Genomic DNA, 110,842 nt, shown 5'->3' on the forward strand with positions numbered 1-110,842 from the left:
TCAAGATACGGGACATACAGGGGAAACAGAGACTCTAATCGATTTTTTGCAGTTCAGAAATCACAGGACGAACACATGATTGAAGTCATGTTGAGCTACTATTACAGACTTTATGGGGAACCAGGGGATGACACATTCTTCCTCGGTCCACAGAGAAGTTATGTTGAAGGCTCAGGAGGAAGGGACACCTACATCATTCCTGAAAATGGAGGGAAAACAATCATTAACAACTACGATCCCTCCAGAGCACAAGACACTCTGCATTTCAGTGTCGACTACAGCCACATTTCTGTGTCTAAATCAGGAAACGATGCTGTGCTGATGTATGAGGGCAGTCATACTGTAAGAATACAAAACTGGTTTTTAGGAGAAGATTATCGTCACATGAACATGATGTCAGGAGACGGAGTCTTATTTGAGGTTTCCTCCACGGTGGTTTCTTCAGTTCAGCTGGTGGCCAGAGGAATTAACAAGATGTTTGAGACACACGGTGCAGTTGTTGATGCATCACAGCCACTTTTACACACAGTTACAAACATCTTTGGGTCTCAGTATGATGATAAACTCATTGGAAATGGAGAAAGGAACCTGATAGATGGGGGAGGAGGGCGAGATCATCTGATTGGTGCTGAAGGAGAAGACATTTACATGGTGAAAGGCAGAAAACGTTCCTCTGTGCTGATTGAAAATTACTCCACAGACGAGAAAACTGACCTGGCCATCGTAGAAGCAAATCTTCATACGTTTGGAGTCAGAGTAGAAGGTGAAGATGTTCATCTGGAGGCTCAACATGACAGCACAGCGTTTCATGTTACTGTAGTGAACTGGTTCAGATCATCAGCACACAGACACTTACTGTTCATCACAAAGGATCTGATCACTTTCACAGTGTCAGATAACAAGGCTGACTGCCTGCAGAGGAACATCTTTACCACATGTATAAAGAGCCTCAGCATTGACTACAGCAGCTCCCCGTCTCCTCTGAAGGTGGACCTTGAGAATGATGAGGCTTTGGACAGCGTGACAGAGGTCCGCGGGTCAAACTATAACGATGTCATCAAAGGAAACAAAGAACACAACGTTGTCGTCCCTGGATTAGGAGATGATTTCATTGAGGGGAGAGGAGGAGAGGACTGGTACGTTATCACAGCAGGACAAGGAGTGAAAACCATCAACAATCTATCACCAGATCTAACCTTGGACCTGCTCTTCCTTAAAGAACAATATCAGCATATAACATGTAGATGTGAAGGTCAGAGCATCATCATTCAGGTAGAGGACAGAAGAACTGTTATTTTACAGAACTGGTTTAAATCAAAGAATTATCGGCACCTGCAGATCAAGACCAGTGATGGAGTAACAGCTGGACTGAAGCCCAGCATCAGCAGCTGTGGACGGGATTTAATGCTGCCTTTAACCATCGATTACAGAAACCAGAGTCCTGATCTACTTCTAGTAAACTATGACAATCTATGCTGGTATTTTTATAATAAGAAAGTGTACTCTCATCAAAAAGCAAGGAATTATTTTATTGGACGCAGATGCACGCTCTGGGGGAAAGCGATGATTATGATTGATGATGAATCATTGAGAGAAATGTACCACTCCTCAAGAGCTGACATCATAGTTGGAAACAGCTATGAGAATTTATTTCATCCATTCACCAGGATGGTCACTGATGATTGGAGGAAAATCAGTGACTCAGTGAAAGAAATGTACGGCTCCTCAGGATTTGACATCATGGTTGGAAACAGCAATGATAATTTACTGGATCCACACACCGGGGGGGCAGTGATGATAGGAGGGGAAGGCAAAGACACTTACATAATCAAACATGTAGATGAAAACATGGTAGTCATTGATAACTTTGCAGAAGATGAGAAAACTGACACTGTGCTGGTAGATATGGATTTCCTTGATGGAAGTCGAGTTGTACTGGACTCAACAAGATTTGATATTCATGTTAGAATCATGAAAAAAGAGGAAATATTAGAATTCATTCTTTACCATTATGATATTGGTGACAAACATCAGCATCTAGAATTTCAGAGCTCTGATGGCGTCCATTTCAAACTCAAATCTCTAAACTCATCTGGAGACGACTCTTTCTATCAGGTAGAAGCTTTCAAAGTGACTCTCAGACAGTCTCAGGTGGACTGTCGTTTGGACCTCAGCGCTCAGAGAAATCTGTCAGAAGTTCACACAGTGCAAGGCTGCCCCTCCCAGTCTAATGTTATAATAGGCAACAACCGAGACAATGCTCTGATTGGTGGGTGGAAGGACGACGCCTTGGATGGAGGTGATGGAGATGACACGCTGGTAGGAGGAAATGGAGCTGACATCCTGATTGGTGGGAGAGGAGACGACACTCTTTATGGTGAAGATGGAAATGACACACTGATGGGAAACTCTGGCCGGGACGTCTTCCTTCCTGGACCAGGAGCTGATCTGGTGGATGGAGGTCCAGGCAGAGACTCTGTTCTCTATCGGGGTGATCATAAGAAGGGTGAAGGGGTTTATGTTAACCTGCTGACGGGCCAAGGCTACTATGCTGACGCTGAGGGCGACGTGTTGAAGGATGTGGAAACTGTGATCGGCACCATCTATACAGACATCTTAGTGTCTGGTTATGAAAGTTCTCTTCTCAAAGGCTCAGATGGTAATGACATCTTGGTGTCCACTGGTGGAGATTATCTGGTTGGAGGTGATGGAAATGACATTTACATGTTTACTTTCAGCAACGGCTCAGTCACCATAGACAACTGTGCAACAGACAACGCCACAGATTTCTTGTATTTAGCGTCCCAGTCAAAGCTGGCATGTGACTATCAGGTTTTATCTGAGAAAGTTATTCTGACTTTTTATGGAACCAACCAAGAAGCCATGAAGATTTCTCTAAGGGGCTGGATCAGTGACAACAATGAATGTGGTCACCTGAGGCTGGTTCTCAGAGAAACTAATGTTTCAGTGGATCAACTGCTCCAAGAATGCCAGTCATGATGAGTAAAAGGTGCTTTGCTCATCAGTCATCAGCTGAAAAATCTGGTGGTGTTTTAATAAAAAAAAAAAAAAGTAAAACAGTGAATTTTAGTGTAAAAATGCTACAAAGTGTTTTACATGCTAAAGTTTCCTGAAACTGCAAAACGACTTAAACATTTTTGTATGGTTCTTTAATTATGCTAAGCCTGAAATCAGCCTTCAGAAGACAAAAAGAAAATGTTGAAATGGCACAAATAAATTGTAAACCTTTTTCTGAGATAAAATTGTGATTTAATATCTATTAATGCATCATTTTTTCTTGATAATGTTTATCCATAAATCCTTCCATTTTCCTCCAATTACTGGATGTGGGTCGTGATGGAAACAGCCTCAGCAGAGAAGTCCAGACCTCTCTTTTCACAGCAACGTCCTCTGGCTTATCTAAGGAACACCAAGGTGTTCCTGGGCCAGCTGAGCGATAGGGGCTGTGTCCAAATTCAGGGGCTGCATCCGTCCTTCGAAGGCCGTGAAGACCGGAAGTGCAAGGCTTTTATATTGGACAGTGGCAGCTACAGCTGTGATGGATAGCATGTTCAATAGAAATACCGAAAACATTTCTTTTGCTATTTGTTTGACTTTTAGTGGAGAAAACTGTGCTGTTTCATCTGTGTGTGATGTTAAACTAGTTTGCTACTGTAGCTCATGAGACTAGTCACATTTCATTTTGACAGTACAAACATTATAGGTTTTAAATTACAGACATTTTAATATATTTACACGACCTGTCAAAGGCTTTAGAACACCCCATTTTTTAAGTTATTTATTGCAATTGAAGTCGTTCACGTCTGGGAATTCACAAAACTTAAGCGGCAGGCGAGCAGAACACATGGCGGGGGAATAAGGGAGAACACAACAATGACCATCAGAAGACACAGACAATAAATAAAAGAGGGTAACGGGGCAAAAAGGAAACATCTGGGAACACGACTGGCACAAATCAAACAGACGATTCAGGGGAGAAGCAACACAGAACATGACACACACTGATAGGAGACTACCAAAGTAAAACAGGAAGTAACGAGAGAACACACCCACAAACACAAGCACACACAACTACAAATACTGAATAACCTCAAGGGCAAAAGTAAATTAAACCATGAAATGTGAAATACACAGAACGTAATGAATAAACAAAACTCAAAGAATCAATAGACACAAAACACTGGGTCAGTGACCCAGGTACCCTAACATCTGGTATGGACCTAGTTGGTCAGGGCTTCATCCTACAGCAGAATAAAGACCCCAAACAGTCCAAGCTGTGCCAGAACCACCTCAGGAACAAAGAACAAGATGTAAGCTTAAGCTTAACATTAATTTATTTTAAAAACTGAAAAATTGGGGTGTTCTACAACTTTTGACCAGTTGTGTTGTCATGCACTATGTGCAGCAGGGAGGAATGAAGGACCCAAAATGCATTCTCATAGCCAGAAACTAACTCAAGATAACTTTATTGCTGACATTAAGAAATACAAAAAACAAACTGGAAAAAACACATTAACTAACTGGGCGAGGGATAAGGGAGAACACGACATTGAGCGGAGGAAGAAGCAGACAATAAATACAAGAGATCAACGAGGGCCAGAAGAGCAGAAAGGGGGAAACAGCTGGGACTAATTACACACGAGACTGGCAGGAAGCAAAACAGAATACACTAACACAAGACGAGAAACTACCGAGTACAAAACAAAACCAGAGTCAAAACCCAAAATGCTCAGGAGGCTGACCATGAGTCCAGAAAAACCTAGCAGTCCAATCCCAGCAGTTCTGGGTGTTCGCGCTCTCTGCGGTAGTCCTGTTCCAACACACAGAGGTGTTTGTCTGTACCTTATCTACGTAGCAATTTAATTAAATACTTTTAGATAATTTCTATTTGTCACGGCCGGGCAGCCAGCACGGGGTGAACAGACTCAGGAGCAGACAACACTCGGAGAATGGGTGCAAAACCAACTTTTATTACAGAGAGCGAGCTGCGTCACACAATGAGAATCTAACAAATGCAAGAAGTACTTACCGAGTATAACTATGAACTAAGAGTGATGGACAAAGGCAAACTATTAACCACGACACAAAAAATCCTATGATATACTATGAAGACTATAAAGCACTGGTTACTTGAACTACACTATTAAAATAACTCAATAATTTTATGGTATGCTATGAACAAGAATAATACTGTAATGCACGTTAAACAGCACTATGAGAGCCACAAAATTACAAACAATTACCATGAACCATGAACTAGGAATCTCACGTAGAGATTTACATCCCTCGATAAGCAGGAGTCTCACTATCTGTTCAACGTCTCCCACATGCATATAATTAATGTGAGAAAGTGATATTAATATTATTAATGTGATATTGTTAATCAATACATAGGAAAAGAAATCTGCCACCACATTCCACCCTGTGTGATAACAGTCCCATTAAAATTACACTAAAACAAACGTGGAGATTTCTTTTCTAACTACTGAACATAACATCAACACCATTGTGCACTCAAAGAATTCCACAATGTGTATTCTTCCTACAGTCAGAAGGAAAAAAACAATTTCACACTTTATGATCATCTTCACTCTCACTATCCTCTCCTCTGATTCTCCACCCTTTGTTCAAAGATGATAGTTATAATATGAAAGAAAACACAAAAGTATGAGATTACAGTTTTTGCCTGTTGCTTGAACACTATAAACCCATGCTTAGACTAAAGTAACACAGAAATAGGCAAGGCAAGTTTATTTATATAGCACAATTCAACAGCAAGGTGATTCAAAGTGCTTTACAGAGACATTAAAAATAAAAACATATAAAAGGATGATTTAAAAGGAACAGTAGATAAAATCAGTAGTTAAAATTTAAGTTTTAGAATTTAAATTTAAAAGTAAAACAGTGTGGATTTGGTGCTTTATTCAAAAGCAGCTGAGAACAGGTGAGTCTTCAACCTGGATTTAAATAAACTGAGTGTTTCAGCTGATCTGAGGCTTTCTGGGAGTTTGTTCCAGATATATGGAGCATAAAAGCTGAATGCAGCTTCTCCGTGTTTGGTTCTGACTCTGGGAACTGATAAAAAACCGGATCCAGATGACCTGAGGGATCTGGAAGGTTCATACTGGGTCAGGAGGTCACTGATGTATTTTGGTCCTAAACCATTCAGAGCTTTATAGACCAGCATCAGAACTTTAAAGTCTATCCTCTGACGGACAGGCAGCCAGTGTAAAGACCTCAGAGCTGGACTGATGTGGTCCACTTTTTTGGTCTTAGTGAGGACTTGAGCAGCAGAGTTCTGAATGAGCTGTAGTTGTCTGACTGATTTTTTAGGTAGACCTGTAAAGATGCTGTTACAGTAATCAAGCCTGCTAAAGATGAATGCATGGACTAGTTTCTCCAGGTCCTGTTGAGACATCAGATCTTTTATCCTTGAAATATTCTTAACGTGATAGTAAGCTGATTTTGTTATTGTCCTAATGTGTTTTTCTGCGTCCATCACTACACCCAAATTTCTCGCCTGGTTGGTGGTCTTTAGGTGTATAGATTGAAGTTCTCTCGTGACCTGTGATCGTTTTTCTTTGTAGTGATGTGTCGGTCGGGAACGAAACGGCTCTTAGAGCTGGCTCTTTGAAGTGAACTCCTTATTGGAAGCCGTGTTTTGTTTTGTTTTTCTCGCACCCTCTCGCTCGCACCTTTTTCCAAGAGCACCTGGCTGCAGCCACTGCGGAGCGCCATATTGCGACCTCCACACTAACCGGAAACACGCAACTTCAGTTAAAACACTTTGACAGTGAAAACGAAATTGCGTTTCTGTTACTATTGATGCTGCTGAGAAATAAACATGGTTCTAAGTTTTTTTAACACTGGGTTCGTTAATAAAAATCACCTCTTCAGCTTGTTCGTGGCCAAAAGTGTCCATGTTATGTTTTTGTTTCTTTGCTACTGTTTCTGCATAAAGGTTTTTTCATAAATATAAAATAGTCATTACTTTTTACATTTTTAATCCTTCAAACACCTTTTTGTGGTACAATGCACTTGTTTGAATACAACCTCAAAACTCACCATTTCATATATCAGCAGCGCTACTGGAAATTATTGTACAGTGGTCCCTCGCTATAACGCTGTTCACCTTTAGCGGACTCGCTGTTTCGCGGATTTTTTATTTATTTATTTTTGTTACAGCACATTGTGTTCTGCGTTCTGATTGCTGTAGACCATTGTCAATCAATCTTGTGCCATGTCTCCTGTACAGCAGCGGTCCCCAACACCCGGGCCACGGACCGGTACCGGTCCATGAGTCGTTTGGTACCGGGCCGCGAGAGTTGAGGCTCGGGTGTGAAATTTATGCTTTTCAGGGTATCGGTTTCCCTGGGTCTTTTCCCATGTTGTAGTCGTGTGTCTTATTTTGAAAGAACTATTTACGTGTTACCATAGTGACCAGAGAGCATCAAGAAGCAGAGAGGAGGATGTTACTCTCAATGTTGTTTTTTTTGTTTGTTTGTTTTGCCTTTTATTGTTTATTATTATTATTATTATAATTATTATAATTATTATTATTATTATTTTATCACTTGCTAAATACGGGACAGACTTGACTGAGGAAAAGAAAGGGGAGAAAGAAAACAGCGGGGAAGAGGGACGGTGATAAAGGGTAAAAAACAAAAACCAACAAAATAAGCAGACAAAAAATACAAATATATATCAATCACCTGGATCACCTGTTGAGAAAGAAAAAAAGAGAAAACAAGCAAAGAAAAAGAGCAATATAATAAACAACATCATCGCGATGATCTATGTGAATATAACAGTAAATACTAAATATTAAACATTATTGTGCAGCACGTAAGATCGACAGCGCACAGTGTGCTTTGAGGTAGGAGCCAAAAAGGGTGTAGTTTGTGTGTGTGATCACCCGTGTGTACACCTGTGAGCATGAGCGCGCTTGTATTTAAAAGGTTCCTTCATGTAATGATCTGCTAGAGGGTGTGGGGGGCCACAGCCCCGACCTCCAGGACATGAAGCAGGTGTGGAGGAGATCCAGGCTCCAGACATCCAGAGGCCCCCAGAACACAAGAGACCAAGGAAGACCAACAGAGGGGCAGCTGCGCCACTGTCCCGGAAAGAGCTGAGGAGAGTCCCAGATGAGGGGTCACTCAGCAGCCGCGGAGCAGAAGCCAGGGGGGGTTGCAGTGACCCAGGTGGTGTTATTCTTTTCCCTGGGGTGGAGAGAAGCAGACCGCCCCGACTCCGCAGCAGCAGGGAGGCCCCACATTCCAGACCCCCGCCCCAACAGGCAGCAGAGAACGGGGGTGTGTAAAGACTCCAAACCTCCCTCCGCCCGCTCATATGTAGTGTTGATGTATGTGTGTTCTAAGGTGCCTTTAAAACCCAGGAGGGCATGGAGCTACCTGCCAGAGAGCAGCAGGTAAGCGCATAGCCCCTCCTGATAGCCCTCAATGTCTACGTGTATTTAAAACTGAGAGGTGGGCAACGACGCCAGGGGTGAGGTTGTACACCCTGATGATAATTTGGATTCCGTGTAGCGTGCCCACCCCCAAGATCCTATATGTATGTGTTATGAGAGTGTGAGTAATGTGAAAGTTGTGAGATAAAATTGAGGCACAGGCAGCCAGAAGGGGACAGAGGGGGGGATGCCTCCCCTGCACCCTGGTGACACACCTTTACCCCAAGGCCCTGCATGTGTGGGTGATTGTGGTGGAGTGGGAAGAGGGAGGCAGCTGGAGATGGGGAGGGAAGGAAGGGAGGGGCAAGTGGCCCCTCCCTGGGGCCAGCTCGCCCGCTGACCCCAGTAGGCACCCCCATACTCTGCAACCCGCCAGGGAAAGGGGGCCCAGGCCCATCTGGACCGGATGTTGTTGGCGCATTTCAGGAGGACGCTGCTAATAAAGTTACACAGTGAATTCACATTTATTATTATATTTACAAAATACCACAGTTTTTGTCTTTGTTTGTATCATTTTATTTTGTTGTATTTATCCGCGACACCTTCAAGGCCGGTCCGTGAAAATATTGTGTGACATTAAACTGGTCCGTGGTGCAAAAAAGGTTGGGGATCGCTGCTGAATTTATATAAATCTTCAATCACTAGCACTGTGAGTCTGAAGTGCTGTACTGTATGTTTGTAAGTTTTCTCCTCAACAAACACAACAATGCCAACAAAACGTTTTGCACGGTTTCATTCTATAATACTTTCTACGAAGGTTTGAACTTTGAGAGTGTTTAAACAAAAGAGAAAAGTGTGAAAATGTTCCTGCCTGTCTGAGAAAAGTGTATAAAGCATGTAGTGAGGGGTTTTACAGTCTTAAAACATCTATAATAATTGTAAAAAATAAAGTTGGCTACTTCACAGATTTCACCTACTGCGGGTTATTTTTAGAACGTAACTCCAGCGATAAACGAGGGACCACTGTATTATTAATAGTAGAGTCTGGGACATGTAATTTATTAACATCAACATTATTATGCACTGTTATTTTTGTTCAAGGAGAGCAAAAAATATAAAACTCTCAGCTTGTTCGTTGCCAAAAATGTCCACCTTTTGTGTATGTTCACAAAATGCTATAAAATGTATATTTATTAAAACATTTATCTACTTTTACCGACTTGACTCTTTAAATTAGCACCAGTCCTTTTCATCAAAACCAAAATTTTATCTACATACTTTTTTTTTACTCTTTAAATGCCAGTTAGGTTATATATTACCAGTATCACCTTTTTATCTGAAAAGTTAAAAGTCCTAATGGTTTCATAAATCTTCCTTTTTTTTTTTCCTTTTTCTTCCCATCTGAGCATCAGGGACAAGGCTGTCTTGTAATTGTTGAGGTCACTAGTGTGCGCCCTATTTCTTCCAGGATAACTCTTCATTTGTAGGTTTTAGTGGACTCCTAAGGCTGATGCTGATGCTGCAGGCGTGGATGATGAAGATGATGAGGCTGCTGCTGCAGGCGAGGATGAAGATGAAGAGGCTGCTGCTGCAGGCGAGGATGAAGATGAAGAGGCTGCTGCTGCAGGCGAGGATGATGATGAAGAGGCTGGACCAGACGAGGAAGAAGACACGGAGGCTGGACCAGACGAGGATGCAGACAGTGGGGCTGGACCAGGCGTGGCTGAAGCTGATGCCGACGCTGTATGCAACGGCGTGGAAGCTGCAGGTTGGGGCGCCGTATGCGATGGCGTGGGAGCCGCAGGTGGTGGCGCCGCAGGTGGTGGCGCCGCAGGCGACGGCATGGGAGGTGATGGTGATAGCTGGACGGGCTCCTTGTTCCCCCCAGCGAAAGCAGCAGGCTGAAGCGGTTCCTGAGCCCCCTCAGCGGAAGCTGCTGGTGACGGTGAAGGCTGGGCGGGCTCCACGGTTCCCCCAGCGACAGAAGCACGCTGAAGCAGTTCCTCGGACCCCTCAGAGAAAACAGTCACAGAACCAGTAGGCCCGGGCGCCTCTGGCATACATGAGGAAAACTGCAACTGCACAGAGCACTGACCCAGCTCAGGCAGCGACAGCCGGATGCAGTCCTTTGGGGGTTGTGCTGAATGTGACGAGGAAAGACTCCCCTGTGGCCGTTCCTGCTGCAATGCGGAACCGAGAACTGCTCCAGTCGATACCGCAGGGGAGAGTGGAAGTGTGGTAGGGTGACGATGGCGAGGGTACAATGTTGTTTTTAGGGGTGGATCGAACGATTTGGCTATAAACAGTGACAAAAAAAAGATGCTGACGCTGCGAATACCAGGCAGCGAGGGCTTCCAGGAGGGCAGCTGAATCTTCATTGCCCGGACCGCCCATGCCGAAGAATTCAAAGCAAATCCTGGCTCTCAGAGCTGTTATTAGTTGTTTTAATCTTTTAATGTCCAACAAACCGACTGTGCAGGTAGTAGATGACAAAAAGTTGTCAAAAAAAACTACCTGGGTGAGCTTCTTGGGTGTGTCCTTAGTGTGGATTATGCCCCGGCAGTAATCCCACAGCTGCGCGATATACTGGGAACATGAGTCCGCTGGATCCACCTGATGGTCGCGTCGTACTGTCATGATGTGCAGTGTGGCAGGCAGGAATTGGACCCAAAATGCAGGACTCAGAGGAAAAACGTGAACTCAAAAACTCTGCTTTAATGCAGGCTTGGAAGGAATACAAAACAATAACAAACTAAACTGGGAAATCCAAGAATATAACTCACGAGAGAACACACAAAACGAGAGGGGAACCGACGTTAACGACGCGACAACAAGAACTAACTGACAGGGACTAAAATACACTGGCAGGCACATGAGGACACAAGGAACAGGTGGGCACACAGCTGGGACTCATGGACATAACGAGACACAGACCTACAAAGTAAAACAGGAAACACACAGACTATTTTACCACACAAATGCGAGGACCCGAACGGAGCACAGAGGGAAGACACAGGTAGGGATAATAAACATGACGACCAAACCCAAGAACTAATACAAAATCAGAATAAACTAGAAAATGATAATAATAAACTCAAAGTGCTGGGTTACCGACCCAGGACCATGACACCTACTACTGTGAAGTGGTTTTCATGGGACAAAGGCATTGTATTCCAAGATCTGGGAGATTGTAGAGATGAGCAGTAATGCCCTTCTTACCATCTTTCCAGAAAAATAAGTGATCTGGAAGCTGTTAGGCTTACTTACAGCAGCAGCACTTTCTGCACCTGCATAAACTCTAGGACACATTCACTAACAGTGTTTGTTGCTGTATGTGCTGCAGCTGCAGCTTTGAATTTTTTTTGAGAGTTAATATTTTGGCTATGGTGTCTTGTTATGAAATGTACAAGAGTAAAAGTGTTTTTAGCAGGTGCTTCAAAGCTAAGTTTGACTGGGAAACTTAAAGCTCAATAGCCAGTATCAACAAAAATTCACTGCAGCCTGTGTAATATTCAGTGTTGGGAAAGTTACTTTGAAAAAGTAATAAATTATAGTTACTAGTTACTACTTCAAAAAAGTAGCTGAGTTAGTAACAAGATTCTAAAAGGAATTAATTACAACTTTGCCTTGTTTGGTATCATCCTTTTCAGCACAACCTCATGTGTCTGAATTTATATGGTGTCTCCGTAAACGTTAGAGCACACTTTTTTTCCGCTTCACTCCGCACGCGAGCCTTGTGCTTTGTGCTGGGCAGAGGGGGGAGGGGCGGTAGTTACACTGGCAGTAGCACAGGAACAGAGCGGGAGGGAGAGAGAGAGAAAGAGAGCCAGGGACAACAACGTCACATTAGAAAGGTATAGTAATCATCCACAACTATTTTCAGTTGCAGATGATAAAGGATTCAGAAAGTTTATTCATGCAGGCCCATATGACAGAGAATGTGCATCTTCTTTTTGTTTTCATATTTTCATTTATATTTAATTGTGTTGTGGTTTGTAGTGTTTTGTGTTGTTTCACTTTAAATTTGTTTAAAAGGAAAAAGCTGAAAATTTAAATAGTTAAAAGTTGAAATGTGAATAGTTGGTTTTTGTATTATATGATTTATTCATTACATTTTATGTGGAGTGAATAAATAAAAGTATATTTACGGTGGCCCCTAGAGACAAAGCATGTACAAACTCCAAAACACGTAAAACACAACAAAAGTGCTCCAGGATGCTAGGGGGCAGTGTTGAGCTTGTGTTACCTAGAGGCTACACAAGCCAGGAAGTACCAACGACCGGATTTGGTGTGTGGTAGTAACAGGTAAATGAACATTTTTTTTAAATTATTTGAATATATATGAGTGCTTGTGTATAAATACACAAACAATACACATATGCTTTCAACTGTGTAATTTAAGTGATCTAGGTAGCTCTGTTTTGGAAGTTCAGTTAACGCTAGGTCAAAGGTCTTGTGTAGTCTGGAAGATAAGTGGATGACGGGGTGGGTGCAGTTTTCTCTGTGGTGGGGTCGGGTGGGCTGCCCCGGGCTCTGGCAGGCTGGGCGGCACTGCTGAACTGGGCCCCGGTCTGGATGGGCCTGGGCCCCCTTTCCCTGGTGGGTTGCAGAGTGTGGGGAGGGGCCACTTGCCCCTCCCTTCCTTCCCTCCCCATCTCCAGCTGCCTCCCTCTTCCCGCTCCACCACAATCACCCACACATGCAGGGCTTTGGGGTAAAGGTGTGTCACCAGGGTGCAGAGGAGGCATCCCCCCCCCGTCCTCTTCTGGCTGCCTGTGCCTCAATTTTATCTCACAACTTTCACATTACTCACACTCTCATAACACATACATATAGGATCTTGGGGGTGGGCACGCTACACGGCATCCAGAAGACCATCAGGGTGTACACCTCACCCCTGGCGTCGTTGCCCACCTCTCAGTTTTAATTACATGTAGACATTGAGGGCTAGCAGGAGGGGCTATGCGCTTACCTGCTGCTCTGGGTTTTAAAGGCACCTTAGAACACACATGCATCAACACTACATATGAGTGGGTGGAGGGAGGTTTGGAGTCTTCCTACACCCCCGTTCTCTGCGGCCTGCTGGAGCGGGGGGGCTAGGAGGAGGAGTTGGCCGTCCAACTGGGGTCTGGAATGTGGGGCCTCCCTGCTGCTGCGGAGTCGGGGCGGTCTGCTTCTCTCCACCCCAGGGAAAAGAATAACACCACCTGGGTCTGGGTGCAGTTTCCCCCTCCAGGGGCAAGGGTACCTAGACCTGGGGCTTAGAGTACACTTGGGGAGTGTGATTGTGTGTACAGTGTCTATTTATGTCTGTCTGCACGTTGGTTGAGTGTGGAGTAATTGCATATGAGAGCATGAGGGTGGGAATGTATGTTTGTATCTGTGTGTGTCTGTATGTCTGTGTCTATATGTCAGGTTGGGTATCAGACGCCACCTCTCTGGGGACATCTCAGACCCTCCAAGGTATGGAGGCCTATCTCCCCCCACCACTCCCCCTGCCAGTGGCAGACGCCCTCAGACATCGGTGCATTGGTGGTTCTTGGTCTCCTTTGCTCTTGGGGCCTCTGGATGTCTGGAGCCTGGATCTCCTCCATACCTGCTTCATGCCCTGGAGGACTGGGCTGTGGCCCCCCACACCCTCTAGCAGATCATTACATTAAGGAACCTTTTAAATACAAGCGCGTTCATGCTCACAGGTGTACACACAGGTGCTCACACACACAAACTACACCCTTTTTGGCTCCTACCTCAAAGCACACTGTGCGCTGTCGATCTTACGTGCTGCACAATAATATTCAATATTTAGTATTTAGTGTTATATTCACATAGATCATCGCGATGATGTTGTTTATTATATTGCTCTTTTTCTTTGCTTGTTTTCTCTTTTTGCTTTCTCAACAGGTGATCCAGGTGATTTATATTTGTATTTTTTGTCTGTTTGTTTTGTTGGTTTTTGTTTTTTGCCCTTTATCACCGTCCCTCTTCCCCGCTGTTTTCTTTCCCTCTTTCTTTCTCCCTTTTCTTTTCCCCAGTCAAGTCTGTCCCGTGTTCAGCAAATGAAAATAAAATAAACAATAAAAGTAAAGGTGAATCAAATAGACCAATACGGCTGGGATGGTCCATTTGGTAAAGTAAATCCGTTGGGCATCGTTCTTTGCCTTTAGACAATAATTCTGATGGCAAAAGAACCAAACGGGACAGGCAAAAAAAAAATAATTCAATGTTGCCCCCCCCCCGCACACGCGCACACATCCTCCAACCACACACACCCATATTTTGCTCCATTGCGGTTTATTTCACACCTCAAACATTTAGTAAAAAATTAAGCAAATACAAGTAATCTGCAATAAATTACAGGTAGTAATAAAATAAACTACTAACTCTTTCACACCTACAAGGGGATTTTTGGAAACGCAGCTGTTTCGTCCACACGTAAACGGCGTTTCGAATCACCAAAAACGGAGATTTTTTAAAACTCCTTTTTTGCATTTACGCGTGGACGAGGAATACAGAGTTCGTCACGCAACGTCAAAGGTATGTGGCTTTTTTCACGTCACACTGTGCGCCACGTTATTGTTTACATGAGATGAATTGCAGAATGGCAGATAGAGACAAAATTCTGTTTCTGTTAATCTGACTATCTGCAGGTTTTACACGCTTACATATAAACACGCAGTTACTGTCCCTCCATTTAGAAAGGCAGAGGCGTCACAGTGTGATTATTTTACGTGTAGTTGTTTTTTCCTGTGTAATAATATTCAACATTGCTATCAATACATTTTTCAAAAAATGCCTCTCTGTGCAAAATGGGTTCAAAAACAAACAGCTGTGGGATCCTGTTTGTCCGTGATTTGGAGAGCCCAGCGCTGCTCCCGACGCAGGGAAAACCAATCCTGCAGGGGAGACCTACCTCAGCACTTGTGCAGGTGAAACCAAAGAGAAGATATGCTTCACCATATTTTCTAGTCTTTGGCTTAGAATGAAGTTCGTTTGGAAACATATTCAGCGATGCTTCATCTCCTGCTTTGCGTTTCTGTGGCCGCCCCGTGCTAGCAGTGTCCAAGCGTTTTGTTTCCCCCCCTCTTTCATGCCGCGCCCCCCCCTAGGGGGCGGGCCCCACACTTTGGGAAGGTCTGCCCTTGGAGATCAGTAGGTCAAGAGTGTGTCCTCTATTATGTGTGGTCTCTGTTACATACTGAGTCAGCCCAAAGTTGTCCGAAGTGTTACTCAGGTCTTTAGTCCCTTTGTCCTGAGGGTTGTCCACATAGATGTTAAAATCCCCAACTAGTCCATTGATTATCTTTACAGGTCTACCTAAAAAATCAGTCAGACAACTACAGCTCATTCAGAACTCTGCTGCTCAAGTCCTCACTAAGACCAAAAAAGTGGACCACATCAGTCCAGCTCTGAGGTCTTTACACTGGCTGCCTGTCCGTCAGAGGATAGACTTTAAAGTTCTGATGCTGGTCTATAAAGCTCTGAATAGTTTAGGACCAAAATACATGATACTGACCCAGTATGAACCTTCCAGATCCCTCAGGTCATCTGAATCCGGTTTTGTATCAGTTCCCAGAGTCAGAACCAAACATGGAGATGCTGCATTCAGCTTTTATGCTCCATATATCTGGAACAAAGCCTCAGATCAGCTGAAACACTCAGTTTATTTAAATCCAGGTTGAAGACTCACCTGTTCTCAGCCGCATTTGAATAAAGCACCAAATCCACACTGTTTCATTTTTAAGTTTAAATTCTAAAACTTGTTTTTTTTTACCATTTTAAATCATGCTTTTTATATGTTTTTATTTTTAATGTCTCTGTAAAGCACTTTGAATCACCTTGTTGTTGAATTGTGCTATATAAATAAACTTGCATTGCCTTGTCTTGCCTCTTAGTTCTTCGTTCTGTTCCCGTGGGTTCTCTAGTTTTAGGTTCCAGTGTTCAGTCTAGTTTCGTGTTCATGATTTTGGTTTTATTTCAGTAATGTTTATTTCTCTGACGAGTCATCCCAGTGAATAAACGGCACTTGTTTACGAGTACTGCGTTTGGGTCCTCCATCCTGCCTGCTCCACAGCAAACTACAACTTAGGGGAGGGCGGTATAAACGGTATACGGTAAAAACAATATAAGTTTGGCCATTTGGCGTCATCAAGCTGCGCCTGTTTTGGTCGAAAGCATGGCAGCGGCTGCAAACAACATCATCTGGAAATTATGCCGGGCGACAGTAATAGCAAAGAGACGAAGCACTTTTGAAATATGGGGAAAGCCAAAAACTGCACTTCCTCCACTTCCGTGCCATTGATTCATTAATGCTGAATTATCTCGCAGCTGCTCTATTCCCATGTTGTTGCAGTATATTAATGACTAACCTCGTATTGTGGATGGATTATCTCAGTTGTTCTCCTGACTGAAGTTTGGTTTTACAGCATCCTGCCATGCGATTGCATTTGTCCCTAACCATCAGGAACCCTCACGTTAACTTTTATAGCAAGCTAACTTCCTGCTAACTTCTAACTCTGTTAAATGTAATAAATTCTGTTTTCATGGATGCATGGATGTTAAACTTTATTGTTACACCTGGTAAAGCAGCAACGCTGATCATTTTATTAAAGATCAATGAATTTAGACAGTTTTTAACTCTCAGTGATGCCGCAGTGTTCGTTTGACTTTGGGACCTGAAGCAGACAGAGTTTAGGACCCAGATTACTCCGCAAGGCTCCTGACTACGGCAGCCGTAACGCTCCGACAATCCATCAAGCGGTGCGGCTTCATAGCTTACCAAAGTCGTACTAAAACATTTTTTGACAGATTTTTGAGCGCCGTGTACCACATAAAATCGGTTCAAGGTCAGTAAGCACAACCAGAATTCATACATATGGGACACTGTTGATTTGTAAGAAAATTAAAGGATTTTAAGTGATCCTTATAGTATGTAAAATACGTTATATAGAAGAAAAGAATATATCGTGATATATATCGTTACTGCTTCAAATTATACCATGATATGGATTTTACGCCATATCACCCAGCCCTACTGCGACTGCTCCGTGACAGCTACTATCTCCTCAGCTCAGCTTGACTTGACTTAATTTTTAGGGTTTTCCATTAGGATTGACCAGTTGTTGGCATCACTCAAGTAGTCATAAAAGCAACTCCCTCACAAAAATCAAAACCATCATTTTTGAAGCTCGGCAGCAAGTGCTGCACACAAACTAACACTATGGTCCCCGAGACTGAAAGAAAGCTGTAGACAAAGCAGCAGGTATATTACTGCCTTGACATCCTCCATTGTTTGTGCATCATATAAATGATGTCACAGACTTTCGGACTTATTACCATAGTAACCAATGTTCCCTCTAATTTTTCATGTGTCTAAGCGAACGCACAAACTCCCTGAGCGGCCCCTTGGACCACTGTGAGCAACATCAGACGTGTGCACTGTGGTCACACCAGCATGGAATCCATCCAAGTTACATGGTTTATTAAAATCATCAAATTACAGCATTTACATTTATGTTAGACTACTTTTAATTAACTGCTTTAGCCCACTTACAATGAAAATTTAAAAAAAAAATCTTTCTCATGACCTGTGTAGTATGTTAACACTATTGGTTTGTTAACACTAACTTTAACTCCAATTTTGAAAACACAACTTTCTTTTCTTTTTCTTTATAAAGCTCTGACTTGTATTATGAGTATGAGCGTGTGGTCTGGGAGAGAGTCCTGTAACTCTCTGTCTGCAATATAATGACCAATGTTGGGCAATTAATTATAAAGTTACTTCTTCAAAAAAGTAACTGAGTTATGCAAACTACAAAGTTTTTTGCAGCTGTTTACCTAAAAATGCAGCCAAGGCAGTTTTTAAATAAACATTTCAAACTATTTACAGAACAATCAGCTGTTCTGCATCAAATTTGATGCCACACAAATTATTTGTGCCACACAAAAATAATTTCTGTCCACTATGAGATAAAGGAGAACAACAGCCTGATACCTGCAGGCCTGACAACAGCAGATGTATCACTCCTGTAACACCTGTAACATTCAGCAGTCGCCTCATTGTTCTGACACACACAACAAAACTATTGACTACACTACACACTAACTACACAAGATTTGTGCTAAACGTCGCAAATCTCTCACATCTCAAAACACCGCCGTCACTCCTAAAACTTCCCCTTTCCTAAACAACTAAATGCCATGTTGCCATATCATTTTTTGATTGGTCGACATGGTACATTTTTCCACCAATAGGAAAGGTTGGGAGAGTTGGGAGGGGGGTTGTTTTTTCTCACAGGCTTTCGAGCATTTTCCTTATAAAACGCCGTTTTTACCGTTTCTTCCCGCAGTAAATATAAACAACGACAATATTCAGGAAGAAAACCAAACATTGCAGATATTTTTATCATAACTCTGGTTTTACGTGGCCTATCGACACAATTTAAAAACTGGTATAAAGTCCACATTTTTCCCGTCAGTTGTTCCGTCTGTCCTGCTCACATCTCCAATGGTTGTACACGCTGTCATTAACGTGGCTTCACTCCACATCAGCCACGCCGCTTTGCTAGCTAAAACACCGGTGTCGGCACATAAGGACGCTGTCATAGCCTGTCAGCGACGTTGATTAGCTGCGTATATACGAATGTGAATCGCATTATTGGCTGGACTATGGGATAAGGTGGCATCGTTCTAATCCCGTACGGGAGCAGCCAGTCACTTACTTACTAACACTGCAAAACAGAATTGTTAAAGTATTAATTTTAATTTCAATTTTTTTTTTTTTTTTTTGTGCGCAGAGACCGTGTTAGCAGTGCGCAATTGCACCGCACAGCTTAGAGGGAACATTGATAGTAACCCCATGCTCATCGAGGTGGTACTCAATTGTAATGAAAAACAACCAAAACCAAGTAGAGTCAAGTCAAGTAGGTATTAGTGGGAAAGAGGCTGAGACTGTGGCGATATATTCCTAACCATTTTGAAATGTTGGCCAATCATAGATGGCACATAGAAGCAGAACTGAGTCCTCTGTTGGAGGGAAAGTAACTGTGTGTGTATATGTAAGCATTTAAACACTGCAGAGAGTAAAATTAACAGTAACAGTATTTTGTCTAAGTCCGCCATTGTAGAAATTCATTTCATCGAAACAATAACGTGGCACACAGTGTGACATCAAAAACTGCGCACACCTTTGACGCTGCGTTTTCTCCGTTTTCCTCATCCACACGTAAATGCAAAAAGTGAGTTTTCAAAAATCTCCACCCTGGCAGGCATTTTTAAAAATCTCCATTTTCAGTGACCGAAAACGCCGTTTACGTGTGGATGAAAGGTGCAAACGCATAGAAAAATCAGCGTTTTCAAAAATACCCATGTAGGTGTGGACGCAGTCTCAGTGAAAGTCAGTCAGTGTTTTAGAAGGAAGAAGAGAAATATAACAGCCTTTCATTCCTAATGTGTGGTGTAGTAAACATTTTGTGCTGCTTTTGCCCTTTGTCATCTTTCTGGTTACATATTTTACGATAATCGTGTTCCTTTTGTCAAAGTATAGAAATTTAACATTGGCATAGATAAAGTAATGCTTTGTCATCGTATGTGGATTTGTGATGCTTCTTCTCCTTTTACCCAAGTAATATTCATAAACTAGGTAAAACAGAAGTAAAGCAAACCTTATAATTACCTGCTAAAAATGTGTTCTGATGTTAATACCGTAATTTTCCAAACTGTCTATCTGTAGAAGAACTTTAGATTTGTCCATTATTGGAAGATCAGCTCCTTCGGTTTTGTGTAGGTCCGTATTTGTCAAGTATAATTTTTTCCAAATCTCAAATACTTGTTAACTAAACATTTATGAAACTAAATGTACATATAATAAATAATTGTCTGGCCAACCTTGCTTAAACAATAGTGAGGCTTAGGGGCCCAGATGTCAAATGAGATTAGGCTTACATCCATGGAAGTGGAAAAAGAATTGGATTATTAGGATTTTCCGAGCCTGTCAGTGTCACAGTTTCTCTCTCATGGCTTGGGGGAACTCTTTTGATGACGTTTGATGTCAGAGCAAATGTTGATGAATAGTTACCTACGTCACAACTACTATGGGGTTTTCTCCCAGTGGGCTGACTATTCCTTTGCATGGGTACACAGACGATCTATCACTGGCTCTGTCTGCTTTATCTTTCCGAGCCCTGCAATAAGCCCTACATGAGCAGTGTTCTGACGCACCACATGTCGCATGATATCAAGCCTCCACTGATGTATTGTTCACTAACAGTGACAATGTTACCAGCACAAGCATAGACTAAGGAAAGTTTCATATTGTGCACGCACACAGACATGTTTGTGTGTATTTGTATTGTTATTGGGGGCTAAATGATTGAGGAGGGACTATCAGCATTTATGTCAGCGGTCACAAAGACAAAATACTGCAAGTACATAATAATCAGTCTAATCTGCTTCAAAGGTTGGGCACCATTCCCCCAAAATACAAGTCAGTTCAGTTTTATTTATACAGTGCCAATTCAGAACAACATGTGACTCAAAGAGTATATGTCATATTTCTATGTATCTGCAAAATTTCAAAACATTACTGCTTCATTCAGGAGCAGTGCTTCTGCATCACCATGCTAACTGGACAAGTCAAAAAGAAACACAGCTGGAGTTACAGCCAGGGGAAAAACAATGATTTGAACCCCAGCTGATGTTGTAAGTTTGCCCCCTAACAAAAAAAATGCTCAGTCTATATAACTGAACAGTGACAGACAGGACAGTAACCAAAAACTCCAGAACAATGTATTTTAAAAAAATCACCTTTGTAGTTTTGCATTGAAACGTAGGAGAAGCTGATCATTGCAGTGAGTAATCAGCCTGCTGTATATGAAAATAGATACTAACAGACGCTTAGCTTGGCTAACTGGTAATCACCTACCTTTCCTTATGATGAATGTTTATCACTGCTTTAATGATTCTGATAGTAAAAATACACCATAAGTGTCAGGAATCAAGCGAGCCCCTATCAGAAAGCACCTGGTGTTAGTGGGAAGGAAAAACTCCCTTTTAACAGGAACAAACCTCTAGTAGAACCAGGCTCAGGGAGGGGCGGGGCCATCTGCCATGATGGGTTGGAAATCTGAGACAGAAGAAGAAGAGCAAGAAAATGAACCTTCATGAAAGGACAGGACCCGCACAGCATGCAGAAGAAGTGGCTTATTTTTAGAAGTCGCACCAATGGCTAGCAAAGCTGCACTGAAGGAAAGCACATGCATTAATCATGGCAGCACATAAGGCAAGACCCCAGGTGCAGGCTGTGCAAAGATGCCCCTGAGACAATCCAGCACATAACAGCAGGGTGCAAGATGCTAGCAGGCAGGACATACATGGAGCGCCATAACCAAGTGGCCTGAAGCTGCAGGTTTTGTCACTCTCCATCCAAAATTCACTGAATCAGCAGCAAAAGAAGGTCCAAACTACGCTTCACGTTTGATAAACATCATCATGAATTGACTCTGACTTTGGCTGTTTTACTTCCACCAGGATAAAATCACACTTCATGCACTCTCTCTCTCAGTATACTTCAAGAACAGTTTCTCATCTCAAATCTCTGTTTTCTGCATTATTCGCTTGCTTGTTATGCACCAGTCTACCTTTGTTTACAGCGCTGTCGGACGCTGTTTTGTTTGTTTTGTTTTGTTATTTCAAAAATGACCTCCCAACAAGAAAGTTCAATACCAAAGAAATGTAAACGTGTTAAAATGATGCCAAATTACAAACTGCTTAGCTGTGTCTGTAATCAGACCTCTGTACCTTTGCTCTGCTTCACTTCAGCAGCATCAGGTAAAGTGACAGAGAGAACCATATGTTGATTCATGGTTTTCTTCAGTTTTTGATCTGCTGCTGAATATTTTAAAGGCAGTTACAGCCCTAGTATACAGGAACGTGAGTGCCCAGTGTGGCTCAGAAGTCTGAATGTCTCTATCTGATGTCTTTGTTTATTATTTACTGGGTTTCTGTGTGCTTGCGTGTTCCTCTTTGTTTTCTGTCACAATGTATTTTATTGATATCCCAGTTTGTGTTCTTCTACGGCATCTATGACTCACAGGCAAATATGACAGCAGGTGGTGCGTGATGTAATACGGGGCACATATAAGTGTGTTCTCTGTTTCCTGACTCTACCTGAGGACAAAGCAAAATTAGGAAACGCGAAACATTGCAAACTGGACCCCCGCTGGGTTTTGAGGTGTTTCAAGATGTCTAAATATGCACACTGAAAATGTTTACCGGGCTTTAGAGAGTGCAGGAGCTAAGGTATTGTCTTTAGGATAATTCTCTGATCACTGAAGATTTTATTACCAGTTTTTATTCATACTAACTAAACATTCAGTTGGATAAGCACAACACAATAGTTGTGTACTTCTATGACTGGTAGGTAGAGTATGTCATCACCAAGGTCCAAGCTCCCGCTTCTTCTGTATGGGATCCTCCTGTGCAGCTCCTCCGCTCCGCTTCCAGTTATCAGCCGGACGAGACAAACGGTACGAAGTGCTGGATCACTGGTTTCACCCAGCAGCAACATCTGGGACAAGAGGGAAGTGACAGCGAAAGACGGAGAATACCTGCTGGGCATAAAGAGACTGAGAAGGCTTTACTGTAACGTGGGCATCGGTTTCCACATTCAGGTCTTACCCAATGGGAAGATCACGGGCGTGCACAATGAAAACAGATACAGTAAGTAATTTTTCCTTTCCCTGATTCATCAACTTTATCATTTGTTGCTATGAAAAGAACAAATATAAGGACCCAACTATCTCAAAAGTCAAAGTTTGGTCGAGTGATTTCTGTGTGGATTGAGGAAACTGCATGTTGCATGCAAATATACTGTACATCCTGTTTGATTTTTCTTTCTGCAATATTCTTCTTTTTGTATCTCTACATCAAAAGATAAGAAATCATGCAGTTGCGTGATGTTAATAAATAGCTAAAAACAAGAATTCCTGCTGACACTCAGAAAAATAAAGTCAGGTTTGCAATACACTTGAAAACAATGGCCAGCAGGGGGCGGATTTTCCGCAACAAGTCTAATTATGTTGCCTGTAAGAAAATCATTGGAATCACTGACACGTGTTATTTAATAAATGTTTGTAAATTATTCTCCAATAATGAGGAAATTGTTTCTCAGTCTGTCAGGCAGATCAGCACGTCGGCTGAAGAAATATGAAACGAACCCAAAAGTCGACGTGATTTCATGTCCAAATGTTCCCAGAACACTTTAGTGTGACTGAGTTGCTGTTCAGGAGGCAGAGCGACACATGCTAAAGTGTCCTTTAACAAAATACTGAACCCCAAAATGAATCTGTGTGTGTGTGAATAATACATTAATGCCTGTGTTAATGGCATTAACACAGGCATTAATGTGGCCTGTGTTAATGCTTGCAGTGAAAAGCACTTTAAGTTTTCAGTTAAAGTAGAAAAGTGCTTTATAAGCACCAGTTTGTTCACTCGCCTCCAGATGTTGCCTCACAGAACAGAGCAGAACCTTTAACCCAGTCTCCACTTATATCTTCCCTAGAGCTTCATTTATAAGCCAGGCTTATAATTAGTTTGGAATTCAAATATGATCTTTGCAGTAAACTGTGTGTAAATAGATATTTATAAAACTTGATCTTATCTCAAATGCAAAGTGATCTTCCTGCTAGGTTGACGCTGCTGTTTGGAACAGTTACAGGTTGAATGAATGAATTATCAAACACTTGATTGGAATTATGGGGACAGACTCAGTAATGACTGCACTAATGTGTTTGTGCATTATAAGCTTTTGGGGCTCAGAGGTTTTGTGTTGTTGTTTGTCTGATTGATATGAGGAGTTCTTCTGGTGATGACATGCAGAATTTACTTGTGAATCCAAAAGAAGGAAAACAAAGCATGATGCTTCAGCTGAATCATACGAGAAAATAAATGATCTGAAACTTGCAGCAACATGGCAAAATACAAACTACACAAGAGAGAAGAAGAACGTACATGTCTATACGTATAGTAGTGACTTATAAACACATGCAGGAGATGGAGTTTATGAAGTGTCTCCTTAGCCTTCATGATATGAGAGGTCAGTGCTACAGGCCTGCAGCCCCTGGATGGTTCTTCTAAGGCACTGGGACCAGCCACATCATTTTCCATAGCACTGGGAGTCTCTGGAGTTGCTATGGAGGCTGACGTTGTAGAGGTGATAGAGTACTCCACACACTTAGCTAACACAGGCCTTCAGCACTGATGCTGTTTATGTGAACAAACTGAAATCAGATCATCAAATCAAAATAACAAAGTGCATATCTGTTTTTGTGTCGTGGAAATGGAGAAATATTTTATGAGAATGAGCCTTTAGTGTAAGTGTGTCTGGTTTAACGCCATTATTCATATATGTCACAAACACAAACTTTCAAAAGAAGGCCCGTGTCGACCCATTAGGGTGGAGAACATGCCAGGCTCCAACCCTAAAACAGAAAGATTATATTAAAGTATGGTAGTTGTTTTCTATGTTGTTTTTGTGGGTTTTTCAAGTTTCATTATATGACATGAACCATTTCACTAAGAAGCATAAACATACAGGAGCTGTCCTAATCTTCTGCAGATATGCAGCACCTGATGACTTTACTAAGCATTAGCAACTTGTCCTTTTCATGTTTCACTCCAGCCCTGCTAGAAATTTCTCCAGTGGAGAGAGGAGTGGTGACTCTCTATGGGGTGAGAAGCGGTCTCTTCGTTGCTATGAATGACAAAGGGAAACTCTATGGCTCGGTAAGAACCTTTACCTGCTGTTACTGTTGTTGCACACGGGGGCTTGTGATGCATGCCGTGAGTTGGTCCAAAGCATTACACCCATATGTTCATGCTGTAACCCTCCACCAGCCACTGTTCACTGACATTTGTTTTTTTGTTTTTTTTTTAAACCTGTCCCGTTTGGTTCTTTTGCCATCAGAATTATTGTCTAAAGGCGAAGAAAGATGCCCAACGGATTTACTTTACCAAATGGACCATCCCAGCCTTGCCGTAATGGTCCATTTGATTTACCTTTTATTGTTTATTTTATTTTATTTTATTTTTTTTACTTGCTAGATACGGGACAGGGGAAAAGAAAAGGGAGAAAGAAAGAGGGGGGAAAAAACAAAACAAACAAAAAAAAAAAAACAGCGGAGAACAGGGACGGGGATAAAGGGCAAAAAACAAAAACCAACAAAATAAGCAGACAAAAAATACCTATATCGATCACCTGGATCACCTGTTGAGAAAGAAAAAAGAAAACAAGCAGAAGAAAACGAGAGTAATAGAATAAACAACATCACAATGATATATGGGAATATAACACTACATACTTAATATTAAACATTATTGTGCAGCACATAAGATCGACAGCGCACAGTGTGCTTTGAGGTAGGAGCCAAAAAGGGTGTAGTTTGTGTGTGTGATCACCTGTGTGTACACCTGTGAGCATGAGCGCGCTTGTATTTAAAAGGTTCCTTAATGTAATGATCTGCTAGAGGGTGTGTGTGGGGGGGGGGGCCACAGCCCCATCCTCCAGGGCATGAAGCAGGTATGGAGGAGATCAAAACTCCAGACATCCAGAGGCCCCCAGAACACAAGAGACCAAGGAAGACCAACAGAGGGGCAGCCGCGCCACTGTCCCAGAAAGAGCTGAGGAGAGTCCCAGATGAGGGATCACTCAGCAGCCGCGGAGCAGAAGCCAGGGGGGGTTGCAGTGACGTGCCCGTGAGCTCCGCCGGCAGCCAGCTGTGCCTGAGTGACCGAGCCCCAGGCCGAGAGGCCGAGGGCACCCCACCCCCGAAGTGGCCCGAGCGAGCCCCAGGTTCCAGGCCCCGATAAGCAGCCACCAAGGAGTGAGCTGGTGTGTACCCGGACGCCCACCCCCGGACACAAAGAACCACCAACGCATCGATGTCTGAGGGCGTCTGCCACCGGCAGGGGAAGTGGTGGGGGGAGATAGGCCTCCAAACCTTGGAGGGCCTGAGATGTCCCCAGAGAGGTGGCGTCTGATACCCAACCTGACATATAGACACAGACATACAGGCACACTCAAATACAAACATCCATTCCCACCCTCATGCTCTCATAGGCAATTACTCCACACTCAACCAACGTGGAGACAGACATAAAGAGACGCTGTACACACAATCACACTCCCCAAGCGTACTCTAAGAACCGGGTCTAGGTACCCTTGCCCCTGGAGGGGGAAACTGCACCCAGACCCAGGTGGTGTTACCCTTTTCCCTGCAGTGGGGAGAAGCAGACTGCCCCGACTCCGCAGCAGCAGGAGGCCCCACACCCCAGACCCCAGTCGGACGGCCAACTCCTCCTCCTAGCCCCCCCGCTCCAGCAGGCCGCAGAGACCGGGGGTGTGAGAAGACTCCAAACCTCCCTCTACCCGCTCATATGTAGTGTTGATGTATATGTGTTCTAAGGTGCAATTAAAACCCAGGAGGGCATGGAGCTACCTGCCAGAGAGCAGCAGGTAAGCGCATAGCCCCTCCTGATAGCCCTCAATGTCTACGTGTATTTAAAATTGAGAGGTGGGCAACGACGCCAGGGGTGAGGTGTACACCCTGATGGTAATTTGGAGTCCGTGTTGTGAGCCCACCCCCAAGATCCTATATGTATGTGTTATGAGAGTGTGAGTAATGTGAATGTCTAAGTTGTGAGATAAAATTGAGGCACAGGCAGCCAGAAGGGGACAGAGGGGGGGGATGCCTCCTCTGCACCCTGGTGACACACCCCTACCCCAAGGCCCTGCATGTGTGGGTGATTGTGGTGGAGCGGGAAGAGGGAGGCAGCTGGAGATGGGGAGGGAAGAAAGGGAGGGGCAAGTGACCCCTCCCTGGGGCCAGCTCCCCCGCTGACCCCAGTAGGCACCCCCATGCTCTGCAACCCGCCAGGGAAAGGGGGCCCAGGCCCATCCGGACCAGGGCCCAGTGCAGCAGCGCCGCCCGGCCCCACAGAGCCCGGGACAGCCCACCCGACCCCACTACAGAGAAAACTGCACCCACCCCATCATCCACTCATCTTCCAGACTACACAAGACAATAGACGCCCAGGCTGAGATCTTCCTCCACCTCTCCTATATCTCCCCCTCCTGCAGAGAGAATTCCTGAGGAGAGGAAAGCTCCTGCAAGATGTGACAACCTCCCCCACCAGTTGAAGAGTCCCCCAGGTGGCTCGATGCACTGGCGGCGCCCTGCGCCAGGACTGGGCCCCCATATACCCACCCGCCCACAACCCCAGCAACACACCAACCAGGACCCGAGCCCCCGAGGCCCGGCCAGGGCCCCAGCCCAGAGACGGAGTGCCCCCAGAACCTCACGCCCGTCCCGGACCCACCCAGGGGCAGCTAGGCTACCAGGTCAGTAACCCACGTCCGTCAGCACAGACCCTCCCCTAGCCCCGCTGCAGGCAGCCACGAGGAAACCATCACCTAAGAGCCAACAGAGCCCTTAATTGGCCATGACCGCTACCCCGGGTTGAGCCCCCCAAGGAAGATGCTCCTGGGGAACCCCCCGACGCCCTAAGCCTGTCCCTACCCCCACACCAATCACAACAGTAAAGGTGGGACCAAACTATGACCCCCCACCCCCACTAGGTGATGGAGCCGATCAAAGGAGCCCAGAGCAATTGATCTGATGTGGTGGCAGAGGCTGTATCAAGACTAATGTAATCTAATAGATAATTTCTATACTGGTTAGAATTAAGATTATTTTTATTTTTCCAGTTCATGAGGACTGTTTTCTTGGCTATGCATAGGGCAGTGAAAACCATGTGGGCTATATTCTTTTCTGAAGTGACATTATCTAAGCTGCCCAACAAACACACTAAAGGAGAAGTTGGAATGTTACATTTCAGACACTTTGATAAGTCTTCACATATCTCACGCCAAAACTTCTGAACTGGTGGACAGAACCAAAGAGCGTGGATATAATTGTCCAGTGAATTGGTTTGGCAGTGTGAGCAGTTGTTGGTAGACGTGAAGCCCATCTTGAACATCCGATGACCTGTATAGTGCACTCTATGTAGTATTTTGTATTGAATTAATTGAAGACTGGGATTTCTAATTAGATGAAAGGTTTTTAAGCAAATCTGAGACCAGAAGTTTTGGTCTAAGTTAACTGATAAATCCGCTTCCCATTTTGCAATAGGAAGTGATATTGATTCATCTATTTTAGAAAGCATTCTGTATATTTTGGATAGTAATTTGGGGGTTTTAAGAGTAAGAAATTGAACCACACTTGGTGGTGTTTGTAGTTCAACTTGACCCGGTTTAAATTTCTTTTTTACTATGGATTTAATTTGTTGATATTCTAAAAATCTTTTCTTGTTGATCCCATATTTTGTAACTAGTCTGTCAAATGAAATAAATTCTGTTCCTTCTAGTATATGTTCTAAATATTTGATTCCTTTACCACTCCAATCTGAAAAGTTTATCATATTATTGTTTTGTAATATGTCAGGGTTGTTCCAGATAGGTGTACGTTTGCATGGGATTAATGAAGACTCTGTCAACTTCAGAAACTCCCACCATGCTGTCAGAGAGGAGCTAATGTTGACGCTTTTGAAGCATTCATGTCGTTGAATGTTTGAGCTGATAAATGGTAGATCTGAAATCTCTAGATTATTGCAAAGTGCTTGTTCTACATCTAGCCAAGGTTCATCTAAGAGGGTATGTTTTAGCCATCCTGAGATAAATTGGAGCCTGTTGGCTAAGAAGTAGTGCTGAAAGTTAGGTAGTTCTAATCCTCCTTTATCCTTGGTCTTTTGTAGTGTTTTTAAGCTTATACGTGGGGGCTTATTTTTCCAAAGGAATTTGGACATATATGAATCTAGAGATCTGAACCAATCTTGTGGCGGTTTAGTTGGGATCATTGAGAATAAATAATTTATTTTTGGTAAGACCATCATTTTTATAGCGGCAACCCTTCCCATGAGTGATATGGGTAGACATTTCCACCTAGCCAGATCGCCTTCTACTTTCTTTAAAAGTGGGATATAGTTTAATTTAGTTAGATCTGCAAGCTTGGGAGAAACATTAATACCTAAATATTTTATATTTCCCGATTGCAGTGGAGTAGAAGAGGAATTATGGAAGGAGCAATTAATCGGAAGGACTGTAGATTTTGACCAGTTAATTGAGTAATCTGATATTCTTGCAAAAGAGTTTATCAATTCAATCACCCCAGAGATATTGGTTTGTGAATTTTGGAGAAAGAGTAGCACATCATCCGCATAAAGGCTGATTTTATGTTCCACGTTCTTGCATTTTATGCCCTTAATTACTGAATTCTGTCTAATTGCTGCTGCTAGTGGTTCAATAAAAATTGCAAACAGTGAAGGGGAGAGTGGGCATCCCTGCCTGGTGCCCCTCAGGAGACAGAAGCTGGAGGATGTCTGGTCATTTGTTCTGACACAAGCTGTTGGGGAATTATATAATATTTTTAACCAGCTGATGAAAGAAGATCCAAAACCAAATTTGTGTAAAGTTGCAAATAGAAATTTCCAGTTAACTCTGTCAAACGCTTTTTCTGCATCTAAAGAAAATATTGTAGTTTCAAGGTTTTTACTGTATGAGTAGTCTATCAAATTAAGTAATCTACGTGTATTTGTTGATGAGTGCCTACCTTTTATGAAACCAGTTTGGTCAGGATGAATTAAGAGGGGGGTTATTTTCTCTAGTCTCTTCGAGAGAGCTTTGCAGATTATTTTAAGGTCTACATTTATAAGGGATATTGGACGATAGCTTGAGGGATATACAGGGTCTTTGCCTGGTTTTAGCAGGAGATTAATGTTTGCAGAATTCATATTTGATGGGAGTCTGCCATTTTCTTTGATTTCCAACAGCGTTCTATAAAAAATTGGGGCTAAAGTCGTCCAGAATTCTTTGTAGAATTCTGCAGGAAAGCCGTCTGGACCTGGAGCCTTATTATTGGGCATACTTATCAGGGCTTCCTGGAATTCACCTGGTGTCAGTGGCGAATCCAATGCCATTGCTTGAGAGTCTAATAATTTTGGGAGAGTTATGTTGTCTAAAAACTGATCAATTTCCTTTTTAGATGGGTTTATTTGTGGTGAATACAACGTTTTATAGAAATCCCTGAAGATGTTGTTTATTTGTTTCGGGTCATATACTGTATTCCCAGATGAGTCTTGAACAGCACATAGAGTTGTTTTTTCTTTATTTATTTTTAGCTGGTTTGCTAGAAATTGACCGGATTTATTACCATGTTCATAATTTTGTAAGCGTAGTCTTTGTACTAAGAATTTTGTTTTTTTATCAATTATCTCATTTAATTCTAGTTTTGTTTTGCGTATTTTGTTCAATGTTTCCTGATCTTGGTCGGACGCATAGGCTTCTTCTAGTGATTTGATGGTTTTTTCTAATTCCTGGATATTTTTGTTTTCTTTTTTCTTTTTATGTGATGAGAAAGAAATTATTTTACCTCTCATCTCAGCTTTCCCTGCTTCCCATAGAACAGAAGCTGATGTTCCGGGAGTGTCATTAAAGTCTAAATATGAAGTCCACTCTTTTTTAAAATATTTAATAAAGTCTTCATCTTTAAGCAGTGATGTATTAAATCTCCAGTTTTTACTAGGCGTAGTATTATTCTTGTGCATTAGTGTTAAAGATACAGGAGCATGATCGCTGACAGCTATAGGGTGAATCTCAGTGTCTGAAATGTCCCTCAGCAGTGAGCTGCTGACCAAAAAATAATCCAGACGAGAGTAGGAGTGATGGACATGTGAGAAGAAAGAATATTCCTTACTGGTGGGGTGAAGGGAGCGCCATGCATCGCAAAGACCAAAGTCGCTCATATACTGTTTGATTATATTTATGGACTGCCAATTACGCTGAGTTCCTGCTGTATTGAGCCTATCCATTTCTTCATTTAGTCCAAGGTTGAGGTCGCCTCCAAGAACAAGTGTGCCATCTAAGTGTTCAGAGAGTGCACTGAAAAAACCGTGAAAGAATGAGGGATCATCAACATTTGGACCATATACACTTACAATACATAGCTTTTTATCAAGTATAGATAGTTTAATGATTAAGAATCTGCCCTCTGGATCTATAACTGTATCGAGTACTGTGAAATTAATTTTTTTATGGATTAAAATTGCTACTACCCTTTGTCTAGAATTATAACAAGCTGAGAACACATTAGGAAACTCAGATGTTTTAAGTTCATTCAAACCTCTAAGAGGTCTGTGGGTCTCTTGTAAAAGGACAACATCTGCCTGTAGTTTTTTGAGTTGGTTAAATATTTTTAACCTCTTTTCTCTGGAGCCAGCTCCATTTACATTCCATGTAACGAATCTCAGTGCACCCATAGATGTCTGTGTATAACTAGGGGTGTATGCTGTGTGTGTCGCTTAGACAGGTGGAGAGAATACATCACTTGTTCGTAAATAAAAAGAGGGGGAGAGAGAAAAAAATGTGTGGTGAGATGCTCCCTGAGTCTGACTATGTGTGTGCATATTTACTAAGATGAGTACGCTTGGTTTAAATGTGTGTATCCTATACGACTGTGTGCGCTGTCTGATGTAAATGTGCTGCCGTTGAGCGCATGGCTGTGCGTGATCGTGCTGTGCGTATGTGTCGAAATAAAGGATGTTGTTTGTGGATGAGTGTGGAAGCAGGTGATCGAAGCAGTGAAAGAAAGAAAAAAGAAAGAAAGAAACCAAGGACAAGGGTGAGCAGCATAAAAACAAGAGGGGGAAAAAAGAGAACAAAAAACGAGAAGAAAAAAAAAAAAATCCGGAAACATTCCGATCAAACCATTGACGGAGAGTGACGGTGTTAATTCTGCTATGAAATCACACCTAAGATGTGATTTGATACTAGTAAGTTAAACAGATGTTAATGCAAGTTAGTGTGAGTGGGTGGGGAAAGGGTGTAGCGGATTCTTATCTGGTGTGAAGTTAATACAGCCACGGAGTGATGTCGGGGTCGCGGTGGAGCTGTCCGTCCACGTACAGCCGGTCCACAGCGATGACAGCGCGGGAGCCCTTCTGGATAAAGCTGCGTCGGATTGGGAAGAGGACCCTGCGTCGTTCCAGGATCTCTTTGGGGAACTGGTCGTTCACGCTGAAGTCCGTTCCTTTTAATTCCCTGCCGCGGCTTTTCACCTGTTCCTTTTGTTTGTAGTGGCCGAATTTGGCCACGATAGGACGTGGTCTCCCGGCCGCAGCCCGAATGGGGCCGAGGCGATGCACCCTATCAAAGACGATGTTCTTCACCGTGTCCTCGGGCAGCTTCAGGTGGGTTTTGATGAAGCTTTTTACCGTGGCCTCCGCGTCCTCTCCAGCGGCTTCTGGAATACCAGAAAATACCAGATTATCACGCATGCTACGAGCTTGTAGATCAATAACTGTTTCTTTTATTTTTTTATTTTCTCTATTTAGCTGAGTAACATTGTCTGTGAGACATTTCACCGACTCCCTTAGCGTGGCATTTTCAGCAGCGAGCGTTTCCACCTGCTGCTGGCTGAACTCCAGGGACTCTCGCAAGGATTTAAATTCCCGGTGAAGAATCTCCACCAAGGACAGCCTTGCATCGAAACTGGACAGTCGTTGGTCGATTGACTCCAGTATGTCGACAATATCTTTGCCGGCTGGCGATGTTGTGCCGGGGGAATCTGCCGGGCGAAGTCTTTTCGACGACGGCGTCTCAGGTTTGGCCGGGGAAGCTGCACTCTGAGCCTTCTTCATCACGAGATCCTGGAAGTACTGATCGATGTAATCTTGGAGAGCCTCTAAACTCTCCCCGTTGTTCTCCAGGGTGTTGGAGATGATTTAGACAAATGTTGTTAGTTATAAGACAATTGATAAGTGTATTTGGTTATACTGAAGCTTAAAGGAATTTATTCAAATCTAAACTACCATTCGCTTTAATTTTCCGCCAAAATCTCCGGCGTCTGACGTCAGTTACAACATGAGTCGCTTACCTTGTCCGTCACTTCCGTCACTTACCTCTCCACCTCCACTGACATTTGTAATAAATTTAATAAGTGGAAATATTTTTGAAACGAGCGGCATCATGCTAAATCCTACAGTCTTCATGTTATCTATTAAGCCTTAAATGGGCATAAATAGTTTATCTTATCAGTCTTAAGTTATGGTTTAACTGGCAGAATGAAATGACTGCTGGATGGTGATGGTGGTCAGCAGTCTCACTGAGTGGTAGCACTAAAAATATGAAACTTGAAATGAGCAACTTCTGATGAGGTATACATCCAGCCAACCCACTCCAGGAATATAAATGAGACAATCTACACTTACTTGTAATTACATACACACACACACACATACATCTGCATTTGTATTTGTTTTGAGGGAAAGTACATTAAAACAAATGATACAAACTGTGATTTACTGAAGTTTGTAGAATGCATCTCCTGAAGTTGATTCTGTTCATCTGGACGTAGCGTTTTGTGGGAGAAATGTTTCGTCATCATCCAGGTGACTTCTTCAGTCTCAGCTGACTGCAGGTTTCCAATCTTATAAACAGTACATTTGCATAATGACTGAAACCAGCCCACTGAAGGAACAATGGGCTGGGAGGTCAGTTCCTTAATCATAATTATGCAAATTCTCATGACCATTGATCAACAACCACTGACCAAAACCCATTGATCAAAGCTCACTGATCAATGGTGATGAGAACCATTCACAGAGAGTTGGGGAATGGCTGCAATCACAGCATTGTAAGATGGTGACAGATGTTCCCTTAGGCCCCCTCCTCGATTCAGAGATGGTCTTTCCCTTTTCACGTAAATGGCCTCCTTGACTCCACCCTCAAACCAGCGTTCCTCCCTGTCCAGGATGTTACATCCTCATCATTGAAAGAGTGTCCACTGGTCTGTAGGTGTAAATAGACTGCAGAGTCCTGGCCTGACGAGGTAGCTCTTCTGTGTTGTTTGGTTTCCCCGATGTATAAATCCTGGCAATCCTCCTGGCACTTAACAGCGTACACTATGTTACTCTGTTTGTGTCGGGGGACCCGATCCTTGGGGTGGACCAGTTTTTGGCGCAGCGTGTTTTGGGGTTTAAAAGCCACAGAGACCCGGTGTTTAGAAAAAATGCGTCTCAACTGCTCCGATACTCCTGACACATATGGGATCACTACAGGCTTTTGCTTAGGCTGCGGTTGTCCTTCTCTCCTGGATCAGCTGGAGCTTTCTTTAGGAGCCTTCCCAGCTTTGACAAAAGTCCAGCTGGGACAACCACATTTACTCAGGTACATCAGGTAAATAAGGGTACATCTGTCACCATCTTACATAATGCTGTGATTGCAGCCATTCCCCTCTGACCTCCCAGCCCATTGTTCCTTCAGTGGGCTGGTTTCAGTCATTATGCAAATGTACTGTTTATAAGGTTGGAAACCTGCAGTCAGCTGAGACTGAAGACGTCACCTGGATGATGATGAAACGTTTCTCCTACAAAACGCTACGTCCAGATGAACAGAATCAACTTTCCTTACCTGGATGATTGAGCATCAAGACGTTTGTAGAATGCAGTTTGTGTTAAATTGTGCTGAACTTAATGCTGAAACAAAGCGTGTCTTATTTGTGCCTAATGTGGTTGTGATAGTTGCTCTTAGGGTTATTCATTTATCTGGAATATCAAATTCAGTTAAATCTAAAATCTTAAAATTAAGACAGTAGTTTTATTCAAATTTATAAGAAGTAAAAGAAAAAAGTAATTAGCTAAACATAAGTTAGACACATACCTAATCACCAGCTGTTGTCCTATATGTACACATTTATACAGATACAGACTTGCATGCACAACTAAAGATTGCTTTAAACAGTCGTGTCTTAATGTGCATACGACTGAACTTTCAAAACAAACCGAGCACAGGAAAATAATACTCCAAAAAGCTGCTTCAGTCAATAAATAAGCTGTGAGGCTGATATCAGAAATAAAGAAATAAACCTGCTCTAGCTGCTCACACACTGTGCAGAAGCAGAAACCTGACACATGCCGGAGGACAGAAACAGGACACCGTGGGGTGCAGCTGATCTGGAAACACACAGCAGTTCACAGGGACGTGTTTCTGCTCGGTTTGTGGTGGACATGCAGAAATATATTTGGTTTATTTGTCTAACAGATGTTTCTTTTCTTTACTGTTTTTTGTTCGATGCTGAAGGCGTGCATGTAGACATTGTGACATCGGATTGATTTTTAAAATCCAATGTAGAAGGATCAGTTTTAGACATTTGTCACCATAGTGTGGCCATAGTTAGAAGATATGCTGCTTGACTACAAACTAGCTGTGGGAAAGTATTTGCCTCTCTCCTGATTTCATACGTTTTACATTTATTAATTTCATTTATTAAAGGAAAACGATGTCCAAACTTATCTGGTCATGTGTGAAAAACAAACTGTTTTCCAAATGTAATAAGTGTTTGTGTCACTGATGGCTGGAACTATAACCCAGTGTTTGCAGTAACTGACAGTGTTTTACGTTGTTTGGATGAATTCAGTTGCATTGGAGGGTTTTCAAGCATGAGCATCTCAGCTGGATTCCAGTCTGGACTTTGACTGCACCACTCGAAAACCTTTTTTTACTTACATATGTGCTTGTTTTTATGTATTGGAGCCATTCAGATGTGGACTTGATGTGTGTGTCGGATTATTGTCATTCTGCAGAAACGCTGCCCTGAACTGATGGTGGATATTGCCCATGTTGATTTTCTGGCAGAAAACAGAATTTGTGACTCCATCGATAAGCAAGTCCTCCTGGTCCTGAAGGAGCAGAGAAGCTCCAGATTATCATAATAACACCGCTGTGTTTGACTGTTGGTATGGTGCTTTTATTACAAAAGAGTGGAAAACGATTCGTTTTAGATTCATGCAAACCTACCAAAAAGTTAAACTTTTGTTTCATCAGTCTTCAGAATAGTTTTTGAATGGCTTGGAAATAATTTGGCAAATGGGAATTGAGCCTTTTTTGGGGGGGGGCATAATAACTCCTGTGGACCTGGGGATCGTGACGTCTGCAGCTCTTTAAAGCTTGTTCTAAGTACTTTTGTGACATCTTTAGTGACTCCTTAATGCACTATGGAGTGATTCTGATTCTGACTTTGGCTCTTCTTCCTTGGCAAAGTGCTGACACATCCAAACTTGTATTATGTACAGATGTTTGAGCTGATGATCTTGGAATCTACAGCTGTTTAGAAATGGCTCAAAGAGCTCTTCCCAACTCGTGTAAATCTACGTCTTAGATCGTCACCGAGTTCCTTGGGACCAATCCATTGAGAAACTACCAGTTGTACTCAGTCGTGATCACTAATGAGATGTAAATAGGCTTTGGCCTTGTCAAATTAAAAGACACTGTAGAAACTTTAGCACCACTTATTAAAAGAGTTAAGTGAATGTATACATACAGATGAGTCAGTATTGTGAAGTAGTGAAAATCCAAAGTGAATTCAAACTTGTTCTTGTCTTTTAAAATCATCAAAAAAGAACGCTGTACAGTCGTTCCACCCTGTACAAGAATAATTTACTCTTACGCTGATATTCATGCCCTTGATGAAACCTCAGACACACACTGAGGAATCCTTACATCCAGGCTGGTTGTCCTGTGGGAGCTGCTACATCAACATGAATGCACAGAAGCAGGAGCACACAGACTGACTAAATGCTGACATGTAAAATCTTTCGTGTTTCTAACGTTTCACCTTCCTCTTCCTCAGGGACACTACAACGATGAATGCAAGTTCAAGGAGAACATCCTGGCCAACAACTACAACGCCTATGAGTCAGCTGCGTACCCTGGCATGTACATTGGCCTCAGTAAAATGGGCAAAAGCAAAAGAGGCAACCGGGTCACACCCAAAATGACCATGACACACTTCCTTCCCAGAATATGAATTATGATGTGAAAATGCTCAACAGTGTAGACTGAAGTGAAGGGCTCCAACTTTCATTTGGTGTTATCCATTCTGCAGTGAATGATGCTGCAAACTGAGACGCAGTTTAAAAACCAAAGCAAACGCCGTGAGATTAACCAGACTGTGAACTCTCAAATACACTAATCACCTGAATTTACCTCGAAACTACCAGATATAGTGACAAGTCATGAAGTTCATCCTAATGAATAAATTCAATTGTTTTAACCCCTTTTTTTAATATGTTCATGTATAAATGAATGTCAATCTGAGTTGACATTCATACCAGTTACTACATACTACACCACACAACATACTGCATGCATACTACACCAGTGGTTCCTCCCAGTCTGGATGTGTGTGGAAGAGACGGAAACCACAGCAAAACGTTGCTGATTGCTGGTTAGCACGGTCAACTGTCAACGTCTGATGTTTGCCCTTAAGTAGTGTTTTAGTTTTTTTGAACACTATTATAATACGCTACTGCTAAATATTGGCTGTATATTGATTGTAATGTAAACTGTAATTTGGTTAAACTGGCGCACACCCCTTGAAATGTATTTATTCTATATATTCTAAAGTGTTAGATTTATCACACATTGTTTATCTTATTATTCATAGAGCTCTAAGCTTTGTGTGAATAAATGCGCATCTCATTTTTAAATCTGTTTATGGTCTCATTCTAAATATTTAATTAGTCAAACCTAATCAACCATCTGCAGTAGAGAAGCTCGATTGAAACCACTTGAATAAAAGACATGCCGAGCTGGTTCGAATTTGAAAACCAAAGCACTAAGAGCACGAGAGGATTGTGTGTTTGATTGTGTAGAAAGTGAAGGCTTCAGCTCGGGATTCCAACAACAATACTGCATGAGTGGGAAAGCACACTGGTGGCAGCAGCAGCAACATGCTGATGATGTTTACCTGCTGCAAGAGTGACGAGGAATGTGAGGAGACATGCAGCTGGTTCATGAACGGCTGCATAAGAAAAACTATTAGCCAGGAAAGATTTGTTTTATTTAAAAATGCAAAACTATCCTTCCAGGCTGGTTTGACAGATTGGTAGGCATGCACCAAAGCAGGAACCAGTAAGAGGGATTAGTGGAACAGTGTGTTTGACCGACCTGGCATAATGGCTGATAAACACCTAAGTAGGATTTGGGACATATTAGGCCTGAGCATGATTGCCTTCCCTCGCTGACCTGTGCTCGAACTACATTTATAAGTCCTCAGCTCCTTTTTAAAAAGGACTCTTGCAGGCAGAGTTTGGGGCCAACCTGCTATGTTATGGTGAGCTGCTCCAAATCATGGGTGGGAAAAACTGGAGGCTAGTGCAGCTGACAGAAGCTGAGAGCAGTAACCCATCCCTGTTCATGCACAGCACTGGAGTTTCTTCTCTCTTTGACATGACTGCACACGCCCCGAGACCCTACAATATGTGAAAGAAACCAAAACAACCACACAATCTGCAGTGAACAAGCACCTGGTGACCCTGGGGTGTGTAAAACTCCCTTTGACAGGAAGAAACCTTCAACAGAATCAAGCTCAGGGAGGCGTGTCCAAAGTTGTGGGTGAGGATAAAGAGCAGAGAGCACATAATAGTGCGCTACCTGGTGACTAGCTACAGAGTTATGGTTATAATACTATGAGCACATTAGCAGAGCAAAGATGGAGGATGAGCATTAATGTTTTCACGCCTCAATAAAACTGTGAGGCAGAGACAAATGCAATCATACGGCAGGGAAAAGATGCTGACGATGGGCCAAACGTCACTCAAGAGCACGTCCGTGATCGTCCATCCACAGCAAGGTTAATCATATAATATACTATAATACTCGCAATAAAAACAAATCCTAAACCGAGGCTTCATGTACTCATTCAAATCTTAGTTGCATCAGGGTCTTTCTCTTCTGAACCATTTAAATATTTGCTGTCTGTTCAAACTGTGGGCTCATGAGCTTAGAGGTGCAATGCACATTAACAAAGAGGCCTGCAATAATCAAAGATTATTTTAGGAGCGTGTTTCTATTAAATAAAAAGATACAAAACATTTCAATACCTCAAATGAATGGAATAGGAGTTTGTACCCACACGGTGGCAGCAGTGTAAAGGAGAGAGTGTTTACTTTGGTATCCTGATGGAAAGCTGCTGATTGATTCATCACACAGAACAGTCAAACTGATCTGATTTAATCTTCAGACTGATGGACAGTGTCAGAGCTAAATGCACTGAGTGTAACATTTAAACATACAGTGCAAAGCTCTGATATGCAGCAGTCACATTACAAACTAATTGTATTACTCAGGGTGCCAAAGCAATACTAACTCATTAATTGACAGGTTGAACAGTTTTTTGTAACATTTGTTTCTTGCAGCACAAAGTTTCTGTGGCGGTGAGCACAAAAGGCCACATGAGGGAATTTTGTGTTATTTCCAACTCGCTGACCAGACTTGATTTATCATTTAAATCCTAAATACACCTTAAAAAACTGTGTGAACAATTGAATGATGAAAGATAAAAACGTGAGAATCAGAACCAACAACTGCACGTGTTGAACTGTGGCCTCCTGAATCCTCCAGGAATCATTAAAACTTTATTTTATTCCAAAATGAAGTCATGTGTTTTTAATACTTTTTTAAAAGTTCTTTATTTTTTTATTTTTCTTGAATTGATGGTTGACAGTTCAGCATAGTAACATTATCCTCTCAAACATTCGAATAGCTTCAACTTTCCACAGAGCTTAAATAAATGAACTGGCTCTTACACAGCAAAGCTCTCTATACAACATCTCTTATTCACCCATTCATACAACACTTTTTTCTACACAAATCTAACATTCACACACATTCATCAGAGAGCAGCTGATCTGCAAACTGTAGACCAGAGCAACAGGGACCAACCTTCGATCTCCTGAACTACAGCCACCCCCTTCCTCCTCCTGAAGTTGAGTGTGGCTTTGTTCTCAAGTTCTCACATCATTGAAAAAGCACCAATGGCCAAAAAAAGAAAATTAAACTTTGAAAGGTCCCCTGAAATCCTGGAGACATGTTGCTCAACACCACTTATAAAGTTACTACTAAGGGTTGGCTGTAGCACAGCAGGCAGTGCAGGTCTCCTACTAACCAGAAGGTTGGTGGTTCGATCCCTGCTCCAGCCTACATGCCAAATACACTTGAGCAAAACGCTGTGTGTGGAGAGAGAAAGCACCTATGCAGAAAAATCATGGAAAAAGGTGTTTCAAGTGCTCAGGTAGAAACTGCACCACCATTCTGAAAGTCTCGCCTTCATTATTAGATGTAAAATCTACTGTGGTGGTGCACAGAGGTAAACTGTGTCCATGTGTGGGGACAGCACTTACAGTGATGCAAATGTCTTCATAAGAGCTCTCATTTTAAACCGTAGTCCCCATGACAAGAACAAAGAAATGAAACACAGCGTTTTCTTTTTTTCAGGATTTATTTAACATGTGCAGTATTCACAAATATCCAACTGTAATTCGTAGGTTGACGGTTCCATAACACACGGGCTGGAGATAAATAGCTGGGCCAAACCTGCAGTCTGAATTGATAAGACTAAGCTAAGAAGTGCATTGAATGTATCATATAAATAATTGGCCACAGTGAATTAGTGCTTTCAGAGAAATACGTTTATGTGGTTCAGGTAACTTAAAAGGAAGAAACCATCTTTCTGTGCTGCAGACTGCTGATGCTTCCCTGCACAAAGGATTCAGGCTAAAGCTTCTCCTGAGCCACTTCTCCAGCTACACTCGGAAACTTTGATACTTCTTGGAAAAAAAGACTTTTAGCAGATTTTTTCCTTTTTCCCTTAACGGTTGAGGGTTACTGTGGCAACCTACGGCGCCTGTGTGGTACCCAAACCCACAGCATTTGCGTAAGCAGACAGCAAATTCACTACCTGCCTAGTTTCCAGTGTGAGTCTGGCTTCAATAAGCCAGTCCTCCACCACTCTCCTGGCCTCTCCTCTCAGCTGGTTCACCAGTTTAGCTGCTAACTCCAGGTCCCCATGCTCTAAGCAGTAGCTAGCATATGACAGAAGCTTGAATGGATCTAAATCCTCAGAGCTCAGCTGGCTAGGTGGAGCTTCCTGACTCTTCTCAAACAGCAGTGCAGCTTGAAGGTAGGACAAGAAATACTGATACAAGGAGTTACGAGATTCATCGATGAGAGCAACACGGCGGGCCAGCGATCGCAAGGAGTTGAAACGGGCACGGAGAGAGGCCTCGCTGTACACGCCTCGCTGCAGGGATTTCTCTGGAAGAGCCGACGCCAGCGCCAAGGCAAAGTCGTTGTCTCGGCAGCTGTCGCGAACGGCCTGAGCGGCATTCTCCAGAGGCACAGTGGGCACGTCAGCTTCAGCAGTCTTTAGGGAGTAACTGAGAGCCTCCACAGAGAGCCACAGCTGGTGGGCCTTACGAGCCTCCTCCTCTGCTACCACGTGGCCTGTGTTCAAAAGACAGAAAGAGATTTACATGACCGAGTGGAAAAGAACATGTCTGTGTACACGTGGAACATCCAGTCCCTTTGCACACCAGACTTTTAATATTATAGGAAAAAAATTATCCAACTATTCCAACACGTCACATGACCAACATTCATCTACACAGTACACATCATCATTCCTACATCTGGTATTCCTCTACAGCACTCCAGATAATAACCTACCCGACTAATCACTCTGTGCTATTTCTTTGCTTTTTTGGATGCGTGTATCTCTTACTGTCTATAGCTTCTTCCACCCCCTTCAGTCTTGCGTAGGCTGTGTTCATGTCCAAAGTGAAGTTGTCGAGCTGTTCCTGGGTCAGCTGACGGTAGCGAGTCTCCTGTTCCAGGATCTTACTGCTCAGTACCTGAACACAACCAAAGCATAGCTCTGAAGGACTGAAGGTTGAAATGCACACAGCGTGCAACTCGCAGGAGTATGCTGCAGCAGCAGCCTGACTGACTCGGCTCAGGTGTCTTGGCCACGCCCCTTTTACAGGATATTAGTGAAAAAAAGCTTAAGATATGGCAAAACATAAGCTGTCAGCTTCCAGTATACAACAGCATGTTTATTTTATACTACGCTATATCACAGACCTCCAACAAAGCAAAGACCATCAGGGTAAACACAAAACAGTTTAACACGTTTACTGAAGACAAAAGGTTTGAAAATAAAGAAATGATCCCCTAAATGATCCAGAGCAGCATCTTTGGTCCAGATGTCGGTAAGCTGTGGTCATAGTAGTGTTGCAGCATGAAGGAAGTAACCATTTCTTTAAGTGCCAAATCCTTTCAAATGCAATTACAATGTTTCTAACAGCTCAACAATTATCAGCTGAGCTCAAGGTACAAGAGAAAAGATCAGTTTACTCAGAAATGCAGAATGATGCGAGAAACAGAGGACGTGAGGAGAAAGAGAGAGGGTTTTCAAGCAAAATACATTCATTACAATTCAAATGTAAGGTGAAACAGAGTTTGGATTCTTTGTATTAATAACAGTTTATGGCAATAATGACATAAAGAGCTCCAGATTACTTTGAGTCTGTTTTTGAGACACAGTTCAAACATCATCTTCTTGACTGTTTTTACTTTTAGCATTTTGTGCCACTGTTAACATCTATTAGCAAACTTTACTCTTTTGTAGGATGTTTGTCAGACAGCTGTTACCAGTGCAATCTGGTTTTATGGATTAAGTAACTTAACTTAACAGACCACGTTTTATTCAGTATATATTTTGTGTTTACTCTGGTTGCTTAGACGTTCCAAACCTGGCACTCAGTGCTCAAAACTCAAAGCCACTAATGTGCTGTAAGTACTCATTTTTGATGTGCAAGCAGACTCTGGGGTAGAGAGATCACCTGCTCAGCCTCAGCTTTCAGCTCGTGCTCCTGGACTTTGAGCACATCTTGGACGTGGTCTGTGTGAGCTGCTGCCTGCCGCCGAAGCTGAGTCCTCATCTCTGCCTCCATCACTTCTCTTAACTCAGCCAGCTGCATACACACAGAGGAAATCATAACACGTTTTAGATACACTCACATTAACTGAAAAATCAGAACAATCGAAAGATATTTTTTTTGCTGTACCTTCCTCTCCTGGTCCAGTCGGGCCTCTTCTTTGACGTGCTGCAGGGCAGTGTTGACAGCGTTGTCCAGAGCTTTCTGGTCCTCAAGTTTCTGTTGTTCCAGCGCTGCATCAATGTGGATCTTCTCTCTGACCTTCTGCTCAGCCAGCTCTCGGTTCAACTGGTCAATGCGACGATGTGCATGGGCGATCAGAGCGTTGAGGTCGTCTGTGGACAGTTTACCAGCTAACACACAAAAACAAGTTATTCTTGAAAACATACTTCTTGATCAGCACATAGTTTTGAATGTATGAAAGTAACTAAGAGTTACAGTGACATGCAAGAACGTGAGGTTTTGACTTTAAATGCACATTTCAAAAACCCCGTGAATGTTCAGACGGTGGATTTAGAGCCACCAAACGTTAGCTAACAAAAGACGCACAGAGCTTAAACAAAATATTAGATTATGATTAGATTCTATTTGACGTGCCGGTCACGAATGATACAGGTTATCACTGATGTTATTAGTACTGAAACACAATCGTATGTTACTGTAGCCACAGACACTGAACATCGCTCTAAAACCTCAACATCAGTATAGAAACCTAAATACCAACTACTGCTCCTCAGAGGGGAAACGTTTGTCAGATGTCACATTCTTAAACTGTACTGTCATCTATGTCAGCAACATAATGAGTGTCCTAAAGCATGTTTAATAATCTGTTCTTCAGGACATGCCTCGCTCTCTGTTTATTATCATAGCAGCTGGGAGAAGGTGAAGGCGGCGGCATGAAAGAAAGCTTCAGCCACACAAACAACCACACAATCACATGGATGAACCGAGGCTACAGATCACGACTAATAACATTGGGAGGAACAGATGCATTGTGCTGATGTTAGAGACCTGGCTTTATTCATCCATCCCAGACACCAGCTATCGAGCTAGCAGGCTACACCTCACACTGCAACATCTCTGTGGTTAGAGGACTGAGGCTGCACATGCACATCGACCATCTGGGAATCGAGCAGGTGCTTAAAGGTAGATCTGTCACCATCTTACAATGCTGTGATTGCAGCAACTCTCTGTGAATCGTACTCATGGCCATTCATCACTACACAAGTTTCCATATTAACACTTATGAAACTGACCTCAGGCCCATCGTTAGTCCGATTAGCGGCCAATGAAAACACAATGTCCAGCTGAACAAATCAAATCATCAAATCAAACTTTGTGTGTGTAAATACACGTGTGTTTGAGTATGTATGCATGTTCTTACTGAGTCCTTTCCAGTTGGCCTGGATCTCGGGAGTGAGACTGCTGACTTCCCTTTGAAACTGTCGTTTGGCTTCGTTAACCAGTTCACTGTACTGGGAGACGATCTTAGCCTCTGACTCTGCAGACTGAACCTTTAGTTGGTAACATTTGTTACCAGAAGAATAGAAAAGGACGAGTTAATAATCATGACAGTGGTGAAGATAACACAGCCAACACTTTAACTGCACTTGACAGCAGTATAGTGCTGGTCACTAGAGTTTTTATAATAGGTCATACCTAGGGGTGGGCGATAGAAACGATATAAATTTGGCCAACGATAGAGATATCGCTCTATCGCGATAGCGCATGTTGATGATGTCATCAAGCTGCGCCTGTTTTGGTCGAAAGCATCGCAGCGGCTACAACCGTTATCATCTGCAAATTATGCATGGGAAAATTTTTTATTCATAAATGTAGATATTTTAAAGCTAAGCCATGTATAAACAGATGGCAGAATGACTTTAAACTCTGGGCTAAATCGCTGAAACTTGTGAATAATAAGAAAGCTCATAAGCTTGTTGTTTTATTTAACGAGTTTGATCTATGTTGAAAAAAAGTAAAAAAAAAAAGAAACCTCCCTTTGTTGTAACCATGACGGCCCTTTTTTGCTTATAGTATCCGTTGCCTTTGGTTCAAATCTTTCATTGATTGTTCTTTCTTTTTGTTGCTTTGTGTTTATTGTTTGTTTTTTGTTTATTTATTTTATTTGTCTGTTTTTTTTTTGCTATATTGCTCAACCGTGGTTGTTACATTTTGAGATTACTGATTGTGCCTTGTATGTTATACCAAGTGTAAATAAAGTTAAAAAAATAAAAATAAAAATAAAAAAATCTGCAAATTATGCCGGGCGACAGTCATAGCAAAGTGACCTTGTATTGTGGATGAATAATCTCAGTTGTTCTCCTGACTGAAGTTTGGCCCGTGTATAGCATCCTGCCATGCGATTGCATTTGTCCCTAACCACCAGAATCCCTCACGTTAACGTTTATCGAGTGGGAAAAAAAGTTGCCGTTCATCCTCCAGCTTCACTGTGCTAATGTTATGCTAACATAGCTGTGTCGCTAGCAATCACGTAGCACAACATTATATACCAGGTAGTCCAACTTCAGTAACCCTGCAAACACCACTGCTGTTTAGTTTCCTGTCTTGGAAAGTGGAAGTGATAGCAGAGCTGAACGTTTTAATTAGTTTCAAAAATCTCTCAGTCAGAACATGGTATGTCATGTTTAGGTGTAAACTAGCGAGCTAACTTCCTGTTAACTTCTAACTCCATTAAATTTAATAAATTCTGTTTTCATGGATGCATGGATGTTAAACTTAACTGTTAAACCTGGTAAAGCAGCAACGCTGATGATTTTATTAAAGATGGAAGAATTTAGACTGTTTTTAACTCTCAGTGTTCGTTTCACTTTGGGACCTGAAGCGGACGGAGTTTTGGACCCAGATTACTCCGCGAAGCTCCTCACCACGACAGCCATAATGCTCTGACATCAAAAAAATTTTTAACAGATTTCTGCACGCCAAAATCGGTTCGAGGTCAGTAAGCACAACCAGAATTCATACATATGGCACACTGTCGATTTCTGAGAAAATTAAAGGATTTTAAGTGTGGCTTATAGTGTGGAAAATACGTTATACAGAAGAAAAGAATATATCGCGATATATATCGTTATCGCACGTGCTTCAAATTATATCGCGATATGAATTTTAGGCCATATCGCCCAGCCCTAGTCATACCATACACATGCGCAGAGGGCAAAATGATAATCATATTTCTGATGACAGAGAAAAGGAAACATTTTATCGATACTCACAGCTTGCAGGCAGCAACATTTGTAAGGAAATGAGGAAAATCAAAGGCATTTTGTATCCTTGTTTTAAAATAAGTGTGTATCTACTGAAACAAGGCGCTGCCAGCAGTGCAAAGCAGTGATACAGTATTATATCCAGTCATATCTCAGCATAGAAGTAGCCTACGTAGTGTTCCCATCACATGGACTGGAGCCTGCAAATATAACTACTGATGCTGGGCTGAGTCACCTCCTCAGGAAGTTTTCTTGCCTATTTTACAAAGTACTGTGCTTTGATGCTAAGGTAGCTCTTATGTTTGGTACTGGCCAACGAAGGCTAACGTGCTGCTGTCACTTTCAGTTTACAGTTGAGAGGTGCAAATGTGAACTTGAGCCTCAGAAAGGAAGCAAACAGGTCACTTTAACAGTAATCTCCTGTACTCGTACATAATGCACCAAAAAAGAAAAAACAAACTTTACCTTCATGACCATTTTGTCCAAGTCCACAACCATGTTATGGAGATTCTCCTCTGCTGCTAAAACCAGCGGGCGAACAGAGGATATCTTCAGCCCTTTGGACTTGTCAATCACTGACCTGAGACTGTCCAAGGACTCGCTGCAAGGAAAGAGATGTGCAAAGTATTTCCTTACTAATAAGCAAAACTGCCAAAATAATTGAATTAGGCTGAGATGTACACGGCACACTGCACTCATCACACCCCTGAAAGCTGAGTGATTATTACATCTTTCAGATTAACCTTGTGCCATATTTGTCATCAGAATTAAAGAAACACTTTTACTCTAAGCAGAAGAAACCACACTTTAAAGAACATTTATGATTTTCAAGCTAAGTGGAAAAGAAGGAGAATTCTTCACACATATTCAAGTTTGTAATAAGTATGTTTGTGTATGTATGTGTGTGTGTGTTTGTGTTACTTGGCTTTCGACAGAGCAGCTCTGGCATCGTTCAAAGCGGTGGTTCTATCAGCAAGAGCAGCTTCGAGGTCCTTCCACTGGTTTGACTTCTCCTCAGGTAGAACCTAAGTTTAAGAAGAACTTCAATAACTCTACTGCAAAACAGTGACGCTTCCCATTCAGTGTGCCGTGGCTTAAACATTACTAATACAGTGTTGTGGTGGGTGTATCATACAGGCCACAGCAAGCAATGAATCTGATTAAAAACAAGAGTACACAGCGCTGCTGTGAGAAGATGCAGACGAGCCCAGTCCAGTGGTCTGCAGGACATGTGGGCTTGAGGTAAAGATGGAGTCCTGGTTCATTTATCAGCCTTGATGGAACGTTTGTAGGTGTGAGCTGGGGATGTCAAATAAATACATAGAAACATTCATATGGAATTAAGATACTCATTTGCAACAGTATCCATCTCAGGCTCCTGCAGACAGGCAGGCGGACACACAGCTCCACCCTCACCATCAGCTGTAGTAGTAACACTGAACAATACTTTACTGGCATCAGAGATTCTATTTAGCAGTTATTATAAATGTTCCCTGACCAGCGCACGTTACCATTAGTCATTTAAACAATGTAAGGTAATACTATTACTTTGTTACTCTATTGAAGTAGGTATCTGTACTTTACTTGAGTATTTAATTTTTACTTTGGGCAGGAGGAGTGCAGGTATCTGTGCTACAGAAAAGGAAGCATGAAGTGTGTAAGCGGTCCCTGCATTAGTGGTTAGATCTCTCCCGACAAGAGTTACACAGAAACCAAACAGACGAAATCAGAGCTGTGAAACACTAAAGAGCTGTGCCCAGAGGTTCTACTGTACTCTACTGAAAACAATCTGAACTGAACATCACAGGCTTCTTTCAGCCATACCAGCACAGTGTCACTCTCCCTCCAGCCTGCGGCCCTTGGCTCAGATTCAGTCCATCACAGATGGTCCATTTACAAAAATACTGGATGCTTCCCCTCAGCTCCCAGCAGACTGACCTACTGTATGAATTTGAAAACCCCAGGGGACTTCCTTCTAGAGTTAACACATTCACCACAGAACACTGGACTAAGTTCAAGGACTCAAACTCGTCCCAGGTTTTTAGTAGATGGACCTACGGTATCCAACATCGCCTTCAAGCTGAGGGGTAAAAAAAGGCCCTAAAGGGCATGGTGGCCTGTTTTGGTTTTCCAAAAGTACAATCACTGATTTGTACTTCATATTACATTTGGAGTACCAGCTGAGCACAGTCCCCATTTGCTGGGGGTATTAAAACATAAAAGTTGGCACGTGCCTTCCTTATGAAGTGCTTGCTGTTTACCTCTGCTTCCATAGCCTCCTTCAGTTTGTCTGTGTGCTGCATGATAGCCTGCAGGGCTGCTTCTTGCGCTCCTATGGCCTGCAGAGTAGCTTTGGCTGAGCTCGCCAGTGAGTCTTCAAGACTGGCTGATACCGCTGTAAAGCAATCACACAGGAAGACAGAGACATCTGACTCTATAATCGGACAGAGACGATACATTTGCTGTCTATAAAATTACACTATGTCATTATTCATGTGGTCAGTATGCAACGACTTCACTCTTTGTGTGTTTGTGTGTGCTGTTGTTGTCATCCTACATGCTGAAATATCCTGTTCCTCCTGTTCTTGTTGAGCAAGTCTAGCAGCCACTTCTTCTACTGGACGCTCTTTCATTGGTTCTGTGGCTGCAGGATGGACCGCTGTCGCCTCCTTGTGTTCATGGCACTCTTTGCACTCTTCGAGAGAAAACACACAAACACAGACCTAAAACAACCCCAGTAATTATCGAGACTGCTGGACTTTCAGCCATGAATGAACATGAAGTGCTATTATTGTATGTTCACACCACAAATGAAGTTTTTGCAAAATCTTTGCAAATGTAGATGCCTCAGTGACACAGCGCGTTAAAAACATTTCAACTTTGGTGCAGATTTGCTTCTTGCTTCATATTCTGTCTCCGGCATTAAATGAAAACTACCATAACTACTTACTCAACCTGGGCTATTGCACACGTTAACTAGTCTCCATCCATGTTTCACACAACATGGAGAACTCATGGAGACCAGCAGGTTTGACGCATAATCAAACCTTCTTGCTGTAAGGTGAAAATGCTAATCACTACCATCATCCTGACCAACATAATAATCATGTGTGCTACATTTTGCAATGACTATTATTTTGTTTGTTTCAACATTATGAATTTAATCATGAACTTCTACAGATCCACAGCAGAAAGCATCCTCTATTGTGGGAGCATGTATAATGTAAACAGAATTGGTCCTAGCCCTGAACCCTGTGGAACTCCATAATTGACCTCAGTGTGTGAAGAGGACTCTCCATTTACATGCACAAACTGGAGTCTATTAGATAGATATGATACAAACCACTGCAGTGCAGTACCTGTAATACCTACAGCATGTTCCAATCGCTCTAATAGGATATTATGATCAACAGTATGGAACGCAGCACTGAGGTCTAGCAGGACAAGCACAGAGATGAGTCCACTGTCAGAGGCCATAAGAAGATCATTTGTAACCTTCACTAAAGCTGTTTCTGTGCTGTGATGAGCTCTGAAACCTGACTGAAACTCTTCAAATAAGCCATTCCTCTGCAGATGATCTGTTAGCTGTTTGACAAATACTCTTTCAAGGATGTTTGATATGAAAGGAAGGTTGGAGATTGGTCTATAATTAGCTAAGACTGCTGGGTCTAGAGATGCTTTTTGAGTAAGGGTTTAACTACAGCCAGCTTGAAGGCCTGTGGTACATAGCCGATTATTAGAGATAGGTTGATCATATTTAAGATTGAAGCATTAATTAATGGCAGGACTTCTTTGAGCAGTTTTGTAGGAATGGGGTCTAAAAGACACGTTGATGGTTTGGAGGAAGTAATTATTGAAGTTAACTCAGAAAGTATTTGAGAATTATACCACGGAGTCAGGTACTTCTGATTTGAGGCCTTAGTTTTCACAGGAGCTACAGTATCCAGAGTCGTACGTAGTGAGGAGGTAAAATTATTAACAAGATGATGGACCTCTGTTGGAGTAGCGTTCAGATAGCTGCTCTGCTCTGTGTTGGTACAGGGCATTGAAGATGATAACAGTGTGTGGATTATATTCTTAAACTCAGTTACAGCACTTTCAGAAAGACATCTACTGTGATGAAGTTACAGGTTACATGTATTACAAGAGTCGTTAGTACTAAAGGAAGCCGAGGAGTAACTAAACATCTGAGCAGGAAATTGCAGGAGAGAAAGGTCGGTCGGCTACGCACTTTGGATAAAGCACGTAAAGATAACATATAAATATTTAATTCAATTGGCTAAAACACTGCTGTGCTTGTAACAGGAACAGGAAGTGATACTCTACTGCACAGAGCGCCACCCAAAGGAGAGGACCTTTAATTTAATCGTATATACCATGTGCCCACTGTGGTTTTGTCTGTGGTTTAGATACTGGCTCGTCTAAGCTGCCATCCAGAATTTTGCTTTGTGACTGCATAATGACAATAAAGAAGGACAGCAGAACGTGCAGTGGTTAGCACTGTAGCCTCACAGCAAGGTCCTGTTTTCAGTGATGATACCTTTGACTGCTGCTGCCTCTGTGTCACATGGAGCAGGGACTGATGGGACCTCACTGATGGCTGAGATGATATGAGTCACCTCTGCTGAGGCCTCTAAATGGGACACAAATACAGAAGGCAAAAGCAGTTCGCGAGCTTCCATGTGTGTCACCATGCGCAAAACCACTCATACACATAGTAAAGACCATCCATCCACTGGTTTCATCATCACTTCAGCTTCAACTACAGTAAGGTAGTATTTATGGCAGTATAATGGCTTTAAAGCTATTAAAGATACAATGGCTGCTACAAACTAAGGAAGTCTAATAGCAGTCCAAAATGTAATTTCACACACGGGAGCAGAGCATCAACAGGAGAGTATAGGAGAAGACAGCTTACCCTGAGAGGCTTCTGCTGGGGCTAAACAACAGAGCGCACATTTACAAACATCTCAAAGAAGAATGGGTGGAGCTAGCAGCTAACAAAGCACACCGCCCCCCCCAGAGTGGAGAGTTTGCATTAGCAGATATTAAATGTTGGCTTGGTCTCGTCCCAGAGACATTTACAAGTGAGGCTGATTTGACTTGAATTAAAATAATATTAACTTCATAATCTAAATAATGATGTTATGGCACTGTAAAGTCGAGATGGCTAATAATCACGCTAACTCTGGTGCTGCATGTGAACAGTTTCCTGAAACAACTGCGACTGCATCGTTTGCTTTTGAACACCATCACAGTGATTTTAAATCAAACTGTCAAGATGAGACTGAAGTGCAGACTTTCAGCTGGAATCCAAGTCGGCTTTGTATGACTGACAGCTATTTTACACCAAGTTCCCCATTTTCAGAAAAGATGAAAATCCTTTCAAGTCCATCGCTGCCTTTAATGTAGAATCCATGCACGTCACAAAACACCACCTTTGGTTTTGTCTTCAGCAACTGAAAGCGTGCTCTACAAGAGTCAGGTGACTAACTTTATAATATCACAGAATTCATGGTGCTATTTCAATCAGCAGTTACAATGTCAGGAAAAACTAGTGAGCTCGTATAGCACATTCATTTACATACATTATGAGGTGTCTCTAGATTTTCTTGCACGCTCAGTCGTCCAGGTAAAGAAATGGCAGAAAGGTGATTGTGTTCATGTGGACGCAGCATTTTCAGTGTGTTAAAGTGGGTAAAATGCTCTCCCACTAACAAAGCTTAGTCTTTGGATTGGACATTTTGACAGTCTACGTCTTCCAGGGTGTTCTTGAATTTGCTAAATGTTGCACAGGGTGTCCCCTAACCAAGGAAGGACTTTTGCAATTACCCACTTTAATTCCTCTGTCCTACAGGCTTCTCCGTGTCGCTGAGGTCGCAAGTGCATTTCTTCTTTTAAAGAATTTACCAGATTACTGACTTGGCCTCTCCTACGGTTGTTGCCAGCTCTCTCATACATCTATGTTGGGTTTTCAGCTTAACGCTGGCCTCACTCACTGCACCAACATCACTTTGGAGCGCTTACTGCAAATTCCAGAAAAACAAACCAAATACAAGTCCAACTGGATTTTATCTGTTTAATTTGTAATGGAGTCATTACAAAATTTGTCTCTGAAAGTGGCTTATTAGATATACAAGTGTCTGTAATGAATAACTCAATAATCCAACACTAGTGTTAGAATCTTTGAAATGAAGCTGCACTGTAATCACATCTTGGCTGAGTTCAAACCCACTGTGGTGGTGTACACAGGCACAACGTTTGTGTACAAATACAACAGCCCCTTACTGTCACTGCACAGATGCAATGAAACTGCGGGTGCTCCACCCGACTACCGTGAAAGAAATATAACAAAACAGAAATAGAAATAAAGCTGATAAAATCACGCAGTATCAGAGCACACGATAAAAGGCAACATGAAGTCATGAGTTATAATGACAATGGGTGCCACACTTACCCTCTATGCTCTGTGCAGGCTGACTGGGGACGGGGCTGGAGTCTTTGACTGGACCCTCGGCTCCCTCCTTCTTCGCCGACTTCTTCACTTGTTTTTCTATCATAGAGGGCGGCTGGGCCAACTCCACCTTAACAGCAACCATTTAAATCAAAGCATACATTATTACAGTGTGGTTATAAAAATATGTTTATTCTTTCAATACAAATATTTATATTGTATTGTATGGAAGTTTATTAGCTGATATCTCCAATTCTGAGTCGAATTGTAACAGACACACACTAGAAAGGTGGAGGTATGGGGGTGGAGGTATGGGGCTTCAGTGCAGTCTGATCATTTGAAAAGCCATTGTAACGTACAGTAAATCCTCCTTAAACCATCAGAGAACAGATACTCACAAATGGAGAGCCAGTAAAAGAAAAAAATGTTCGACTTTAATTCTTCTTCCACTAACTGACGGTGAAATACAAACAAACTTTGTGTCCTGTAACTATGACTAGGATGAGCTGGGGACAGCACCGTACCCGTTTCTTTATGGGGAGGCCAGGATCTTGGGCAGCGGGTCCCAAAGCCACACCCAGCAGCCAGTCTGAGTATGGGACGTTCTTCTCAACCGCTGCTCTGAACTTGTGGTCCCATTTGGCATAGAGTACGGTCCCTCCAATGCCACCACTTACTGTCAACAAGCCAGCAACAACCACTTTGGAAGCACTACTGAAATGAAAAAGGACAAGCAGACATGAATGAATGGACAGTCTCACTAACGGCCTTTGAGAGTCACTCTGTGTGTATCCTAGTTCAGCCGACTTGCATATAGTGAACTCATGAGGAAAGCAATGTTGTAGAAGCGGCACACTCTTCACTACGATAGCACTGAAGATCTTCTCTTGAGGATGAGAGATCCATGTTTTGAAATGACAGGGAGCAGTTGCATGTAAACATGTCGTGGAGCCAGAGCGCAGCGGCCAGCGGGACACAGATTTTGGTGGCAGGCACAGCACATGTCGCATCTATGTGAGAGGCCCTTAAGAAGACAGCTGAAGCCCATGTGCTAGTCCTAAACAATTCATTACTGTACTGTGTGTGTTGGTGTGTTACCTGCTCTCTCCTGCTGTGTAGTGCCGACACTGCTGCAGACTGGTAAGAGGGATTCTCCTGTAGTTCTTCTGGAAAGTGGTGAGGAAAGCGTGGCAGTGAAAAGAAATCCATGTCACACAGATCCAGGACGGGCACATTTACAGCAAGGACACCTTAGAGCAACAAATTTCAGTGCAAGCAACAGACTACACAATGTTTTCCTTATCATCATATAAAAAGATTGGGGAATTAGGTGCAGAGATGCTGTTCATGAGGTAAAAACAGACTTTGTGCAATTCTAACAAGCCTGAAAATCAGTACTTTGTCTGAACACCTATACTCTTCAAAACAGCCTGAACACTCTGAGCCATGCTTTCTTGTAATTACATTAAATAGCCTTCAGAAACAGAGGTTTCATTCTCTGTCAGGACGATGCCACACTGCTTGGATGGACACGGGTTAGTTTCAGGACAGCTTCATCAACTGAATTTTTCAGTGGGAAGGTGGCAGTCAAAAACCACTGATTAAGAGGAGAAACAGACAGGGGTGTGGTGTGCCAACATAAACAAGGACTGGACGGAAACAGCGCAGAGCGCAGTCCTAGGAACAGCTAAGATACTGCGCAGGACCATCAAGCTATCAGACCTCTGGCAGAGCAGCGAGCTGGAAGGATAGACCGGCCGCAGAGGCCAGGGGGTGGCGCGACACTTTTGCGCAGTACTATATTGACAGGTCACAACCAGGTAATCAGCATTTGATGATTTCAATTTTAAATTTCATGATATTCATGTGACACACGAGCTTGCCCATTTAACTGTAGCATAAGCAAAAAAAAAAATCCATATATTACTTAAATAATAAGTTCAGCAGTTTTTCATGTGCTGTTAAATCATAAAAATAATTAATTTATCGTGATTAAATCTAAACAATAATAAGCAAAACTGTTGATTTACCATTTAAAACAGATGAGCAAATGAAGTACAAAGCATGATTTCTGAGCAGTAAACTGCACTCTTATTTTGTAAATACAGATTCAGGTACATGGCAAACAAATCCAAGCTGAGTCCGGCAGAAACGAACATGTTACCGTGTCAGGTGGAAAGAAGAGCCGAGGCTCCCTCGTAATAAAACATCTGTGCAACAGTGTGATGCTGTAGACCAGGGATGTCAAACTTATTCCAGTCCACTTTAACAGGTGAAAGCCACCTTTCTGTCACTGTATAGAAGTCTAGCTGCACATTTAATCCCAGAAACAGAACATAAAGTTTTCGAGAGCGCACATCATGCGTTAGTATTTGGGGATTTTACGAAGACAACCTGCAGCGTTTATTCTGATTCATTATAAATACCAAGTCTACGTGCAAACGCGTTTTAAAGGCTAGTGCCGCTAGTAGCATTTTAAAATACTGCTCCGGTCAGCTGTTATCAAACCTGTGGCCGATAAAAGGTCAAACAGACAAGTTTTGGTTTTTGCCATGATGACCTCTCCGCTCAAACTTAGCCAAACTCGTTAGCTTGGTTATGGTTAAAACGCCATTATCCATCTGTCACCGGAAGAAACCCGGCTAACATTAGCATGCTGCGCTGTTCTCTCTGACAGCTTCCACAACCAACTGCATTGCTTCAAATACAGCGCTCGACAGCACCGAAGAGTTAACAGCCTACGACAAAATTCACTGTGGCACCTTGAGGCAGGCTCTGGGTCACTGAATGACAACACGCTAACGTTAGCCCCCGGCTGGGGAGCAGACAGAAGGCTTACCCGGGCGGTAGCATTAGCCCCTCTCAGACACGCTCTCAGCATGGTCTTCTCCTACTTTGGTTTATGAGTTCGTAAATAAATTGACCTGCACAGAAACAGATTATTTCTTTGCTGCTCTTCTTCGGCTTCTCGCGCACTCTTCTTCTCCTCAGTACTTTGCGTGGATTAAACGTTTGCGTGCACAACAGCGCCCCCTTGTGATGCTGTTAAATTCCCGTCATTCTTCCATCTTTTTTGATGTCCCACACATAGATTTATAAGGGCACACAGATCAGTTTGTCCGCCTTCGTCCAACCCTCCATCAGTGACATAAGTCAGACAGATGATCCTTATTTTTCCCAGCGCTCCTAAACTAAGCTAAACAGATTCTCACCAGTGACGGACAGCTCTGGTTATCTATACTCTCGAGCATACAACACTGGTTATGTGTGAGCTCATACAATATTCCAGGTTAACACACATTTTCCAATAATTACTACATCAGCTGTGTGAAGTGTGTCAGAGAGAAACTCTGGTTTCAAAGTCACTATTTAAATCTGTGGCATGCTGTCCAATGGTGGACCAAGCTTTCAACAGTTTTTAGCCAAACATCACAAAAAAGAAGAAACATTGATTTATCTTGTTTGTTTTATTTGTTTGTTTGTTTTTTTTATTTCAAGTTCTATTAAAGATACAGCAGTAAGAAACAATTACATTTGTATTAAAACAACAAAACAGAAAACAAAAAGCCACAGCCCAATATTTCTCAAGGATAACTCAAAACAACACATCGTTGCCTCCGTTTTTCCCCCACCTCATTTAAACTATTAAGACGACTCCTCCGAGTTCGGACAGTTTCTATGCATCTGGAATCTTCTCAGGTAGAATATGAGAGATGTAAGCTCACATTTGCACAAAACTAGATGCACACTCCAACAGGCCTCTCACTGGTACAGCAAGTGGGGTTTTTTTGAATACCAAATTCTGAAACATGCTTCATTAAAAATGTAAAATCTTGCCATAAAATACTCCGAACAGATAAACTACAACAAATGGCCCAAACTATGGATGGAGAAACATATGGTGAAAACAAAACTCAATATTAATTATAATCAACGACTACCAGCCAAAGACACAGAGTGTGTCCACACAGACTCTTAGCTGGCAGCTGGAGCAGTTTTTTCTGAGTGGACTGTGTGAAGTCGATGTCGGGGGAAGACTGAACCATTCAATAACAAGCTATGCCATATTAGGCTCTGCTGTCCTTTGTACTTTGACCGGAGTACCGCAGTCTTCATCCTGAGCAACACAACACAAACAACATCATTTAATACAGTGTTTGTAAGGGTGGTTTTTTCATCTGTTCATTAAACTTTGCACAAAAAGTAAGGAGACCTGTGTTTGTTCCCATTGGACAGCCTGGTTGTTTCACCTTAAATGAGCCACATTTGCCAGAAAAAATCCAAACAGCAGAGTTGAGTAAAGAGAAAGCTGAGCAAACACGTTTCCTTTCTTTTTGTGCCAAGTTTACAAGCAATCCCACCACCATCATCATCATCTTTATTTTCTTAAAAACTGATGGATCATCTAAACAATGGATCAGATAAATATTTAAACCAAGGTTCCAGAAAGATTCAGTCAAAACCTCTTAAACAAACTCTACGATCGTTACTTGTCTGTCAGTCGTCAGCACGTGTGTGGGCCTCAACATTTCAGCAGCACCTCAATGACTTCCACTCACCTCCACTGACAGGCTGTGTATCGGCAGCGAGGTCTGGGTGTTCTGGGAGTCAGTAATGGTTGGGAAATCTAGTTCAATGTCCATTACATCATCAAGGTTGAGCTCCTCACTGGTGGGAGAAGGAGAAATATACACATCATACATGAGGACGGCCATCAGCTGACTGACGACGTGCAGAATGTGTACGAGCGTCTTACACGACATCGAGGGTCTTGTCCTGGCCTTCCTCTGCAGGGGGGTCCCAGGCATGTAGTTTGACCTTCCACAGTTTGATCTGCTGGTCCCAGGAGCGACGACTGTACTTCCTGAACTTATTGGGAGTTTTTGGATGAACGCCTGGCTGACGCATGTGTCTGAAAACAAGAAACACGAGGGTTAATGTTGACCAGTGTATTACACACACAAGCAGCAGGCAGGCTTTACACTGGATGTTCCACAGCACGCGTTTCTGTTGACCTACTTAGGAACTTCTTTGATGTAGCGGTCGTAGGCCAGCGTGTTCTTGCCATAGTTGATCTGTTTCTGTCGTCGTAGTAACACAGCTTCATCGGTTTCCATGTTATCTCCCTCTCTGGAGTCACAGCTGCAGCACACAGACACATTTAGTCCACATTCACGTGCACACAATACAAAAAGACACAACTCTAACATTCCTCACGACAAGAGCCCGACTTCCTTCATAATGATTTTACTCTAAAATGATTGTAAACACAAAGTTTTCGAAAAATTAAAAAGTTACTGTCGTGTTAAACAAGCCTGTGTTACTGTTTAATGAACAAAACTCTGAGTTTTTACATTAGTAATGAGTTCAAAGCCCATGACATGGCAGTTAAAGCCATATTTGACACGTCGTGTTTCAGCCTCGCTGTCACAAGGACAGAAAAATCTCATCGTCTCATAGCAGATATGATATTTATCGCATCATATTCTGATGCTGAGCACTTTACTTTTTGTTGTTACCATATAACTGAGCTCCATTAGTGCAATCTGTTTTACCTTACTCGCTACTTTGTTCAGTGATACTGCATTGATTTTATTTCATGTTTCCATCATTTTGGGGATGAATACATTTTGTCTTGTCTTATTTAATGGTAAAACTGCATTGCACACTTGTATAGCTGCAGGTGGATATGTGGTTTGAGAAGTGAGTGTTCCATCAGTTCATGAATATTCTGAGTTTAAAGGTCTGTGAGAGAATGAGATACCTTCCAGACGAGCCAGACGAGGCCCTTCTCTCCCTCTGGGTGAATTCTGCCCCCAGTATCCTCCTCCTGTAACTGAACACAGTGCAAACAGTGAGTCTGCAATCCAAAACAGGAAGAGAGTATCTGCTTTCATGTGCTTAAAAAGACACCTGAAATAATGCAGAAACTGTTTAATTACCGCTGCATGTCTCTGTGCACATCCCTCCTCATCTCATCGTCCTCCACCTGGCTGCCCCAGTCAGCCTGTCGACCACAGCGGGTCACTGAGCCTGTGCTCTCTGGTGTAGTGAAGCTAGGAGGACAATACCACAGGTTACACACACACAGGGATGTTACTGCTACAGTTCCAGCAGATGTTGTGGCCACATGTTGGTAATGGAGTCAGTAACTTTTTAAACACTACCAAACTAAAATCATTCTAATAATTTACCAAATATTACTTTACAACCACTGTGTTATTTATTTTAATAAAAAAAAACAACTTGTTTTTCTTCTCGAGCCTACACTGGAGTTTGGATGTGAACTACACAGACCAATGAAATTCTCACACTGCACGGTCTACATTTAACAAAGCACCTTTGAACAGGGCCATTAAAGCTGCGGGTTTTTAGTGCAGTCTGAAACATTTCCCCAACAAACGCCAAAAATCCACAAAGCTTCAGCCGCCTCATGGCTTTTCAGTTACAAGTCCACTGCGTTACATGTTTATCACTTTCCACATTAACTGATCTTACTCTCACCTAGCATGTCTGCGATCAGGGTGTTTGTAGCTGGAGTCGGTGTGTCCGTTCCTTCCTCTATCAATATCATCTGCCTCGCTGTTGCTCCGCAGGCTCCCATTGATCCCCCTCTTCCTGCAGTGGGACCATCGAGATGGGCCAAAGCTACACAAGAAGACACAAAACACGTGCAGATTTAAACACGCTAATTCAATCTTGTTTTGATAATAGATTTCTGCAAACACGTCTCAAAAACATTCTCTTCTGTGTCAAATTAGAAAAAAAATCATGGCTGTTAAAAATGCAAAAGCAGCAAATATGTGCAAGGACTGCAAACACACGGTGGGACGCACGGTCCCACACAGGAAAACACTCATGATCGTTTCACGTCTCCGTATTCAAAAATGGCAAAGCTGCACTAACTGTTTCAAAATGCTCCGGGAATTTCTTTTAAACCTTCTTAGACAGATTAAAGTCTAGAGAAGGTGAAATGTATTTAATAATAAATGATTAGTTGGGTACAATGGGTAAAACTGGAGCCATACATTTCCTTTAATAGACAATTTCTCCCGCCAACTTCTTCCGATTGTTCGGACCATCATCCATCTGTGACTCTTGTTTTTCCTGGAGGGCGGCACTTAGGACCGCGTATTCTAATATCAGACGTTTTACTTCACGTTATAACTACAGCCGTTAACCACCTGTCACGTTTCATCCACTCACCTGTGTGTTACACTTAGCATTCACAGTCCACAATGTATTCAAGTGTTAGCTTTAGCAGTTGTCTGTGTTTAACGCCTTATCGTCACCGTTTTACCCGCACTGTTAGCTAGCATATACCTCACTGTCAGGTCCACTGTTCACGACAGACCTGCTACAGACTGCCAGCTTCTACGAGCTTAAAGAAAATAAGGTAACCATAGATACTAGCAAGAACACTGCGTGTACTAGAGTCACGCAGGTCCATCAGGTACAATAAGTGTTTTTTTAGCCTTCAAAATGTCCACATCATCTTTGCAGACAAAGGTTTAGCTGCTAATGACAGACTGAGGCGGGAATGTAAACAGACCTTTTTTCGTGCTCGATGTTGTGATCCTCACGTCGCCGCTCTTTGGTCCAGTCAGACATGTTCTCGTTTAAAAAAACAAGACTGCGTAGCAGGAGACTTCTTTGTGCTCAGCTGGGAACTTACAGCACTCACAGTCTGAAGATACGCGCCAACTCTGAAAGACGCGCGACCTCAAACAATCCAATTGGTCACGTGGCCGGAAGTAGGAACGGAGGAAGACCACAGCTGTCGAATATGTGCTGGGCTGAAAGGGTGTGCTCACGCTGTATCTATGGCGTTATTTTTCTGCAAATAACGCCATGTGTATCCCCTCTTTAGCAATAGTCGTGCGGCTTTCTTGTGGCCTCTGGTATACACAACTTCTCTGAGATGGCTCCAGGATGTTTAACTGTGACCGAGCGGATGTGCTCGATCGACGAGTGGACACAGAAGGGGCGGCTCTAAGTTGCTGCGCTCCGCCTTTCTTCGTCTTCTTCCTTATATGGTTTATTGGCGGTTGGCAAACAGCAAAATGATGCATTACCGCCACCAACTGGTGTGGAGTGTGGCCCGAAAAGACAAAAAAAAAATTCAAATCCTCCCGAACAAATGGGTCTGCCTTAAAAACCAAAATACAGCCTGATAACTTTCACTTATAGAGTTCGTGCGAAATAAATCAAGCAAGTCCAACTTCACTCGTCCAGCTTTTTGATCAGTTGTCTCCTTTCAATATCATACTTCTGACAATGCAATAAAACGTGTTCTATTGTTTCCTGTTCCCTACTGCAGTCACACTGCCCTGTATAGTGATTTCCTATTAAAAATAATGTGCTATTCAAACCAGTGTGTCCGAATCTAAGTCGAGATATAACAGTCCTGTACTGTACTTCTCATTTCCCCCACTTTCCTCTGGATTTTGTAAAACCGCTCCACCTTTCTTTCTTTCTTTCTTTCTTTCTTTCTTTCTTTCTTTCTTCTCTCTGCTGAATCTGTGACGACCAAAGTGACGCGTTTGTGAAGCCGAGTTAGATTCATGTCGGAATGTGCCATTTATAAAAAGCACGTGGCAGCAGTTTAGTCCACAGAGATATCGTGTTCATATGGTGGAAGAGTTTGTAATGCTAGAGAGACTGCATCACAATAGTTTCCCCCCATAGCCCATAAAAATAATTACATCTTATTGTCTTATATTTAAGTGCTGTGATCCGGTGGAACTCCATTCTGCTGATATCATTCCGGTAGCTTTCCTAGTTGTGACATTAGACAAATTTAATCCCTTAATTAGATGTGCATTCACCAGAATCTCAGGAAGCTGTGACTTTACATTTTGTGACATAAGGAAAAGGACTTAGAACAATAAGGTCCTGCAGTCCGTGATTCTGATTATTAGATTTGGAGCAGAAGGTCCTGTAAGGTGTTATATTACCAGTGTCATTTAATAGGTGCATCATATACCATATTCTGTTCTCCTGCCAGTTTATTTAGCAATAAATCTTTATTCCTAAATACCACATATCTACTGTTCCACAGTGGTGTATTATGAGGGCTGAAGTTGCTTGTAGATAATTTCAGTATAATAATTATGAATGAAATTAGTCTTTGTGTTTTTCTGTCACAATCACATCTTAGAAGAAAACTCGTGACCCACGGCTTCTTAAATATTCAGTTAATGATATTAAACATAAAGCTATCTGTTTTTAAAAAAAATCTTAGCCATTTTATTTAAATGGTAACATTAATGCACTCAACAATAATGACTTTCATTCCTCTATTTATACTCTTTATTTATTATTGCTTTTCTAATGTAGTGCATTTTTCTAAATATAAGTGAAGTTAGCCTTGTTTATAGCTTTTACTGCAGTTTTGGAAAGTGGCCAGGACCAAACTGGAGTTTTCAGATGCATTCCCTTTTTAGTAACTTAATTATGTCTATAATTTTTTCCCTAAATCCAAGCAACTCCGAGGAAAGACTGGAAATGAAATAAAAACTCATTTAACCCAACATTGTTTTCATTTATGTGCACATGAGCTGTTAAATAAGCACACAGAAATACTGATGTAAATAGTATCTAAAAAAGACAAATCCAAAACACACAGATGACTGTATTACTATAAACTGTTACAGTGAATGTCTGCGAACCACAGTAGCCTGGAACATTTAAAACCACAGAGCCCAGTGTTGTTGACTACAGCTTGTCACAGAGTTTTGTCATAGCGCTGCTGACTCAGCCTCCTGGAGACATTGCTTTCGTAAGCTCCCCTCCTTTTCCTGGGAGGTGCTGGTGTTTACATGGATGTGCTCGTGGTGCTGGCTGGGCTCTGTATCAGTACTGGGTTCCAGAGCCTCTGGTTTCATACCTCAGTACCATTTGAGGTTCAAATAAAAGGGAATGCAATGTTGTATTGGCCACAAGGAGACTGAACATTTCACTAAAAAACTGGAAAAGAACTGTTCCCTTTCCATTTGATTTACTATTGTCCTTATCTTTGCAGACATCAACAAGTGTATTCCATCTGCACACTTTGTCTGGGCAGAAAGGCTTGGGAAAACTGGCCTGACAACTTCTCTGAAGTTTTTTTGTTTGATTTGGAGGTTGTAAGGTGTGAGTTGATTGTATTGTGTCTTGCTGAGGCCATCATCTTCATGATAGCGGTGCTACTGCATCAGGTCTATGAATGAGTATTACAATCTTCAGGACTTTTTACCAGTCTGTTGTAGCCAGTGCCATGCTGGGGCAGCAGGTGGAGGGTCGCAGTAATGTTGTGGGGACGGAGCTGGACTCCCTTAGGGTGGTGTCTGAGAGGTGTATAAGGACAATGGTGGATAATACCTCCCACCCACTCCATGATGTGCTGGCTCATCACAGGAGCACGTTCAGTGAGAGGCTGAGATTACCCATAATGCACCACTGAACAACACAGATTGTAGCCACCTGAATTCTGTTTTCTTACTACTCACGACTCAACTGCATAATCCTAGGTATGGTGGCTGAAGAAGGACAATCAACTCTGGCCACCATTCATCTGCAGTACGTGTAGGTTGTCAGTCCGCCATTTACCTCAACGGTCAATAAACTTTTATATGATGACAGGACTGTTTATCAAAGGGAAAGTGTGACGCTTAGGAGCCAGCTAGCTGACATAATGTTACCTTTTAACCACCTGTTGTTGTTATTTAGCCGTCTCGTTGTCACCTGTCCAGAGAATAAAAAGCATGTTCATGCACCAAATGTTAAATTGTCATGTATAGCATTAATGAGCTATTTGTGATATTTAAATTGTAAATAACTTATAAGGCCTACTGCAGATGTGGCCGGCAACGTCCATTTTGGCCACTGTATTTAAAATGACGGGAAACATTTTGAGTACAATTTAAAATATTAAATATTTTAATCTTATGCATTATGTAAATTAACTAACTTTCCTGAAAATAGTAACTTACGAGTGATTTTTTTCTTTCCTTTTTTAAACGATTGTTTACATCATGATTGTGTTTTCAGGATAAATGAGGTAACATGCTGTTTAATGTGATCGTTGTTTTTTATACAGTAGTTACAGTGTATACAGCCCATTACTTTAATTATGTCTGTAAGATGCGGAAGGATCCTCTTATCGCGGTGCAAAAGTGACGCAGGCGCAAGAGTCACCAATTCGCCGCTTCTTGTTTACCATAACAACTGGCGACGCTTTCTCCTGATTGGCTGCAGCTACATCCTGTCTTCCCAGGCTTCTGCCATTCAGATGCTATTTTAAACGCTTCCTTCGTGGATTAACGGGAGCGTCTTTAGAAAAGGCGTAAGTCAATAATAAGATAGTTGGCTGGCTCTTCCAGTGAGGGGAAACGTTAGCCATAGTCAAGTGCGGATAGCAGCGGTGTGTCAACGCTAACATGAAGCTAACAGCGTTTCTTCTTCTGCGGGGAAAAAGCCAGTCGGTACTCCCCAGAGAAGTTCTTCTGTTGAGCCGAGATGCCCCAAAGATGGACGCTGGAACACAGTTTTGATAAGTAAGTGTACAATGGCTGGAAATAACACATCTGCTGGCCCTAACTAGCCTTTGTTGAGCTGACTGTGGTGACTCCATTAGATCATTGCCGATGTTGGAAACAGGAAGATATTAGCTTGTTTTTCATGTCTAGAAGAAGAGCACAGACTCAAGAAAACAGTGCATGGATACACTGTGAGCTTTTACACCGTCATCTTAAAAAAAGGACAAATGAAAGTGGAGTATGTACCTCCTGTTGTTGGGTGGTGTTTACATTATTGTTGAAGATCTGTCAGAAAGTTCACAGACTGTCCCCACTGAAGCAAACGTGGGTGAGCACTGTCACAGAGTTTGTCATTTAGACACAATGGACAGCAGAAAGCAGTGTGGCTGAACCATAGTGTGATACAGAGAAAGCAAAGAGGAAACACTTGGCATTGCTGACAGAGTATAGCAGGCAGCATTTTTAGATGTCAGCTGTTCATAAAATTATTGTGGAGTTCATACCTTGGCTTCATATTCACATCACTGACAAATGATTTCGAATATAGACATTCTGTGACAACAGAAATGTTGGTGAGTGAATTCTGAAATAAATAGGCTCCTTTTTGTGCCTTGAATTCATGTTTGTGCTTTTTCCTTCCACAGCTTTGTCTACTATGGATCACAACATCCCAGAGATACTGAAAGATCCTGATGTAGAGCGAGGCCTGATTGGTAATACACATACATGCCTGCACACACACAAACACACACATGATTGGTGACCTGTCCAAGATGTGCTGTGATAGACCCTGATGAGGATAAGGCCAATGCACATCTAAGAGAGGAGAATGGATAGACTCTCATTACAGATTGTGAAGATAAAATATATTTTAGAAGCTACTAATAAACCAAGGGCATAACAAATAACAGAGTACACAAAGAGCATTATGGAAAAGTTGCAGATGAGCTTTGTGTACTGTGTGGTATTAGTTATGCTAAAATAAAGACCATTCAAAACAAAACAGAAGGCTCACAGTGAAAGTTTGAACCGGTCACTGTCGGCATTTTAAAGCTGACCTCACAGCTGGCTGAGCAAAACAAGAAACACGTTTTTGTAAATTATTGTAAAAGTTTCCCATCGTGTGCACATCTACCTGCAACAGGTAGATGCTGCTCTCCTCCAGCGTGCACACCACTCCTCCTCAGGCTGCAGCAGAGTACTTAGCTTTGCTCCTCGGGCCTGAAGCACATCTGATTCAGCTGCTCTGCTCCACAGTTCACTTTTTATCTGCTTGGAATAATTCTCCACACTGTGGCCTCTCTGCTCAGTTTAGCTGTGGTTTCCCCCACTGGTCTGCACAGCTGTGTTCCTGTAATCCACTCAGCATTTCATCATTAGTCGCCACATTAATGATAACACATGGCTAATGTGGCTGTCGGATAACTGCTAATAATTAAATGGCTAATGTTAGCGTGCGTACCACCCAGGTTAGCATTTATGAGAACTGTTCAATACTTTAATGCAGCTGAAATGAGAACTTTACTGACCTTTTAAATTTTAGAGTTGTGAACGTTAGCTACTTCAGCTGTTAATGAGGGGTGGAGCTGTAAGCTCGTCTATTTGAGGCAGAGACAGCTCTGTTTGTATCCACACTGTTGCAAATGAGTATTTAAGTTCAATATTAAGTTTAATATCGATTAATACGACCCTAGAATGTAAGCAACAAATGTATAAATGCTTTTGTAATTGATTCCAATCTGCTTTACACAGCTGCAGTTACAACAAGCATACACAAAGAGCCCTGTTTAAAATGAATTTCAGATCAATCTGCTGATTCCCCGTGTCTCCATTATTAGACAGTGGGACGGTAACCTTTAATGTTCCAGTTTAGACTTTTACAGCTTTACTGTGCAGTCAGATAAACAGGATCACTGAGACCACGCTGAGCAATAAAATGATTAACTAATTTCCTCATTCATAAAGTCAGTGTCAGAGAGCATAGAGGAGCGAATTCATTGCAGAAGTTTTGATTTCTACAAACACTGAAATGTCAGGAAGTTGTTAGTTTGCTATTCTGTGTTCTTAATATGAGCACTTTTACAGTAGCATTTAATGTCAGCTCAGCAGTAATGCAGAATCACCGTTCACATCAAACTTCTCTGCACAGGGTTTTAGACACAGACTCATCATTCGTTGGTCACAGTGAGGATCTGGACATAGTGGAAACATCTCTGTGAAGATGAGGCTAAAATGGTTTTAATGCATGAAAACTAAACTGAATGTATTGTAAAGTGACATTTTAAATCTAACCTGTAGACTGATTTGTAATCTGATTACATCTGATATTCAGTCATTGAATGCTGTCAACATTTTGGTATGGAATCTTAATGGAGACGTGGGGTGTCTCCAGACCTCAGTCCTATCTGTGGAGCGAGCTGAAGCTGGATGTGAAGAGGAGAAGGCCAACAGTGCTGCTGAGATATGTGCAAACCTGCTCACCATCTGAAAGGAACGTCTTACCGCTGTGCTGTTCTCCACCAAATACTGAGTCATTGTTTGCTTGGGGATCAAATACTAATTTCACTCAATGACATGAAAAGTTTATTTAGAACTTTTATGTAACATTTTTTTCATTTTTGTTGGTTTATGAAATGAATTAGATTGTTTATTTCTTTGTAATGAGCCAACTTATAAATTCAGCAGTGGGTGTGAAGTAACCTATAATTATTATATGTACATGGCCAGTCTGTGGCTACATACATAAAACATGATTAGGCCTAACAGTGACACCTCGGCCTCTGTATTCAAGATGACAAGGCAACGTTACAGCTTTCAAAGAAATGGTGATAATGCATCAGTTTATTGGAAGATGTATTAACACTCTAACTAAAGTATATTTATATATACAGTAATATGTATATATTTTATATATATACATATTACTGTACCTTGAACATATTACATGAACCAATGAAATGTGAGGGATTTTGAGCAGGATGAGCTGCGACTGATCATTCATTGTTGTTGTTTGTCTTTCAGAGGAGTTTCACTTCCTGTATGCTAAACAGAGGATCTGAGTGCAAATGGTATGATTTATATATGTGACAGCAGCACATCATATTGTGCCGTACTATTGGGCAGAAAAACAATTTCTGCTAAGCTGGATGATTAATAAACATTAATCCTCCACTGTCCATGTGAACATAGCTCCTCCCATTTCAGTCTTTTGACCTCAACAATGTGAAAAAGCCTTAAGCCAACCCTGATTTCTTTATATTTGGAGTGACACCTTGTAGTTTTTCAAAGGTTTTCTTCGGACTGCTGTTGCCTGTACCTGACCCTTTACTGAGGACTGTTTATGTTAAGCCACACTGACCTCTGCATCATCCCGCTCGGGTTGCTGATTACAGATGTTCATGTCTCGTTCCTTGCAGCAAGCTGAGGTGTTAATCAGGAGCAGCTTTAACCCCAGTCTGAAGTGGTTATTCCGGAGTCACAGTCAGGATCAGGAAGAGAAGAACTTTGTAGTGGCTCACAACCTGGTGTCCCGCTCTTCTGAGCGCCTGCTGCGTCTGCAGCAAGCGCTTCTTTCTGTGGCGCCTCAGTGGCAGCTGGTGGGCAGTGCACAGCTGGCATCCTCTCAGGTGAATTTATACAGATCGCAGTGTAACTGGATTGTGATAGGTGTAAGTAGAAGAACACGAGTGAATGAAAGCTCTTGTAGTACAGCTTAATCTCGTCAAAGATTATATCCTCAAAATTCTGACTCTTTAATTGCCATTTTTGGGATGAGGTCATAATATTGAGCATTGGAACAAACATCGATCTTATTATAACTGAGTTCATAATCTCCTCTCCTCACTCCCACCTCCTCCCCCGTCTAATCAGGCCTGTTTTAAAGGAATGCCAGATGAAGCTGGGGTTCTTCTCCTGCCCTCCTCATCCTCCCTGCAGGGTAAATACAGAGCTCAGTGGAGACTCCTGGAGCAGCGATCCCTGCTGATTTTTATACACGAGTACACGAGGAGGGCTCGCCTAGCAGCGGTTTACATATCCAGTGTGAGCAGACTGTTGGAACATCATCAGCAACACCTTGCACCTCAGCAGGTTAGGTCGAGCTCTCAGCACTGTGAAAGGATTATTGAAATGACTGTGTGTGATCTAAAGCTTACTGAGCACTGTGTTATATAGTCACACGCTGTACATCACGCTGTGCCAGAGGGAACTGTCCAGTTGTGCTGAACGTTTGTGTTTTCACATGCACCTTCACTGGGTGATGTAATGAAAAGTCTGTTTAACAGATCAGACTTGAAGTCCGCCACAGCCCTTAGTTGGATAATTGTTAAAAATGGATGCAGGAATGCTTCTGTAACGTCTAACATTTGACATCTTTGTCAAAGAGTTTTAGATTTCTGTATCGCCACCAGTGCCTGTTCACACAGTCACAGTCATTCTGCTCTCTTTTCCAGACCCCATCAACTTGGTCTTCATGCAGGCTCAATCTGGGCTCACTGAGTCAAGAACTCAGGGTTCATCTCAATCACTGGTCTTGCCTGTTTTCCAAAGTCCAGTCTGACCACTTCTTGAGACGTGCTGCTGGTCAACATACCAGGCTACTGCTAAAAATCAAGGAATCTCTGGACTTACTTGGTCTGCAGGCTCTGGTTTTGATGGAACACTATGTCCAAGCGATCCTGTCTTCTATATTCCAGACTGACTTGGACTCTGTACCAAAAGAAGTCCTGGAGGATATTTTAACAGGTACTTATCATTATAACCAGGTTGTTGATGAGCAGAGAGGCCAGCACAGCGCCTCCAAGCTAAAGACTGCAGTAATACAGCAGGCACGTTTTTCCACATTGGATTCAAGTCTTCCAAGGATCAAAAGCCATCGCCCTTCTCCTTTCTCAGTCAAAGAGTTAATGATGATTTTAGCAAGCTATCATGCAGAAATGGCAGCCAAGCAGCTGCACTACTGGGCTTCAGAGCCGCCCTGTTACTTCTGTCAGATCCACAGCAACCATGAGACTTGCACGTGTGCTCAAAACTCCACAAGTCTCAGCTGTGGGGTTTCCACATTGAGATCTGAGTGGACCTGGGAGCAGCTACATTATACATATCTAATTTCCTCTCCTCTTTTCTCCATAAGTCGTCCCACCCTCCAGATCTCTTGGCAAAATAAAAATACAACACCTCCTGTTTACACGCCTGATGTCCATTTGAACAAGCCAGTCTTGGAAAATCGTCCCTCTGTTTCAGCCAATCCCACAGCTACAGAACATAAAGAAGAGAACTCTAAAAAAGAACAAAGTAACCGGTGTCAAAAATGCATGTCCCATTCTGCTTTTACTCAGAGCGGTGTAGAAGCTTTGGACTCGGTTCAACCTGATCCGGAGAGAAAGACACGTTTAGAAAGCGGTGCGCTTCTGCAGACAGCTTCACCTTTGTTAATGAGCTCCCAACATCTCCAAGGCATGCCACTGTCAAGGATTTGCCAACTTCAGCATTCCTCAGCAGAGCTGCTTTTTCAGGTGTTTGTTTCGTCCAGTGATCTGCTGGCTCCACTGGTTTCACATACACCCACACCAGAAAGACTCAATGAACAGCCGCTTCAAACCCCAGTAACAGACGTGTTAAATGGGAAGGTTGACTCAACGATCTTGAGCGCTCGAGTACCAAATACACCCGATTCAGTGGAATTAGATAGAGAGAGCTCAAAACTGAACAAAGACCAAAATGTGGAGAGAATTCAACAGGAATGGGCTGAACTGGAAATAACTGTGCCAGATCCCACCAGCAGGTATGGTCACATCATTGTTACCACCTACCAATGTTATTGGTAGTGTTTCTGCATGCGTCTGCGTCGTTCTTTGTAGGGATGTTGAGTCCATTCATATCTGCCTTACATGCTGGGCCAGACCTCTACCTACTTTATTGTTAGAAGCAGACTATGACTATGATTCGTACAAGTGTGGTGTTTATTGTAAACATATAGAAAGTGCTGTATGAAGATGTGTCACATTTGATCTCTGACCTCTTCTTCAAGGTCAATAAATTGATCTAAAGATCAAAGTAGTAATAATGCTATATAGAACTACTTAAAATGACGTTTCTTACCACCTGTTTGTATTAATGATATATAGGGAATGATACATGGCAGGTTCTAAATAGCAAGTTACTTTGTTCCTCTGACATCTTCTTCAAGGTCAATAAGGTTCAACTTTAATTAGTTTAAATTTTTCATAAAATGAACAACAATGAAAACATGATCTGGATTTATGGGGATTCTAAATATCACTCTAGTTTCCAGTATGTCACATTTACACTCAGGTCTAATTTCTGCCACATCTTTCAAGTTGACCCCAGAATGTGTTATTTTAAAGAAAGTGTTGTTAATAGAAATGGAATGAACTGCCTCGTTAGTCAAAAATATAATGTAGTAAAACATAAGCTCAAATTATTGTTGTCCGGTTATTTACAGATCAATACCAGTAATCTGTTCCTAGATGGTGTTTGCATAACCAAAAGTTACTGTTATACTAGCCTTTTTTTAACTGCACTGAAAGTTTATTGAAACAAATATTTTATTTATATAAAACAATATTGTTTTCTTAAAGGTAAATACTGCTGGTTTGGGATCTGGGACTGCTTTTGTTTGTGTTTTTGGTTGGAGACAGTGCAGAAAGCTTTGTTGTTTTTTATTTATTGCGATCTATAGGTCTTCAGAAAAATAGATCATTACGCCAAAGGTTCCACAAAATATAAGAGATAGCGGCCCGTTAATACACACTGATGCAGAAAAGGCTTCTTAATTAGCTGTTCAGTATCCTTTATTAAGGTGTTTAGTCAGTTTGAGTCAAGCTTTGATTTGTTTTGCAGGAGGAGGTGGTCTTGGTACGGTTCCAGAGCAGTTTGTTTGAACATGATTTAACCTCGATCCAAACCAGCTACCAAGGCTACGTTGCACGTTTCAGCTAAAAAACTCCCAGTAGTCACGTGTCCTGTGTATTCAGAGATGCGGGAAGGTTCTATAGATGTGCGAGGGTCTGTACGAGCTAGCAGCCAGCTGTGAAATGAACATAAAGTCTCCATGTTCTCTGACAGTCCAGAACACAGCGCCTTCTTCCTGTATTTACTTTACTTGTTATCACTCCAGACACATCTGGCCAATAGGCCAGTGTTTTTCATGACTTCACTGATGTGATGATAAGAGCCACAGTATTCACACTTATCACATCAAATCTGAGATATTTGACACTAACTGACATCATGGATTAGCTCAATTTTTTTAATCATGGTAGTTAAATTTTCATAACTACCTAGAAGATAAACGTGGATTTACTTCACATATGTTCTGGGAATTCATATAAATACACTTTAATAAACAAATCAAGCAGTTATTAGGATATATTTAATAACCTGGGAACCTGTTTGACCATGTGTCATAATGAAATAAGGTGCACTGTGCCGTATGCTGTTATATCCTGATCGATCTTGATTCATTCGGGGAATATTTTGAAGTTCATGTACGTAATGATGAAGTTAGTGCTGTTTTGCCACATGCATGAATTTGCACAATTCTCTTGCTTTGAAGTAAGATTGACAAAGTAAACCATGAAACAAAGACTGAAAGCAGTTTTCTCATGACAGAAGTTGTTTTTTTGTTCTTCCCAGTTCTTATGTTGTCCCTGTTGGGGCATTCCCAAACTAATGACTTATAGTAAGCTGGACAACTGCAGGTGGAGGACAGTCACACACAGTTATTTTGTGCATGTCTATGTGATAATATCATGCATTCATTCCGATTCGTACAGTCTTGAAAGCAACGCATTAAAAATCCAGACTCGGGCCAAGAAACACGGTCTGTTTCTGAAAAAATGATCATTCAGGCATGAAACCAACACCTTCAGATGGTGTAGGATTCATGGAAATGAGTGCATGTTTATAAGCTACTACAGTGTTTCTATCAAAGGATGGTTAAACATTAAGAGGTGATTTGTATCTTTCAGATCAGAGAAGGAGGAGATGTTTGAAGCAGACACAAAGACACTGGAGCCGGACCTTGTTTGCTGGTCTCACTCAGTCCAGTGGTTAGACCTGGGTGAGTCTCTGGTCTTTGCTGATCTGCTTGAACAGTATCATACCCTGCTGAGGGCTTTCTGCAGCAGAGCCCTGTGGCTGCAACTACAAGTCCCTGTAGCAGGACACACTGCAGGAAGCATCAACCTCCAGGAGCACCACAGGGGTTTCCAGGTCATCCACCGGCTGTGTCAGGCTTCAGACACTGGTAAGAACATGGCCTCAGCAGCCACTGTGCCCACTGTCTGATGATGTCATTCAGACCCTAGCAGACATGTGGATACGTAAAGTACAGTCCAGGCTGAGCGTGTAGTGCTATAATGTTGTACACTGCTTTCCTTGTTACGTTTACTTTGCTGCTTTGTCTACAGCAGCTGTTTTGTGTCTGTGTTGTGTGTAACCTCTTCATATTTTATCTTCCTTTGGAATGGACACATTTCTGCTGCCTGTTGTCTTATCCATGTTTGTGATTGGTCACATTAATCTATGATCACATTCACATGAAAGTGGGGGCAGCACCTTTCACTGATGGAGTGGGAAACGCTGAGCTGACTGGAGCTGATAACCATCTTTGTGTGACTGCTTTGCCTAAACTTAGCGTCAGTATACAGAAGATCTTTCAGTTATGTTAAATATTTATGAAACTCTGGGGAAAGGCTCTCAGATACTCTGTGAGACTTAATGATGATCTGCACAATCTGAGTGCCTGATCATTGTGTTTGCTTCTGGCACACATTTGGACCTGATGGATGGGGGATGCAGTGTGCATAAAAAAGAATCGTGTTTTTATCCCACAGCCTCACATCAGTAATAATCACAGCATGTGCTGTCAGAAGGAGCTGGGGGGAGTTTCACATGGTTGCTGGTAGGAAGCTTCTCAGCACTCAGGTTAACACTCTTTTCATTTCAAGAAGAGAAAAATGAAGTCAGCAAAAACTCAGAGAGCAGCTCGACTGCAAAACTCTTTGAAAGGAGAAAACCGAGCATATGAAATTGTGTTGAATGTGACACTCCTGGGTTATGTTGTGTGTTGTAGGTCAAGTTCCAAAGGAGAGTGAAGTCATGCTGGAGGACCTGAGTCTGTATGTGTTACTGGTTACTGCACATGCTCAGTGGGACTATGGTTAGTGCGCTTAGACTCACACACTGATCGGTCTGCTGCTCTGACCTTACATATTCTATGTTTTTACATATATGTCATTTTTTGTTTTAGACACGGTGTGATGTCATTAGCTTTGATTTCATATTTGATTGACCTGAGCTATACACTAAGCTATTTTTAAAATCATGTTTTACTTCATTTTAACAGCAGCAGAATTTCCAACAGTTGATAAATATAAAGTATATTATGGTGTTTTTTTTATTCCTCAGCAGCAATAAATAACATCGGACATCGCTCGTCTATAAAAAATAATAACATTATTCTGCAGACTGACTTTGAGTTGAGTCACTGTCCCATGCTGTCCTTCTGTTTCGTTGTCTCTCCTCAGAATTGTGCCGAACTTTAGGTTCAACCCTGACAGATAAATGTTTGATAAATCAAAGAAGCTCGTTTGTGGTGACATCATCTGAAAAAGATGAAAATGTGACAACGTCAGCAACAATGGAGCGTTTCCTTCTGCTGCTGCCACCCCTCCTGTCTTCTCTGCGCTGCCATCAGTCACACAGCAGAGCCACAGGTAAACGTTCCACCAGCAGCACTCTAACCAAGCCCAATGACATCAGCTCAAATCTCCAAAAGTTGATTCTGTTCATCTGGACGTAGCATTTTGTGACGTCTTCAGTCTCAGCTGACTGCAGGTTTCCCCAATCTTAGAAACAGTACATTTGCATAATGACTGAAACCAGCCCACTGAAGGAACAATGGGCTGGGAGGTTCTCATGACCATTGATCAACAACCACTGATCAATGGGTCAGTGGTTGTTGATCAGTGGTTGTCTCTCTTTAATATTGCAGAGTCTTTGCCTGTTTTTTCTTTTTTAAAAACAGTTTCTATATAAAATAATAATAATAATTAAATTGACTTGATCCCCGTTGTGTCTGTCTCCCCTCCACAGGTCCCTTCAGCCTCTTCCCCTGTACTCTGCAGAGGCAGACTGTTAGTTTGGTGCTGGCCTCTGTGCAGCTGCCTACTGTATGGGTGATGTCCAAGGCACACCAGTTCCTCTCCTCCTGGAGTCTCAATAAGTTCCTGCTTATTACACAGGGGGACCTCACAGTAGGTTACTCACATATTACAACCAGAACACTTGTTCTGTAGAGCTGGGTGATCAGAGGCTGATATCAGTGGAAAGGCTGTTTCATAAACACGATGCAGCACAGTGAACTCGGATCATATTCACACCACTTTGTACTAACATTGGAGTATAAACAATGTAAAGCATGATGTACTGTGAGGTTCTAATGGCTGTCTTTGGTGCTGTACTTATTTTTGGCCCAAAGTTCATTTCATTTATTTCACTTTGCTTTATATTTATGTATTAAGGATTTCATATGTTTCGAATAAAAAAGCAAAATTAGTTTGAGCAGTGGTGCCAAAATGTTTGGATACAGTTCATCTTTAAGCCTCAGTGTCAGTTTAAATGTGTTTTTTGTGTCTGCAGGTGATGAGGGAGTCATTAGAGGTGATGGTGCATCAGACCAAATCACTAGTGATGAATTCACACAGTGACCAGCAGTCTACTCTACATACCCACAGCCAGCTCCTCCTGCAGCAGCAGCTGGGAACGCTCGAGCGTGCTCGGTCTGCTCTGCAGGTGAGCTGTCTGCTTTCTTCTCACAGCCACGTCAGAAAGCTTCACTGCTGCTGTGCAGATTGGTAAACTGTGTGTTTAGTGTTGCTGAGGATCATATACCAGGACTATACAGAGTCACACATGATTCCCTAACCACATCTAACCAGTAATGTTGATGTCTTCACTGTCCGTCAGACCTTCTCTTCTGTGATGCTGAGGACATTCTCCAGTGACTGCAAGCAGAGGTCAGGAGAGATCTTTGAACACACCATGCCTCCTGCTGTACACTGGAAGCCCAGCCACAGGACAGGTACTCGTGTCTGACTGTATGACTTCAGTTTACCTCAGTGTTTTATGTAGATTTATGTTGTAAGGTAAGAACCTCCTTTGAGCACGTAGTGACAGTGTTTTCACGGGAAACCAGAAAACCAGAACCAGAGTCTTAAAAGGTGGCTGTAAGGTTTGGGTGAGAGGAAAGCTGACAGTAGTGTGGAGAACAACTATATACTATATAAATAACATACCGGTCAGTAGAGGAAGAGGAGTTTCAGAGTAGTGGAAAACTTACAGAGACAGAGAGGACAAAGCACAAACATAGGCTACGTTCACTCTGCAGGTCTTAATGCTCAATTCCGATTTTTTTGATCAAATCCGATTTTTTTGTCTGCTTGTTCACACTACAAATAAAATGCGACAGCAAACGCGCTCTAGTGTGAACCCTCAAAGCGGCCCGCATGCGCAAAAGAAGACGTCACACACAACGCGCTCTGTTTAGACCCAGACCAAACAGTATTGTTTGACTGATGACCTTAATATAAAGACTTCGGACTTTACGTTTCCCAATTTTTGCTTTAAGGTATTTTGTTATTTACATAATAATGTAAATAACCTAATAATGATCCTTATTGCTGTTTTAGAGGAGCGGTGCTTCTAGTTGCAGATTTCTGTCAGAATCTGCAGATTATACAGTACAAATAAAATGTTCACGTTTCTCCAACGTTGTCTTCCCAACAGTTTTACTGACATCTACACTGGATGGCCAGGAAGCGTTCACGATGTCTTCTCCGGCGCTGATAATTGGCGTCTGTCTTTTGTCAGTGACGTAAAAGACGGATTTAATGCGACATGACCGTTCAAACAGCAGTCGCTTTCTAAAACATCAGATATGTATCGGATTCAGGACCACATATGAAAGTGACCCAGATCGGATTTGAAAATATCGGATTTGTGCCGTTCACACTGTCATACCATGATCGGATATGGGTCGCATAGGGTCAAAAAAATCGGATTTGATGCGCTTTCGCCTGCAGTGTGAACGTAGCCTAAAAGACAGAAGTTATGAACAGATTTGAATAAAGACCACATTGATCAGGTGTTCTGGTTCAGGTGATCAGGTGTGGATCTTTAAGGAATGGTTTAAGTACAGCAGCCTTTGAAGCCAGTGATGTCTGATGGGCTCTTACAAAGTGAAACAAAGTGAAGTCGTTTTGTAGGTTTTATGAATTCTGAACATAAAAACTGCAGCAAACAGCAACACATTACTAAACACGCTGTAACCGTTCAATGAAGAAGTTATTTAGGGGTTAATTTTATTCGGCTAAACTCATCAGGGTTGGGTTTAAAAATCCATTTTAGTTTCAATAAAGTGATATCCATTCATTAAATCCTGAATCCATTTTTAAATATAAATGTATTTTTGTCAGAAACGCCAGAATCTCAGGTTAAAGCTCACAAAACTAGTTCAACGACCTCCAAACAGCTAAAACAGCAAATGAGAGCAGGTAACAGAGTCCGCACAAAGACACAGAGCGTGGATCGTTCACCCGACGGCACGTACACGCCGTCGCTGCTGAACGTCGGCATCTCACAGATTCTGACGCTGCAGGTTTCATCACTCAGCACTCCAACAACAAAGTCTCATTTCTGCTGTTAAACATCGAACAAATGTAAACTTTTACAAATGATGCCAAATAACAAACTCTCAGCTGTGTCTGTAATCAAGCCTCTGTAACTTTGCTCTGCTTCAGCAGCAGCAGGTCATGTTCACATCTGATTTTCTTATCTGCTATAAAAAGCCAGGCCAGCAAAATCTGCTTCATGTTTTTATCCTCAGTTTGACACAAAGACATCTGCTGTGAAGCTCACACCTGTGATGAAGTCTCACAGTGTCAGCTTTGTGTTTATACACACATAGTTACACCCAGTTTGTAATTGCAGATAAATATTCAAATAATTTGGAATTCAATATTTTTAATTTACAAGCTTTAGAGAGTTCTTTCAACAGTACAATAAATGATCATCATTATAATATTTCTATCAGCCCTGCTGATCAGTGCATTCAGCCTAAGCCAGAGAAGACTTTGGTTTGAATAATAAAGGAAAATACTCATGACTGTTAAAGTGTTTTCATGTTTTCATTAGGATTAACACTCAGACACTCGGTACTATGTGACTGTAATACAGTAAATGTAGTTTTTCTGTGAGAGAACAACCCACAAACTCAGGTGTGTGAGCAGGTGACCCTGTGCCACACTGCTGGAGTGCAGCAGGTTGGAGTCTCACTCCTGGCTCTTTGCTGTGTGTCTGTCTTCACTGCTCCAGCGCCAACACTTCCTGATCAGTCTTTGTCACTAACAGCTGCAGGTTGGACTTGTCATCCAGTCTGTTCCTTCCACAGTGACTGATCCATCCACGTATTATGAACAGAACACTAGCTGTTGTGTTTGTGCTTTGGGTCGCTGTCCTGGCAAAGCAGCAGCTACAGCGTGTAGTTAGTGTCATTGCTTATGAATGCTTTTATATTCGCACCAACCACACTGAAAATAAATGACTGCTGTAATATTTCAGCAGCATCTCAGTTCAACAGAAGCTAAAAGTTTGTATTTCAGTTGCATCGTGACTCTTCATTTTCTCTCTAAATGGCCTTTTTTATTTTACGCTGTGTTTCCAAAGGTTTTCCCAACAGTCCCAGTGAATATGCATCTCTGGCAGCTCAAACTGTGATTGGTCAAGTGTTAGAGGGCGTGGCTCCTCTGTCTGATGATGCACGAGTCCAAGCATTGAGTATAACGATGACAGCGTTCATGGAGGCATGGATGGAGCACATCCTGAGACAGAAGATCAAGTTCAGGTGTGTTTTAGAGCACAGACTGTGTTATCCAACAAACTGATGACATATCATTAAAAACAGCAGTTTGGTACGTGTGCGTGTGACTCTTCACTCACACATGTCACATAAAAGCAAACCATCTTCAGATGTTGACAAATGTCCTTTTGCTCTTTGTTTTTAGCGTGCAGGGCGCTCTTCAGCTGAAGCAAGACTTTGACTCTATTAGAGAAATGATCCAGTCCGACCAGTATGGTCTGTCAGCTGAGCTCCACCAGCAGCTGCTCAGCCTCCGGTATCACCATCTGGCTTTTTCTCTTATTCATTGTCATCTTCATCTCCCTGTAAATCTCTCTTGATTATTAACTAATCAAACCAGAGTTTTGTAACAAATATCCAAAACCAGCCCAAACGAGCCCACGTGTTCAGTTCAATTTTATTTATATAGCGCCAAATCACAACAACAGTCGCCTCAAGGTGCTTTATGAAAGCTTAGCAGCTGTACATACTCCACATATCTGAGACCACTGCTTTACTGTGAGCTTCAGACTGTGGAGGCTGTCATCTTTCTAGTCTTACTGACCGCTGAACGTCACATTTTTCCATCTGCAATTTTAAATCACCAATCAATCACGCGGTCAGTAAATATGCAACTTTTGGGGCTGTGGGAAGAAACAGATCTAAATGCAAAGGCACAGAGGAAGCATCCAAACTCCACCCAAAAAGACTCCAGACAGGTTCAGACTCTTTCTGTTATTTGGCATCAGCGCAGACCTCTGCACCACTGTGCCAGCTAAGAAAGAAATGAACATACTGCTGTTTGCACTGCGGACGTCATGTGCGTTCTCTTCCACTGAGGCTGATATAAGTCACTTTGACGTGATGTCAGAGTGGGACTCAGTTTTCCAAATGCAGCTGCAGTGCTGGGACCAGATGTGCACAAGAAGATAATCATACAAATGTTGCTATTTTCAGTATTTAGTCACATCTTTGTTGTACACCTCAAACATTGTGACTTCAACTGTTTTTGGTTATCTACTGGGTCTGTTCAAGTAAAAAATAGTAAAGTGTTACTTTTTAATATTTTACTATGCTGGGAGAGTCTAAATAATAAGTGATGATGTTCCTCAGTACTTTGGCTCATGTTGCTCTCTGTCTGCAGGGTTTTTCAGCAGGTGGACTCAGCAGTGGTGTGTCTGCTCCAGCAGCCGCAGGCTAAACCGTACGTGCAGTCTCGATCCTGGGAGCCTTTCACTCGCTGCTGTAAGTGTCACATCGGTCTGCAGTGTTCAAATGTGCCAACACGTCAGAGTTCATTTGCCTTGTTCCTTCAGTACACAGACATTACAGAGGCGTGTTGGGCTGTGAGAAAGAGCACAAATGTTTTTTGTCCTTCATCAACCAAGCACAGTGTTCTGTTAGGATTCACAGGCCTACTGCTGTGTGGTTGCCATTCATGTGACAAATACAATGAGAGGCAGTGGTGATGAGCCCGCTATAATTCTCCAGGTCCGGCTGACAGAAACAGGGACAGCACTGATGCTGCTGTGGGGAGTAGTATAGCCAACCTGAGGTGCATGGAAGGCGAGGACCTGCCTCAGTCTGATTCCTCATATACGCCTACCGACCTCCCTCCAGTAGACCCATCGACCCCCGCAGAGCCATACCTCGCTCCAAGGTACAGTTCTCCCATTTTCTCTACGGAGTTAGTGCAGAAATTCATCATTTTTTTGACACATTAATGGGCCTGATGCACACTTCTCCCCTTAAAGTCGCTCCCAGTGTTAAGAAGTGTCCTGTGTTTCCTTTGTGCTCACAGCCTGGTGCTGGGTGCAGCTCAGCAGGACTGGTTAGACCTGAGGATTCAGACCAGTGCCCGTCGCTGGAGGCTGCCGGGGCTGCCCTGCCTGTCCAACTCTGAGCACTGAACGCGCATGCACACAGACACACACACTTTGATTTAGTAGCAACATTTGAAGGAAATATCACGTAAATACATAAAAATAATGATTTTATTTTTGATAAATAGACATGAGGGAGGGAGGCACCATGAAGCAGGTACAACATTACAAACCCCAATCAGACACAATGGGAATCACAACAGTGGTTAGAACTTCACGCTCACATATGTTTGAAATGTGTCAAATGAATGAAATGATAATTAATTTAAAAACAAGATGCTCTTATTTTCCTCTGTTTTATATACCTGAATAAATCTGTTTGTATTCCTCCTCAGTTTGTGTTTGCATGTTTATGTGCTCGTGCTTCTTTTCATTGCTGTTGTTAGTTTATCAGACTGGAACTGGACTAAGTGCACCATGAAAACCATTTGATGCTTGTCATCTCATTCAGTCGAATTCATTTCTGGGCTTTATGACTTTATTTCAATAGTTCAAACTCCCAAAAGTTTGAACTGCAGAACAACAAACAAAGGACCTGAAGACAGAAGCAAATGTTACATTGTGTTATAAAAGTGATTTTCTTTTACTTTTGATTATGTTCCCCTGTACTCTTGATGGATGAGAAGCACAAATCATTTCTTTACTAACCCCTCCTGTTGTTGTTTGCATTAGCACAAATGAAGTCAGGGCCGAGAACAACAACAGTTCAGACTACTCAGCCTTTTTGGAGTCACTAGGTGGTGTTCGAGGGTGCTCCATCTGCTCCATGTGGTGTCTTTGTTGTCCGACTAGGAGACTCCAGTGCTGGCGTGGGCAATGACAGGGAATACATTTCTAATCTTGTCCATCCTGGTTGTTGCCAACAAACATCTTGTGTTCTTCTGCCATGTCCAGCTGTGCCTCCGGTCTTCTTATTAGTGCCACCATCTCAAAGCCATGCATCATCGCAGGTCTCACTGCTGTCTCGTAAGCACTGTGTGACTTCACTATTATACCTGCCTCACATTTACGACGAACCTTCTCCCGGCCTGCACTGACCCTAACCCTAGAATTAGACCTGAGACTGTGAGCCAACTGTCTGGCCTCACAAACGCACTTCTAGGAGTTTTTCCCTTTACAGGTGAGCTGAAGCTGTTATCGCTGCAAAGTCACTGAAGTGCATATGTGTGAAAGGCAGACCAGACTTTCGGTTCCTCTCCTTAAAGCCGGTAGGGGGCGGTAATGGCTCAACTCGGTGTTTGAAAACGGTATTTTTAAAAAGCGTCGAAGAAAAGAAAAGACGACGAAGAAGAAAACGTATGAGGAAGTGAGGCACCGTAAATAAACTCGGACCTTGGCAGTAGTATGGAGAGCCCAGAGTTGTCGTTTACTTTGGCCTACATCGTCCTCTCCTTCTGTTTCGTGTTCACACCCAATGAGTTCCGCTCGGCCGGCCTCACCATCCAGAATCTGTTTTCGTCGTGGCTGGGCAGCGAGGACGTGGGCTTCATCCAGTATCACGTTAGAAGGACCAGCATCACCATTCTGGTTCACTCCGCGCTGCCTTTAGGTAAACTCGTCACTTTCACACAGGTAGAAGAACACTCTGTTCCCCGCAATCCACGTCTTTGGTTAACACGTCACACACACAGTGGGTGTCACCATACCATTGTAACATTTTGGAACCATGGGTAAAAAAAAGAAGAAAAATAAGAGGCATTAAAAAAAGATTAGAACAGTTTAAATAAGTGAATAATTTGTATTTTAAATCCACGCACAGGCCAGTAATGATGGAGGACACACCCGTGGGAGCGATAACACTTTGATTTTGAGCTTTTAAATCAGTGCTTGGCAGTAGACACGGATTTTCTATACGAGACACCCGAGCAGAGGACACAGTCACGGTGTGGTCTGACCTGGTCTTGGTTTGTTGCTCCCATGAAGGGGCCCTGCGCGCCACAGCAGCAGCCACGGTGATGTTTGTGTAACTGATAAACATGGAGCAGGGTTCGTGTGTTTGTCTGATGCTATATTGTGTCTTCTCTCTGCAGGTTACTACATGGGAATGTGTGTCGCTGCTCCAGAAAAAAACCTGGTTAACATTTACCAGGTGGGTTGGCTGGTGCTCACTGACCACAGCCTGCACAGGGCCACACCCTCTGTTGTGTACTTAAGGAAACACATTTATGTTGATGTAGATCCTGGAGAACAGGCCTTACTATGAGTTTACACCAGCTTATATAAAACATTATCAAAAAAACAAAATGCATCAGTTAAGTAAAAACACACCACACAGGGCTTTGGAGTCGGTCATTAACGTTTATCCTTTCAGGTTAGATGTAATGTTCACCACTGTTTTTAAGCAAAGTCAGAAAATGGATCGTTAGCATTCGCAGTACACATTCTGCTTTATCCATGTTACCTCACTGTAATGATGCTGGTGAAAGTCTGACAGAGAAGCAGGCTGACCAGCAAATGGCAGCAGAGCATGTCTCTGTTATTTATTTAAACCAAAACTCTTCCAAACAGAAGAAACGGCTCCTCTCGTGGTTACGAGCTGTGCTGTTGTCATCATCATCCATCTCTTTTACTGTAACACATGCCCACACTCTGCTACACCGCTTGGGTGAAAGTGATGTAACTGTGCGTGACAAACGGTGCCTTTTCCACTGATTGTGTGTATGATTTTTGCCTTGTTGATCAGAGTAAGCTGCGGTGGGCTGTGACATGAAGGACCCACACGTGCACACTGTTAAAGGACTGCTTATGCTTACAGCCTTTTAGCCGACTCGTTCCTGGTGCAGCTTCCCCGTCTCTGGGTCCAGCTGCTATAGCTGTATTTGAAGAAAACCTTATCAGGCATCAAATTTCCACGAGGATTTCATGACTCTGTGGGGTAGAAACGTTTGAATTTATGCAGGAAATGGCTTTGATTGCAGAATAGCACATTTGATGAATTGAAAAAAGAAGTCTGTTTTCCACGATGTAATCTGTAGAAATAACCAGAACACAAGAGCCAATAAGCAAAAATGTTGGAATCATTTTGTTGTTGTTGTCTTTTGTTTAGTTTTAGTGGTCAAATGTAAAATCATTCAAACTCTCTTGATCCTGAATCTGAAGCAGTGATCACCGATCTCTTGTGTTGTTGTTTCTCCAGGTTAGTGACAACTGGAGAGCGTTTCTCCTTCTGTCTCTCTGCCTCCAGTTGGTCAGTTGGATAATTGTCTTCTACTGGTCCCGGCGTCGCTGGCACAATCATCCAATCAGTAAGGTGCTGCAGGCCCATGTGCAGCCCCCTTTCTCCAGCTGGGGCTCTGTGGCAGTCAGCATCAACACCGAGTTCAGACACATAGATAAGTTTGCTACAGGAGCACCGGGAGCTAGAGTCATCGTCACTGACACCTGGGTGTTAAAGGTGAGTATTAATAAATATGCGTATAGCTTTTCTTTAGCGATGCCCTCATAGCAAGGCATTATAACTGCACAACTCTAGTTTCACGCACTGCAGAGAAACTCCGAGAAATCCTGATCCTGTGCTTTCCTACGAGTCTCAGTTGTCAGGACAACAGTCCACAGAAAGTCCTATCAGAAAAATGACCCATATAAACATCTTTTTTTTTTCAGCCTCTTCTCGTTATTGTCAGAGAGAAAGGTGTAAATGGCTGCTTCTGATAGACTGTTGATCATAAATGAAACAAAGCATCTGTTTGTTTCTGCTTTTAGAAAGTCTGTGGTTGAGATCCGTCACAGTTAGGAACCGTCATCACAGACGGACTAGAAGGAACCTTGACCCCGTTCAGTTGAAAACTGATGATATTTATTATTGCCATTGTTTCCCTGCCCTCTTCGTCTCCAAGGCAACCATTTCAGAGACGGGAAAATTGCAGATTGGTTGCACGCTGTCGCAGTAACGCTGTCGCAGTAACGCTGTCGCAGTAACATCGCAGTAACATCGTCGCAGTAACGCTGTCGCAGTAACGCTGTCGCAGTAACGCTGTCGCAGTAACATCGCAGTAACGCTGTCGCAGTAACATCGCAGTAACGCTGTCGCAGTAACATCGCAGTAACGCTGTCGCAGTAACATCGCAGTAATGCTGTCGCAGTAACATCGCAGTAACGCGTCGCAGTAACATCGTCGCAGTAACGCTGTCACAGTAACATCGCAGTAACGCTGTCGCAGTAACATCGCAGTAACATCGCAGTAACGCTGTCGCAGTAACATCGCAGTAACGCTGTCGCAGTAACGCTGTCGCAGTAACGCTGTCGCAGTAACGCTGTCGCAGTAACGTCGCAGTAACGCTGTCGCAGTAACGTCGCAGTAACATCGCAGTAACGCCGTCGCAGTAACGCCGTCGCAGTAACGCTGTCGCAATAACATCGCAGTAACGCTGTCGCAGTAACGCTGTCGCAATAACATCGCAGTAACGCTGTCGCAGTAACATCGCAGTAATGCTGTCGCAGTAACGCTGTCGCAGTAACGCTGTCGCAGTAACGCTGTCGCAATAACATCGCAGTAACGCTGTCGCAGTAACATCGCAGTAACGCTGTCGCAGTAACGCTGTCGCAGTAACGCTGTCGCAGTAACGCTGTCGCAGTAACGTTGTCGCAGTAACGTTGTCGCAGTAACACTGTCGCACTTGCGGTCTGACCATGGAAAGGTGATTCTGTGCATGGCAAACAAACAAACCCAGACCTGAGCTAGAAGGAAACAGAGAGACGGCCGTGGGCTTCCATGTGTAACACTGCACTGATCATTGTGATGATTAACTGACCAACTATACAAATCCATTCTGAGCTTTTATCGTAATAATTTTGGTACATAAATATTTTTAGAGCATCTTCACTGGTTTTCTGTTATCCTGCATCTTAATATGTTTAGTTTTTTTAATGTTATTTATTTATAGAACAGGGACTTGGTAACTTCGCTGCATTTCAACAAGAATCCAACTGCTGACTTGTGCACATGAGCTGCAGCTAGACTTTGTCTGCTCAGGCACATCTGCACATCTGTGCAGGTCTGACCCTCTTTGTCTGCTTCTAGGTGACCACGTATCACATTTACATGGCCCTGCAGAGCGATTGCCACGTCACAGTGACAGAGTCCACACAGCACCACCTGAGTCCGGATTCAGCCTCGCCCACAGAGATCCTGACCCTGAGAGTTGACAGCATTAACCCTGCTGTCACACCATTCAATATCAAGTATGTGTTGTCTCGACAAAACGGCACATCTCGTGTCAAAACAAAGAGAAATCAAATCGTCTTTCCCACTCGTTCCAGGCTCAACTCTACGGAGTACGCAGAGCTCCGGGAGAAGCTCCAGGCTCCCATCAGAAACTCTCCTAATGTGGTGATCCATCAAACGCTCAGTGAACTCTTTTTGGAAACGTTCAAGGCTCAGGTGGACCTCAATCAGCCGTACGCCCTCCCCCACGGACAGGTACACATTGCTGCATTCATCAAATTGTGTCCAGTGCTGAGATGAGATGAGTCAGAAGCATGTGCTGTGTGCGTACACAGGAGTTAGAGCCCTGTATCGGCTGCATGCAGGTTCCAGCAAACGCCAAACTGGTCACGCTTTGCCACGAAGCAGGTAAAACTACGCTGATCGTTTTTTGGGTGGGTTCATATGTGCTCGTGTAACTACGCCTGTGTGATTCCTGTCCGTTACAGAGACCGATGATGACGATTCAGACTGCCAGCAGTGTCACTGCAGACCCATGTGGTGTCTGTTGTGTCTGGGTCGATGGTTCGCCAGCCGTCTAGATGAGCAGACACCGGAGACGTGGTTGTCCAGCAGGGTTCCCTGCCCTACTTGTAGAGCCAAGTTCTGTATTCTGGATGTGTGCGCAGTCCGATGACGGGCACACATCTCCCCCCACACTGACTTTTAATGTTTCGAATGTTGACCAAGGGTTTCTGCTCAACATCCTCCAACCAGAGCGGCACCTGGACTGGATGTGGTCGTGTTCTATTTCTGCTTTTATGGAAACGAAATAAAAACAATTCTATGAAGTATCATTTATTTCATATTTATATGTTGTTACAGCACCAAATCTTCTCATGAAGGGCCCTTTCTGCATCTTTTCTTATGCAGCGTAGCAACAAATATGAAATAAGTAAACATGAAAAGTTTTAAATGGAACATGTTGTGACATTTATCATGTAAGGGCAAAATTCTGATTACTGTGATGTGGAGCGAATGTATGAATTTACAGTTTAATAAAGTTTAACTCAACTTGGTTTATATTTTAAATGTTTGTATGAATACCAAATATTGAAAATGGGTGTAAATAATAAATGTACTGATATGGAAGGAAACCTCGCAGACATGGATAAAACCTGCTGCCTGCAGTGGATTAACCGATGCCTGGAAACGGGTCACACATCCAGTCAGTGCCAGTCTTTCATTAAGTATTTGCATATCTGAGGCCCGACACTGAGCTAAAGCTACACTGCATATAACACAAGTTTAGTTCAGTTGTGTGTTCATGATCACTCAGTTTGTATACAGTGAAACCCTCACCGTGATCACCTGACTTTGTTTTTCAAATGTATTTGAGAAAAATAATACAACAGATGACAGACACCATTAATAAATGTTTTCTGCATGTTTGTATAAAAGATTTCTGACTGGGAACTCACCATTACCCCGGCCCAGATTTGTAGAAAGGTACAATTCAAGCTTTTGACAGCGACCTCCGTGTGTGGACCCTGATGGGCTGCGGAGCTTCTGACTATGGACGAGCTACCATCCACATTTGCACATGGACAAAGATATTATTTACAGAAGAAGGCGTCTTCATTTATCTGATTGTTTTTTATTCAGAACTATTTATGTTGCACACCTGTTCCTGACAGAGTGAAAGTGAAAAATCACAGAGTCCATGAAAACAAAAAGATTGACTCAGATGTTAGTGTCGTGTTTTATAAGGTTTGTGTGGGGCACAGAAGACGTTCACAGCGGGCCGGTGTATTCTTGAATTTGTTCTTAACCCTTTCTCTTGTTAAGTGCTCTATCACTCTTATTCACTATATAAACCATATAAACTGAAGTGGTTCTTTAGGATAGCACCGGCTGCCAACACTACAGATAAAAACCAAAGAGGAGAAGCTGTGACAGAATATGGGACAGACAAATGAATGTAAGAACACTTCAGTGGGGTTGGAATATATCATTTATTTATTGAAGGTATTTATTTTAATTCCAAATCTGTCTGGCCATTCATTCATACTTTCTCTCACCTTAGGATTTGTACCTTAGTTTTAGCATCGTTCACATTTAATGTTGAATTCATACAAGAAATCAAGATGTTTAGTAATGTTGCTTAAATTGATATACAGAACAGAGGGTAGCAAAAAACCCTAGATTTATGTAAACATTGTCATATTATTGGTTAAATATTTAGGTAACTGCCATGTCGGGTAAATTAAGCAAAGTTAGAATGATCATTGTTCACATATTTGTAAACACTACTATCTATTATTAATTCTTAGTTGCCATCCTGATCATCCCTCTGTCCACCAGGAAACATTATCAGCTATTTCTCAGGAAATCTAAATTGAATCTGAATGACATGAGCCTGTTTGTTTTTACAGTAAATGCTACTGTTTCATGCTTTTTTCATTCTACACAGTGCAACAGTAGAGTGTGGCCTGAGGCTGGCTGTGTGATCATGCAGTGAGAAGAGGTGATTCTGGTAGCAGTAGTCTCAAAACATCATACATCCTCAGGCATTCTTCCAACCTGCCAAAATAAAATCATTTCAGTTAATAAAGGAATGCATTTATTGTGTGTGCTGCATGAGGAAGCATGTGATGAGGAAAGCGTTCATTTAGGTTTAAACCAATGCATGACAAAAAGTGACTGTGAATGGAAGATAAGACGAGAAGATAATCTTCAATCCAATATTATTTATACAGCGCCAACTCATAACAACAGTCACCTCTATACTGTAAGGTAGACCCTACAATAATACATGCAGAGAAAAACTCAACAATCATACGACCCCCTATGAGAAGCACTTTGGAAGAAACCTCCGGCAGAACCAGGCTCAGGGAGGGGCGGGGCCATCTGCCATCAGCTGGGCAGTGTTATTATTTTTCATGTAGCAACAAAATGACCTTTTAATACTCAGAGTGAAAAGTAGCTGAGAATCATTGTTTAAGTAAACTGTCACAGAAGAATTTAAATGTATTAGTATTTACATGGTAACTGGACTGATGGCTCTGCACTTTTCTACTCTCCTGGAGTACTCAAAGCGCTCTATACAACATGCCACATTCACCCAATCACACCGGCACTTTCTTCTATACTTCAGTGCTGTTTAGCTAACATTCACGATGGATGCATCGGAGAGCAACTGGGGGGTAGTATCTTGCCCAAGGATATTTGGCATGCAGATTAGTGGGAGCCCAAACCAGTTGAGGTGGTTCAGGGATCTGACAAGGATGCCTCCTGGGTGAGGTGTTCCGGGCATGTCCCACCAGGAGGAGGCCCCGGGGCAGACCCAGGACACGCTGGAGAGATTATATCTCTTGGCTGGCCTGGGAATGCCTTGGTGTTCCCCCAGATAAGCTGGAGGAGGTGGCTGGGGAGAGGGAAGTCTGCGCTTCTCTGCTTGGGCTGCTGCCCCCACGACCCGGCTGCGGATAAGCGGAAGAAGATGGATGGACGGGAGCCTGGATCAAACCCACAACCTTCCAGTCAGTAGCTGACCTGCTCTACCACGTGAGCTACAGCCAACCAACATACCAACATGTACTCGTACCTCACTTATTTGCTGCATAGCACTGTTTGAACGTTGATGAGGGATGTTGGGACCTCGAGGAAATCCCAGCTTAATTTGTGGAAGTGGGATTCAGACCAAAGACATGCCGTGAAGATTCAGTAATATGTTTTCAGGGTTCCAAAACACGTAAACACTTAACAGTGGCAATATGAATACAAAATACTATTTTCCTGTTATACAGGAATTTACCAGGAATATGCACATTTATTTGCACAGCCTGGTGATGCTCGAGATGTAACAAATAATCCTTGCATCCAATTTAGAAATGACAACTTCACCGCCTCATTGTTGCTTTGTGACCTCTTATATAATGCATATTCCTTGCCTGCTTAACTGTCATAAATACCTCATGGTTTTAATGCTCTCCGATGGTTTGATTTCTTTACTGCTGGTTTTTAATAACTTGGTTTTTTTCCTAAGAATTACTTGAACCCACTTGCAGACCTCCAAAGTCTGACCCGGTGACCCCGCTGTCGTGACGTTTCCATGAAAAGTCACCAGGGTGCCATTAAAGGTCCCTGGTTGTATTTTTGTAAATATGATTAAATATGGAAACTTGCAGGAGTTCTGGACGTTTCGTTAATATTTTAATTAGCCAATACTTTGACATGTTTTGATGCATCTATCCCTGTTACAGGTTTCATGCCCTCACATCTCTGATGTCGTCATGTTTACACTTTCATCAAGTATGTCAACTCTGAGATGGACTGGACATCCATGTGCCAGTATTATGTCACATTAATAGTACCACCCAGTGGCAACATGCAATCAACAGTAGGTGATAAACATTATCCACTATACAGAAATTTTTCTGAGTGATTTCACACCTGAAACACGCAAACATATAATCACTGTGTTTTGTTGTGTATTATAGAAGCTAGACTCAACAATTTTGCTTTGAAAAGTATTAGAATATGTCTGGCAGTATGTCCTCAGCATCGTCAGCTTCTTCAGCATCTTCAGATCCACTGACACAGATTTTTTCTCCCAGCAAGGATCTCCTGCTTTAGGAGGATTTACGAGATATTCCACAGACCTTCAGCATTTATGACTTTCTGTCCACCATCTTGGTTTTGAGTAAAACAAACTACCCTTCCCATGAGTGGCTAATAGTATGCAGAGGATGCGATGAAGGACTGGCGTCCACTGTGTTGGCTGATATGCAGCTATAACAAAAAACCGCATGCATATAGCAACCACTGTAAAATCTGATGCTCACTGAGAGTCTGGTAAATATTAGGCCGCCCTCATAGTGCCACCAAGTGACAAACATCATGCGGTCTACATGAAACCTTCATTGTTGGTTCCACACAGAAACATGACACATAATTACTGGGTATTCTATATATCGCCACCTACTGGTCACAGGAATGTCACCAAGGTGAGGGCCGTGTCATTGTTGCTCACAGCTTTTACTGGTAACGACAATAATAATGTTTAAGGAGCAAAACTTAGCTCAACAGCTAAAGGTGCCGATTGTCTCATGGTCCTTTATTCATCTTTGCATCAGGCCGTTTACTGCTAAGCTGACACTTGAGAGCACTATTAAATACCAGAAATGCCCTTATCGATATTTATAAATACTGATATAATGAGAAAATATTGTTAATTTTACTTCTGTCTCCTCAAAACTATTTGTTAGAAAGTAAATAACAACCTTATAATTAGAATTATTAATCGTGATTTTATGAAGCTGTTATAAACATTCTCCCAGCAACAGAAACAAAGTGATGCAGCAAAATTAAACACACCAGAGAAGATTAATGGTAGTGTATATAATCAGTATCACCCACAGTAGTACAAAGTGGCCTCTTCAGTGAATGTGTAACGTTTTGTGCTCTCTGTTTTTCATATATGGATACAGATACAGCATGGTGCAGCTACAGAGGCTTCAACATTGGAAGCGGTTGCTTGGGTTGAGGATGCACTCTCTGAGGACTCTTCCAGTGTTCATTAATGGTTTCCAGTTTATTAGGTCTGTCCTGTATGATGAGTGACCCGCAAACTGGCCTACCATCGGAGGGCTGCCACTGGGCCCAGGCTAAAGGAGATCTTTTCCTTTAGCTTTGGTTGGGGGGTTGGTGGTGACTCCCGGACCCTTTTCCCCCACGCTTCCCCACTGGGTGCTACTGCTTGGTAGTGAGGCCGAGACGCTCAGTCTGTCCCGGTTGTCATACCACTGTAGCCTCGCCACAGCGACCCAAAGTTTGCTTGGGCAAAGGTGACGAGGCCCTTCCTGCAAACCACGCCAGCCTCAGGAATGCAGTTGTTCAGCAGCTGAATGGCCCCTAATAACAGGCCAGACACCCCATACTTCCAAAGCACTCCTCATTGGATCCCCCAACGGACGTGGTCAAATACCTTCTCCTAGGTCCACAAAATACATGTAGACTGGTTGGACAACCTCATCCGATATCCTCGAGAGGATAAAGAGCTGGTCCAGTGCTCTGCGACCAGGATGCATAGTTCCTCCTATCCAAGTCAGCCACACAACATCCAGGGCCTTAAGGTAAATTATCCACTCCAGGGCCCCTGCCACCAAGCAGTGACCTCACCCACAGTCATGCCCCTCATCTCCAGGCTGAAAATGTTCCTTTCACTGCCCGACTCCATCCTCAGCTGAGGTCAGCAGCGTCCCCCAGTGAGTAGAGCTCCACGTCCCCATCCCGAGTCTTCTCACAGTTTATGAGTAAAGAACAGACAAGAGGGTCAACGAATGTTGAAACTCTTCGACCGCGTTATGGCTGTCGATATATCGGAATAATATCGGACTCTAACCTGGTGTTAGTTGTGTTGGTTAATGTGAGAGTTACAGGATGGAAGCAAAACAGCTGCTGTGCCCTCCACACTGATGCTGCCACTACGTGATTAGCTGTAACTTTAATTTATATTTAGTATTGACATGACTGCTGACATGACATATTTATGCGTGCATGTGACTGAAGAGTTTCAGCTTTAACTCAAGAGATTTAACAAAAGTATAGCATGAACAGAACCTGCAGGCTCTTTGTTGCATACAAACAAAGCTTTTTATTTAATATTTTTACGATATGAAATGGCACAGCGGCAGTTAAAACCTGTTTTTTGTTCAGTTCAGTCTTCTTTGTCCTGAGTATGTGTGACCTTAGAGCCAATGAAACAAAAAGGTTTTTTTCCTGCTAAATGTGTATACAGACTCAGAGGCTCTGAGAAAAGCGCGCACACACACACACACACACACACACACACACACACACACCACTACCCCCTACCCTGTCTTTCCACCAGCTGCTGCTGTCTGACAAGCTGATGATGACTGTGTTTTTTCCCCTCCTTGTTTCAAAGTATGTTGGAGCAGATGGCCCGGAGAGGCAGAGTACATGAATGTGTTAGAGAGACTGCTGGGGAATGTGCCAAGTGTGTGTGTGTGTGTGTGTGTGTGTGTGTGTGTGTGTGTGTGTGTGTGTGGTTTCAGTTCGCGTGCCTTCTCACTGCCCTCTGCCCTTTATGGCGCCAGCTTTACTTCCCCTTCACTCTAAACATCTGGTGTCTGGGGTTTACAGAACACGCACATGTAGACACACACACATGTCCACACACACACACACACACACACACACACACACACACACACACACACACAAAGCACAAAAGAGCTAGCCAGCAGGGAAAAAGCTCTAAACTCGTTTACATCTAAAAGAGCAACGTGACTAGATTAGTGTGAAGTGCAGAAGTAAGAGTACACCGACTCTGTGGTTCAACAAAAATCTTTCTCCTGCAAATGTGTAACGCTACGCAACATGTAAATAAAAAGTGCAATACCTTTCACACAAAATACAAAGTTCACATTTATTTTGAAGGGTTAAAAACGTGAGTGTTTGAATTGATACATTCAGCACATTTCAGCATCAGCTCTTCCTGTAACTCCGCTCTGTGAGCTTTGGAGAGTTAAGGAGAACGTTTGAAAGCAGATATTTGATGGGTAGATTTCAGTTGCTCAATAGTTTGACGCCATCTTTGTCCTACTTTTTGTTTGATACTTCATCAGATATGTTCAAAGGTTCAATATATCTGCATATAAAATACACAAAGTATGCTTTTGTTAAATGTCTTGAATTAAAGGTGAATTTCTGAACTTTATACACATTTTGATTGTTTGATTTAAACTTAGTTGTGTTGGTCTACAGAAGCAAAATGACCAAGTCCAAACACTTATGGCCTGACTGTATAAATACACAGCAGCCCTCTGGATTTGTTTCAGGAAGGGTGTGAAAACACTGACAAATCAAAGCCTTGTGAAAAGGAAGCAGCCAAAGTAGCTTTTAGTTACTTCTAAAATATTTCTGTTTCAAACTTTTTATTCTCTTGCTAATTATGTCTGAGCACCTAATGTCACAACCAGATCAACCACTGTACTCCTCCGATCACAGGACTATATGAGGACTAAGATTATTTCACTTTTTATACATTTTTCCAATTTGGTTTTATTTATATAGCACATCAACAGTTACCTGGAGGCACTTTATATTGGAACCCAATAATAAATAACAGAAAACAGAGAAAATGCCCAAACTCAGATGACCCCCTATGAGCAGCGGTTTCCTCCCTTTTAACAGGAAGAAACAGGCTGATGGAGGGGGAGTCATCTGGCACGACCGGCTGGGAGTAGGGGGAGGAATACACAGTAATATAGATTTTACACCATCTACTAAAGTCCTCTGTACACCAACACAGTCAAACTTGGATCAAACAATTAAGATGTGATGGAAGTGCAGACTTTTATCTTTAATTTGAGAAATTCAATTCAAATGTATTTACACAGCGCCAAATCACATCAACAGTTGCCTCAAGGCGCTTTACACTGTAAGGTAGACCCTACACTAATACAAAGGAAACCCCAACAATCATATGACCCCCTGTGAGCAAGCACTTTGGCAACAGTGGGAAGGAAAAACTCCCTTTTAACAGGAAGAAACCTCCGACAGAACCAGGCTCAGGGAGGGGCGGGGCCATCTGCTGTGATTGGTTGGGGTGAGAGAAGGAAGACAGGATAAAGACATGCTGTGGAAGAGAGACAGAGATTAATAATAACCAATAATTAAATGAAGAGTGGTGTATACACACGGTGAGGAACACACACTCAGTGGATGATCTGAAAATCCGCTGAGTGTGTTCCCATTCTGGGAAGCCCCCAGCAGCCTGGTCCAGCCCCAACTATATGCTTTAGCAAAAAGGAAAGTTTGAAGCCTAATCTTAAAAGTAGAGATAGTGTCTGTCTCCTGAATCCAAACTGGAAGCTGGTTCCACAGAAGAGGGGCCTGAAAACTGAAGGCTCTGCCTCCCATTCTACTTTTAAATACTCTAGGAACAACAAGTAAGCCTGCAGTGTGAGAGCCAAGTGCTCTAATAGGGTGATATGGACTGACTGATTCTTATATGGACTGATTCTTATATAGCGGTTTTCTACTCTCCCGGAGTACTCAAAGCGCTCTATACAACTGCCTCATTCACCCATTCACACCCACTCATACAAGCACTTCTAAACTCAAGTGCAACGTAAACTACATTCATACTCTGATGAACGCATCGGAGGGCAACTCGGGGTTAGTATCTTGCCCAAGGATATTTGGCATGCAGACTGGGGAAGCCAAGGATCGAACCACCAACCTTCCAATCAGTAGCTGATCTGCTCTACCACCTGAGCCACAACCACGTGGTACTACAAGGTCATTAAGATAAGATGGGGCCTGATTATTTAAGACCTTTTAGCTTCAGGGAGTTTTTAGGACTTCCTGATAATAATGGCTCATGAGTTGGCAGTTCATCTTGTAATCGGAAGGTTGCCGGTTCGAGCCCCGGCTCCGACAGTCTTGGTCGTTGTGTCCTTGGGCAAGACACTTCACCCGTTGCCTACTGGTGGTGGTCAGAGGGCCCGGTGGCGCCAGTGTCCAGCAGCCTCGCCTCTGTCAGTGCGCCTCAGGGCAGCTGTGGCTACAATGTAGCTGCCATCACCAGTGTGTGAATGGGTGAATGACTGAATGTAGTGTGAAGCGCTTTGGGGTCCATAGGGACTAAGTAAAGCGCTATACAAATACAGACCATTTACCATTTGGTTTCTCAGCATCATACATGTCATGTCTTAAAAATATCACTTAAAAAGCTTATGTGTATTTTTTTGGACTGTCAGAGTTGTTTTGTATTGAAACAAATATCTGTAGCCTGCTGGTTCTGTCTGGCAGCCTTAAATAGTTCATGCAATACTTTTATTAAATCCCCTAAAATCCATTCCTCTTACACTGTGTCTGCTCACGGACCACCACAAACCAAACAAAAGCAATTTAAGTATAAAAAACACAAAGAAAGAAGAACTGAATAAAGAAATGTAAAAAATATTGGACCCCATGGAGAATACAAAACACACACTATGGGAGACAGAACTGAGTGACATGGAGCCCTGATGTAAAAACACCTGAGGAGTAAAAACAGGTGAAAAGAATCGTTGGAAGAGCCTCTGCAGCCTAAGCCTATAGCAGCATAACACATGAATGATTAGTTATACTGCCAACTATTGGCTTTATCAATAAGGAAAGTCATTAGCCAGTCAGCAGAGTGGGTGTCGTCTCCTGAGTCCACACTGGTAGCTCTGTCCACAGCAGCCTGACAGCTACACTTCTACCAACCTAATTCTCTAAATGTTGGGATGCTGTCTCAAACATATATAAAAACAGAATGCAATGGTTTGCAAATCTCATGACCCCATATTTTACAGAAAACTGTTAAATAAACTGTTTAAATTGAGACATTTTACTATTTCCTAAAAAATGAGCTCACTTTGATGGAAGCAGCATGTTTTAGAAGGGGTGGCAGGAGCTCAGGAGGTAGACTGTGTCATCTAATTGGAAGCTTGCTGTTCCAGTCTGCATGCCAAATATCCTGGGGCAGAATACTAACCCCAGTGGCTCTGCATCTATCAGAGTACAAATGTGGGTAAATGTTAGATAGAAAGCACTTAGGAAAAAGTGCTAGCTTGAGTAGGTGAATGAGGCACATTATACAAAGTCACGTGAGTGCTCAGGCAGAGCAGAAAGATGCTAAGAACCAGTGCAAAAGCTGCAATGGGAGGAACAAAGTAAGTGGTGCGACAAAGAAACAGCTGGAGGAACGTTTAGCAGCTAACCAGATTAACTGGCAACAGGTAAGTTACATAAGGCTGAGAGTCAGTCCTGGATGATCCTCAGGTGTAGACATCGTTCTGTCATGGACATCTCTGTGAACACGGAGCAAACGCTCATGCAAACGAGCGATATGTGAACATGATGCAGAAAGGCTGCTGTCATCGTTTGACCAAACCTCATTAAAACTGTTCTGCAGCCAGAACGAGGAGACGGAGGACCCAGCCCTCGTTTAAGTCTTCATCTATGACACTGATGGAAAAGCACCATCAAAGCTGAAAGGTAGATACAGGTTTTAGACCAACGTGTGCTCCCATGTAGCCTAAAACAAACACAGTGAAGCTGTTCAACAGCACAGCATCAAACTGTTCTACACAGCTTTATCTTTCTTAATGCTTCTCTACAGTAAGCTGAGAGAAAACAACATTCCAGTGTACGTCCTGCTCATGTCGCATAGCAGCAATCAAACACTCTTCAACAACATCTCCAAACGTTCTCTGAGAAACTTTCCATCAAACACTTTTCTTAAACTGGCACATTTTCTCACGTTTCACGTGCTTTCTGTATTGTACTGTGAATAAAATGTGAGTTTATGACAGTTGTTCCAAAACGTTCACGTACTTTTGGAAACTACAGGAAGCACAGTTAAGCCTGCAATGTGCTGTTCTGGGATAATGTGGTACTATGGTATCTTTAACATATGATGGGCCCCAATCATTCAAGAACGTGTGTGATAAAAGTTCATGTTAACTGTAAATGCATGTTTATGGAAAAGGAGTTCCACCTCACCTTCCTCTTCTTGCTCCTTCCCTCAGCCTGCAGGGTCCGTGTGCACTGTTCAACACACTGAGAGAAGCTCACACTGCTGTGATCTGAACTGTAGTCCAGCTCAGCGAGCTGAGCCAGAGACAGGATGTAATTGCAGGCTATACGTAGTATCGCCAGCTTGGAGAGCTTCTGCCCGTACGAGTAACACGGCACCTAGAGCACGGTCCATGGTTGGAGGAAGGAAAAGAGAAGGGAAATGATTCTGCTTTAGCCTCTTCTCGTTTATCTAAAGTGTTGTGCTGTTTTCAAAGAGAAACATATGGACTTATACTCTATTACTGTTGTTAGTACATCACGTATTAGCTCACCAGGTGGTACCAAGGACAAAACTACATTTTGATTAAGTCTTTGAAGTTTAAGGAAACCATGATTTCAAACTTCCAAACCTTTTCACCATGACTGCATTAATGGAAGTGAGTAATATCAATTTGATCTTCATAAATCTCCATATATGACCGCACAATGTGTGGGTCAGGTTCTTCAGCAGCAGAGAGTGGAGCCTCCAGAGGGACAGTGATAAGCAGTGTAGTTAAGGTGTTTACCCCTTTACACAGCTACACTAACACTGAAACAACTGCTATCACGTGTTGTAATATATTGTGAAATAGATTCAGAGATATACACTGATAAGCTTTACTTTACAAACTGAAGACATCAAAGATATGAAGCAGGATAAATGGAATCATGTAACTAAAGAAAAAATCATAAATAAGTCTAAATATGTCTTATATTTGAGCCGCCCTTCGCTTTGTCCACAGTGCTTAGTCTTCTCTCAGCCAGCTTCATGATACAGCCACCTCACAGGTGTGCCTGTCAGGGTTCACCTGTGGAGTTGGGACCATCAGGTGTGTTGTGCAGCAGTCGGGTTGGTGCACAGCTGACAGCCCTGTTTGACAACTGTTAGAATTCATATTATGGTAAGAACCAATCAGCTAAGTAAAGAGAAACAGCCCATCAAGTGCTATGATGAAACTGACTCAGCATCTCTGGGAACTCCATCAGACTGTTGGAAACCATTCCAGGTGACGACCTCATGAAGCTCATGGAGAGAATGAAAGAGTGAGCAGGAATCAAAGCAAAGGCTGGATATGAGGAAGAATCTGAAATCTAAAACATGTTTGGAGTTATTTCACAGCTTTTTGGTTTAATGCATGATTCCACATGTGTTCATTCACAGTGTTGATGCCTTCAGTGAGAATCTACAATGTAAACAAATAAACAAAAACTATTAAAGAGAGGTGTGTCCAAACCTTTGACTGGTAGTGTAGTACGATTTGTGGATAAATGTAGATTATAATCAAAAGGAAGTAAAGGTTAGGTGTACAGTTTTATAAATGCTGTAAATCACAGACCTGATACTACTTAACACCTTTTGCATGATTTATCCGTTAATTCTCTCTGAAAAATTAAGTAAAGTGCATTCTCAATAGTTTCAAACCTTTTTCTCTTTGACAAAGTGCAAACAAAGGCTGAGGAAAACTTTAGGATGGTGGACAGACATTCACTCATCTACCCAGGTTTTCATCCTCTCAGCGTAGGAGTCGGTGAGACACCTTTAGAGTTCATGGACCTTCTGTTCATGTTTCTTTTTAGGGAGATGATGTGTCTCTCAGAAGATGAACCTGGCTGTCAACCAGCCATCATAAAACATATATTTGTACATAGAGGGACATTATAAAGTGTGAGTCTGACCTGTTTCCTCAGAGCCTCGAATGCTGCACTGATGGTATGGACACGGGTCCTCTCCCTGGCGTTGGCTAGCAGCCTCCTGGTCTGCTGGATGGCTTTGACTTCTGGAAGATGCCCAGATCCATCAGGACTCAACCCAATCCGCTTCCTCAGAGACTCCTGGTGAAACACGGGCCATGGGGTTAGGCCTGGAGTTAGCACACTACCACTGTATCACTGAGCTTACCCTCTAGGATGCATTTCCTACTTACTCTGGTAGCAACCTTTGGATTGCAGACTATCTTAAACACTGACATGCAGACGTTTTTTCCTTTTATTTGATTACTTATCAATCAATTAAATATATATTAAATTATTCCAGGAGTCCTCTTAATCTATAAAAGGTGAGGATTTTTGTGAAATCATAAATGGCTTTTAAGTCTGACAATTTAACTCTAAGAACATGATGTTCACAACAAATTAAAGCAACTCTGAATTCTCTCTGTGGAGAAGTCAGTCAATGACTTGATTGGCCACATTTCTTATGAACAAGTTTCAGTTGATTGGACAATTAATGAGGTAATTTTTAATATTTATGTCCACAGTGACACAGTGAGCCAACATACAGAAGCATATATATATATATATATATACCTCTACTCTTCTTTACAAGGTTGCTTCAGTTCATTGAGGGTTGCAAACATTATGCACAGCTCTCCCAAGGTCCCACCACAGCATTTCAATTCAGCTGAGGTCTGGGTTGGGCTGGCTGTAGCTCAGGAGGTAGAGCAGGTCATCTACTGATCAACACTCAGTCCAGCCTACATGCCAAATGTCCTTGGGTAAGGTTGTAGTTGGTGGTTCACACATTGTTTCTGTATTTTGGCTTATGTTTTGGTCAGATGAATAATACCTCTTTGGTTTATCCGTGGCTGTATTTAAATAGTTTTAAAGCAGCTAAAGACCAGAGGACTGTTTATTATTTACTGGCAATTAAAACCTTTGAATTTAAAGAGGGTGTACATTCTTTTATACACGATTATATGTGAAAGTACATATTCACCTTATGCGAAGGGACCTGTGGATCCATATGTTCGTGACACTCGGAGGACTGTGAGACTCTGGGGGCAGACTGGCCTGGAGGCGCCTCTAAGGAAAACACCTGGTGACTGGCTGAGTTGCAGGTTGATGTTGAAGGAGGGAATATCGATTGAAGGCCCAGTTTTAGTCTGCTGGACAGAGGCTGGGAGATGGAGGTGGGCCAGTGGGAGATCTCTGGGTTAGAGAATGAGGAGGTGGGCACCTGGGAAACTTTGGAAGCAACAACAGGCACATTATTGCCAATTCTCATATCTATGGCACCACCACTCTGAGCTGCAGCCATGTCTTCCTTTAATCCTGACAGAATCCCTGTGGTACTGGCCATCGGCTCTTGTGACATCATCAGGTGTCTCTTGAGTGGAGCCAGCTTGTGGATATTATGCGACTCCATATGGGCGTCGTCTACCCAGTCTGCATCAGTCACGTCAACTGTGTAGGTTTTCATCCTGTCGGGCTCGGGGCCATTGAAAAACCTTTTAGGTTCGCGGGACTTCCTCTTGAACTTCTTGTTAGTGCTAGGCACAGAGACCTGCTGTGGATCTTTGTTATCAGGTCTGGTCCACATATTACTCAGAGGAAGGGGATTCTTCATTTTGCAACAGTTAGGGTAACAAACAGATAACGTAAAATCGGATTTGAACACAAAAAACTGTGATATTTGGAAATGTACATTAACTACAAAATCTTAAAAATTGTCCAGTAAATCATTTCAGTTCTTTCACTGTGTAGGAGCATCAGCTGAACCTTCACCTCCTGGAAGAATGTGTTTCACTACTGCACAAAAAAGACTTTTGGTCCCAGTGTTTCATTCAGGAATACACCATTAGCTTATAACTGTGCAACACATGCGATTTCATTGCACGGACAACTGCACAATCGTGTGCATTACTTCAGTTTTACAAGCAGGTTTTCTGTGGCTCCACTCTGTCTTCGTAGCAGTCTCCTGAATAATCCACGTTAGTACATAAAGCTGTGTAACATCTGCTGCTCAGTACAAGTTGTCCCTCTGGATGGAGAAGTGCAGAGCACTTATCCTCTGCTGTAAGGTTTCTTTCTGTGAATGCAGTCCAGGCCTTCGCCTCGGAATTGGGGTTACAGTGGAACTGTCTGAGCGTGGCTCCAGTCAGTCTGCATAGCAGCACCGTGAATAACCCACACTGATACACACACTGAGCACAGATACGCTGGAGTGCAACTGCTGGACATAAAAATGAGAACAGCACATGAACAAAGTAGCAGCTCTTTAGGAGCACAATCACACTTCCATATGCAGTCACACACGCTACTCCTGCTCTATAAAACCACTTATTTACACTTTGCAAAGCAGCCGGGGGAGCAGACTCTCATTAGAGTTGCAGGATTTAAAGAATAACTTTACATACTCTGCGTAAGTGTCAGCATGGTACCGGACACAGAGTCACACGGTAGTTTCCAAACACCTCAAACTTCCCTGAAGGAGTGTCAGCAGCAGTTGCGGTGATACCCCCGGTATCGATCCATCCCTCGGCGAACTTCTGGGCCCTTCTTAAGGAAAGCTCCGGTGCCGTGCTGAGGTTTGAAACTCGGTGCGCTGTAGGCAGTCGCTTCGATCAGTGATTTGCTCTCCCGGCGTTAAAAACTGTGAACGAGTTCACTGCCTGGACTCTCTCAGTTGTCACCGCACACATCGGGTCTGGTCCTTAGTGTCCCCCTGCTTCACTGCACGCGAATACAACCTCGCGCTCCTCCAGCTCCAGTCGCTGGCGTCTGACTGGCTGGAGCCCCCCCCCCCCTCCGCGCGCGTGCACACGCACACACGCACGCGAGGAAGGATTTGCACATTGGTTTGTTGACGTTTTGTTTTTTAACCACAACTTCGCTGTTGTAGCAGGACATCCGCGACGAAACAGACCAACAGTGCCATATGCTGGCATGAGACTCACGAGCTGAGGTGCATGTGCTCATATGACGCTGCAAAACTTACAGTAAAACCAAATCTGCATATTAGACAGTATTAGTGTACCTGTGACTGAGATGAGACAGCTCATCTTTCCCTGTGTAACTTGCGTAAGTTCTCCTTGCTCGGTGCCACCATTGAGGGGTAGGGGGCCACCAGGAATTTGGGGCCCCGTGAAAAAAAACGTGGATACCGCAAACCATGACAACCCTAAAAGTATAAATGGATCAATATTCTACTTAGGTAAGTAGATATTTTTGCAAGGATATATGATGATAACATTATTAGATTTTTTTTTTTTTTACATTGATTGGTACCAAATACAAAAAAATATGTTAACTTTTTGGAAATGTCATCTATAAAAAGTATTTTTATGGCTTAAATATTTTATTTGTAACATTAAGTATTGATAAATATTACTTAAATAATTTTTCAAACAAAGTATAGCCAACTAAAACAATCTGTCATAGGCAGTGTGCAAAATATAATAGACACCTTTCCAAAAATGCTCTGTTTATGTGAGTTATAATGATAATGAATTATTATTACAAAATACATGAAAAAAAAATCTGTCAAGGCAAATGGCAGCAACGTGCATTTATTTACAGAACCCCACTTCTGTATATACAGTAGTAAAAGGAAGGGGGCGCCGGGGGATCCAGGGAAAGGGAACCAAACTCTTCTGTTCACAGAGCCGGTCACTCGCACGTCCCAGATCAAACTCCATGCTGACGCTCCTCGCAAACACACTCATCACTCAACAAGGGTCCAAGGTGAACAGCAGGAATCTGACTCAGCCGCCACCTTAAGTGGTGACCAATCAGATGAAGATGATGCGCAGCAGGTGAGTTGATTGTCAGCAGGTATGTAGGAACCCGAGAGAAGTACTGTCCAAGCAGGGAGGAGTGCGGAGAAAAGAGAGACACACACACAATAACAAGCCGTGACAGGACACCAGAGAGGACTGCAGGACCAAGACAATTTCCCAAGGAACCTCCTGCAATTAGACACATTTTTGGCAAAAGACTTTACTTCTTAAGAAATCAGTGGTGCTGGTTCAGTGTCAGGAGTGTGGGTATGAGGGGATGGGAGTGGGACAGCTGCCTGAGCCAGAGATTAGATCAGTATAGCATGGAAGCAGGTCGGCACATAAGTGATTTAATACATATATGTATCACATTTCACATTTGTAATTGGTGCAGGCAGGTGCATGTTGGCTAAAATAACAGAAACACATTATTTTCTGTTAGAACTGAAGTAAACTAACTAATATTAAGAAAGTCTCTCTCATGTGGACTTTGGTATAAGTTTAATTTCCATCTGTCTGTCTTTCTTTTTTGAAACATCAGCTCTCAGCATCACCTTGGAGCACGTGCACCTGAATGAAACCAAACCAGTCTTTGTTGCCAAAAACAAAACAACACAAATGGCATGAAACAAACACGTTTATAAGTACCTTGTGAAGCAAACATTGATGGTGACATGTTAATACTTTCTGTAAAATAAGTAAATAAATAAATAAAAGACTCTTTGACTGCTCTACTATTTTTCTAGAGCCCCTGTCAGTCATGGGACCTTAGATTCATCACTTTTCTCCCCCTTAGGGCGCCTCTGAGCAGGGGTGGGCACATGAGAAACTGGGAGGGCCACACCAGTAAGCTGAACTCTTATCTCTTTAGATCCTACAATTAACAATACAGATGTTGCAATCAGGCAATGAAAATGTGAAATAGGCATAGTGAAAACACTAACATTTAATTATTGATTCATCAACATTATTGCTAATCTGCTCATAGTTTAATTACTTTACTACAGTTTTCAGTTCTTTTGTTTTTTGTTCAGTGAAAGAAATGTTGGTTGTTTTAGGGTTGAACGTGTGGCTTTACCCCTTTGCCAAAGCTGAACCACCCTTTGCTTTGTTGACAGCGCTGCAAACCCTCAGCCTTCTCTCAATGAGCTTCATGACGCAGTCACCTGGTTTCCCTTCACAGGTGTGCCTGTCAGGGTTCATTTGTGGAACTGACCAGGAGTCCCCTCTGCTGCTGAGGATAAATTCATCACCAGCCTCAGAAATCACAAGTTAACAGCAGCTCAGATTAGAGCCCAGATAGATGCCACACAGAGCTCCAGTAGCAGACACATCTGTACATGTTAAGAGGAGACTGTGTGAATCAGGCCTTTATGGTCAAACAGCTGCTAAGAAACCACGACTAAGGAAAAGCAAGAAGCAGAAGAGATTTGTTCGGGTCAAGAAACACAAGGAATGGACATTAGACCATCTGTGCTTTGGTCTGATGATGTCACGGTTCTGGGTCATTGTGACCCAGCATTTTGAGTTCTTGTGTTTTGGTAATATTTTATATTATGGTTTTTATTCTGAGTCCTTGGTTGTGCCCTTTTGATTATTGTGATTTGTAGCTTTCAGCTTTAGTTGTGCCCTTGTGTTTATTGTCTTGTTCCCCAGTCAGCCATGTCTCATGTAGCTCTGGTTCCTGGACTCTGTGTTCCCTCTGTTCTCTGTCAGTGTTGCATCTCTGAGTTCTGTCAGTTTATTTCCTGTTTTACATTGAAGGTCTTGTCTCATGTTAGTGTATTCTCTTTTACTTCCTTGTCTTGTCTTGCCCAGTTACTCCCAGCTGTGCTCTCCCTCTGTGTTTCATTCCCTCGTTATCCCTCTGTGTATTTAAGCCTTGTGTTTGCCTCTGTTTGTTGCTGGTTCGTCTGCATTTCTTCTCCTGTATTTCTGCCGTGTGTCTCTCCAGGTTCCACGTCTCAGGTTTTTGGTCCTTGCATTATTATTTTGTAGCTGTTCCCAGTTTAGGTTTTTGTTAGCGTAGTTCCCTGCGATGCTCTGCTTTGATTTGTATTTTGCCTTTTGTTATTAATAAACTTTCTCACAGCTATGTTGCCGTCCGTGCTTGGGTTTGGGTCCACATCCTTCATCTCCCGACGATCTGCCCTGCAGATCGTGACAGATGAGTCCAAATTTGAGATCTTTGGTACCACTGTGTCTTTGTGCCATGCAGAAAAGGTGATGGGATGGTCTCTACATGCATGGTTCCCACCGTGAAGAGTGGAGGTGATGTGAGGGTGCTTTGCTGGTGACACTGTTGAAGATTTATTCAAAACTGAAAGCACACTGATCCAGCATGGCTACCACAGCATCCTGCAGCAAAAAGATTTGGATAATGTGCTTCAAATAATGCTAAAAATCAAAATACTAATGTAGATGTGGGACTAATGCACAGGTTTTTATTTTCCCCCCCTGGCCGGGCAGGGGGAAAACCACATATGCAAAGTGCTGTTGCAATGCAGCAGTTGCAATGTGCTCTCTGGACCTGTGTGAGATGATCATCACAATGGAGGGAGGTGGGAGTGGTAGAATTTGGCTCCTCTGGCCCCAGCTCATCTCTCTCCTTAACCACACTCACCAGGGAAGTGGTTTCAGCCTCTCTTCATGCTTTAAGGAGGTTGAGGTGATATATCTGTGTGGCTCCTCTCCTGTCTGACCGTACCACTTCAAAGTACACATCACCCATTTGCTGTGCTGCTGGTGAAAATGGCCTGATGAGGTCATTGCTAATGAGTTCAGATGGGATCTCCATTAATGGTAACAGGCCCAACGGTGCTTTTGAAATGACTGGCTGGTTCACCAGTTGACACTCCAGGCTGGATGCACACCATTGGCACACATCCCCCCCAGATGCCCGACCAATTAAATCAGGCCATTATTCACTCCAGTGTTTTGTTGTGCCCCATATGTCCCACCATTATAATGAGCCACCTGGAAAATCATTTCTTGATTGCTTTTCGGCACCAACAACTTTGTGAGCATCGTGACTGACTTGATACATTCCATCTTTGATCAATATGAAATGCAGGTAGGTCAGTGTAGGGTCAGCATCCACTCCTGAGTGCAGTGCAGAAGTTTCATGCTGCTACAGGCTGTGAATGTATCCCCACACACTACCACAACAGGTTATTAAACCCCAGCTAATCTGTTCTGAGAATTAAGGGATGCATCAGGCACGAACTAACTGCAGCCTTTGCTTTATGCATTTTGTCCTTGTATTTCATTTGGAGTGGCACAATAGGATATTTATGAATGTCCCCATGCAGACACCTAACCTCCAACCACTCTGCCTCCAACAATGCCCCTGGCCGAAGCAGGGTTTGGTAGACCAGGTTCTGCATGCAGCCCTGGTGTGTACTCCTTTGGCACCTTACCAGAATGTTATACGTAGAGCTGGGTATTGAATTGGGGAAATTTTGCCTCAGACAGTCAGAAATATTATAATTTAGATCATGCATCTGTATAATGAAGACACTGGACTCAGCACGTTCGGGTGAAGTTCACCAACTTTACTTCGTTTCCCGGAAGTACCCCCCCACACAGCCTTATGGGTACAGTAGTCTCCCGCTACACCTCCTCCTTTTAGCTAAAGACATACTTCATAACGACTCAAACAACTCACAAGAACAGAAATGCAGAACATTATCAAACGTGAAAATTATACACATCCCTCATTTGTTCACTTACATTTAAACGAAACACATTATTGTAAACATCTCTAACAGCCTAAGCCAGCTTTGAATGGACAACTTCAGAGAATTACACATCCAATCTTACAGGAAGTCTCACCACTTGACCAGATCTGGTAACAGTCCCTGTTGGTCTGAGGTGGCTCCTATTTCTCCTCAGAAAACCCCTGTCTGTCTCTACCACATAAGATCTGAGAGCACTGGCAGGTCTAACTACTGCTCCAGTAGTTCCTTCAGTGGTAATCCACACCTTCTGTCCTGACAATAGTTCCGGAAGCGGTCTGACTCTATGTCTGCGGTTGTAGTGTTTTGCCTGCTCACGCCTCCCCTCCTCATCCTTCTTGCGAAAAGCCTGTAAGTCAGGCCACTTTGGCACCAGCTTCGCCACCGCTTGTGGCAGAGAGGTACGCAGGTGTCTCCCCATGAGCAACTGCGCCGGTGAGAGCCCATGTTCCAGTGGGGTGGCCCTGTACGCTAGCAGTGCTCTGTTGTAGTCACAGTCCTTTTTCCACAAGTCTTTAATGGTACGAACAGCGCGTTCTGCCTCCCCGTTGGCTTGGGAGTACCTGGGGCTACTCGTTTCATGTGTGAACTGGTACTCTTTAGCAAAGTGCTTGAACTGTTCTGATGAAAATTGCGGCCCGTTGTCCGATACCACAGTCTCGGCAACTCCATGTCTCGCAAAGGCCTCTTTTATAGCATTAATAGTGACCTCTGCTGTTGTGTGTCTCAGTACAGCTATCTCAATGTACCTTGAGAAACTTTGGCCATTCGGCGGGATGAGAAAAGTCAAATGTGTCTGGGGGAGTTATTTGTACCGTGGTCGCCATCGTGATGTGTGGATCCCTGGCTTCTTCGTGTTCAGAATCCAAGCTTTCCGGTGCGCCGACCCCGTCTCCTTCCTCCGACATGTGGGGCTCGTGCTTGACTGAGCACGCACGCCTTGTTGCTAGCGCTGGTAACAACCTCGGCCACACTTCACCTGCATGCCGGTCTTTTTCGGGTCACCAATGCGAAAACTTCTCTCGCAAGTTAACTGCACTGTACTGTACTCGAAAATACCGTGGAGACCAGCCGTTCGTACTTCTGACACCATGTATAATGAAGACATTGGACTCAGCACGTTTGGGTGAAGTTCACCAACTTTACCTCGTTTCCCGGAAGTACCCCCCCACACAGCCTTATGGGTACAGTAGTCTCCCGCTACAGCATCAGTACATTTCCATATTTTTATATCTATAAAAAGAAAGCTGACACTTGCCAGACTTTATCAAAGGTGTAAGCATCACAGCAGATGCCTTTGTGTCAAAGTAGCTGAGGATAAAACACAGAAAAACATGAAGGCGGTTTTCCTGGCCTGGGATTTTATAAAAATATTCTGCAGTAGATCAAAAACGAAAGAAAACCATTAATCAACATATGAACATTACCTGATGCTGCTGAAGTAAAGCAGAGCAAAGTTACAGAGGTTTGATTAGAGACACAGCTGAGAGTTTTGCAATTTTGCATAATTTTAAAAAGTTTAAATTTGTTCAGTAGCCTATTGAACAGTAGAAATGAGGCTTTCTTTTCGGAAGTAAGTAAAAGGTGATTTTATCTTGGTGGAAGCAAAACAGCAAAAGTCAGAGGGAATTCATGACGATGTTTATCAAATGTGAAGCATAGTTTGCTGCTTCTTTTGCTGCTGGTTCAGTGAATTTTGGTTGGAGAGAGATAAAAACCTGCAGCTCAGAATTGAGCGCAAAAAATACGTAAACACAAAGCGCGGAGACCCTTATGAGAAAAACATCGAGGGAACAGTTTACCCTGCCCGGGATAGGGTTACCGGGGCCCCACCCTGGAGCCAGGCCCGGGGAGGGTGCCCGAGGGCGAGTGTCTGGTGGCCGGGCCTTAGTCCATGGGGCCCGGCCGGGCACAGCCCGAAAAGGGGACATGGGCCCATCCTCCCGCAGGCCCACCACCCGCAGGCAGTGTTGGGGAGTAACGGAATACATGTACCGCCGTTACGTATTTAAAATACAAAATATGAGTAACTGTATTCCGTTACAGTTACTGTTTAAAAAGGTGGTATTTAGAATACAGTTACTTTGTTGAAATAAATGGATTACACGGCGATATTTTCCTGTTTCATGTTGTGGTGGGTCAGGACTGTTTGGGTTTTGTTTGACAGCTATGTTCTGTTGTTCCAGGCGGCAGCGTTATGGTTGCCATGGTTACAGGGTGACGCGCGCTCTCTCTGCGACTGTGTGTTTCCTGGGTGAGAGAGCGCCTTTTTGTTGTTGTGCTAAGCTAATAGGCAGAATGCTACAGGCATAGCCCTAAAGAATGTAGCCTCATGAGCAGTGTAGTCCGTGCTGCAGGGAGAATGGACTGCCATACCCGTTATGTGTCTGTGAGCGCGAGGAGGGAGAAAAAGGAAAAGTAGAGTTGTCACCGAGCAGAAACGGGAGCTGGAAGCATGTAAATATAATAATAACCACTGCAGCCAAGAAGAGTGCCTGACGAGCCCAGTTGTAAGTAAGCTATTAAGACTCGACTGTACACTGTGTTCCTGTTTTCCTCCGAAAACAATAAGTTCCGTTGGAGCAGCCTTTCAACGCCTCTCTCTGTCTCTCACTAGCAAACTTGACCCAGACAACAAAGTAAAGCTATTTTTCGGCTACGAGCCCGACACGGAACCCGACGTATTAGCCAGAGGTCCCTTTATTATGGTTCGGAGCCGCGGACCTTCAGTAATAGTAATAAATCACATTCATGTAGTTGTAAGCAGCATGATAATATATTAAGTAATCCAAAGTATTCAGAATACGTTAGTCTCATTGAGTAACGTAACGGAATACGTTACAAAATACATTTTGGGGCATGTATTCTGTAATCTGTAGTGGAATACATTTTAAAATGACCTTCCCAACACTGCCCGCAGGAAGCGCCATAGGGGTCGGGTGCATTGTGTGCTGGGCGGCGGCCAGGAGCGGAGGCGCTGGTGGACTGATCCCCGGCTGCCAAGACTGGCAATTGGGACATGGAATGTCACCTCTCTGGTGGGGAAGGAGCCTGAGTTAGTGCGTGAGGTTGAGAGGTACCGGCTAGATATAGTCGGGCTCACCTCTACGCATGGCTTGGGCTCTGGAACCAGTCTCCTGGAGAGGGGCTGGACTCTGTCTCAGTCTGGAGTTGCCCCTGGTGAGAGGCGGCGGGCTGGGGTGGGTATTCTAATATCCCCTCGGCTTGCTGCCGATACGTTGGGGTTCTTCCCGGTGGATGAGAGGGTTTGTTCCCTGCGCCTTAGGGTCGGGGAACGGGTCCTGACCGTCATCTGCGCTTATGCGCCGAGTGGCAGTTCAGAGTACCCAGCCTTCTTAGAGTCCCTGGGTGGGGTGCTAGAAGGTGCTCCACCTGGAGACTCTGTTGTCCTGCTGGGAGACTTCAATGCTCACGTGGGTAACGACAGCGAGACCTGGAGGGGCGTGATTGGGAGGAACGGCCTCCCTGATCTGAACCCGAGCGGTGTTTTGTTATTGGACTTCTGTGCAAATCACAGTTTGGCCATAACGAACACCTTGTTCGAACATAAGAGTGTCCATAAGTGCACGTGGCACCAGGACGCTCTAGGCCGCAGGTCGATGATCGATTTTGTAATCGTATCACCAGACATGCGACCATATGTTCTGGACACTCGGGTAAAGAGAGGGGCTGAGCTGTCAACTGATCACCACCTGGTGGTGAGCTGGATCAGGTGGCGGGGGAGGACGCTGGACAGACCCGGTGCACCTAAACGTGTAGTGAGGGTGTGCTGGGAACGCCTAGCAGAGGCCCCAGTCCGCGAGATCTTCAACGCACACCTCCGGCAGAGCTTCAACAGCATTCCGAGGGAGACTGGGGACATTGAGTCCGAATGGACCATGTTCAGCATCTCCATTGCCGAAGCTGCTGCATTGAGCTGCAGCCGCAAGGTGGTTGGTGCCTGCTGTGGTGGTAATCCCCAAACCAAATGGTGGACACCAGAGGTGAAGGGAGCCACCAGGCTGAAGAAGGAGTCCTATCGGGCTTGGTTAGCCTGTGGGACTCCGGAGGCAGCTGACAGGTATCAACAGGCCAAGCGGAATGCGGCTCGGGCAGTGGCTGAAGCAAAAACTCGGGTGTGGGAGGAGTTCGGAGAGACCATGGAAAAAGACTTTCGGACTGCCTCGAAGAGATTCTGGCAAACCGTCAGGCGTCTCAGGAGGGGAAAGCGGTGCTCTACCTGCACTGTGTATAGTGCTGGTGGAGCGCTGCTGACTTCGACTGAGAAAATTGTCAGGCGGTGGAGTTAAACAACTCCTTGGTGGCAGAGCCCCTGGTGTTGATGAGGTCCGCCCCGAGTTCCTGAAGGCTCTGGACGTTGTAGGGCTGTCCTGGTTGACACGCCTCTACAATGTTGCGTGGAGATCAGGGGCAGTACCCCTGGACTGGCAGACCGGGGTGGTGGTCCCCATCTTTAAGAAGGGGGACCGGAGGGTGTGTTCCAACTACAGGGGGATCACACTCCTCAG

The 110,842-nt window shown here is 43.0% G+C and overlaps 6 protein-coding genes across 11 annotated transcripts; 3 read left to right on the forward strand and 3 right to left on the reverse strand.

Moving 5' to 3' along the window:
* The first annotated feature begins 22,851 nt into the window (after positions 1 to 22,851).
* LOC134637100 (fibroblast growth factor 4-like) lies at positions 22,852 to 37,338 on the forward strand. Its single transcript, XM_063487445.1, has 3 exons — positions 22,852 to 23,143; positions 25,104 to 25,207; positions 37,162 to 37,338. The coding sequence occupies exons 1-3, from the start codon at positions 22,852 to 22,854 to the stop codon at positions 37,336 to 37,338; spliced, it is 573 nt and encodes a 190-aa protein (XP_063343515.1).
* Positions 37,339 to 40,775: 3,437 nt separating this feature from the next.
* immt (inner membrane protein, mitochondrial (mitofilin)) lies at positions 40,776 to 55,983 on the reverse strand. 2 transcript variants are annotated; one of them, XM_063498479.1, is made up of 15 exons: positions 55,830 to 55,983; positions 54,089 to 54,156; positions 53,515 to 53,704; positions 52,994 to 53,120; positions 51,455 to 51,475; positions 51,077 to 51,169; positions 49,094 to 49,231; positions 48,798 to 48,931; positions 47,458 to 47,561; positions 47,002 to 47,137; positions 44,694 to 44,823; positions 43,439 to 43,662; positions 43,214 to 43,345; positions 42,094 to 42,223; positions 40,776 to 41,816 (listed from the first exon to the last, which is right to left on the reverse strand). In XM_063498479.1, the coding sequence occupies exons 1-15, from the start codon at positions 55,869 to 55,871 to the stop codon at positions 41,209 to 41,211; spliced, it is 2,277 nt and encodes a 758-aa protein (XP_063354549.1). In that variant the 5' UTR covers positions 55,872 to 55,983; the 3' UTR covers positions 40,776 to 41,208. The 2 variants fall into 2 exon arrangements, with proteins under 2 accessions (XP_063354549.1, XP_063354558.1); XM_063498488.1 differs by lacking the exon at positions 51,455 to 51,475.
* A 473-nt stretch (positions 55,984 to 56,456) lies between these two features.
* Positions 56,457 to 60,981, reverse strand: slbp (stem-loop histone mRNA binding protein). Its single transcript, XM_063487456.1, has 8 exons — positions 60,543 to 60,981; positions 59,495 to 59,638; positions 58,933 to 59,046; positions 58,755 to 58,826; positions 58,010 to 58,132; positions 57,747 to 57,902; positions 57,550 to 57,658; positions 56,457 to 57,107 (listed from the first exon to the last, which is right to left on the reverse strand). The coding sequence occupies exons 1-8, from the start codon at positions 60,599 to 60,601 to the stop codon at positions 57,048 to 57,050; spliced, it is 837 nt and encodes a 278-aa protein (XP_063343526.1). The 5' UTR covers positions 60,602 to 60,981; the 3' UTR covers positions 56,457 to 57,047.
* A 3,230-nt stretch (positions 60,982 to 64,211) lies between these two features.
* On the forward strand, positions 64,212 to 80,839 carry ccdc142 (coiled-coil domain containing 142). 2 transcript variants are annotated; one of them, XM_063498499.1, is made up of 17 exons: positions 64,212 to 64,527; positions 65,154 to 65,222; positions 67,531 to 67,577; positions 67,926 to 68,135; positions 68,380 to 68,598; positions 68,961 to 70,291; positions 72,501 to 72,778; positions 73,607 to 73,693; positions 74,061 to 74,249; positions 74,629 to 74,789; positions 75,175 to 75,327; positions 75,502 to 75,616; positions 78,259 to 78,436; positions 78,597 to 78,707; positions 79,575 to 79,675; positions 79,922 to 80,090; positions 80,232 to 80,839. In XM_063498499.1, the coding sequence occupies exons 3-17, from the start codon at positions 67,575 to 67,577 to the stop codon at positions 80,338 to 80,340; spliced, it is 3,414 nt and encodes a 1,137-aa protein (XP_063354569.1). In that variant the 5' UTR covers positions 64,212 to 64,527; positions 65,154 to 65,222; positions 67,531 to 67,574; the 3' UTR covers positions 80,341 to 80,839. The 2 variants fall into 2 exon arrangements, with proteins under 2 accessions (XP_063354569.1, XP_063354577.1); XM_063498507.1 differs by lacking the exons at positions 64,212 to 64,527; positions 65,154 to 65,222; positions 67,531 to 67,577; positions 67,926 to 68,135; positions 68,380 to 68,598 and having other exon boundaries at positions 69,182 to 69,252; positions 69,846 to 70,291; positions 80,232 to 80,832.
* Positions 80,840 to 81,599: 760 nt separating this feature from the next.
* tmem129 (transmembrane protein 129, E3 ubiquitin protein ligase) lies at positions 81,600 to 86,874 on the forward strand. Of its 2 annotated transcripts, XM_063487474.1 has the most exons (7): positions 81,600 to 81,862; positions 82,344 to 82,402; positions 83,450 to 83,707; positions 85,334 to 85,494; positions 85,573 to 85,732; positions 85,813 to 85,885; positions 85,966 to 86,874. In XM_063487474.1, the coding sequence occupies exons 1-7, from the start codon at positions 81,658 to 81,660 to the stop codon at positions 86,151 to 86,153; spliced, it is 1,104 nt and encodes a 367-aa protein (XP_063343544.1). In that variant the 5' UTR covers positions 81,600 to 81,657; the 3' UTR covers positions 86,154 to 86,874. The 2 variants fall into 2 exon arrangements, with proteins under 2 accessions (XP_063343544.1, XP_063343538.1); XM_063487468.1 differs by having other exon boundaries at positions 85,334 to 85,732.
* Positions 86,875 to 87,437: 563 nt separating this feature from the next.
* On the reverse strand, positions 87,438 to 101,575 carry atoh8 (atonal bHLH transcription factor 8). 3 transcript variants are annotated; one of them, XM_063498532.1, is made up of 5 exons: positions 101,215 to 101,575; positions 99,795 to 101,027; positions 98,756 to 98,911; positions 97,025 to 97,216; positions 87,438 to 88,039 (listed from the first exon to the last, which is right to left on the reverse strand). In XM_063498532.1, the coding sequence occupies exons 2-5, from the start codon at positions 100,422 to 100,424 to the stop codon at positions 88,013 to 88,015; spliced, it is 1,005 nt and encodes a 334-aa protein (XP_063354602.1). In that variant the 5' UTR covers positions 100,425 to 101,027; positions 101,215 to 101,575; the 3' UTR covers positions 87,438 to 88,012. The 3 variants fall into 3 exon arrangements, with proteins under 3 accessions (XP_063354602.1, XP_063354595.1, XP_063354587.1); XM_063498525.1 differs by having other exon boundaries at positions 99,795 to 101,030; XM_063498517.1 differs by having other exon boundaries at positions 99,795 to 101,575.
* Positions 101,576 to 110,842: the final 9,267 nt, after the last annotated feature.

The sequence above is a fragment of the Pelmatolapia mariae genome, linkage group LG2 (genome assembly GCF_036321145.2).
Source record: "Pelmatolapia mariae isolate MD_Pm_ZW linkage group LG2, Pm_UMD_F_2, whole genome shotgun sequence".
NCBI lineage: Eukaryota > Metazoa > Chordata > Actinopteri > Cichliformes > Cichlidae > Pelmatolapia > Pelmatolapia mariae.

Excerpts from the sequence above, each read along its gene's own strand:
- LOC134637100 (XM_063487445.1), top strand. The coding sequence starts at position 22,852 with ATGTCATCACCAAGGTCCAAGCTCCCGCTTCTTCTGTATGGGATCCTC. Across the intron at positions 23,144-25,103 it reads GCACAATGAAAACAGATACA|CCCTGCTAGAAATTTCTCCA; the intron begins GTAAGTAATTTT and ends GTTTCACTCCAG. Across the intron at positions 25,208-37,161 it reads AAGGGAAACTCTATGGCTCG|GGACACTACAACGATGAATG; the intron begins GTAAGAACCTTT and ends CCTCTTCCTCAG.
- immt (XM_063498479.1), bottom strand. The coding sequence starts at position 55,871 with ATGCTGAGAGCGTGTCTGAGAGGGGCTAATGCTACCGCCCGG. Across the intron at positions 47,138-47,457 it reads GCTGCTCTGTCGAAAGCCAA|CGAGTCCTTGGACAGTCTCA; the intron begins GTAACACAAACA and ends CTTTCCTTGCAG. Across the intron at positions 43,663-44,693 it reads GGCCAACTGGAAAGGACTCA|CTGGTAAACTGTCCACAGAC; the intron begins GTAAGAACATGC and ends TTTGTGTGTTAG.
- slbp (XM_063487456.1), bottom strand. The coding sequence starts at position 60,601 with ATGTCTGACTGGACCAAAGAGCGGCGACGTGAGGATCACAACATCGAG. Across the intron at positions 57,903-58,009 it reads TACATCAAAGAAGTTCCTAA|ACACATGCGTCAGCCAGGCG; the intron begins GTAGGTCAACAG and ends TCTTGTTTTCAG. Across the intron at positions 57,659-57,746 it reads GACAAGACCCTCGATGTCGT|TGAGGAGCTCAACCTTGATG; the intron begins GTAAGACGCTCG and ends TTCTCCCACCAG.
- ccdc142 (XM_063498499.1), top strand. Across the intron at positions 75,617-78,258 it reads GAAGCCCAGCCACAGGACAG|GTTTTCCCAACAGTCCCAGT; the intron begins GTACTCGTGTCT and ends GTGTTTCCAAAG. Across the intron at positions 79,676-79,921 it reads GGAGCCTTTCACTCGCTGCT|GTCCGGCTGACAGAAACAGG; the intron begins GTAAGTGTCACA and ends ATAATTCTCCAG.
- tmem129 (XM_063487468.1), top strand. The coding sequence starts at position 81,658 with ATGGAGAGCCCAGAGTTGTCGTTTACTTTGGCCTACATCGTCCTCTCC. Across the intron at positions 81,863-82,343 it reads TCACTCCGCGCTGCCTTTAG|GTTACTACATGGGAATGTGT; the intron begins GTAAACTCGTCA and ends TTCTCTCTGCAG. Across the intron at positions 85,733-85,812 it reads ACGCCCTCCCCCACGGACAG|GAGTTAGAGCCCTGTATCGG; the intron begins GTACACATTGCT and ends GTGCGTACACAG.
- atoh8 (XM_063498532.1), bottom strand. The coding sequence starts at position 100,424 with ATGAAGAATCCCCTTCCTCTGAGTAATATGTGGACCAGACCTGATAAC. Across the intron at positions 98,912-99,794 it reads CACAGGTCCCTTCGCATAAG|GAGTCTCTGAGGAAGCGGAT; the intron begins GTGAATATGTAC and ends GTGTTTCACCAG. Across the intron at positions 88,040-97,024 it reads GAAGGAGCAAGAAGAGGAAG|GTTGGAAGAATGCCTGAGGA; the intron begins GTGAGGTGGAAC and ends TTATTTTGGCAG.